The 142,489-nt window shown below is 48.5% G+C and overlaps 1 protein-coding gene and 1 non-coding gene across 23 annotated transcripts; both read left to right on the forward strand.

Annotated features, from left to right (window-relative positions):
• Nucleotides 1-25,965: 25,965 nt before the first annotated feature.
• BIN1 (bridging integrator 1) lies at nucleotides 25,966-87,846 on the forward strand. 22 transcript variants are annotated; one of them, XM_053596525.1, is made up of 20 exons: nucleotides 26,292-26,691; nucleotides 59,866-59,946; nucleotides 65,827-65,881; nucleotides 66,002-66,096; nucleotides 66,528-66,623; nucleotides 67,570-67,677; nucleotides 68,308-68,400; nucleotides 72,565-72,650; nucleotides 72,826-72,901; nucleotides 74,345-74,427; nucleotides 75,864-75,908; nucleotides 77,650-77,797; nucleotides 79,095-79,223; nucleotides 82,398-82,505; nucleotides 82,974-82,997; nucleotides 83,946-84,053; nucleotides 84,824-84,913; nucleotides 85,135-85,245; nucleotides 85,517-85,618; nucleotides 87,267-87,846. In XM_053596525.1, the coding sequence occupies exons 1-20, from the start codon at nucleotides 26,608-26,610 to the stop codon at nucleotides 87,372-87,374; spliced, it is 1,830 nt and encodes a 609-aa protein (XP_053452500.1). In that variant the 5' UTR covers nucleotides 26,292-26,607; the 3' UTR covers nucleotides 87,375-87,846. The 22 variants fall into 22 exon arrangements, with proteins under 22 accessions (XP_053452501.1, XP_053452502.1, XP_053452505.1 ...); XM_053596531.1 differs by lacking the exon at nucleotides 26,292-26,691 and adding an exon at nucleotides 27,558-27,705; XM_053596533.1 differs by lacking the exon at nucleotides 26,292-26,691 and adding an exon at nucleotides 28,789-28,925.
• A 33,830-nt stretch (nucleotides 87,847-121,676) lies between these two features.
• Nucleotides 121,677-121,783, forward strand: LOC128590989 (U6 spliceosomal RNA). Its single transcript, XR_008381445.1, has one exon. It is a non-coding gene; the product is annotated as a U6 spliceosomal RNA (small nuclear RNA).
• Nucleotides 121,784-142,489: the final 20,706 nt, after the last annotated feature.

A 142,489-nucleotide genomic window follows, 5' to 3' on the forward strand; every position in this document is an offset into this window, starting at 1 on the left:
AAGGAATTGCATGAGTAGAGGACAAGGGAGACTGTCCCTCTACTGTATACTCTTTGTATCTCTTAAAATAGACATTCTTTTGACCAAGAAAGGAAATAAAAGGCACAGATACTGGAAAGGAAGGGACAACATTGTTCTTTTTGTGTGTGTAATGTAATCATGATGTCTGATGTGCTGGTTTTATACACAGTTTGAAATATTTTCATTGAATCAGTTGACATAGCCTTCATGGCATTTTCTTAATTATTGTGTTAAGACTTTTATATTCTACATTTAGTAAATTTCACCTGTACCCTTCTAAGATGCACGGTAGGTGTGGACTCACTAATTACCCTCCCTCCACCCATCCTCCCCTCTCCCCTCCCCTCCCTTGCCCTTTCCCCCATATTCTTGTGCTGAGATTGGGTTATAGCTTTCCTATGAAAGCTATAAATTAGTTTCATAGTAGGGCTGAGTACATTGGGTACTTTTTCTTCCATTCTTGAGATACCTTGCTAAGAAGAATATTTTCCAGCTCCATCCATGTAAACATGAAAGAGGTAAAGTCTCCATCTTTCTTTAAGGCTGCATAATATTCCATGGTGTACATGTACCACAATTTATTAATCCATTCGTGAGTTGATGGGGACTTGGGCTTTTTCCATGACTTAGCAATTATGAATTGGGCTGCAATAAACGTTCTGATACAAGTACTACTACTTTGAGATATCATCTAACTCCAGTAAGATTAGCCCACATCACAAAATCCCTAAACCAGAGATGTTGGCGTGGAGGTGGAGAAAAGGGAACACTGCTACACTGCTGGTGGGAATGCAAACTAATATGTTCCTTTTAGAAAGATGTTTGGAGAACACTTAGAGATCTAAAAATAGACCTGCCATTCGATCCTGTAATTCCTCTACTAGGTATATATCCAGAAGACCAAAAATCACATTATAACAAAGACAAAATTGTTATTATTAGCAGATATTACTACCTTTTACTTGGATAACCCAAGAGTTTTGTGGCAAATGATTAAAATTAATAGGAGAATTCAGCATGTGGCTGGGTTATAATATGATCAAGCTAACATACACCTTTTTAATGTCTCAGCAGTAATCAAAATGAAAATGCCACCACCACCACTGTAGTCCACTGTAGTAATTTATTTCTTCAGCAGGCTGCTCTTTCAAAATCAGACTTTTCAGAAAAGCCATCTTGATACCACCAGTGGAACATCCTGGTCAAGAAAGCACAAGGGGGTGTTGGCTTAGATCCAGGTTGCATGCAGCCTAGAATAACCAGTTGCTGAGACAGCAAAGATTGCCAAGGAAGAAAGGAAATTTTAATACCAAAGACATCTCCTTGAGAGAAGAGAGAAACAGCCTCAAATCCATCTCTCCCACTAGCTTTTTAAAAAGGGGAGATTAACAAGAGGCTATTTTAGGCACATTGTGTTGAAATTACCAAGGAACTGTTTACAAGGGGCAAATTGTGAAGAAATTAGCAAAGGTTTAGTGCAGTGGGGCAGGTCGGAGGGATGATGAGTCCTGGCATAATGGAGTCTGCTCAGCCGCCTTAAGAATTTCAATTCTTTTGTCTTGCAGAAAACCTGCCATTTCTGGGAAACATCTCAGAAGGTCAAGTCGTTAGTTAAGGGAGAGGATTATATAAAAGCTTTTTAAAAATAATAATAAAAAAGGGGTCATTGAAATTTGTTCCTAGAGCCAGGTACAGTCTTTCTCCAGGATGGAGGGAGCAGATGGAGAGAGGGTCATCCAGGGTGGACCCAGAGGATGGACGGGGGTTCAGAGAGGGTACAGCTAGGGGAGAACCATGAGTGACCTTGGTCTACCCTTCAGTCTTTCTCACCCTTGAGGAGCTGTGGTTACAGGCAGGACCAAGCACTGAAGGCCCAGAGGAGCACTGGACAGTGGGGTGGGGGGGTTGGGGAGAGCTGGGAGGCCCCAGAAGGAGGGGGGAGTTGGGAGGCCCCAGAAGGAAGGGAACAGGGTGGGCAGCTTTAGTCACAGGTCTCCCAGGGCTCAGCTCCTCTGCAGTGGGAAATGGGGCTTTGGCTAGCCTCTCCTCCACCCTCATTTTCCCGCCCACAGAGCTCTCCAGGAGATGGGACACATGGAATCCGATGGCTGAGCACAGGGCAAAGTCCCAGGATTGGAGGGTGCATCCCAACAGAAGGTTAATACCTAAGCCAGCGGTTCTCAACCTTTGGTGCCTCCCAGGATCATTTTGGGCATAGACCAAAAACGTGGGCAGCCCAAGGAGATGACAGGCAGAGCAGAAAGCTGGGCCAACCCAGTCACAGGACAGAGCTGCTGAATTAGCAGGCCCAGGGCCTGCCCACCTCCCAGCACTCCAATCTGTAAGGCTGATATGGAATGTCCTGGCAATTTAGGGCTGTTTGGGTCAGGGTTCAATAGGAGATGCTTTAAAAGATGTTGCTCCTCACTGGTTGATGCTGCTGCCTAACTGGGCTCAGCCTACCCGATGGGTGACTGGAGGCAGTGACCAGTGTCTGCATCCCCTGCCTGTAACTTGGAAGCGAGTCAGACTGATGAAATGCACCCCATGGCCCCTGTGGCACAGGATTTTCTGCCCCTGTGTGTGCTGGATGTGCCCTTTGGGACTGGGACCTGTGAAGGATGGCACTCTTGAGAAAGCTAACGTAGCTGTGCCCCACGGACATGCTGTGAGTGCCTTGGTGCTAGACCTTGTTTGAAGACACGGTCATTATCACACCCTGACGTTCATCTAGGACAGTGGACCCAGCTGAAGACAGCGTGTGTGGCAGAAGGGCAGTTAGAAAAGGGAGGTCAGCCAGTGGGACTTAAGCACTGACCAGCTTTCATCTGGCTGTGGCCCACGGCCTGCCTTCCTGGTCCTTACGGCAGGGCTATCCTGCAAGGGGTCATTGGGACCATGTAGCCTTTGAGTTTGGTCAACCATTGTCCTTTGCACTGACTCAGTCTCATGCAGAACTTCCTTGTGATCCGGGGGCTTCTGGTGCAAAGACCAGGGCAAGAACGTGGTGGGTGCAGAGAGGGAGACCAGGTTCTTGGCAGCTGAATTTTTTGTTGTCAATTCATATGCTGGTGTCTGGCTGATGCACGGCTCTCTGATGCTCCCACTGCTCCTGTCCCTTGGGACTAGTAGACCTGCAGGGGCCTCTGAATCTGCCTAGCTGAGCACCTCCAAGTCAGGAGTCTATCCCCAACAGGGCCCAGTCCATCTCCTGGCCCTGAGGCCAGCTCTCCAGGGGCTCTTGCCTCAGTGGCCCAGAGGCTCTGCAGGAGGAGGGCGCTTTGGTCCTAGAATGGAGGGCGCTTTGGTCTTAGAATGGAGGGGCAGGTACATCCTCAAACTGCCTTCTGAAGGAGAACAGCTGCAGCCCGATTCTTCAGGCAGAGATTATGACATGTCAGGAACTTTAAAAGCTGAAGGGAATGTCACATGAGCCCCAGGACCAGCTTCCACTCTTCTTTTTTTTTTTTTTTTTTGAGACAGAGTCTCACTTTGTTGCCCTTATAGAGTACCATGGCATCACAGCTCCCAGCAACCTCAAACTTTTTGGCTCAGGCAATTCTCTTGCCTCAGCCTCCCAGGTAGCTAGAACTATAGGAGCCCTTCACAACGCCTGGCTATTTTTTGTTGCAGTTGTCATTGTTGTTTAGCAGGCCCGGGCTGGGTTCGAACCCTTCCACCCTCAGTGTATGTGGCTGACGCGGTAACCACTGTGCTACGGGAGCCGAGTGCCAGCTTCCAGTCTTAATTAGATCTTGTTGGTGACCTAGGCATTTGGAGACATGGAGGCCTGAGGCTCTCCGAGGCTGCCCAGGCTCCTGCTGGGATGAGTCAGGCCTCAGGTGAGAGCTCCTCTCAGCCCTCTGCCCCCACGCTCCACCCACAGCCACGGGAGCAGTGTCCACCTTGCCCTTTTCCTCCTACCTGCCCGAGGGTGTTGACACCCTCCCTAAAGCTTGGAATGCCTGTTCTGTTGCTTACATGTGCCTACATCTTTAGTTTTTGTGTGGACTTCAAACCTTCCTTCTGCTAATTGGTGGAGATGGACCCTAGACCATCTTGCCACTAGGCCACACCTCCTGGCCATTCTATCCTGGATGTGGAGATGGGGCCAGCAGACTCCAGCTTCCCTCGTGGGCCCTCAGGCCTTGGTGCTCCCTTCCTCAATGCTCCCGCCCCTCCCCCTGCACGTTCCTCCTGCCCTGAGGTGCTGTCCTCTCTCCATCTTCCTGGGCTCCTGCCCTGGGCCCTGTTCCGCTCACTGAAGCTGGGGCCCCTCCCATCTCCACTCATGCCAGCCTGAGGCCAACATGGCAACTGTTCACATGGCCTGTCTGACACCCACAGTTCCCGACTTCCCACTTCTACCATGGCCACCTGATCCTGGCCTCTGGCCATGGGCCAGGCACTTGTCTGTATCTTCTCATTTCATCTGAATCAACATCTGCCCTTTTGTGCCCTGGCTTTGAGGCCCATGAGTGAGGGGTGAACCATTCATGGTGCTGGGAGCTCTCAGGGCCTGGATTTCAGGGGTAGCAGACAATAGGCTGACTTGTTAGGACAGACCCCCTGGAGCCATTAAGGCTTGGTGAGTTGGCAGCCAGCTGAGATCCACTGAGCCCTTCCTGTCTGTCCATCCATTCATCCATCCCTCCAACCATTCCTTCCTCTGTTCATCCATGGAGCTAATGTAGCTTACTGTAGTCAAAGTCCATTATCTTCAGGGCTACACGGACACCATGAGGGAGTGGAGTGGACCAAGAAGTCCACAAGTGGCCTATGAGTCCTGTCTCTGGTGTTGGAGGAGCAATCGGGACTGGTGAAGACTGGGCAAACTAGGCAGAAGAGTCCGATGTAAAGGGGTCAGCTGCTACCCAGCTCAGACAATTACTGTCAGGAGCAGGAAATGTGGGCCCATGAGGGCCCAATATCCTGATTCGTCTAGAGAATCCAGAAATGTGGGATTTGGTGTAATTTCTCTTCATCATTAAATGATCAGGAGATTGTTAAACAATTTAAACAACTTAAATGATTGTTAAAGTTGATCAGGAGATCAACTTTAAAACACCCCAGTGGTGCAAATCAAGCAGAACAAATACACGGTAGAATCAGCCTGGGCTACTTATTTGCAATCTTTGGCACGGGACCCAAAACACGGGTTTTGGAGTCAGAGTTAGAGCCTGAGTTACCACTTGCTGTCTGAGAGCAAGTCACAGAGCCATTCTGAACTTCGGCTTCCTCCTCTGTAAAATGGATGAGATCCAGCTACCCACAGGGTGGGTGTGAGGGCTGGAAAGTGCGATCAGCACAACTGACAGAGATAATGCTGGCTGCTGGTGTTGCTTTTGTTGCCAGTAGTGAGTGTCGGCTGTGGGCCTGGCACAGGGGCAGGTGCAGCAAGGGCCCTCGCAGGGCAGGGGCAGCCCCCTGCGACTCAGCATGACAGAGCCACAGTCAGCGTCGAGACCCCCTTCCTCTCACCTCCTGCCTTCCCTTCATGACCCGTCTCTACACTTCTCTGGTTACTTCTGCTGAAAGTAAAAAGGGGAAAGGAATTTTTAAAAAGCAGAACGGAAAGTTTTTTTTTCCCTTAAATTCTATTTAAAGTCCTACTTTCCAGAAAAGTCAGCAAGTGCAGGGAGTGAAAGAAGCTGTCAATGGTGACCAGGGGCTGGGGCTGGGGGGTCCCCTACTCTCAGACACCTTCATCTGCAGGTGTGTCTGCTCAGAGAACGTTCTGGAGGATGAGGGATCGCAGGGAGGGGCCAGCAGGCCCTAATTCTATTTGTACTGATGGCAGACTTCCTTTGTTGGTTGGATTGGCCTCCGTCTCTGCTATTTGCACCCCCGAGGCAACTGTTTTGGTTTTGGGGTAGTGACCAGCCCATGTTCTTATAATCTGAGAAGGGGTCTGTGGGTCCCCAGCAGCTCCCCTCTGGATCTGGGCACCCCTGGGCCTCCTCTTCTTGCCTCTTATGGCATCACGGAGTCTTCTACCTCTCCTGTGACATAGCAGGTACACTCCAGCTGCCTCTAGCGGGGCTGGTGGGCAGGGTAGGCCCTGGGCAAGCCTGGGACCTGCTGCCCTCCACCTGTGTGCTCCCTGGGCTTCCCTTACTCGCATGCCTTACTTCCGGCTTGCTCTGTTTCTCTCCCACTCTGTCTGTCTGCCTCTGTCCCCCCACATTGTGTCCGCCCACTCCCAAGGTGCCTCCACCTCACATCTTTTCACCTGTGACCTTTGCCACCAGATGATTTTCTCTGGGTCTCCCAATACAAAGAAGAAAGAAATCTGAGGGGGAGAGGTCTAGGGATCTTTCTGATTTTTTGGGCTTGTGGCCGTTGTAAATCGTGTCTGGTGCTGGCCTGCTCAGGCATCGACCACCCAGCACCTGGGAGTCACTGAATATTTTGTGGTCCTGACCGATTTCCTTCAGCTCTCTGAACCCCTGTTTATCGTATTGCTGAGTGGGGACAATAATATTTATCTTATAGAATTGTGTGAAGAACACAGATTTAATCTTAGATCTATGAATTCCTTTAGGTTAGGGACAATGTCTTATTCATATCTGGATCCTTGGAGTCAGGCTTATAAAATAAGTGCTCATTAATTATCTGTAAAATTAAGTAAAGAGTGGTGGGTGTATCTATCAATTAAGAACATTTTTTTGCTATAAGAAACAGAAAATCCTATTGCTAGAGGCCTAGTTAGATAACAAGATTGGCCCCACAGGTAAGGCTTATGAGGCTCAGCGCCCCCAGATCAGTGCAGTCCTGTCAGCAGGTCTCAGCTTTTTTGCTCTTGCTCGTTGCCTTATGATCACAAAAGACCTGCTGTGGCTCCAGATGTTTTATTTGCATCCAAAGCAGCAAGGAGGAGGAAGAGGCTACCAGCTGCATATTTTCTTTTATTTCTTTTCTTTTTTTTTTTTTTTTGGTTTTTGGCCGGGGCTGGGTTTGAACCCGCCACCTCCGGCATATGGGACTGGCGCCCTACTCCTTGAGCCACAGGCGCCGCCCTGCATATTTTCTTTTAATCAGGAAAACCAGAAGCCTTTCCCAGCCCTGCAAAGTTTTCACTTAAGTCTCCTTCCCCAGAGGTACGTCAGATGTCCACTCAGTTACAGGGGTGGCTGGTAAAGTAGGTCTTTAACTCTCCCCTTTCCCAGGCTCTTCAAGGGGAGTGGCAAGGAACAAGGGGCCAAAAATCTTGGGTTGGCCAACTGCCCAGTTCCTCTTGCTCCCCTCTCTCTTTTTTTTTTTTCAGCTTTTGGCTGGGGCTGGGTTTGAACCCACCACCTCTGGTATATGGGGCTGGAGCCCTACTCCTTTGAGCCACAGGTGCCACCCTTGCCCTCTTTTTTCTGATGGCACTGTGGGGCGGAGGCATTTTGGGAGCTTATCGGGAGTGTGTCTCAAATATAGTGCCCAAGAGAGGAAGGACAAGTACAGGATCTGGGCCTGGGGGCAGGAGGTTTGTATTGCTGGGTGTGTGACCATCAGCTAATCCGTTCTTTCTCTGGACCTTGGCTTCTAGCCTCCTTAATAAGGTGCTGGACAAGGTGGTGTCTATCTAGCTTCATGAGGTCCTGTGTGAAGGCCAGAAGAAGAGCAGGGTGCTAGACAAAGAGCATGCATGTGCCTGAACATACGTGCACAGAAGCAGGTATACTGGTAAGCAGCGGGAACTGAAATGTTGGAGCGAGGCAGCCCCGGCATTGTTTACCTCTGGCGGAAGTGAGAAGTCTGTGGTTATTGAGTGTAGCAGGAACAGCCAGGCGGGCTCCCTTGGGGTGGGAGGCTGGGCGCTGGGATCCCCAGATTTAGCTGTGGTTCTAGCAGCCCTAGATGTGGGGAGAGGGCATAAGGGCCAGGACCTCCACTTTCTTTTTCTTTTATTTTTGCAGTTTTTGGCCAGGGCTGGGTTTGAACCCGCCACCTCCAGTATATGGAGCCGGCGCCCTACTCCTTTGAGCCACAGGCGCCGCCCTCCACTTTCTTTATGAAGGAATCAGTTGGGTGTCTTGGACTCCTTCCTCTGTCTTTTCTTTCTAGGGAGACCTCATTAGCCTGAAGAGCAATAAGAATGCCTGTTCTTTGCTGAGCTTGTCTATGTTTTCGGCTGTTTCTAAAATCAGAAATGCATCACCCAGAAATTAAAAAACAACAGAAGATATACATAAAATAAATATAATCTCAATATCATCACACATTTATCAATGACCTTTGGGTTATTTGCAATTACTAGTTGACTCATAAAAGTCAATCTGGGCTTGTGGTGTGGAGGAAGGAAGAAATTATCACTTCTAAGTGTGGGCTCAAATTGTATTTTAAAAGTAGCTAGTTTTTTGTTTTTTTTTTTTTTTTGAGACAGAGTCTCACTATGTCGCCCTCAGTAGAGTGCAGTGGCGTCACAGCTCACAGCAACCTCAAACTCTTGAGCTTAAGTGATTCTCTTGCCTCAGCCTCCCAAGTAGCTGGGAGGCGCCCGCCACAACACCCGGCTATTTTTTTGTTGTTGTTGCAGTTGTCATTGTTATTTAATTGGCCCTGGCTGAGACTCAAGCCTGCCAGCCTCGGTGCATGTGGCTGGCACTGTAACCACTGTACTAGGGGTGCTGAGCTAGTTTTTGTGTTTCTTTTAAGAGACAAAATCTCATTCTGTTGTCCAGGCTAAAGGGCAAAGCACCATCATAGCATCTCAAACTCCTGGGCTCAAGCAATTCTCTTGCTTTAGCATCCTAAATAAGTAACTAAGACTACAGTGGTGCCAGCATGCTTGGCTAATTTTTTTTTTTTTTTAAATATTTATTTATTTATTTATTTTTGGCCGGGGCTGGGTATGAACCTGCCACCTCTGGCATATGGGACCGGCGCCCTACTCCTTGAGCCACAGGCGCCGCCCGTGGCTAATTTTTTTTATTTTCTGTAGAGATGGGGGTCTTGCTGTGTTGCCCAGGCTGGTCTCAAAATCCTGGTCTGAAGCATTCCTCTTGCTGTTGCCTCCAAAATTCTAGGATTACAGGCATGAGCCACCATACTCAGCTTTACTTTTAAAATTATTACATTTTAATTTGTGAAGAGTATACAGGCTTATTATAAAGAATAATAGAAAATATATTATTCTTATTATAAATAATAGAAGATATATTCATAGAAATATACAAAACCTGAATTTGTAATTTCTGGTTTCTTTCTTTCTTTTTTAACTAACTGTATATTTTCTTGCTATTCAAAAAGGAAGAATCTACAATCGCCTTCACTGTGAGATCCTTATTTGAAACTATTTGTTTTGATTATAATGCTTCTAAAAAAGCCAGGCATGGTGGCTCACGCCTATAATCCTAGCACGCTGGAGGCCAAGGTGCATGGGTCTCTTGATATCAGGAGTTTGAGGTCAGCCTGACCAAGAATGAGATTACAGGGTAGCGCCTATGGCTCAGTGGGTAGGGTGCTGGCCCTATATTCCGAGGGCGGCAGGTTTGAACCTGGCCCCAGCCAAACTGCAGCAGAAAAATAGCCGGGTATTGTGGCAGGTGCCTGTAGTCCCAGCTACCCGGAAAGCTGAGGCAAGAGAATCGCCTAAACCCAGGAGTTGGAGGTTGCTGTGAGCTGTGACACCATGGCACTCTGCTGAGGGTGATAAAGTGAGACTCTGTCTCTAAAAAAAAAAGAGTGAGACTCAATCTCTACTAAAAATAGAAAAAACTAGCCGGGTGCTGTAATGGGCACCTATAGTTGCAGCTATCTGGGAGGCTGAGGCAAGAGAATTGCTTGAGCCCAAGAGTTTGAGGTTTCTGTGATCTATGATGCCACTGCACTCTACCCAGGGAGACAGAGAGAGACTCTGTCTCAAAAAAGAAAAGAAAAATTTTCTTAAATGTACACACATAAAAAATAAAGCATAAACTTCTTATGATGATAGCTCTTATACTACTAACTCAAAATATATTTAGAAGTCATACATAAACAACACTACAATAACATTAATTTAACTTGAGGGTTGATAATGTTTTACTGAAAATGATGACTTAGACTGCAGGCGTCCTCAAACTTTTTAAACGGGGCCAATTCACTGTCCCTCAGACCGTTGGAGGGCCAGACTATAGTTTAAAAAAAAAAAAAACTATGAACAAATTCCTATGCACACTGCACATATCTTATTTTGAAGTAAAAAACAAAATGGGAACAAATACAATTCATACCGCTTCATGTGGCCCGCGGGCCGCAGTTGGAGGACGCCTGACTTAAGCATAAGGCTCTATTTTGGGTTTGCGTTTTGTTTTTGTCTTTGTTCAGCATGCCTACACATCAAAGGACAAAAGAAAACAAGTCTTAAACTTTATTCGGTAGTTTTAATCCTCCAAGAAATGTTAGTATCATTGCATTGGTGCATGTTGTAGGAGAAAGTAAATAATCAAATATATTGGGCGGCACCTGTGGCTCAAGGAGTAGGGCGCTGGTCCCATATGCCGGAAGTGGCGGGTTCAAACCCAGCCCAGGCCAAAAACCAAAAAAAAAAAAAAATAAATAATTAAATATATTAACTGAAACCCAGATTTTCAGTTGAAGGGAAAAAAGATACAATTATAAACTCAAAGAAGATGGGTGGTGCCTGTGGCTCAGTGGGTAGGGCGCCGACCCCATATACCGAGGGTGGTGGGCTCAAACCTGCCCCCGGACAAACTGCAAGAAAAAAATATAGCCAGGAGTTGTGGCGGGTGCCTGTAGTCCCAGATACTCAGGAGGCTGGGGCTAGAGAATCGCTTGAGCCCAAGAGTTTGAGGTTGCTAGGAGCTGTGATGCCACGGCTCTCTACAAGGGCGACAGAGTGAGACTCTGTCTCTATTAAAAAAGAACAAAAAGTTAAGGGGGTAATCTCTAATATATTAAAGTTGAATTAGAAGTATCACTAAGAATGTATAGTTTTTTAAATATGAATTTTCAAGCTCTGCCCACCAAAAGGACCCACATGCAATCATTCTCAGAAGCAGTGAACACACTTAGCACCCAGATTTTGGTTTCTAAATACCATTTTGCACTGAAAGAAATTACAACTCTCTGAAAAATGACTGATTCCTGAGATGTAGAAAGTATAAGGTGAGTGTCAGAGCCTGTTCAGACTGCTATAACAAACTACCTTGAACTGGGTGGCTTATAAACAACAGAAATTTGTCTCTCACAGTCTGGAGGCTGGAAGTTCATTATCAAGGTGCCAGCAGATTCAGTGGCTGATAAGGGCCATTCAAGTCACATTTGACTTTTTTACAATTACAAGAGATATAAAACAGTATACAAAAAATGTTATTGGTATATATTGAGTGTTACAGTCACAATACAGTCTTTACCTTTCTTAAAATGTGCATATATTTTCTGGGACCCTCTGTACATAATTTGTCACCATACATATAATATGTGGCACAGTGTTCACAAGTGTTACATCAAAGTGATGGGTATTTGAGTGTATGTTGTATTATTTTTTCCATTTTTCTTTATGTTTGAAATTCTCCATGAGGAAAAATTGGGAAAATACCTGTAAAACTACATGGAAATCACAACATAAACTTTAAGGTGATGGAGGATATTATTTACTCTTCATGTTTTGCAGGGTGACCAGTAGGACGCTAGTTGCTACTGTTAATTTTCAGGTGTTGCACACCCATAGAACTTGTGTAAGGAGGAGAAGACTCAATTTTCCAAGTACTTTCTCTACCCAAACTGTTGTAAAACTTTTTTTACAGGGCATTAAGAAGTCGTTTGGCCTTCTCTTGACTTGACTCTACTTTTGACATACAAAAGCCACCCTGTTCTATTATACTTACCTTGAGACACAGTAATTGACTTGGTGCAGGTATGATCCTAAACAGAAACGTACATTCCAGCTGGATGTGGCTGATGGTACTTGTCTATGATATGGTCATGTGGATATCTGGGTGCCTACATTGGTGTTTGCCTGCTCTGCCTCCACGCTGTCAGCACAAGGATTGCAGCTCTGTGTCGGCTGTAACACTCCGTATTAGGCCTGGCATGTGGCCCAGTTTTGACTGACAAGATGAGAATGAAGGTCATTCACTTTTGTACAGGGAACACACTTAGGGGGCATATGGCTTCAAGCCTTTACTCTTTGCACCTCCCCTCCCTAACTGTGCAGAAGCCATTGTGCAGCTGTGAGGACAAACATCCCACAGACGACTGCCAGAGAGAGTGAGTAGCAGGACAGAAGGAACCTCTGTCTTTGGTGATGTCCTTGAACAGTAGCATCTGCCCTACACTACCTTTCTCTGGACTTATTACATAGGAAAAACAAACTCTTCTGTGGTTAAGCCAGTGTTCATAGACCTAACTTTCCAATAAAGACATTGCTGAAAGATTCATTTAGAAGATACTGATGTTAAATGTTTAGATTATCATATGTAGCATGAACCTAGGTGCAAAAATTCCTAACAAAGTATTAGTGAATAGAATTACACAAATCTGAAAAGGATCATACCTGGTGGGCGAGTGGGATTTATTCAAGGGATGCAAGGCTTGTTCACTATTCAAAAACTGATCAATGGGTGCAGTGGCTTATACCTATAATCGTAGCACTCTGGTAGGCCGAAGCTGGTGGATTACTTGAGTTCAGGAGTTCAAGACCCGCCTGAGCAATAGTGAGACCCTATCTCTACTAAAAATGAAAACCTGGCTGAGCATTGTGGTGGGCACTTATTGTCCCAGCTACTCAAGAGGCTGAAGCAGGAGGATTTCTTGAGCCCAAGAGTTTGAGGTTGCTGAGAGCTATGCCGCCATGGCACTTTCCCGAGGAAGACAGAGTGAGACTGTCTCAAAAAACAAAGAAACCCAAAACAAAACAAAACAAAACCCTAATCAATGTAATTCATCATATTAACAGGCTAAAGAAAAAAATCGCATGATCATATCAATGGGAAATGCATTTGATAAAATTTAATACCCATTCATGATTTAAAAAGAAAACTCTCAGAAATCTAGGAATTGAATGGAACTTTCTCAACATGATAAAAAGCATCTACAATAAACTTACAACTAATATCATAGTGGTGAAGAACTGAATGCTTTCCCCTAAGATCAGGAGCAGGGTAAGCATGTCCACTCTTACCACTGCTATTAAAATGAAAAACTTTTGCACTTCAAACAACTCTGTTAAGTGGATGAAAAGATAAGTTATAACTGTGAGAAAATATTTGCAAACCACATATCCTATAAAGGACAACTATCTATAGCACATAAAGCACTTTCAAAACTCATCAGTGAAAAAGTGGCAATCCAATTAGAAAACAGGCAGAAGAGACATTTTGGTGAAGAGGACATACGGATGGTAAGGCAGCACATGAAAAAAGTGTCCACCATCATTAGCTATTAAAGAAGTAATGAGACATGACTCGGTGCTTATTAGAGCAGTTAGACTGAAAAATAGTGACCACATCAGACGCTGGCAAGCATGCAGAGAGACTGGATTTCTCGTACTTTCCCAGCAGTAATGTGAAATGGTAGCTCCAGTCTGGAAAACAGTTGGGTAATTTCTTAGAAAACTAAGCATATCTTTATCATAGGACCCAACAATTGCACTCCTGGGCATGGATATGGAGAAATGAAAACATATGTTCCTACAAAGACGTGTACACCATTCTTCATAGGAGTTTTATTTGCAATAGTTGAAAACTGGTTTCGACTCAAATGCCCTCTGGTAGATAAACAGTTAAACTGTGATCCGTCTGTCGATACCTTGGAATACTGCTCAGTAATACCAAGGAATGAACTACTGGTAAATGCAACATCTTTGGATGGCTCTCGAGGACATTCGTTATACAGAGTGAAAAAGACCAACCTCAAAATGCAACATACTCCATAGTCCATTTAGATGACGTTTTTGAAATGACAAAAATTACAGAAATGGAAAACAGGTTAGTGGCTACTAGGGGAAGGATGGTGGGGGAGGGTGTGGTTATGAGGAGGTCTAGGTGGGGCTGTGTCTCCATCATGGTGGTGGTTACTATGAATCTACACATTTGATGAAACTACATACATGCATTTTAGAATATGGCACTGTAGTTATGCAAGGTGTCACCACGGGGGTGGGGGGCAGGGCAAAGGGCACACAGGGTCTCTTCCTTGTAACTACCTATGGATTTGTCATTACTTCAACATAAAAAGTAATGAAAAAAAGAATGGTAAAGCAAAGACTTCTTCAAGAAAAAAGTGATGGGCGGCTCCTGTGGCTCAGTCGGTAAGGCGCCGGCCCCATATACCGAGGGTGGCGGGTTCAAACCCAGCCCCGGCCAAACTTCAACCAAAAAATAGCCGGGCGTTGTGGCGGGCGCCTGTAGTCCCAGCTGCTCGGGAGGCTGAGGCAAGAGAATCGCTTAAGCCCAGGAGTTGGAGGTTGCTGTGAGCTGTGTGACGCCACGGCACTCTACTGAGGGCCATAAAGTGAGACTCTGTCTCTACAAAAAAAAAAAAAAAAAGAAAGAAAAAAGTGATAATAGAGTGTATAGACCTTCTTGTACATCATGTACACCTCTGGGGCCCGCTGTTCGGAGGCTGTGAGGGCGCACAGCAGAAGTTGGCTGGGCTGGCTCCAGAGGAAGGCTCCGTCCAATCATAGAAGGTACAGATGACCCAACCTCCCTCCCTCTCTCCCTCTGCTCTCCTTCTCTGCTTCTCTTTCACGAAGCACATCTGAGCACTGTATGCACCCTATGGGGATCCAAGATAAACCTGCTCCTTGGGAGAGACAGGCGCTGATAAAGTAAAGTGCTGTGAGACCTCATGGCACAGGTGCTGGCCCAGCTAGTGGATCTGGGAGACTTCCAGGCTGGCAGGAATCTGGAACTGGGTCTGGGAAGATGAGAGGGGACCAATGAGGCAAAGACAGCAGCAGCCGCCCGTGGCAGGGCCTGCGTACTGCGGGGCCTGTAGGTGAGACTTGGCAGGCAGGGCTGGCTTGAGTTGACCATGAGTACACAGGGAGAGAGGGGTACAGAGGCAGGGAGAAATTGGCATGTGGAGGAGTGGGGGGTGCAGGGAGGGGCTGTGTAGTTATCTAAGACATTTGGAATTTCCTCTAAGACCCCTGAGGAGGCAGGGAAGGGCAGGAGAGTGGCCTGGTCAGAGGAACCTGTGCAGAGGGAGGACGGACTTGAGGGGAAGACCAGAGCTCAAGAAAGAGGGAAGTGCAGAGGCCGTGCAGGGCCCTGAAGGAGCATAGGCTGGGAGTGCTGAGAAGGCTCTGGAAGGTGGTCTTGGGGGGCCATGTAGACATAGTGCAGCTTTAGTGGTCAGTGAGCTGCAGAGCCCTGTGGGAGCTAAGAGCCTCCTCCAAGAACCCCTGGAATGCGGCTTCCTCCAGGCTGCCAGCCCACCCCACCTGGACCCTGGGGCAGGGTGGGCCTGGCCCTGGGCTGCCTCAGAGCTCTCTGGGCAGCTGGGCCAAGTGTCTGCTCAGTGCTTGGGAATGTCTCAGCCCCTGCAGATGGCCTGCATGAGGAGGGCCAGCCTTCCAGCAGGGCTATGTCGTGGCACTGGCTACAGGGACCCCCCCCCCCAGATGCCACTGCAGTCAGTGAGGCCCAGCTATGGCTCCCACTGAGGCAGCCGCTCTCTCCCAGAGGTAGCTACATTTTTGTCTGCAAAAGCCAGTTCCAGGTTTCTGCCCCTCTCTGGGGCTTGCTCCCGCTTGTAGAAGCCCGGCACCAGGCAGTGCTTTAGCATGTCACTACGAGTACTTCACAGAGCATCATCCTTCCAGACCGTGGGCTTCCTGTGGGCAGGGACCTTTCTTATCCTGCTTGGCATATGTCTCCAGGGCCCAGGCCTGCCCAGTGCTCAGGGAATGCCGGCTGGGGAGATTTCACTGCCTGGGAGAATTCACTCAGACAGCCTGCCAGTGCACTTACAGGCCTCTGCCGGGGGTCGGGGAGCAGGGGACTTATTAGACCGCAAAAACCATCTCCATCTTCAAGTTTACCACTGGGTTTGTGTAAACCGTCCTATATATTCATGAAACACACAGGATATAGTATTTGGAACACTGACCAATGCCTCTTCCTTCTACATTTCCTGTTACTGCTACCCTCCCCTGTTCAAGCAGACAAGCTCCCAGCTTTCCTCGCCCTCTAGGAATGGATCAAATTCTTAGCTTTTGATTTTTTAGAGTCTGGGTGCAGTGGCATCATCTTAGCTCTCTGCAGCCTTGGACTCCTAAGCTCAGGTGAGCCTCCTGCCTCAGCCTCCCAAGTTAGCTAGGCCTACTTTTAATTTTCTTATAGAAATAGGGTCTCACTATGTTGTCCAGGCTGATTTTAAATGCCTGGCCTTAAGTGATCCTCCCACCTCAGCCTCCAAAGTGCTGGGATTACAGACGTGAAGTGCCAGCCCAGTTGGCTTTTGTCTTTGAAAAGCTGGACCAGTCTCAACCAGCAGCCCGGGGGCAGTGCCTGATAAGTAAGCAGAGCAAGGTGTCCTTCTGCCCAAGCAGAAAACCACTCTTAGGGTGGGATTGCGGAGACTCAGAGGAAATGAAGAGAACTTGGAGGATTCTAGGTTCCCAAGAGAGCCCCAGGACTGGGCACCAGGACTAATCCCCAGGGACAGAGGAGAGGAGAGCAGAGGAGACCTTGCCTGAAGTTGCCCCCAGCAGTCACACAGAAGGCAGAGCAGCTTCTGCCTGTCCTGTCTAGGCCCAAGTTGGTTTGGCGCATTGCCCACAACCCCACCATGGGAGGAGCAGCAAAAGGATTCCTTATGTCCGCCTACCTGCTTGCGACACCCACCAGAGACGAGCATCCTAAAGCCAGAGCCCAGGGAACACAGACTGTCCCCGTGCTCAGGAATGGACCTGTGCTGTGCTTTATGGGTGACACACGGACCCAGGACAGGGAGAGAGGGTGGGAGAAAGCGTTTTGGACATGGGAACAGGGGGCAGAAGACAGAAGAGGTATTTCTGTGCAGCCAGGCTGTGGCCAGAGATGCATACACTTTCGGTCATTTTTATTTAAGGAAGCATTGTTGTGTTTGGGGGGCAGAACCCATTGAATTGGACATTGTCAGATGTTTACTCAGAACGAACAAAAACTATTATGTTCTGTGTCCTCCTCTGTGAAATATAAAATGTGAGAAACATGATTTCACTGCAAGAATGACGCGGGCCACCTGCACTCTGGTGAATGTGTGTCTCTGTCTGCCCGCTGCCAGTGCCCAAGGTCCAGCCAATTCAGAGCTCAGCAGGTCCTCGCTGCCACCAGCTCCCTGGACTCAGTAACCAGGCTGGGCAATAGAAGCTGGCTTTAGAAGAAATACAGGTCAGCAGGAAAAAAGAGAGTTAAGTAAGTTCAGCAACTTCTAAACCCCAGGTCATACCCCCACCTAATGCAGCCAACGTCAGTCAGAAAGATGTGACAAGGACAGAACATAAGTAAAAAGATACACAGGCAGGTGGCTTTGGATGAGTGCAGCCTGCCCACTGATAAGACCCCAGTGGGTCCCACCCTCCCAGTACTGAGTGCTTTTCCTGAGCTTTGGGCAGGCCATGCCCACAGCCATGTTGTGTTTTGACACAGCAAGGAGTGTACACTCACTGAGTGCCTGATCTGTGTCCAATCTCAGGGACGACATGGGGGCAGAGCTAAACAGACCCAGTCCCTGCCCCCCAGGAGCCACAGTTGCAGGTTGTGGTTCCAAGTATCACCTCCATCCAAGGGCAACCCAAATTCTGTACAGGGAGAAATTCTGTCATTTCTCAACTTAGTATCTAAGCTGGACTTTCCCTCTAATAAACGTAATTCCCTCCTCCCAGTTCTGACCCTCACTACACCAGGAGCAATACCTCACTCAGGGTCAGAGTTAAGAATCAGGTCCCAGAGCACCCTTCCCTCCACTATTGCAGAATGACTTTCTGGAGGACCAGCTGGGTGTGTGAGAAAGGTGAACATAGCATTTGGGGGGTGGGACAGAGAAGGGTCACTTAGACCTGCCTGAGTTAGATGGGTGAACTAAAGCTTTCTGGAGGAGGAGACCCCTGAACTGTCTTTAAGGGGTAGCCAGGTGAAGAAAAGAGAGGAGGAGACTGGGCCAATCAGATGCATAGCATGTGATTTTAGGAGGGATGTATTCAAAGCCTGGTAAGTATCAGGGGCTTGTCTGGGCAGGGCTAAGGGGGAGAGGTCGGCTCTGGGGTTGGGGATTTATTTGCAGCTACCGGGCTGCTCAGGGGATCACTCAGCTGGTCCCACGATGAGATTTCAGACACGTGTGCTGAACTTAGGTAGAAGACAATGTAAGAGAAAAAGAGAAAAACAAAAAATTCATCATGAAGAAAGAAGGAGGCATCTGCCATGGGGAAGAATGGGTTTGGGGAGAGTTCCAGTTGCTTCCCATTCTCACTGTTGTCTTTTTAATTTTGGCCGTGTTGTGAGTGTGTATTGTTAGCTCATTATAGTTCATTTTGCATTTTCCTAGGGACTAATAAAGTTGAGTATTCTCCATGTGCTTATTGCTATTTGTACATCTTCTTAGGTGAAGGATTTCCAAATCATTTGCCAGTTTTATCACTGTTGTTGTTGTTATTTAGATATGGTGTTTGTCTTCTTGAGTTACAACAATTCTTTTTTTTTTTTTTGCAGTTTTTGGCCGGGACTGGGTTTGAACCCGCCACCTCCGGCATCTGGGGCCAGCGCCTTACTGCTTTGAGCCACAGGCACTGCTCGCAACAATTCTTTATATATTTTGGATACACATCCTTTGTTACATACAGGTACTGTGAATCTGAGTGGATTACCTCTTCATTCTCTTTCTTTCTTTTTTTTTTCCCTTTTTTGGCCAGTAGTGAGGGTCAGAACTGGGAGGAGGGAATTACGTTTATTAGAGGGAAAGTCCAGCTTAGATACTAAGTTGAGAAATGACAGAATTTCTCCCCTGTACAGAATTTGGGTTGCCCTTGGGCGGAGGTGATGTTTGGACCCACCACCTCCGGTATATGGGGCCGGCGCCCTACTCCACTGAGCCATAGGTGCTGCCCTACCCTCTTCATTTTCATAATGGTATCTTTGGAAAAGCAAGCTTTTAAAATTGTGAAGTCCTGGTTATCTATTTATCTATCTATATTTTTTTCTTTTCTTTCTTTTTCTTTTTTTTTTTTATTAAATCATAGCTGTGTACATTAATGTGATCATGGGGCACCATGCACTGGTTTATATACAATTTGAAATATTTTCATCAAACTGGTTAACATAGCCTTCCTGGCATTTCTTTAGTTATTGTGTTAAGACATTTATATTCTACATTTAGTAAGTTTCACATGTATCCTTGTAAGATGCACCGTAGGTGTGGTCCCACCAATTACCTTCCCTCCACCCATCCTCCCTATCTATATCTATTTTTTGAGACGGCGTCTCACTATGTCGCCTGGGTAGAGTGCTGTAGTGTCACAGCCCACAGCAACCTCAAACTCTTGGGCTTAAGGGATTTTCTTGCCTCAGCCTCCCAAGCAGCTGGGACTATAGGCACCTGCCACAATGTCAGCTATTTTTTGGTTGTAGTTGTCATTGTTGTTTGGCAGACCCGGGCTGGATTCGAATCCGCCAGTTCTGGTATATGTGGTTGGTGCCGTAGCTGCTGAGCTACAGAGTCTCACTCTGTCTGCCTGGCAGCATAGCTCATGGCAACCTCAAACTCTTGGGCTCAACCTGTCCCCCTCTTACCCCAGCCTCCCAAGTAGCTGGGACTATAGGTGCTCACCTCAACACCTGGCTAGTTTTTCTATTTTTAGTAGAGACAGGGTCTTGCTCTTGCTCAGGCTGGTCTCGAAATCCTGGGCTCAAGCAGTCCACTCACCTCAGCCTCCCAAAGTGCTAGGATGACAGGCATGAGCCACCAAGCCCAGGCTGTTTATCAATTTTTAATGGTATCTTACTATTCGATATACAATTAACTTTTGCTCAATGTGGAAATTGGGGCACTGACCCCTCAAGCAGTTGAAAACTGTGTATAACTTCTGATGCCCCTGAAACTTTCCTAATATTTAATGTTGACAAGAACATCACAATGATTAATATACATTTTGTGTTATATACTGTGTTCTTACAATAAAGTAAGCTAGAGAAAAGAAAATGTCAGTAAGGAAATCAAAAGGAAGAGAAAATATATTTACTGTTTTTTAGGTGGCAGTGGGTCATCACAGTGGGTCTTCATGTTTGAGTAGGTTGAGGAGGGGAAGAAGGGGGAGGAGCTGATCTTGCCTCACTGTGGCAGAGGCAGAAGAAAATCTGAGAACACGTGGACCCGTGCAGTTCAAAGCCAGGGTCAACTGTACAGATAAATCAAAATGTACGCTGGGCTTACGTAACCATCCCATGCTGGGGCATTTCGGTTGTTTGCAACTTTTCACTATTTCATGAACTAGTGAGGATGTTCATGAGGAATATCATTATACTTTTGTTCTAAAGAAAGAATCGCAGGCGCATCTGAGATCCAAGTGTTAAGGCTCTGGTCATTCATCCTGAAATTGCTTTCACAGAGGCCAATTAGTAACTTGTAAATGAAATTCTGATTCAAGGAACTGGCTAGTTCTCTTAGTAGAGCTATAGTTTGGCAGTTTGTTTATAGGAAACTTCAGAAATGCTTAAAACTGTACAGGTACAATCTTATTACTACTCTCTGCTTAGGATGACCTTTTTTCCTTTTTTTTTTTTTGGTAGACAGCAAAAGATAATTATAATATTTTTCCAGGGAGCATTTCCAAAGACTAGAGTCTTACTCTAAAGGAACTAAGCAGTGATTTATTAAAGAAGGGATGCTGGGCAAAGGGCTATTTGCTTTTCTGCTCCTTTGTTTACTCATCTGTAAAGCTGGCAAAGGTCAGCCCACTGTGTCTCGCCAGCAATGAGGGCCCATATCATGAGATTAACTAAGAGCCTGAAAGTCATCACAGTAACTACTTTCACCAAGGCCCGTCAGCCCTGGGCTGGGGGCTGCCTGTTTTACCTCTACCCCTTGATTACGGACTTGAGAGGTGAGTACTGCTGCTGCCCTTCCAAGGAGCAGGCAGGGACTGGCCTAAAGCCATAGGAGTGACACTGACAAAACCTGTGTCATTGTTGTCATTTCAATCCACCAGTTCTTAGCCACATTACAGACCACATAGAGATTGACCAAGGTGTAAAGACATTGGAGGAGAAACACAAGAAAGCTGATTATCTGTAAAAATATCTTGCTCTGGGAGACTTCGTTGGCTGGTGGCAAAAAGCATTAACTGTTTTACTTCTTGCTGGAGGCCTTGCTAATGTCTGCAGCAAGTTGTCAGTCCAATCCCTGGCCTACTCCGTGAGCCCTTCCTTCAGGGCCTGGTTAAATTGGATCTAAACATCTGGGTCAATAGATGGAAGCCTGGGGACAGGTGCTTTCAGAGGGCTCTCTGAGGGGTTTTCTGATCTCTGCAAGGGTCACCTCAAGGAAATCTGGACAGGTCTGGAGGCTGGACAGAGGACAGTGTCCAGTGTGAGCCCAGGCACAGATGTGTGCTGCATGTCCTCAGCCTCTTTCCCCAACATCCTTCTTAACTCCACCCCTAACTTAGGTATCCATAGGAACCACTTTGCCCAGGGCAGTCCTGGTGCACACCTACTACCCAGGTATAATTATTTTTTCCTCTTTCACTTATTGTTGTCCACATTAATGCAGACGGGCCAGGCAGAAGCACTCAGGATATGCTGGCCTGAAGGTAGCTGTAGTAATAAGAATGCCTTATGGTTGCCTCTTAGGGCTTTATTATGGGGTGGTTTATTAGTCACAATTCTTTTGATTGTGAGTGACCTCAAACTGGCTTTAGAGAGAAAAGAATGTATTGAGTTCACATGGTGGACAGTTGGAGATGGGAATGGGCAAGATTCAGGAGTCATTGGCACCAAGTTCTCAAGCAATGATCATTAATTCTGTTTTTCTGTCTCTATTTCTCCCTCTGACCCATCGCTCCATCTTTCCATAGGCAAGCAATTGGGCAAGCAGTTATGAATAGAGCTTGCCCAGATCTTGAAGCAACCAGGATATCCTGCCGTGGATGAATTGATCAACAAACAGTGGTATGTCCAGACCCTGGGACATTACACGGTAACAAAAGGAAATGTGCTTCTGACTCTGTACTTTCTCTTTTTCTTTCGCCACATTGTGGTTTCCCAGCTATCCCAGAGAATGATTTCCTCATTTCAATTTGTATTTTTAATAACATTTCTTTTGATGACAGAAATAGATGTAGTATATGTACAAAATTTGAAAAAGTGAAAAGGAAGAAGCTGGAAAAAAAAAGAAACAACCCTACCCTACCCTGAACTCTTCGGAAGAGTTCTATTTTATTTAAAGAAATATTTTTTTTACCAATTTTTTAGTTTTTATGTCAAACTTATCTTCAAAATGGAAAGAGCTTTTTTCTTTATAATTAAAATAATGGGGCAAGGCTACACAGAAAGGGAAACCCTCATATCCTGTCGGTGGTAATATCACGTGGTGCAACCACTACGGAAAATGATATAGAAGTTTATCCATAAACTGAAAATAGAACTAACATATGACCCAGTGCTGGTTATATATCCAAAGGATGGGAATTCAGTATATCGAAAAGATATCTGCACTCCATGTTTATTGCAGCCTATTTACAATAGCCAAGATACGGCATGAATCTAAGTGTCTGTCAGTGGATGAATGGATAGCGAGATGGTGTTATGTATACAGGATGGAATATTAAATAGCCACAAAAAGAATGAGAGCCTGCTATGTGCAACAACATGCCTAGCACTGGGGAACATTAGGTTAAATGAAATAAGCCAAGCACATTAAGACAGACATGGCATGTTCTCATTCATATGACAGTTGAATATTAAAAACAATTGATCTCATGGAGACAGACTAGAAGGGGGGTGACGAGAGGGCGGGAATAGTAGTAGGAGGGATAAAGTGGGGATGGTCAATGGGAGCAAAAATGTAGTTAGACAGAATGAACAACATTTGCTAGCACAACAGAGCGTCTATAATCAGTCATAGTGGGTATACTTTAAAATAACTAAAAGAGTAGAATTAACAAAAAGAAACGTTAAACGACTGAGGTGATGGACATCCCAGTTATGCTGATTTTGATTATGTTGTATGCCTGTATCAAAACTTCACACATACCCTATAAAGATATACAATTATGATGTACCCATAATAATTTAAAATAAAACATTAAAAATAGGGGCGATTATGGGAAAAAAGAAAATCACACACAAAGAAGACAGTAAAAATCTTCAACATTCTATCCCTTGAACTTGAACTAACATTTTTGGAACATTTCTCTCCTAATTTTAATCCTATGTTTTGATGATAAGTTTTGAAGTTCAAAAATACATTTTTATGTACCTCAAAACAAGCATTTTAAAGTTTCAATATATTCTCCACTGCTTTTCCCTCTCTCCACATCCACACCAGCATCTGCAGTTTGGGACTTTGTGATGTGGGCTAATCTTTTTTTTGGTAGTTTTTGGCCGGGGCTGGGTTTGAACCCACCACCTCCAGCATATGGAGCCGGTGCCCTACTCCTTTGAGCCACAGGCACCACCCTCTCCAGTGCTTTTGTGTTTAAAAAAGTCTTTCCAATGTAGAGATCAGATAAAGAATCATCTTTTATAAGACAAGAGCCGTGGTTCTTTTTATGAAGGTATTATGTCATATTATAGAATATTTAGAAAATTAAGGGAAAAAGATCAGCCTTAATGCCTTGACGATAACACATCTACTTCCTTTATGCATTGTTCTTGCAAATCTTTCATCATGAGCTTTTATTTTTGTGTGGCTGCAAGGGTAGTGTATGTACAATTTCCTGTGGTCTCCTTTTCACTCATAATTATGCCATAAGCATTATTTTCATATTGCTACATAATCTCTGTAATGGTGTTTTAAATGATTCCTTAATGATGCCTCCTGTCGCTGTGCTGTCACAGCTGACCCCATCCTGCTGATGAACATTTCCATTGCTCCCAATTTCTGTGTCAAGTGATATTTTGAAACACCAAAGTCCAGTGAAGCAGAATCTCCCACTGTTCCCTGGGGGCTGACTGTAATAAGATTTGACTTCTGCTCTTTTCCTCAGAGGAGTATTGGAAGACATTACTTCTATAGAACGCTTAGAAAAAAACATAAAGCCAGGAGGAAGAAGACACGAGGTGAAGGCATGCTGAGCATTCAGGAGAAGGCTGCTTTAGAAATCCAGGCTGCTTAGGTTTTGCTTTTTTGACTCACAAATGGGGTGTGAGTTCATAACAACGATTTTGAGAAATGCTTTTCGCTCATGTAGTAGTTGGTGGTTTTGAGGGCTTTAGAATAGGAAGGCCTGGGGCTGGATCTCTGCTTGTCATTTGCTGTGTGTGACCTTTACCAGTGATGCAGCCGTTCAGCATCTGTTTGTCTGCAGAAGAGGAATTTAGTCAGCCCTGTGCTTCTGTGGGTTAGATCCATAGATCCATAGAGCCAACCAATTGTGGATTGAAAATATTCTGAAAAGGGAGGTGCCTGTGGCTCAGTGGGTAGGGCGCCGGCCTCATATACTGAGGGTGGTGGGTTTGAACCTGGCCCCAGCCAAACTGCAACAACAATAACAAAAATAGCCAGTTGTTGTGGCGGGCGCCTATAGTCCCAGCTACTTGAGAGGCTGGGGCAAGAGAATCACTTAAGCACAAGAGTTAGAGGTTGCTGTGAGCTGTGATGCCATGGCACTCTACCGAGGGCGACATAATGAGACCCTGTCTCTAAACAATAACAACAAAACCAATACAACAACAAAATAGTACAAATAGAAACAGTATACAGTATACAGTATAACAACTATTTACAGAACATTTACATTGTATTAGGTGTTATAAGTAGACTAGACGTGATTTGAAGTACAAAGGAGGATGTCCCTATGTTATATGCAAACACTATAGCATTCTCTATAAGGGACTTGAGTACCTTTTGATATCCACATGGGTTGTGGAACCAATCCCCCCCAGATACCCAGGGATAATTAATATAACAACCCAGCAGGGAGGACAGATTAACATCGTGGTGGTACTGAATGGTGACAGAGGAACCAACAGCGGCCAAAGAAAAGTGCAGAAGGGCCTTCCAGGGAAGAGAAAGCCTGTGAGCCAGGCCGAATCTTTCATTCCTGGGCCTCAGTTTCTCCATTTGTACGAGAGGCTTGGGACGTGATCTGGAAGACCCTTCCTGTTCCTTCAGGAAATCTCCTGGGATCCCAGTCCCTGACTGGCTCTGCTCTGCCTGCACCAGCCCTGGCTCCTGTCCACTCACTGGTCATGCCTAGCCCTCTTCAGCAGGACTCATCTCAGCTCCACTAAGCCCACAGTTCCTGAGAAGCTTCCAGAGCCAGTGCCTGGCTCTAGGACAGGAAAGTGCTGTAGCTCCTGGCATGTTTTGGGAGCTGGGTATTAGCAGATTTAATATGTATTTGTTAACTTATGATGGTGTCATTGGTCGGTTGACAAAGCCAGTTTACAATAAATAGCCTTATTTTCTCTAGGAACAATGATCATTAAACATTGTCTTTTCTGCACGTTAGAAACAAGAGACAGCCCAGCGAACAGTGGTGGAGAATATGGGCTGGTGAGTCAGAAATCTAGTTTCACGCTGTCTCATTTGTAAAACGGAAATAATAATAGCACCTACCTCTCAAGGCTGTCGTGGAGACTGAATGAGATAAAGCCTGACAGGTCACTTAGCACACAGTGAGCGCTCAGTGATGTTAGGTTGTTGTTATTACAATAAATTATTAACAAACTGGAAGACCAAGCGCCTGGTTGGCACTGGATTAAGCTCTGCCGGCAGAGATGCGGAGATGTTCCGGAGGCGCCCAGGGAACGCAGGTGGAGACCCGCGCCGACCTGCGAAAGGCTGGCTGAGCACCCGCGGAAGGGGCGCGGGGGCGGACAGGGGGCCCCGGGGCGCTCTCTCTGCAGCCCAGGCTCCGGTGCACAGGGCCGCCCACTCATCCCCACAAAAATCTGCGACTTTCGCAAGCACCCCTCTCCTCCACCTGGTCTCTTTTCCTGGGTTGCAGCATAGGACAGTGCTCCGAAGGAACACCAAGAAGCCAGGCCCCCGGCGGCGCTGGACCGAGGACTGTCGTATTAGTCCCGCCCCTGGGCGGTGTCGCTCCAACGTCCGGGGAGTCCCTCTCGACGCAACCCCAAGGGCCGGCGCGTGCCCCTCCCTTCTCGCGGACCGTGCGGTTCCGGCGCCCGCAGTGGCCCTTTAAAAGGCAGTGCCTTGTCCGGAGGGGGCGGGCGAGGGGCGCTGACCACTGCCCGGGGCCCGGCGCCCCTCCCTTCCTCCGGCCCCCTCCCTCCGTCGGATCCCTCCCTCGGTCCCGGCGTAGGTCGCTCGCTCGCCGGGCGCACGCTCCGCCTCTATCAGTCGGCTCAGCTGTCTAGTGCGCGGCGTGGAGAAGGAGCCGGGCTGGACGCGCGGCCGGGCTGGGGCTGGGACCGCCGCGCGCACAGCCTCCCGGCGCGAGATCGGCGCCCGCCGCCCGGCTAGGCCTGCGCCGCGATGGCAGAGATGGGCAGCAAGGGGGTGACCGCGGGGAAGATCGCCAGCAACGTGCAGAAGAAGCTCACCCGAGCGCAGGAGAAGGTGAGCGAGTGGGAGCCCCAGCAGCCGCGCCACTCCGGCCACCTGTCCCTCCACCTGCTCCTCCCCCGGCGTTGGGAGCTCTCACCTCCTTACGAGCGCTTCCGAGGGTCTTGGCGGGGGGAACCCCAGGATGCTCTACCACCCCCTCCGCCTCCGGAGCCCCCCTGCAGCTCTTTTCGGTTTTCGTCTTCTGTCTCTCAGCTTCTGTCTCTCCGCCTCCAGCTGGGGCCGGAGAGGGCACAGTTGTCTCCTCGCCCCCTGCGTGCGCCCTCTTTGTACCTTCGTTGCTCGTCTGCAGAGAACCCACGCTCCAGGCTCTTCTTGGGGCACACGATCTAGGCTCACCCAGCTTTGGAGGCCGAGGGCTGGGAGGCTGCGAGGCCAGAGGCCAGGTGGCGACCTCAGTTCTCCAAGCCTATGCTGGCAATCCGGGCGGTGTGGGCGGTTAGGGAGCGAGGGAGTCTGGTTCTCCGCTGGAGGGGCCGCTCTATCCCCGACTCCCGAGGCGGCGTCCCGCGCGCGCACCCGCTGCTCCTTCTTTCCCACTGTCTCTTCACAGTCACCGCGGGCTGAAGGAGGGATCTGGTTTCCTTTCCTAAGAGGTGCCCGCGGCCTGGAAGCTCCGGCCGGGCCCGCCAGGGCAAAGGGCTGAGCACCCCTGCAGGAGGTGCCCTCACCGCACAGGGGCTTAGCTGAGAAGTGGGTGGCGGCGCTGGCTTTGGGAGCCCGTGGCCCGGGTAGGGAGCTGGCCTGGAGGAGGGGTGTGGAGGGAGCCACAGGAAACCCGAGCCCTCCGCCGGGAGAATGACTCCAGCTGGCGTGGGGGATGGAACCGGGGCTTCCCGGGGCACCCTGCAAGTGCAGGAGAGGCAGGATTGGGGAGCAAGGGTCTGTATTCTGTCCACTTTATGTCCCAAGCCACCTTTGGTTTACTGAATTGGATCACGCCAGCTGCTGACGCCACTTCCCCTGCCGACTCCGACTCTGAAATCTGAGATTGCAGAATCTGCCAGGGTGGGCCCCCAGAGCGTGCGGCAGAGCCTATCCCCTCTCCAGCGCGTCCAGCGACCGCCGGATGGGGACCCAGGGACAGGCTGGTCTCCCCTAGCAGGGCTTTATGGCCGTTATAAACAATGACTTTTGCAGCTGAGACCTGCGAGCTCCCTAAGGATGCAGCCACGTGATGGGGGTGGGGGTGGGCGGCTGGAGCTTCCCCTACGACTCCCTCAGAGTCCCACTGCTATCCTTGTGGTTCCTGGTTAGGGAGGTGGGTGGGCGTGCTTTGAGGGAAGGGAAGGGCCCTCCGCCAAGCTCAAGCTCCAGATCTGGCCAGACTCAGCTCCCCCACTCCCCACCCAAGGGGAGGAGGAGGAGGGATTAGAGCCCCAGGAATAGCTGGTTGGGGGCTGGGAAGACTCGAATCATCCATAATGTGTGTGTGTGTGTGGGGGAGGGGGGCAGCACAGATGTATCTACCCCCTTATTACTCCCCCACCCCCCAGGACTGGGTAATTAATTCATCTAGGTGCCCGGAGCCTTTCCCTAAGGGGCCAGGGAGATGAATGGGAAGCCCAGGGTTAGCTGAGATAAGTTCCCTGCCCCCACCCTACTGGTGTCTGACTCTCCTGGCTCCCCATTGCTCTCCATGTCCCCTTTGCCCTGGCGGCCTTTTCTCTGCAGTGGCATCTTTGATGTAATTCTAGGGGCAGTAGGCATAGGGCTGTGTATCACTGACCCACTAAGCCACAGCCCTCCCTTTCAGCCCCTGTTCTGTGACCATGGGTAGTTGGCCGACAGCTGGTCAGCTATGGATGCTGCTCTTGGCCAACAGCTGGCCGGCTTTGCCCAGGCCTGGGCTTTATGGGCCTGGAGTTGCTTAGTGCTGCAGCTGCTCTCTGCCTGCTGGAGACTAGTTAGGGACCCTCCCCCAGCAGAAGCCAAGGCTGCGTGACAGGCCTGCCTTCTGGCGAGGTGTCTGGGAGTAACTCTTCCCTCCCTTCTTGGCCTCAATGTAAGCCCTAGCTGCTCCCAGAAAGCCCCTGTCCCTAGCTCACACCAGCCTTTCCTGTTTGCCTTACTGCTACAGAGTTAGTGCCACAGCCTGGGCACTGCCACCACACAGCTTCTTCGGATGGAGCTCAGTACTGTGTCTAACTACTCTTATGATGGGGACTGAAATCCTAGTGGCTTACAGGCAGCCCTGACACTGTCCCTCCCTTGCCTCAGTTAAAACAGTGAGTAATGGGGCAATTCCAATTTCCCCATGGCTCTCTCCTGACCAGGGGCAGCAGAAGCTGTGATGGAGGGCCTGGACGGCATTGGATGGCCCCCGTCTGCCATCCTCTCTCTCCCCAGTCTTCCTGTATCTTCTCTCAGCCCAAACACCTAGACTCTGGGTATAACAGTGAGTTTGAGGGCAGCCTGTCCTTTGTGTGTGGGGTCACCAAGCTGCCTCTCCATAGGTCTAGGGTTGTTGATATCTGCTGACCTGCCTGTGTCCTCCCCTGGTCTGGGTGCTCCCTGAGGGCAGGGGAGACCTGTGTGTGCACCAAAGACATTCATCTGGCCCCAGGGACTTAGTGAATGAGCAAACAAGGGCATTTGGTGGCTTGGCTTGGGAATTGATTTACACCGTTTGCCGCTGTGCCTTCCCTCTCTCTCTCTGTCCAAATCCTCCTGGACACTGGCCTGATATTCTGGCCTGAGCCCCCAGTGCTGTCTCAAGGAGGGGGCCTGTGGCTCTGGCCTGTGTGGAACTTTTTCTTGTAAGGCCTTTCTCTGGCCCCGGCGTGGAAGCACCACCACTGCTGGCAACCAGCTGCTGCCCCTGGAGTGCCTGGGGTGCACAGTGTGTGCCTGGAGCTCAGGGCTGTGGATGCCATGAGGTCATCTTCTCATTGCGTTTGGCTTGTCGGACCCTCTATAAATGACTGTGTCCATTTTTGGGCCTTAGAAGGGTGGCTGGGCAAAGCCTGGGTCAGATGACGGAGAGGATTAGAGGTTGGCGAGCGGGGCCCCTGGGGGATGGGTGGCTAGGAAGAAGGACCATTGAGGAGGGGGGTGGGATCTAGCCTGCCCCCAAAGCCTCCATCTAGAGGGTGCTAGTGGAGTGGGTCTGTGGGAGGCTGGACCTTGCTTTGGTAGAGGGGGCTGGTGACCAGCACAGGAAGAAGGCGGTGGCAGGGGTGGTAGTGTGTGCCTTGTCCGACCCTCCTGGCTAGTGCTGAGCCTACTGGGTGGGGTGCAGGTTGGACAGTGGGGAGGCCAGCTGGGAGCAGGGAGGGCCCAGGCTGTCAGTGCACAGCACAGCGCTGGTGTGCTGAGCAGATTCTTACCGAAGGAAGGTGAGATGCTGGTGATTCCTGGGACCCAAATGCGTGGCTGTGAATCACACCAGCTCATCTGTGTGGTCAAGGTCTCGTACACAGTGACTACCTTAGACCCTTGTAGGAGCCAGGCCTGAACACCAAGCCTTATCTTCCTCATGGTGACTTTTTAAAAAATTATTATTTAATCATAGCTGTGTATGTTAATGCAATCATGGGGTACAGTGTGCTCGTTTTACATACCGTTTGAAATATTTTCATCAAACTGGTTAACGTAGCCTTCACTGCACTTTCTTATGTTATTATGTTAAGACATTTATATTCTACACTTATTAAATTTAATATGTACCCTTGTAAAATGCACCATAGATGTGGTCCCACCAATTACCCTCCCTCCCCCCATCCTCACCCCTCCCCTCCCCTTTCCCCTTCTTCTTGGGCTATAGTTGGGTTATAGCTTTCATATGAAAGCTATAAATTGGTTTCATAGTAGGGCTGAGTACATTGGATACTTTTTCTTCCATTCTTGAGATACTTTGCTAAGAAGAATATTTTCCAGCTCCATCCATATAAACATGAAAGAGGTAAAGTCTCCATCTTTTTTAAGGCTGCATAATATTCCATGGTGTACATATACCACAATTTATTAATTCATTCATGGGTCGATGGGCACTTGGGCTTCTTCCCTCATGGCGACTTTAAGGGTAGTTATGCTACACTCAACAGTGAGTGCATGAAGGGGCATCTGGGGCCATCTGGGTGATGGAGCTGGGAGCCAACCCAGAGTATCTGAGCTCCTCCTATCTCACACACGGAGCTGTCTTCCTCCACTGGTAATTCTTGCCTCTCTCTGTCTTGGTGTCCATCCCTATCCCTGAAGTGTCCACGGCTCTGCCCTGTTTCCTGACTGCTGGCCATGTTACTTTTCCCCTCTCTCTCTGTATCTTCCTGCCGTGGGCCTCTTCCCTCTGAGCTCACACTGGCTTTTCCTCTCCAGTCTTGGAGCACTTCTCCCTGAGTCCGGGTTACTTACATAGGTGGTTCATCTCATCCGCTGAAGAAAGGCTCTTGAGCAGGCCTCCTCTCTGGGTTGGCAGGACGTGTTTGGGGCTCTATGGGCATTTGGCTAAGGCATGGGGGCCTGGGGAGGTTGGAAGCATGGCCTCCAGACTTCCCCAATTGCCCAAGGGCCCTGGTGGCTTCAGTACAGTCTGGTGGCTCATGGCAGAGCTCCTAGTAAAAGGCATAGGCTGCTTGTCCAGAGGGCAGAGAAGGGGAGGTCGCTGGGCTGCATGGGAAGGAGAAGGTGTTCCAGGAGGCACAAGTGCGAGGGGGCAGTGAAGACATTAAGAACACTGGGCCCCCGAAGACATGGGGCGGCTGGGCAGTAGATTGTGTACAGTTCTATTGGTCATGAGTGCCGGGGAAATCCATGTGCCCCGGGAATGCTCAGAGAAGCCGAGGCTTGAACTCTTCTCCATCGCTTTGTCACAGGTTGCCCCATCAGGGTTCCCTTCCCTCCTGGCATCTGACCAGGCCCTTACCTCTGGACTTGGCAGTGTTAGCCCAGCTGGTTCCTCCCAAGCTGTGAATTGGATGGAGTGAGGAGAGGGCTTCTGTCCACGAGGCTCCATAAGCTCTGAGTCCTGCCCTCTGTGTTAGGCCCTCTGTCCTCACAGGACTGCGGGATAGACGGCTGGGAGCTCATGGGCTCTGGGTTCCCCTGACCAGCTACAGATCTGTCTTGAGCCCAGTTTCTTCAGGCATTAAATGGATAATAATGGTTCCTCTTCACATTGCCGTCCACAGGTACCCAGTGTGTAACAAGTGCACATTAAATGCCGGCTCCAGGGTAGACCTCCTTCAGCCTGCACAGCGAGCCCTCCCTCCCACAGTTGCTCTCCCCAGCCCCTGTCCCTGGGAGTGTCCATTACAGGCCTCTACAGACAGCTAATCCCTGCTGAGCCCTGAGCTGATCAGGCTTATGTTGTTGTCACAGTCCTGGGGCAGTGAGTGAGTGTGTGTGTGCGTTGTGTATAGGGGTGGAGGGCTTAGACTCAGGAATCAGACAGTTTTGGGATGGGTCTTGACTCTTACATGTAAACTCTATGACCCAGGATAAGTTTTTTTCCCCATATCCGGGCTTTTTCCTTTTGCCAAAAATGCTATTGGGGTTTGCTTATTCATTCATTTATCATGCAGCCCATATTGAGTGCCCACCATTCCTTGGGCACTGTTCTAGAGACTGGGGCCATAGCTGGAGCAAAACCAAGCCCTGCCCTCCTGGAGCTCACACTCTTGCCATGGGAGATAGTCGGAAACCGACATGCGGTGGCAGGTAGTTGGAAGACCAGAGAAGCAGGAGGTGGCCTTTCGATTTCCTTGGTGGAGACTGGCTGAGCATGGCCTGTGCGTGAGACTGGTGCTGGTTCTGAGACTCAGGTGTGACGAGAGCATGGTGTTTATATAGCAGGAGGCTCTAGTGGGTAGAGGCAGCTGGGCAGCTCTGGTCTCCAGGCCTGGCACCAGGCTGCTGGGCTCCCCGATAGGCTGCCGTCTCAAGGGGCCACAGGGTTGTGACCATGCTAAAAGCTGACAGGGTCAGGGATGGGGCACTGACAAGAGAAAGGCAGGCTCTTCCTGCCCGGAGAGAAGCTTCTGTCAAATATTGACTAATTATAATACCCGTGGTTTTACCGCTTATCTGCCTCCTGCCTTCATCACTGCAAACAGGTGAGGGCACTGTGTCCCTTTCAGCAAAGGAAGAAACTGAGCCTCTAGTGGGGGTGTGAGCAGCCCGCTTTCCTTGTGGTCAGTAGGTGGGTCTAGGCCTTGAAGACAAGCAAATGGGACAGAGGGCTACCAAAGACCTCGTGGTGAAGGGCATCATCATGACAGGCTTTGGTCCCTACAAGTCTGTCCCTCTAAACAGGGCTCCCCCAGCCCCACCTGGGATCTAGGCTTACATTTGGGAGGGTGTGCTGGAGTGTGGGGCTATGGGAAGGTCTGGGGTTTCCAGATGCAAGTCCAGAGACAGGGATTTGCATGCAAATGAGGACAGACAAGACCCTGTGGTGTGTGGTTTTTCCCAAGTAATAAAAGCCACATCCGTCTAGAAGGGACTTTTCTTAAACTGATAGAGGCCATCTACAGCAAACCCACAGCCAATATCATATTGAATGGAGTTAAATTGGAATCATTTCCACTCAGATCAGGAACCAGACAAGGCTGCCCATTGTCTCCATTGCTTTTCAACATTGTAATGGAGGTTTTAGCCATCGCAATTAGGGAAGAAAAGGCGATCAAGGGTATCCATATAGGGTCAGAAGAGATCAAACTTTTGCTCTTCACAGATGATATGATTGTGTATCTGGAAAACACTAGGGACTCTACTACAAAACTCCTAGAAGTGATCAAGGAATACAGCAGCGTCTCAGGTTACAAAATCAACATCCATAAATTGGTAGCCTTTATATACACCAACAACAGTCAAGTTGAAAAAGCAGTTAAGGACTCTATCCCATTCACAGTAGTGCCAAAGAAGATGAAATATTTGGGAATTTACCTAACAAAAGACATGAAAGATCTCTATAAAGAGAACTATGAAACTCTAAGAAAAGAAATAGCTGAAAATGTTAACAAATGGAAAAACATACCATGCTCATGGCTGGGAAGAATCAACATTATCAAAATGTCCATACTACCCAAAGCAATATATAATTTCAACGCATTCCCTATTAAAGCTCCACTGTCATATTTTAAAGATCTTGAAAAAACAATACTTCGTTTTATATGGAATCAGAAAAAACCTCGAATAGCCAAGACATTACTCAGAAATAAAAACAAAACAGGAGGAATCACACTACCAGACCTCAGACTTTACTACAAATCGATAGTGATCAAAACAGCATGGTATTGGCACAAAAACAGAGAAGTAGATGTCTGGAACAGAATAGAGAACCAAGAGATGAATCCAGCTACTTACCGCTATTTGATCTTTGACAAGCCAATTAAAAACATTCAGTGGGGAAAAGATTCCCTATTTAACAAATGGTGCTGGGTGAACTGGCTGGCAACCTGCAGAAGACTGAAATTGGACCCACACCTTTCACCATTAACTAAGATAGACTCTCATTGGATTAAAGATTTAAACTTAAGACATGAAACTATAAAAATACTAGAGGAGAATGCAGGGAAAACCCTTGAAGAAATTGATCTGGGTGAGTATTTTATGAGGAGAACCCCCCGGGCAATTGAAGCAGCTTCAAAAATACACTACTGGGACTTGATCAAACTAAAAAGCTTCTGCACAGCCAAGAACACAGTAAGTAAAGCAAACAAACAGCCCTCAGAATGGGAGAAGATATTTGCAGGGTATATCTCTGACAAAGGTTTAATAACCAGAATCCACAGAGAACTCAAACGCATCAGCAAGAAAAAAACAAGGAATCCCATCGCAGGCTGGGCAAGGGATTTGAAGAGAAACTTCTCTGAAGAAGACAGGCACACGGCCTTCAGACATATGAAAAAATGCTCATCATCTTTTTTTTTTTTTTTTTTTGCAGTTTTTGGCCAGGGCTGGGTATGAACCCGCCACCTCCGGCATATGGGACCAGCGCCCTACCCCTTTGAGCCACAGGGGCCGCCCATGCTCATCATCTTTAATCATCAGAGAAATGCAAATCAAAACTTCTTTGAGATATCATCTAACTCCAGTGAGACTATCCTATATCACAAAATCTCAAGTCCAGAGATGTTGGCGTGGATGTGGAGAAAAGGGAACACTTCTGCACTGCTGGTGGGAATGCAAATTAATACATTCCTTTTGGAAAGATATATGGAGAATACTCAGAGATCTAAAAATAGATCTGCCATTCAATCCTGTAATTCCTCTGCTGGGCACATACCCAGAAGACCAAAAATCACAACATAACAAAGATATTTGTACCAAAATGTTTATTGCAGCCCAATTCATAATTGCTAAGTCATGGAAAAAGCCCAAGTGCCCATCGATCCACGAATTAATAATAAATTAATAAATTGTGGTATATGTACACCATGGAATACTATGCAGTCTTAAAGAAAGATGGAGACTTTACCTCTTTCATGTTTACATGGATGGAGCTGGAACATATTCTTCTTAGTAAAGTATCTCAAGAATGGAAGAAAAAGTACCCAATGTACTCAGCCCTACTATGAAACTAATTTGGGGCTCTCACATGAAATCTATAACCCAGTTACAACCTAACAATAGGGGGAAGTGGGAAAGGGAGGGGAGGGAGGGGGGTGGTGGGTAGAGGGAGGGAGATCGGTGGGATCATACCTGTGGTGCATCTTATAGGGGTATTTGCGAAACTTGGTAAATGTAGAATGTAAATGTTTTGGCACAGTAACTGAGATAATGCCAGGAAGGCTATGTTAACCATTGTGATGAAAATGTGTCAAATGGTCTATGAAGCGAGTATATGATGCCCCATGATCATATCAATGTATACAGTTATGATTTAATAAAAAAAAAAGAAAAAAAAAGCCACATCCAATTTATTCCATCTGAGGTAATGCTCTTTATTTTGAGATGTATCCTGTCTACTTTTGTTTTTGTCATTGCTATAATGTTTCTTTATGCAATGATGGTGATACAAGTTTTTTTTTTTTTTTTTATCGTTGTGGGGAAGAAAATAGCCATGGGGCTGGCCCCGCGTGTGCATGCACACAGGGAAGACTGTTCCTGGTGTGGGATGCCATGCTCTGGGCACGATGCCGCAACCCCGGTGGCCTAGCTCAAGGCGGGAGGCAGGCCCATGTGCTTTTGCTCTGTGAGAACGGGGCTATGCCTGCTGTGGTCACTGTGGCACCTGCCTCCTTACCTTGGCACACAGTAGGTGCTCTGTGCATATTTGTTGCACGTGTGGATGTGTGGGTCCCTCAGGCAGTGGGACAGTGCTGATGGTTGGCAGAGGTCCTGGAGACTCCTTGGATCTTGGGGTGCAGCCTGGAAGGGAGAGAGAGGCTGTGACTGCAGAATTCAGACTGTGGCTAGGCTGGAGGGTGTGGATCCCACCCTGGTCTGGGCCACACCACCTTTTTTCCACAGTGAAGTGATGAGTAAATTGCTCAGGGATGTCGTGGGGTCCAACCTGGGTCAGTGGCCATAGTGCTTGTTGCCCAGTAATGGGTTCTTGTGATTGGCCAAAGCCCTGCCAGGGAGTCCTGCCTGGTTTTAGGCCAAATGCTGAACAGAGTTTGGTCTCAGACCCCTGTAGAGGAGCATCGTATAAGAGAAGGCTTTCAGGTGACAGAGGTGCCAGGGAGTGCCAGGTGAGGGGGGTCAGTGTGTTTGGCTGGAACAAATGTGTCCCTGTTGGGGACATCTTTGCAAGCTTCTCCCCCCTGCTACCTGGGCCTGCACTTTTGGCCCTAGTCACTGACCCAGATCTGAGCACAACAGCAGGTGGGGTGGGATTGGGGTCACAGCGTAGGGTGGGGTGTTCAGACCTTGGAGCTGGGGGACAGTGGCTTTGGGGCACTGAGGGCCTGGGAGTGGGCATTTGTGCCCCCATACCGTACCCATCCCCCACTGCCACTACCACCCTGCTGGAGGGGCTGTGTGGACTGCAGATAGCACCCCTCCACAGTGTGAGGGCTGTGGCATCGTGGAGGCTGAGCCCATTTCATCAGGAGAGTGAGTGAGCCATCGCAGGCAGCAGCTGCCACAGTCTGGGCCAGGAGAGGGATCCTGCACTTCTAGGGCCATGCAGAGACTCTCAGGCTTTCCAGAATGCCACAGGCCTCCCCATCTTGTGAGCTCCCGGGGCACCCTTGCAGGGGCACCCCTGCTGGCTCCTAAAACAGTCCTTATTTTATACTTTTACAAATATACTTTTATACTTTTACAACTTCTTACCCTGAATCAGGTCCCCCACAGACCCTGCAGCTCACTTTCAGGTAGAGGCTATGCTCCCTTCTTATTTGCACCCCCAGCCTTTCTCGCTGCGGCCTGGCCCCTCTGAGCTGGGTGTGGAGAGGGGAAACCTGCCCTGCTCTCAGGGATCTCCCAGCCCCTCTCACAGAGCCCGGCCCAGGACTGGAGGTGGGGCAGGGCACCGGAGCCCTGTGCTCTTTCCATCACCCTCTTTGAGGAGGTGGCCCCTGAGCTAAGTTCAGAGGGAAAGAAGGGCAGGTCATGGGGTGGGGAGTGTGCCAGGCAGTGGTGCCTGTTCAGGGCGGCGGGAAGTGTAAATGTGGGGCAGGTGGGATGAGATCTGAGCCTAAGAAGATGGGTGCAGGTCAGGCCCAGATGAAGCCCGTGGCCTTTGGAAGAGGCTGTCCCTGCTCTGTTTCTCTATGTTCCCTAGACTCTTCAGCTTTCTTCCTCAGATGCCACCTGAACCACTCTTCCAACTTTGGTCTGGGCTCAGCCAAGGGCTCAGAGTCTTACTGTCCCAGCCTGGAGGTGAGAGGATGAGCCTCCAGTCCAGCCATGCCCAGGGAGGCACAGGGACCTGGGGTGGGGCTCAGTCTGCCATCATGGAGTGTGCCCCTGTCAGGGCTGGGGTCACAGGGGCTGGGCGATGCCTGTTGCCAGAAGGGCTGGTGGATAGCATCCTGTACCTGCCCTGTCACACACATGCCTGCATTTCTGACTGCTTCAGGGTCCAGGGTGACACGAGGGGGGTGATGCTGCTGGACCTGGCCAGAACGTTGACCCAGATGGCCGTGATAGGGAGGTCTCTTTGCTCCTGGGCAGAGCCAGAAGTGTCTCCTGAGGTAGCATAGTCCTCTTGGCCATAGGGTGGTTCTAGGTGTAGACTGCTGGGTGGGCAGTGGGCACAGTAACACCAATGATGGCGCAGTCACTGGTGTTTGCCCTAGGCTGTGTCTGTAGAGGCGTTGCTGGGACTCAGGGCTGGCGAGGATGGGGTGACAGCAGAGTCTTTGCCAGCCGGCTCCTTTTTCCAACAGCTGCTGCTGCTTTCTTTGGACCCTTTGCTCAGCTCTCCCTCTCCCTGGGGCTGTGGCCAAGATGCCTGAGCTGGGTGAGCCTGGCCCTGCCATTGGGTCCTGGGGACTGACTTGGTGCAGAGAGGCCAGGGCCAGGAGAGACCCCTCAAGGGGTTCTCTGCTTCCCACCCACCTGGCACACCCCCTATTTCTCTGGCCTGAGGTGGCATTGGCTCCTTTTTTACATGTTGGGGGCCAGATGCTGGTGACAGAGGATGGGGTGCTGGCCTGATGCCAGGACAATTGGCAGATGGACAAGGGGAGAGGAGATACTGAATGGGGGAGTGGGGGAGAAGAAAGCTGAGGGGCATTAACCCTCAGAGAGAGGAGGAATTCTCTCCCTACGCAGGGGTCCTCAAACTACAGCCCGCGGGCCACATGAGGCAGTGTGATTGTATTTGCTCCTGTTTTTTTTTTACTTCAAAATAAGATATGTGCAGTGTGCATAGGAATTTGTTCATAGTTTTTTTTTTAAACTATAGTCTGGCTGTCCAACGGTCTGAGGGACAGTGAACTGGCCCCCTGTTTAAAAAGTTTGAGGACCCCTGTCCTACAGCCACTCCTTGGCTCAGTGGCCCTGGGCAAATTGCTTGCCCTCTCTGAGGCCCCATTTTCCCCTCTGTAAATGGGGCACCTAGAGTTCCTGCCCCAAAGGCTTGTGTGAGGGTGCAAGAGGATGTGAAGGGAAGCACACACCGCAGTGCCAGTCCAGGTGGGCTGAAGCCTGTTTTCTTTCCCAGGTTGACAGGTGTGCACCATCTGGCTTTTGTGATTTGAGCTTGCTGACTATGCTTGTGACAGGTTTCTTGGAATTGAATTGTGATGTACTTTCTTCCTCTTTTTTTCCCTGTATAGTTGAAAAAGCTAAATTAAGAGGTGGTGGTCTCAATTTCTCACCTCCTGTGGAGGGAAGTCAGGGCTCCCTTGTCTAGGCCCTGATGGAATAGGGTAGGAGGAAGGCCTCCTAGGGGCTGCTGTTTGAGGAGGCTGGGTGAAGGGCATGGAGCTGGGGGCAAACGGAGGGGTCTCCCATCGTTCATCCATTCATTGTTTACTGGAAGAGTCTGAGGGGTAGCTGAAGAGGACACTCGTTGAACTGGGTAAAGCCCTGGCTTGGCCACCAGCCTCAGTGTGTCCGTCTGGGAACTGGGAGACTGAGACTGCTTCTTAGAGAAGTACGGTAGATCCCAACTCCTGTGAGCAATTCTGGCAGCAGCTGAGTTCCTGCTGGGTCCAGGAGGGCAGGACCAGCTCAGCACCACTGTTGCTGTTGCATTTTGTAATTTACAGAGAACCTCTGAACCGGCTGTTTCCTATTTCTTTCTCTGTGTCCTGGGAGGTAGGTAGAACTGAAATATGATCCCATTTGATGGATGAGAACACTGAGGCTCAGGGAAAGTTTGAAATTTCCTCCCTGCTGGGCCTCAGACTTGGTCTCATATTGGCCTTTCCCAGGTGCTGCCTCCCCTTCCCTGAATCCAGGGACTGGGAGAGAGGGAGTTGGCAAGATCCTATTAAAGTGCAAATGGAAGCCCTTCCTGTCTTCACAGGAAAATCAGTGTGGGGGCTGCCTTTGTCAGGGATCACCTGGGGGGTGGGTGGGTGGGGGAGCCTAGCCCACCTGAGGAGAAGGTGAACTTGCTGGGTCCTCTACTGTATGGGGAACTTTTACACTGCCCAGAATTTCCCAGCCGTTCACAAGGGAGATGAGGTGCAGGGACCTGAGAACCTGCAGGAATCAAGGGACCTGGGAGGATCAGAGTTGAACTTGAATGTAACTGGCCTGACTCTACACTCCTTGGAGCCTCAGTGCGGGGCCAGAGCTGGGCACAGATGCTGCTGAACCTCCCACCTCCCACAAAAAAAAGGGGGTGATTCTGGGGGGTATTAGTGGCTTGGGAGGTGACTCAAGGACAAGCTAATTGCCAGGCATATGCACTGACTCTTGTCTTCAACTGAGAAACAGAATCCACAATTAATTGGATGCATTTGTTGAACCTGGGACAGGACCCAAACATTGTTCTTTTTCTAAAATATAAACTAAGCCAGGGGTTTACTTACTCTGTCCCCGTACCCCCAAGGACTCAGCGAGGCAGTCTATCCTGGCAGCAGGCCTGGCTGGGCTGATTGGTCAGCCTGTCCAGTGAAGGGGGTTTCTGGGTTCTTCCTGAGGACTTCGGAGGTCTGGCGGTGGCTAGTCCTAGGGTGGCCCAGCCTGGGGCAGACTGTGGAAGCCTCTCTGGGAAGTGGGTGTGGAGCTGCGGGGCCTGGCTAGAGAGCTGAGTCAGCGCTATGGGGGCCTGTGCTGAGCAGTGAGGACAGAACCTGATGCCAGCCTCTGACTTTGTGCCATTGCACTCATGGGTCACCCTGCCCGCTGTGCCCGAGAAAGTGGAGGCTGCCACACAGCCTGCATCTGGCTCCCTGCCATTCCTGCACTCAGAGTGCGTGCCTGAGCTATGCATGGGCCTCCTGCAGGCAGCAGCAGAGGCTTGCCGTGGTTCTTGTTCCTGCTTTCCCTCCCCTGCAATGGTGATAGCCTGTACGTAATTAATTAATTTAGAATCTCACTCTGTCTCCCTGGAAAGAGTGCCTGCTCATAGCAACCTCAAACTTCTGGCGTTGGCTTGGTGCCTGTAGCTCAGCGGCTAGGTCGCCAGTCACATACACGGGGCTGGCGGGTTCAAACCCAGCCCGGGCCTGCCAAACAACAATGACAACTACAACAAAAAAATAGCCGGGCGTTGTGGCGGGCACCTGTAGTCCCAGCTACTTGGGAGGCTGAGGCAAGAGAATCGCTTAAGCCCAGGAGTTGGAGGTTGCTGTGAGCTGTGACGTCACGGCACTCTACCCAGGGTGACATAGTGAGACTCTGTCTCAACAAAAAACCCAAAAAACATAAAACAAAACTTCTGGCCTCAAGTGATCCTCCTGCCTCTGCCTCCTGAGTAGCTGGGACTACAGGCATCCACCACAACACTTGGCTAACTTTTCTGTTTTTAGTAGAGACAGTGTTGCTTTTGCTCAGGCTCTATGGCATGTTTTTTGACCCTGTGGCTTCCATGTGTTTCTCCTAGAATGGAGTCCTACCTGATGGACCCCAATCTTGAAGGCAGAAGCCAGTCCTGTTTTGTGTTCTTGTTGCTAGGGCCTGGCACACAACAGGCATGTGACTCCAGGTGAATTGGAGTGGGACACTCCAGGTGATAAGGGATGGGAAAGGCTCCGCAGAGAGTCTTATGCAGTGTGTGCAGATGGAAGGAGTATGTTGTGGGATTTGAGGGCTTAGGTTCAAATCCAGCTCTGCTCCTTATTGGCAAGTTTATTCTCTCCGAACCTCAGTTTTCCTGTCTGTGAAATGGGTAATATCCTACATGGGAGGGTTGTCATGAGGAATCAATGGGAGGACAGATGTCTCCATTTCACATACAAGGGCACTGAAGGCTGGAGCATCAGGCTGGTGTGGGGCGTTTAGCCACACTCACGCCCTCTGTGTGTGCCCTTTGGGTTGTCCTGCCCGAGTCCAGCCTTCTCCCTCCAGTGGTGGAGGAGTCCAGGCCCAGCTTGGGATCCAGCTGTTGGGATCCCAACAGGGGAGACAGGAAGGAGAGGGGATTGTCCAGGGAGGGCCTCAGGGGCGGACCTCTTTTCCCCATCAGAAGGGGCATCATTGATGCTCCTTGAACAAGACAGGTTAACAAGAGGAAAACACAATAAATATATCTAATCAAAGCTGTCTGTGACATGGACGGCTTCAGAAATAGAGACCCAAAGACCAAGGGGAGACTGTCTGTTTTATGCTTAGATTTGATGAAGAACAGACAGCGTGTGGAAACGGGAGTGGACGAGAAGGTGTGTTCTGGCAGTGACAGACTGAAGGGGGCTCAGCAAGGCCAGCCGCTCAGACCCTCTTGGCCTCTCACGCGGCATTCCGTGGAGCCCTCTGGAATCTTCAAAGGAGAAGGGAGGAGGAAGACCAGGCCTTTCTAGGGTTATGGAGGGGTCCTAGTTTCTATGACCCTTTTTTGGGAGTGGGGGAGAGGGCAGAAAGGCTGCTGCTGAGCCAGCCAGGCTCTTTCAGTCCCAAGTCCTCAGCACACCAAAATGCCGCATCTGGGAATGTATTCTCGGCCAGGCTCCAGCTGACACTGTGCAGCCCGGTGTGAGGTCTGTGGCGTGAGCCACACTCCAGGCTGTGTCCCATCTGCACTTGTTTGCTCTCACCTTGGGCTCATTCCTGGGATTTTGTCTTTTTTTTTTTTTTCTTTAAGAGATCAGTACTCTCGGCCTGGTGCAGTGGCTCACGCCTGTAATTCTAGCACTCTGGGATGCCAAGGCCTGAGCTCATAGGTTCAAGCAAGAGCGAGACCCCAATAGCCGGGCATTGTGGCGGGTGCCTGTAGTCCCAGTTACTGGGAGGCTGAGGCAAGAGAATCGCTTGAGCCCAAGAGTTTGAGGTTGCTGTGAGCTGTGATGCCACAGCACTCTACTGAGGGTGACAAAGTGAGACTGTCTCAAAAAAAAAAAGTTGCCATTAGATGTGTGTGGCATACTATATAAAACAAAAGAGATTAGTAACTCTGAGCTCAGCTCCTTCTTATTCCCTTGATGAAGAAGGCCCTGGAGGGAGGGGGCACCGTGAGGCAGGAGGGTGAAGTCTGAGGTCGAGAGGGAGATGGAGGTGGAAGTCAGCTGCCCAGGGCTGCGGGCTAGTGACAGGCCTCTGGCTGCCCCTGTATCGCCCCTGAGGTGCTGCCAGCCTTGAAGGCTGAGCCTGGGGACGTCTGTGGGTGGCAGGCCCACAGAGCACTGCTCAGGGTTCTCTGAGCCCTGCCCTGCTACTGTGATGTCCCTCTGTGGTCAGTAGCACCTCGATCATGCTGAGAAGGTTGGCACCTGCTGGAATCACACAGCCCTCTCAACCCTCCCCACCTCACCCTGTTCAGTGTGCACTGACCTCCTGCATGGGAGGGGATAGGGTACAGTGCCTTTCCCTAGACCCTTCACTCCCCACTTCAGCAGCCCCCTGGCTCTCCACATTTATCTCCCCCATCAGCACTTTCATAGTAGGGTGCTGGGTTAGCAGGAGCAAATGGAAAGCTCTTCTGTTCCTGTGTGCCTGCATCCTCTGCCTGGGTGGGGGCGGGGAGGAGCAGGGGCAGAAGAGGGACAGGACAGGACAGCGGAGGGCAAAGGAGGGGATGGCCAGGGCAGGGCAGGGCTAGGGACAGAGGGCAGGCAGGGGCAGGAACAGAGAGGGCTGGGTAAGGCAGGGGCAGGGCAGGGCAGCCACACACCTCCCTGGCCTGTCATGTCCCCTCTTACATCTTCTCATATAGTAGGATGCATTGTTAGCAGGACCAAACCTGGCAAGCCCCTCTACTCCCCTGAGTATCCATCAGGGCAGGGACAGAGGAGGTCAGGGCAGGGCAGGGCAGGAGAGGGTGGGGACAGAGAAGGGTAGAGCAGGGCAGCGCTAGGTAGGGCGGGACAGCTACAGATCTCCCTCACCTGCCTGTCCCCTCTTCTGTCTCCTCCCCAGCCCCCACCCTGATCTGATTACTTGTTGTTCAGACAGCCCCTCCCTCTGGTCACTTCCCGCCTCTCCTCCAGCCCAGCTGCTGCCCTTTGGGATCTAATGTGATGTGTGGGTCTTACCCCAAGCTGGGAGGTGCACAGCATTCAGTGCTCCAGAACCCAGAACCGGTCCACCTGGCCCTTTGTTCGTCATCTACAAAGTAGAGAGCCCCTTGGCATCTTTTAGGTGCTTGGTTTTGTGGACAGTCTGGGGCTGAGCCTACGAAGCCCTTAGCACAACACCCAGCCCGTGAGGCGAGGGTTTCCCCACTGCTGTGCCACTGTGGTGTGTCTGCCAGGACTTCAGTGGGCAGGACTGGGTGGGTGCTGCTTGAAGCTGACTCTGGGCATTCACTCCTCTGAATAACAAAACTGGGCTCCACGCCCATAGCTCAGTGGTTAGGATGCCGGCTCCGGCCTGCTAAACAACAACAACAAAAATAGCCGGGCATTGTGGTGGGTGCCTGTAATCCCAGCTTCTTGGGAGGCTGAGGCAAGAGAATCGCTTAAGCTTAAGAGTTTGAGCTTGCCGTGAGCTGTGACACCATGGCACTGTACTGAGGGTGACATAGTGAGACTCTGTCTCAAAAAGAAAAAAACAAAAAAAGAAATGAATAACAAAACTGCCAATAATAATATCCAAAATAATACCAATTCAATGATGTGTTTAAAATAAGCACCTATCTTATCCCTGGTAGGCATCATTTAATAGTTCTAGCATCACAGTGCCTGTGGCTCAAAGGAGTAGGGCACTGACCCCGTATGCCGGAGGTGATGGGTTCAAATCTAGCCTTGGCCAAAAACTGCAATAGTTCTAGCATCACAGATGTGGAAACTCTGTACTCTGATTAATGAGTAAACAACCTGGTTGCACATTTAAGTCAAGCTTCTTGGACAGGAATAGACATACAAAGGGCAGAGGGTGCCCAGAGGAACAGGTGAGCCCCTGTGCCCGGGGTGGAGGCAATGGGGAGGGCCAGCATAGGCTGCCATGGCTGGGAAGTTAGGGCTTCCTGGTGAAGACTGTGGGGGAGCACAGTGACCTGTGGCCTGTTGCCCTCCCACCCAGCTCAGAGGTGGCTTGGCCCCAAGGCTGGTGGTGCTGGCAGGACTTTTGCACTCCCCTGTCCTGGCTCCAAGCTGTGCCCTGGCTGGGGCTGGGTGGAGGCTGCTCCTCCCCCACACAGGCTGTGCCCCTCCTCTGAGCTCAGGAAGCAGGTGACAGGGGGGTGGGAGGCGGGTGGGCTGGAGGAGCAGATTCCACCTCTCTGTTTATGGCTGGTGTCCTGGAGCTTGGGCTGAGAATAGCACCCACACTTGTGTGGAGGGACAGGTGGGAGGAGGGCTGGGGCCAAGGGCGGGGTGTGTGCCTGTACAGACAGGCTGTCCTCAGCGGATCTCACCCAGCATGACTAAAGTGGCCAGAGGGTCGCCCTGTGTCCCTCGCACCACTTGGCCACACCTTCCCTGCCAGCCCTGGGCTTGACACAGGGACGTGGGGACATGGGGCATCCATCTGTCAGGAGCTCTTGGTTGTGTGGCTTAGATGTCCAGCTGCTGTGTGGTTGATTCCCGTTGGCCTTTTACTGGTTTGTCTTTTTCTCAAAGGATCCCCTTTTAAGGAAATAAGGTGGGGGCTCGCCCTTGCAGGGCTGTGGGTGAGGAGGTGCTCAGGGGAGCTTGACCTGAAAGAGGGAGTGGGGTGGACTGGTGTCTGCTGTCCCCTAGGAGTGCCAGATGAGCCCAGTGTCCAGTGAGTCATGGTGGCAGGTGTGCTAGACTGAGATGTCTGTGTGGGCTGGGCCTGGGGGAACCTCAGGGCAAGAGAGGGGCAAAAGCCTTCTGGGCCCTCTTACCTGCATGGGCACCCTTCTTTCTTTAAAAAAATTTTTTTTTTATTAAATCATAACTGTGTACATTAATGCATTTATGGAGTACAATGTGCTGATTTGATATACAATGTGGAAAGCTTACGTCAAACTTGTTAACATAACCATCACCTCACTTACTTATTTGTTGTGGTAAGACATTTATACTCTACTCTTAATAGTTTTAAAATGTACCATTGCATTATGCATATTAGATGAGGTCCCATCAAATATCCTCCCTCCTGCTGACCTCCCCCCTCCCCTGTCCCTCCTGTTCATTTTTCATTCTGGACTATAGTTTTGTTTTATCATTTGTATGAATGTGTAGGTGATTATGTATTGGCTTCATAGTGAGTACATAAGACGCTTTTTCTTCCATTCTTGAGATACTTTACTAAGAAGAATCTGTTTACAGCTCCATCTAGGTAAACATAAAAGATGTAAAGTCTCATAGACGCAAAAATTCTCAACAAAATCCTAGCCAATAGATTAAAGCTTATCATCAAAAAAGTCATTCATCATGATCAAGTAGGCTTCATCCCAGGCATGCAAGGCTGGTTTAACATACGCAAGTCTATAAACGTTATCCACCATATTAACAGAGGCAAAAATAAAGATCACATGATCCTCTCAATAGATGCAGAAAAAGCATTTGATAAAATCCAGCATCCTTTTCTAATTAGAACACTGAAGAGTATAGGCATAGGTGGCACATTTCTAAAACTGATTGAAGCTATCTATGACAAACCCACAGGCAATATCTTACTGAATGGAGTAAAACTGAAAGCTTTTCCTCTTAGAACTGGAACCAGACAAGGTTGTCCTCTGTCACCTTTACTATTCAACGTAGTGCTGGAAGTTCTAGCCAATACAATTAGGCAAGACAAGGAAATAAAGGGAATCCAAATGGGAGCAGAGGAGGTCAAACTCTCCCTCTTTGCTGACGACATGATCTTATACTTAGAGAACCCCAAAGACTCAACCACAAGACTCCTAGAAGTCATCAATAAATACAGTAATGTTTCAGGATATAAAATCAATGTCCACAAGTCAGTAGCCTTTGTGTACACCAATAAAAGTCAAGATGAGAAGCTAATTAAGGACACAACTCCCTTCACCATAGTCTCAAAGAAAATGAAATACCTAGGAATATACCTAACAAAGGAGGTGAAGGACCTCTGTAAAGAAAACTATGAAATCCTCAGAAAGGAAATAGCAGAGGATATTAACAAATGGAAGAACATACCATGCTCATGGATGGGAAGAATCAACATTGTTAAAATGTCTATACTTCCCAAAGCAATCTACCTATTCAATGCCATTCCTATCAAAATACCAACATCGTACTTTCAAGATTTGGAAAAAATGATTCTGCGTTTTGTATGGAACTGGAAAAAAACCCGTATAGCTAAGGCAGTTCTCTGTAACAAAAATAAAGCTGAGGGCATCAGCATACCAGATTTTAGTCTGTACTACAAAGCCATAGTGCTCAAGACAGCACGGTACTGGCACAAAAACAGAGACATAGACACTTGGAATCGAATTGAAAACCAAGAAATGAAACTAACATTTTACAACCACCTAATCTTTGATAAACCAAACAAGAACATACCTTGGGGGAAAGACTCCCTATTCAATAAATGGTGTTGGGAGAACTGGATGTCTACATGTAAAAGACTGAAACTGGACCCACACCTTTCCCCACTCACAAAAATTGATTCAAGATGGATAAAGGACTTAAACTTAAGGCATGAAACAATAAAAATCCTCCAAGAAAGCATAGGAAAAACACTGGAAGATATTGGCCTGGGGAAAGACTTCATGAAGAAGACTGCCATGGCAATTGCAACAACAACAAAAATAAACAAATGGGACTTCATTAAACTGAAAAGCTTCTGTACAGCTAAGGAGACAATAACCAAAGCAAAGAGACAACCTACACAATGGGAAAGGATATTTGCATATTTTCAATCAGACAAAAGCTTGATAACTAGGATCTATAGAGAACTCAAATTAATCCACATGAAAAAAGCCAACAATCCCTTATATCAATGGGCAAGAGACATGAATAGAACTTTCTCTAAAGACGACAGACGAATGGCTAACAAACACATGAAAAAATGTTCCTCATCTCTATATATTAGAGAAATGCAAATCAAAACAACCCTGAGATATCATCTAACCCCAGTGAGAATGGCCCACATCACAAAATCTCAAAACTGCAGATGCTGGCGTGGATGTGGAGAGAAGGGAACACTTTTACACTGCTGGTGGGACTGCAAACTAGTACAACCCTTCTGGAAGGAAGTATGGAGAAACCTCAAAGCACTCAAGCTAGACCTCCCATTTGATCCTGCAATCCCATTACTGGGCATCTACCCAGAAGGAAAGAAATCCTTTTATCATAAGGACACTTGTACTAGACTGTTTATTGCAGCTCAATTTACAATCGCCAAAATGTGGAAACAGCCTAAATGCCCACCAACCCAGGAATGGATTAACAAGCTGTGGTGTATGTACACCATGGAATACTATTCAGCCATTAAAAAAAATGGAGACTTTACATCCTTCGTATTAACCTGGATGGACGTGGAAGACATTATTCTTAGTAAAGCATCACAAGAATGGAGAAGCATGAGTCCTATGTACTCAATTTTGATATGAGGACAATTAATGACAATTATGGTTATGGGGGGGAACAGAAAGAGGGAAGGAGGGAGGGGGTTGGGCCTTGGTGTGTGTCACACTTTATGGGGGCAAGACATGATTGCAAGAGGGACTTTGCCTAACAATTGCAATCAGTGTAACCTGGCTTATTGTACCCTCAATGAATCCCCAACAATAAAAAAAAAAAAAAAAGATGTAAAGTCTCCATCTTTTTTTAATGGCTGCTTAGTATTCCATGGTATACACATAACCACAATTTGTTAATCCATTCATGAGCACTTGAGCTGCTTCCATAACTTGGCAATTATGAATTGGGCTGCAGTAAACATTTTGGTGCAGATGTCTTTGTTGTAAAATGATTTTTGATTATGTGGGTATATACCTAGCACAGGGAATTGCAGGATCGAATGGCAGGTCTACTTTTAGTTCTGTGGGTATTCTCCAGTCTTCTTTCTTAAAGCCCCTGGAAGGTGGGCCCAGTGTGGTGGCTCACACCTATAATCCCAGCACTCTGGGGGCTGAGGCGGGTGGATTGCCTGAGCTCACAGGTTCCAGACCAGCCTGAGCCAGCATGAGACCTAGTCTCTAAAAGTAGCTGGCTGTCTTTAGTCCTAGCTACTTGGGAGGCTGAGGCAAGAGAATCGCTTGAACCCAAGAGTTTGAGGTTGCTGTGAGGCCACGGCTCTCTACCGAGGGCAAAAAAGTGAGACTGTCTCAAAAAAAAAAAAAAGCTTCTTGAAGAAGTTCTGGGCTCCACACTATTGATTAGACTCAACAGGAAAGAGAGGTGACATCGCTTGTGCTACTCCGGCATCTCTTGCCCTGGCAGTGTCCCTAACAGAAGGGGTCCCTGTCCAGCTGTCCAGACTAGATCCCCTGGTCTGGTCACTGTCCTGAGCTGATCACCTGGAGTGGGAGGAGCTTGGGAGCAGGTGGGTGGAGAATGGGGTATGACCATGGAGTCTGCCCTGGCTGCCCCAAGGTTCTTGGCCATAGTTAGTGTCTCCGCTTCCCTCCCTGACATTTTGGGTACCCTCCAGTTGTCCCCTCATCTTCAGCGATGACAGTTTCTTCCTTCTAGTTATTCAAAACATAATCCCTTTCACTTCCCTTTCTGTCTCCTGGTATTTGAACACATCTCAGCATTTCCTGTCTTTGCCCAAGCCCTGAGGCCTCTCATGGGTGACACTGCAGTCTCCCCGCTCCCCCATCCTTCTGGGATGTTGGTCCTGGGACCTTCACACACCATGAGTCAGAGAACGCTTGGCTGGGTGATCTCCTGGGCTCCTTACTGCACGCTAGATTTTAAGGGTTGGAGTCCTCCAGGGGCCTGGGGGACACTGTGTGCACGCCCTGGCTGCCAAGGCAGTTTGTGCAGTGGCCATGACATTTAGCCTCTGGAGCCTGGCTCGGGCTTGGGATCCTGGCTGCCCCACCGGCTGAATGTGTGACCCTGGGGAATTTTGAAAGCAGTGCCTCGGTTTCTCCATCTGCAAAGTGGGGATATAGTAGTATTTCCTTTCACCAGGGATTGACCTGTGAATCATGCCAAGAGCTCAGCAGGAAACCTGGCACCTGGTGTTTCAGGGCCCCTAATCCTGGGCCCCTAATCCAGGGCACCTGAGCTCTCACCCTCTCTCAGCCACAGTGTCCTTGCTGTTCTGTGGACACTTTTGCCTGTTCTCATCTTGGGGCCTTGGCACTGGCTGTGCCCTCTGCCTGGAACCCTCTTCCTCCTTGTAGCCTAGTACTTGCTCCTTCATCTGGTCTCTGCTCAGCTGTCACTTCCCTGTGCCCCTCCCTAAGAGCAACACCCCACTCCCCTCCCCACCCCCTCCATGCCCTGCAGCACTTTTGTTCACAGTGGGCTTGGCTCCCACAGAGCAGGGCCAGGCACACAGTTTCCAATGACCTCCGGAAGTCAGAGAGCAGGGGAGGAGGCCTCACTGGGGTGGGACCCGGTGGGGCAGCCCTTGTTCTGCACGTGCCCTGCTCTTGGTGTCCCCTTTCTAGGCACCGGATTGTGAGGCAGCCCTCTGCATCCGACTAGCTCTCTCAGGCCATGTACCCCATGTACCAGCTTTTTTTTTTTTTTTTGAGACAGAGTCTTACTATGTTGCCCTTGGTAGAGTGCTGTGGCATCATAGCTCACAGCAACCTCCAACTCCGGGGCTTAAGCGATTGTCTTGCCTCAGCCTCCCAAGTAGCTGGGACTCAGGTGCCTGTCACAATGCCTGGCTACTGGGTGCCAGCTTTGAGGAGGGTGTCAGAGATGGCCCACCTCGGCCATCAGCCCCTGAGTGGGCAGGGCGGACTCCATACTGTGGAGAGGCTATTGGATCTGGGCTGTGTGTGAGGGGGCTGCTGAGGGGGAGCAGCGTGGTGCAGGGCCAGAGGTTGTGAAAAGTTCCCTCCTTCTACTGAAGAGTGGGCTGGCTGGTGAGGCAGGGCTGGCTGCTTCATCCTGGACTGGGAGGCCCTGACCTTCTAGAAACCCTCCTACCCACTGGTGGACGTCTAGGTTCTGCTGATGACTGAGGATAGGCTCTGCCTGGTGGTGGTCCTTGAAGGGAGGAGTGCCAGTCATGACCAAGGGGAGCCCTCCAAAGCCCTGGTGCCCCCAAGTCACCCCATGGGAGCCATGGGCTATGCACATGGTTTCCCTAATCTTCTGAGCCTCAGTTTCCTCATTGTGGAATGCCTCCGTCTCCACAGCTTCTGTTGTGCTGTGGCCTCCTGCCCTGCCTTCAGCTAGCCCAGCCTCACTGACCCTTTCAACTTACCCATCTTCCTCTGGGGTCCAGGTGGCATGCCCCCACCCTTCAGGCCACTGGGCTCAGGTTTATCTGCTGAAAAGGATGGAATTTCAGGCTCCCTGGGAGGGATGAGAGGAGGGAAGGCAACTGGACAGTCCTGCCCTGGGGCGGAGCTCTCCTTGTGGAGGAGGAGACCCCTTAGCTCCCCTCCCCCGCCCTCATCTTTCTCTGGTGGGAGGGGTCATGCTGCCAATGGGGGTGTGGCAGGTAGGCGCTGGGGGGTGTGTCTTATGTGGGAAGGCACCCAGAAAGGGCCCCCAGGGACCAGGCAGGGCTGGGAGGGCAGCCAGACTCTCTGTACCTTGATTTTTGAGTAGCTAGTCACAGTTCAAGGCACTGTGGCGGGGCTGACATTCATGGCTGAGTTTTTATTCATTTAAGGATATAAGAATGAAAACCTAACACCCACCACTTTTTGTTTCCCCCAGTATTTCACATAGTAAAGGAAAATCACTGAAAGGAGGAAGGAGATGATTTTAGAGTGACAGCCAGTTGGTTTCTCAGTCAGCTGTCCTTACCCGGGGCCCACAGAAAATGTACATCTCTGGCTCAGTGCCTGTAGCTCAGTGGTTAGGGTGCCAGCCACATACAATGGCAGGTTCAAATCCAGCCTGGGCCTGCCAAACAACAATGACAACTACAACCAAAAAATAGCTGGGCATTGTGGCGGGCACTTGTAGTCGCAGCTATTTGGGAGGCTGAGGCAAGAGACTCGCTTAAGTCCAAGAGTTTGAGGTTGCTGTGAACTGTGACGCACTCTATCGAGGGCAAAAAAGTGAGACTCTGTCTCAAAAAAAAACAGGAAAAAAGAAAATGTGCATCTCTGTGCAGTGAGGCAGGGAGTGTCCTAGGGTGGACTGTTGGCCAGCAGCATCCTGGAAATGTTTTACTTGTTTTGTGTTTTCTTGCAAACATATTTGCATTCACATCCATAAGCTGTCTCTGTTGGTCACCTCACAAAAGAGTTTCCTTTCCCCTCCTGTCCTTGGAACACAGCAAGATGGAGTGTGGACCTGTCCAGGTGAACCCCAGACACACTGCCTGTGCCTCCTGTCATCTGTGCACACGAGAATCACAAGTTGAGGCTGGGCTTTGGGGTTGATTGAGTTTGGGTTCATGGCTCTGCTGCTCATTGGCTGAGTGACCTCCCTGAGACTCAGTTTCTTCATCTGTCAAATGGTGCTAACAGCCGCCACCTCAGGGTGGCCTAGTGATAAGAGCCCAGCTATGAGGGTGGTGAGTCCTTGGCCCCCTGAGGGGTCACACCTTGCACTGTGAGCTTAGGGGAAGGAGTAGATGCTGGGCCCTCCTCTTGGGGACCCAAGGGACCCTCCTATAGCCGAGAGGAGAAATCCAGTACTCCTCTGCAGAGTGTGGGGAAGCCAATTGACAGATGGTCTGTCCCCAGAGCCAGGCCCTCCTCTTGCACCACACAGCCAGCTGGGGGGAATGGAGTGTGGGGGTGCAGAGTGACTCAGGGAGAGCACTGAGGCCCTGCCTGGGTCTCCACCTTGCAGCAGTCCTGAGTGTGTGAGCTGGAGCGGGAAGGTCTGGGCTCCCTGCGAGGTGCTGGGCCCTTCCCGGCCTGGAGCCTGGCTTGTGGCCCTGGGCTAGCTGTTGGTCCCCTTCCTCTGGTTCTCCCTCCGCTCTCCTTCCTCATTCTGTTCTCCTTCCACACTGTGGGGGTCTGTGCAGTGGGGAGCATTCTTGCCTCCTGGGGGGTGGAATGCTGTCCCTGGCTCTTGCCCAAGGCCATCGAGTAATAACTCAACTTAAAAAAGTCACTGTATTCCTGGGAAGTTGGAAAATGAAGCTTGAAGCTGGCTAGCCCCAGTGGGTGAGGGGATTTTGCATTGGCCGGTGCCTTCCTCACTGTGTTCTGGACTTGCTTTCTGGCACTGAGCTCCCAGCACATGGGCTGTGCTCCCAGGCAGGGATCTGGGGCCACAGCTGGGGCTGATATGTCCTGTAGCTTTCCCAGGGCAGCCTGGCCTTTCTTTCTGGTCCCTTTCTCAAGGGCACAACAGCAGCTCTGGGTTTGCAACCAGGCCTGAATTGTCACCGTAGAATCCACAGGCTGTAGGTTAAGCATTGCCCCTGGGCTGGGGGAGGAGCTGTGATACCGCCTGGGCTCCGCCACAGCATCTCCCTGCTCTTGGGGGCTGCGTGGGTCCAGTGGGCAGCTGCTGGGTGGTCTGTCTCACTTCCCACAGCAGACAGATCTGAGTGACGCCTATTCACAGCCACAGAATCCACAGAGCTATAGAATCCTGCCCCTTCTTAGCTGTGTAGCCAAGTCCCTTAGTGTCTCAGCCTTGTCTTATCTCTAAAGCAGGGGTAATAATCTGTAGCCCCAGGGACAGTCTAAAGATTAAATGCCCAGGAGCGAAGGCTGCCGGTGCCCACTAAGGATACCCAGTGGTGCTGGAGTGGGACGGGGACTCCAGAGGCTGAGCCTGGAGCATCTGGTAGTTCCAGAGAGTGAGAAGGTGCTTGCAGACCAGAATCTCCATGCTTGGGACATTCGAGTATCAAAAAGAACAATGGTTGCAAAGAAAGCAGGAGTCTATAGGGAAATCCTTACCACCCTCCCCATACAGGAGAAGCTCTTCTGTACAGAATGCAGGTCATGTGGAAGAGATTGGGTAACAGCAGGCTGCGGCCAGGATGATAACACAGTGCAGCACACATCCGCACACAGCCCTCCGGGGCTGGCGAAAGTGAAAACTCAGGCTCAGTAGGTCTGAACATTTTTCTTCTCTCTGTCAGGCTTTCCAATGACTGTGATGCAGCCAGTCAGTGGACCCCAGTATGAGTGGCAAAATATTAATGGATGCCAAAGGCACTGGGCAAAAAATTGTCGGCCTTGGACATTCACACAGTGACAGTGCTCATTCTGCAAATGACTAATTACCGAGAGAAAAGTTAGCTTCATCTTGGAGAGTCTGGCAAACACAACTCAGGAGTGGAGTGGTGAGCTGAACATAGCAGTTAGGGGCCATCCATTGTGTGCAGCTAGAAGCCCCCAGGCCAGCTCTGCAGTACCTTCAACCCGAAATTATTCACTAGGAGGTAATCGGAAATTATTCACTAGGAGGTAATCCAGTGAGACTGGAATGTGGGGCACATTCTCTAAGGGTTGTATTGTTTGGGGATTTTTTTTTCCCCCTGAAACAGAGTCTCACTCTATTGCCCCAGGTTAGACTGTTCTGGCTCAGTCTAGCTCACAGCAACCTCAAATTCCTGGCCTCAAGTGATCCTCCTGCCTTAGCTTCTCAAATAGCTGGGACTATAGGCTCCCATCCCAATACCCAGATAATTTTTTTATTTTTAGTGGAGATGGGATTTGGAACTCCTGAGCTCAAGGGATCCTCCTGCCGCAGACTCCTAGGCAGGATTACAGGTCTGGTTTGTATTGTCAAAACAATGTCTGAAAGATATTTCAGATATCTTTCAGATGTTCTGAAAGACAAAAAATAAATAACATTGATAAATAGGTATGTGAGGGGAATATTCTGAATTAAAGGAGTTAAGACACGTAACATTCAAAAGCAATGTGTGAACCATGATTGCCTCCCATGTCAATAAACAAACCACCCCGACATATGGGAGATTTTAGGAGACAACTGGGGATATTTGAGTATAGACTGTACGTTAGATAATATTATTAAATGCAGGTGAAATGTACAGGGGGTGCTTGTGGTACTACAGAATTCAGGAGGATGACCTTGTTCCTGGGAAATCCATTGAAGTACTCAGGGAAGTGTTTGGGAGTGAGGGGTCATGATGTCTGCAGCTTCCTTTCCATGGGTGGGCAGACATTCAGATGAGCCAAACTGATGATACAGAGAGAGAAAAGCAGGTAACAGTTGGTTGGTGACTCTGGGTGTCAGCCGCAGTCCCCAGCTTGCTGACCCTGAGCTGTCATGGAGAAGGTGCAAGAGGAGTGGCGAGGGACAGCAAACCCTGGGGTGTCTGGGGACAGCCTGCAGCCCAGAGGCAGGTGGGCTGAGTATGGCCTTTGCCCCATTCTGGGGGCCCTTTCACACTTGTCTTTTGAGGTGTATCCCTTGGACTGGGTCCAGGGACCCTGGCTGCATGTCTCACAGAGGCCTCTGTCGCCTGTTTGCCTGCATCCGCCTGCCTGGGAGCCCCAGTGTGGGGGGTGGAGTGTGGGTCTCTAGGGGATAGACTGCATCCTGTTTCTGTGGTCCCCAGCCGCAGGCCCTGCTGGGAGGAAGAGCGGCGGTGGGGCTCACTCTGTGCCCACTCTTTCTGAGGCAGCAGCCAGCAGGTGCAGAGGAGATGATGAGAAAGGTGAAGTTTCCATGCATTTTCTGGGGGTCTCAGAAGCTGGGTAGGGGGGTGGAGGGAGAGGCTGGAGAGGCCCCCCTTCCTTGTGCACGTGTATGAGTGTGTGTGTGCTCTGAGTGTGAGTGATTGTGTGTGCCCCTCTAGGATTGAGGCCTGGGGTGGGCCCACCTCTGCCACTACAGACAGTGGAGATAAGGGCTGCAGGTGACGGGGCAGAGGCCCCCACCTTCCTGCTAGACCTGAATCTAGGCCAAGAGCTGCCTGGGAAGGTGGTTCCTTCCTCCCTTGGGGCCTTAGCTGGGCATTTCCCACTGGCCCTGGGTCTGGATAGTGCTTATCTCTGCCTGGGCCGTACTATCCAGACCGAGGGCTGCATCCCCACAAGTGCAGGGGCTCTGAGGTGGGGGGCTGCAAGAGCCCGGGCCCCGTTGGGGGAGCCCACATAGACCAACTCTTATACATGCCTGGACGAACTCAGGCTGTGTGCTGGTTTGTCTGGGCTCACCGGCCATCTGTCACAGGGAGGGGAAGACCTTACATTGGGAGGAGATTAGTTGTTGGTGTTTGGAGTAAGTGGTGAACTGCGCCTAGTTCAGATGAGACTAGCCTGGGGGGCCTTTCTTCCCTCTGGTTTGGTGGCCGTGCTCTGGCCTATGGCCTGTGACTCACTGGGGGCTGTTAGAAGGCCTGGCAGGGCTCCCTGCACACACTGACAGTGGCTGCCCCAGCACCTTCTGTGCATGCACTGGGCCATGACAAAGGGATGGGGAGGGGCAGGCGAAGGAGGCTCTGAGCCAACCATGGGAATACCCCTTTGCCTCTCTGCCCTGCCCTGGAATGTCCCTTCTAGGGCCTTCCAGCCCCACTCATATCTGGCCTCAGGCTGAGGACGTGGTGAGAGGGAGTTCTGATAGGGGTGGAGGGAACTGATAAGGCTTCCTGGACTGCTGGCTGCCCTCCCTCTGCTGTCCAGCTGCTGTGCTCACACTGGAGGGGTGCATCCCTCCAGTGTCACATTATCAAAGGCCCCTTCTGTTTATTGCAAAATGACACATGCGTGGTAAGTGTGTGCTGAGTGTAAGAGAGACCGGCTGTCCAGGGTTTCCACACAATCCTAGACAGAGGGTGCGAATCCTGGCCTATGAGCCAGGCCCCTTCTCACCCAGCCCCTGCTCATCCTTCAAAACTCAGCTCAGCTTTCCTGCTTTCCCTGAGTCTCTGCTTGGCCAGTCCTCTCTGGGACACCCAGAGCCCCCCTACTTGCTTTAGTGGCCTGTGAGCCTGGCACCGGGGAGGCCTCACGAATTGGTGCTGAATGGATGAGCCAGAGGACCTGTGTCCCCACGGCCATGGCTGTGGCTCTTGCACTTGTCTAGGGTGGGGACAGGCCCCAGTGTGGCAGAGGGGGAGAGGGCATGGCTGGGCACCTGCCGGCCAGACAGAAATGCCTCTTCCTTGCAGCTATGGTGCCAGGAGTCCCAATTATGGGGGCTGGAGATAGGAAGCTGCAATGGTGGAGGAATTGTGGATTTTGTCCTGGGTCAGGCGGTACCAGCTTGTGCTTTCCCTGTGGTAGCTACATGGGAGCTCCGTGAGGACAGGGACCCCAGGCCACAAGCCCTCATCTATAACACGGGGTAGGTGCAGTGAGGGCTGCATTGAAGCCAGGGCCAGTCGACCTGTCGTGTGCTCACCTGGGCCTCGGCCACACCGTGGTTATCATGAATTATCACTCCCTCTTCAGAGGTGTATGCTAAATTGTGGAGAGGTTGGGCAGTTCGCCTGAGATAGTACAGAGCAGGGAGCCTGGCTCAGCCCCTCCATCCTTCAGGGCCGAGAGTCACCCCAGGCATCCTTCATACCTCATCCATTTTGCATGGGAGGAGACTGAGGCCAAGAGGCAAGCTTTTTGTTTAAGATCTTGTCTCTGTCCTCAAAGCCCATGGTTTGGATGAGCAGCAGCCACTGATACTATCTTGTATGTCTGCCCTGTGCCTAGTCCTGTGTAGGAATGGGGGGTTCAGATGACTGGGACACTGTCCCCAATGTCAGGCTGTTCATCTGGGTGGGGTGGGGGTGCCAGGCAGACACTCAGGCAGGTCCCAGATGAGTGAGAAAAGTAGGTCCCAGGTCCTGAGTGGTACAGAGTATTTGAGGCTCAGGGGCAGCTTCACATAGGCGGTGTCTCCTGAGAAAGTTTTTGAAGTTTACATGTGTACATATAGTATGCTGTGTGATTTCTGTTTAGCTTCTGAGGGTGTTATCAGTATGGACGTGGTGTGAGGCTTGGTGGTGCCAGGCCCAGCCCCAGCTGTGTGAAGGCTACTCGGAGAGCCTTTTTGGGAGTTGCCATTCCTTGAATCCTGTGGGCACTGCTGCGTGTTTTACAGACGTCACCCTTTAATCCTTTAGGTGGGTGCTAATAATCTCTTCATTTTGCAGACGAGGCATGTGAGGGTCAGAGAGTAGGTATCCCTATTCTCAGAGTCATGCTAGGTATATTGTCACCTTGACTGACCTCTATTAAGGCTAGAAGATGTCCCCAGTGGCTCCAGCTGTCTGAGCAGAGCCATGACAGTGTCTGGGAGCTGGACACTGTTGGAGCCTGGAGCCTGGGGACCCTTTGCTGACTGAATGTATCTGCCTCTTTGAGGAGAAGGAGAGCAGGAGGCAGAAGAGGTCACCTCCTGCCATGAGGGCCCTGACCTGTGTCTGGGAGCCTCTGGTTCTCCCTGGCAGAAGCCATGCCAACTTCTGGAAGTTCTTTTCCGTTTAGTGACCCATTTCTCTCTTGAAGGTGGCAAGGGGGTGGGGTGGTGCCTATGAGTGGGGCTGAGTCACCTATCCAAGCTCAGCACCGAGCCAGGCCAGGTCCCTCCCTGGCCCACCCCCTTTCTGGTGGATCCAGCTGTCTAGGGCTGCCGGGGGAGCAGGGGGCCCATGGAGTGTGCGGAGTGTCATTTTCTGGCTCATGGAGGTTTCATTTTGGTTTTCTCCTCTGAAGCCACCAGCATCCCCCCTTGGCATACAGCTGCATTTGCCCGATGGACTGTGTCCTGACTGCTGTATTAGTAGCATAAAGCTGTTAGCACTGTTCCCACAGCCTCCCCCTCCTCCTTCTGCTTGCCCCTTCCCCCCTCCCACCCTGTCTTCTGCGACCTCTAGTCACCTTGAGCAATTTGAAATTCCTCAGTAAGGTGCTTCGGCTCCCTGGGCCTCTTGACTTTGATGTGAGCTCTCCCTCCTTTCTGAGCAGCCACATCTCCCGGGAAGTCCTCCCTGCCTATGCTGGCGGGACGGGATCTCCTCCCTAGGCTCCCACAGCCCCTTGTGCTTCCCTCTGTGTTAGGACACGACCCTTGTGACTCATCTTTCCTGTCCCAGCCAAGATGCTCGAGATGGGCACAGAGCAGTGGCTTGGTGAAGAGATGGCCATGAGCGTCTGGCCTTGCTGGGGATCCTGAGCAAAGGAGCAGCAGGGCAGCATGGACCCTGCAAGGGCCAGACAGGGTGGGAAGGGGCCCAGCTCAGTCCTGGCACTAGGCACCAGTTGGTCCAGGACCCTGACTTGGGCCCTGGTCAGGTAAAGCTGGCATTCCAGGCAGTGTGAGCCCCTTTAGGGTCTTCAGATGGAGGACGTGCTGGTGGTGTTTTGCTGGCTACGGCAGCTGCTGGACTGGCCTCTGTTCTCAGAGCTACCCTTTGCCCTGGGCCCACCTTTTCTCCCTCCACCTCCCTCCCTTGTTGGGTCTTGGCCACTTTTCTGCAGAGACTTCTGCTGACATGTCCGTACTGTCCTTTCTGCACTCACCTCTCCTGGCCTCTGTGTGCTGCCTCCCCTGCCCTGTCCCCTCCACCCATTATGGGGAGCTCTGGGATCAGAGGGAGAGGGCCCAGGGAGGGGAGTCTGGGAGGATCTGGTGGGTTGGCCTTTCGGGTCAGGGCTTCCTGGCCCAGCCCCTTGCTTTTTCTAGGGCTTTCCCCTTCTCCTGGAGTGGGCCTCCCTCCTGCTTCTACCCAGCCATCCTCCCCCCCACCTTTCCCTGATATGGACAGCCTTATCCTAGGGTGTCTGTCTATGAGATTTCTACATGAGAGCAGAGGCTGTGGCTGTGAGCCTGTCTGTGCCCTTCCGCCCCTCTGTGACCACCCCAATGGAGTTGTATGGGGAGGTAAGGCTGCCCTGCTTGGCCCCTCTCCTGATCAGCTCACTTTTTAGTAGCCAGGGTAGGGGTGGAGCACCCAGAGGTGCAGTGTGAGATCAGCAAGGAGGGTGCCCAGTCCCTCCTGCTTCTTTGAGGCCTCTCTCCTGGTGTTGGTCACCATAGCAAGACTGTCCCAAGTTCCCACTCTTGGCTGATGGTTGAGCCCTGGATAGAGAGTGTGGAGGCCTCAACAGCTGATGGCCTTTTAGGGAGTTGCCATTCCTTGACTGCTGTGAGCCAGGCACTACTGTGTTTTATAGACCGTTGGTGCCCCGGGGACCACCCTGGGCTGGGTGATGTCAGCTAGGATCCCCCCACACTAGGTCTGTGGTGTTACTGAGCAATCTTGGTTTGGCCATTCTCAAAATAACACTCTCCTCTTCTCCTTTTGGGTCAACAGGTCCTTCAGAAACTGGGGAAAGCAGATGAAACAAAAGACGAGCAGTTTGAACAGTGCGTCCAGAACTTCAACAAACAGCTGGTGAGTGTGGGTGGCCCTTGGCCTCGGGGAGTTTGTGAAAATTAGCCTGCCAGGTAGACGATGGCAAGAACTGAATTTTTAGAGTAGGAGAGCTCGGAGGAAAGAGATCAATGCGACTGACAAGATCACAGAAGACTTCCTGGAGGAGGGAGCACTGGCACTGGCCATGAACACCGGGGAAGCAGAGAGTCAGAGGCTTGTATACTTTAGGTCTGTGTTAGGGTGGTAGGGTCACAGGGAAGGTCGGGTGGGAGCAGGCAATAGAGTGTGGCCAGACTGAGAAACTTTGCATGTCAGGGCAAGTGGGAGCTATAGAAGTTTGTTGCCAGGAGGGTGGCATCTGCAGGGTTAGTGTTGGGGTAGAGCAGATTTCATTTGACTTAGATCTGCTAAGCATGGTGTATGCCCATCACCCTATAGGTGGCCTGTTCCGTTGTTCCCTTTTGTAGGTGAAGCAGGTGAGGCTTAGAAAGTTTGGGCCATGCAGCCTTGGAAGTGGATTCAGACCCATACTTGTCTAGTTCCAAAGCCTGGAAGGGACTTCCAGGCCATCCTTACCAAGGCCCATTACAGGCCAGAGGCCAGTGACAGAAGGGGCTTAAACACCTTGACAGCCTGGAGGCAGTGTTTATATACAGGAGAGGGCTTCCTGACTCAAGGGCTCTGAATACTCTGGTCTGCCCCTGAAACTTTCCCCCAGAGATCTGCTAAGTCCAGAATAAGCCATTTCTGTTTCTGTGCCTGAAGACAGAAGTAGTAGGGAGTGAGAGGACCTTGGCAGTTCCCTTCTCCTTGGAGAGGACCAAAACAGCAGGATGGAATGGGGGTGAGCTGGGCATGGCTCTATGGCTCCTGAAGGCCAGCTGGGGACAGAGGCCAGAGAGGCTGCAGGAATGGGATCGGACATGGGGGAATGAGATCTGTGTCTAACTCTGTTGGGGAAGGGGTAGGGTGGGTCCAGGTTGGGTGCTGGGGGAACCAGGCCTCTCTACACTCCTTGGCTGTTTCTGAGGCTTTTGGAAAGTGCTGGGGGTGCCCACCTAAGCCTGTGCAGCTGGAGCGGAACTGGAGGAAGGGGCCTCCTTTGGAACCCTGACAGCCCACCAGCCAGGAGCTGGGAACAGCGGAAAGTAGCTAGGAGAGAGCAGGGAGAGGGAAGGGAGCAGCTGGGAGAGGGCTGGGGACCATTTCTCAGAGCCAGCTGGAGCATTATGGGGGAGTACTGGGGGCATTCTGTGAGAGGGAAGGGAGCAGCTGGGAGAGGACCCGGGGCATCCTGGAGCAGACTGGGGGCAACTTGGGAGAGGCCCCAGGGCCAAGTCCACCCTGCTCTGCCAAAGAGTGGGAGGAGTGGGGGGCAGGAGTGGGAGCCACCTTGGCTGCTTGTCCCCTAGGCCAGTAACGCCCAGATGGGCCCCATAACAGGGAGATCTCCTGCCTCTGTGGCCCTGGGCAGGCCCCTGCCCCTTGGATTGGTTTCCTCACTGAAAGACACAGGCTTGAACAAGAAACCTGCAGTCTGAGCCTCTGCTTTTGTCTCCTGGAATCCTGGGGGTTCCATGCAGCAGACTCCCTCAGGCCCTGGGCTCCCCTGAAGGCCTTTGAGGGAGCTGCTGTTACTTCAGCACTTACTTTGGGTCAGGTACTGCTGTGGGATTTTTGGACAGATCTTTGCAGCCCTTGAAATGGTGCTGCCATTCTCTTCACTTTGCATATGAGACAATTGAGGCTCAGGGATGTAAAGTAAATCTTCCAAGGCCACACAGCTGGTGTGGGATTTGGGGGTTTAAATCCAGGCTTTGGGGCCTTTGGCTCACTTTCGAGTTTCCCCTTGAGCTGACCCCCAGGCCTGAGGGCAGCTGGCTGGAGAGAAAAGTTAGGGCAGCTTACTAGCTGCTACCCTGGGGTGGGGGTGCTCGGGTCTCCGTGGGGCAGGCTGGTCTTTTTTGGCAGAGGGTGAGCAGAGCATAGGCCTGGGAACTGAAGTTCCTAGTGGCCTGGCCCTACTTGTCACTCAGAGTCACCTTCTCTGGGTCCCTGGCTCTGAGCAAAGAATCATTCACAGCTCCTTGGGCAGAGAAGCCAAGGCTAAAGATAGCTGGTGCTGGCAGCTGCCAGGAGGCCGCCTGCTCATGGGCGGGGAGCGGCCACCTCAGCTGGGCTGTCTGCTTTCAGCCTTGGTGGATTGGCTGGCTTTACCAGGGCCATGGGTGGGGAGTGAGAGGCTTAGAGATCTCATTCAAGGCGGGGGTAATATTTCCTAGGGGGCTGAGGGCTAAGGCAGCCTGGCAGTTCTGTATTTGATTTGTGGGGGTGGGTGTTGGAACTGGGAAGGAAGTGTGTGATGGTTACGCTTGTTGAGGGAGTGAATTCAAGGAGCTGCAGAGGCTTGGGGGGCCCATGCGGAAGGTGAGGTGGAGACTGAGCGTGGGAGACCTGAAGGCTGAGCTACATGAGCATCTTTATCTGTGAGCTCCCAGCCGAGTGGGCCCAGCTGGGAGGGACAAGTGTGACAAGGCCATAGGTCACCTGCTGTCACTTGCTCACACAATGATCCAGGTGCATAGCCCCTCCTCTACCCAGCCCTCTGAGACCCTGGGGGGCTCACTTGGCCCCTCCCTTACCCCTCTGAGTGCTGCACACCTAGCTCAGGCCCTTCTGAAAGCTGGATTCAGGCCAGCCCAGGGTTTATCATTGCTGTTTGTCACTGAGTTGGGGCAGGCCTGATTGCTTTTTTGTCCCAAGGCCCATCCAGGGCTCTGATCAAAGTGAGCATCCCTAGCTACTGAGTGAAGGTGGAGCCTTCTGCATTGGCTGCCCAAGGGAAGTCAGAGCTGGGGCCAGAGGGGCACCGCTGCAGCCTAGGCCCACTGGGGAGACAGGGACTTGGGTCTTCAGGTCACCGGTGGGGCCTGTTGTGGAGGGAGGTTCAGCAAGGGGTGTGGGGATAAGGACTGCTGTGACATCGAAGCTGCACCAGGAGCTGGGAGACAGGCTGAGTGGGTGGTGGCCCCAGAATCCCTCCTCTCCCTTCCCCACAGCTATGTGCTGCTGGGAGTATGATTAGAAGCCCAGGGATTTCCAGAGTTGTTTCTCAGACACCCTGTTTAAGGGCTTCAGGGAGTGACAGGAAGCAGACGCTCACAACCAGCTGTGTGGCCCTGCAGGGGGGGCAGCCGGGTGGGGCCCCAGGAGGGGGAGGAAGCCAGAGAGCCAGCTGCAGTGGGCACATCTGCGCTCCACGTGCCCACTCACAGCCTAGCGTTGTTCCTTGTTTGGGAAGCACAAGGGATCCTGGCACGGCCTGAAGCCTGGGTGGGTGTGGCACCCACCCCTTGGGGCCCTTTGCTGGGAGCTTGGTGGGAGGGGCAGAGGTGTGACTGTAAGATTCTGTGACATCCGAGGGTATGATAGCATCACATCAGAAATGCAGTTTAATCCTCATCTCCACCAACAAAGCATTCAACCGTTCAGATTAGGGAGGCTGTGTCAGAAGCGGGTGGACCTTTCCTCATTCCTCAGTCCTGGGGGTGCACCTCTGATCCCCTGGTGGAATTCCGGAGAGGTCTGAATGCCTGAAGCCTGGCCTTTTGTTTTCTCACTTAATTTTTCATCAGTGAGCCTCATACTTTGTAAGAACGATGATTGATTGGCCAGGGTTAGGTACTGTACTCCACAGATGATTTGAAGGAGTTTTAAGTTTTAGAGATAGTTTTTTCTTTCTTTTTTTTTTTTTGTGAGACAGTTTTACTATGTCGCCCTCGGTAGAGTGCCATATTGCCACAGCTCACAGCAACCTCCAACTCCTGGGCTTAAGTGATTCTCTTGCCTCAGCCTCCCAAGTAGCTGGGACTACAGGTGCCTACCACAACACCTGGCTGTTTTTTTGTCGCAGTTGTCATTGTTGTTTAGCAGGCCTGGGCCAGGTTTGAACCCGCCAGCCATGGTGTATATGGCCGGTGCCCTAACCACTGAGCTATGGGTGCCGAGCCTTTTGAAGTTTTTCTTTCAAACCTCCTCTTTTTAAAATTATACAACACGTATGTGCTGCTTTTAAACCCTCCCTGTTGGCTGTCTCTGTGCCCCGTGGAAGCATTCATCATAATGAGCAGGCAGATCTGTGGGTTCTGGGGGCCACATTGCTGATAGTCCCTCAGCCCCTGCAGCCTGAGCCCCTAGGCCTTGGAGAGTTCAGCCAGCTTTCCCAGCCTCTGTGTGACTCTGGGCAAGTCAAGGACCTTCTCCACTTCCTCAGTTATCATGAGGGGCAGAGGTGTTGGGAAGTTGGTGTGTGGGAATTGCTGGTCCTGGGGGTACCAGGAGAGGAAGAACCGACTTGGTCCGAGGAGGAGGCCTCTTTGGGAGAACAGGAGTTTGAGTTGATGAGTCAACTCAATAGGGGATGAGTCTGTGAAGGTGACCAGGTCCCTGACTGCCCTCCCCTAGAGATGGACCTCCATAGATGGAGACCACTTTCTGGCTCCTGAAGAAGCACAAAGCTGGTCAGGCTGAAGCTCTGCAGGGTTCTGGGGGTCCTGGGACCGTGGCCAGCTGCTGGGTCTGTGTCTCCCTAACTCACGGTCCCAGGCAGAGGCATCCAGAACAATTGTGCCTCTGTGGCTTGGGCTGGTGGCGGGCAGGGGAGGCCCTATACTGGTCAGTTCCAGCCAATGCCACTCCCTAGAGCGCCCTCTGTGCTTCACATCCCTGTTGTGAGAATGTCACCCATCTCCTGAGGCCACCTCCAAGGATCTATGCGCTGGCCCACTGGAGCTGTTCCGCCAGCACCTGTGGAGAGCCAGACAGGGCTCATTCATGCCAGGTGACAAAGGGAGGCTGAGGCTCAGAAAGGCTGAGGGCTGTGGGGTTGTTTCTTCAGGGATGGGGCTGCTGTCAGAGGAGCTTGTATGGCCCCAAAGCCTGTGTGTGCTGCCCCCTTTCCACCATGGCTTCTGGAAACTTCAGCATCTCACTGTGGGGTCTCAGACCTCAGCCCTGGCCTTACTTGTCATCACCCCTCCTCACACCTGCAGTTGGACTTTCCCGGCTCCTGTCTTCTCTGGTATTGTATACCCAGAGTGCCTCGAGGCCTGCCCCACAGTTCTGCCCTCTCTGCTGCTCCTGCTCTCAGGAAGCCCCTGGGGGCCATTCTCCCTGCCCAGGGAGCTCCCCACCAGCGCACTGCCCCCTTCAGCCCCTTCCCCCTGTGTCCCACATGCTTCTTCTCTGCTGGCCCAGTGTCCTTGGAGTCCTGGCCCTGACTCCCGTGCTTCTGTACCCTGCTGCCGCCATCCCTTTCCTTCACAGGAGTCTGTCCTCCATCCTTCAGAACCGTTCTGTCCCCATAAAGGCTCGAATCGAGCCCTCTGTCCCCGGTGTGATGCAGTGGGAGCCCTCTTGGGGACCACCCAATCTTGTGGATCTTGTGGCCACCTGCCGTACCTGGCCTGTTTCCTGTGCTCATCGGTCGCTTGTCTGCGGTGGTCTCAGGGCCGGTCTGAGGTGCCAGCCTCGCTGCCCTTGCGTGTCGGGCCACGTGTGTCAGTCAGCCATAGACCCACTGCACCCCCTGAGTCAGGGGACCCTGTCTTCTTGGGCTGAGCATGGTGTCTGGAAGAGGATAATGCTGACAAATGTGGGGGGGATGTGCTTGTTGGCACAAGGTCCCTGAGGGGGCAGAGACGGTGCCAGGAGCTTGCTGCTGCCCAGCGTGGGTTTGTGGCAGAGAGGCTATCGCTGCCACACTTGATGCCAGCCTGTTGGGAGGTCAGCGCCTGGTGGCTGCTGTCAGAGGAGCAGCATGGTTTGTCCACGTGGGAGGAGAGGGTCCGGGACCGTGTTCCTCCGGGCCCTGACCTTGTCCCTGTCTTCTCTATGCAGACTGAGGGCACCCGGCTGCAGAAGGATCTCCGGACCTACCTGGCCTCTGTCAAAGGTGAGGGGCAGCAGGGCAGACCTGGCCCATGTGGAGCTGGTGGGAGCGGCGCTGTGGGTCAGGTCTGTGGGGCAGGATGGAGACTGTCAGGGAGGCCACGGACCTCCTTTGTGCCCACAGCTATGCATGAGGCATCCAAGAAGCTGAACGAGTGTCTGCAGGAGGTATATGAGTCCGACTGGCCTGGCAGGGATGAGGCAAACAAAATTGCAGAGGTGAGCGTGAGGCAGGTGGTCCTAGCCCCTCCCAGTGGGCCCCCTTTGGCCTTAGCTCCTGTCCCATCCTGCCTCACCCTATGGGACAAGCCCACTGGCACTCATGTGCTGTGTGCCCTTGGGCAAGTTGCCTTCCCTCTCTGAGGGTCTTCTGACACCCGCACACTGAGATGGATCAGCTTACAGATGGTGGCTATCCCTAACCTGTGTGTCCTGGCTCCCAAAGCCTCCCTGGCTCACCACAGTCATCTCATGAGAGGCCATAGGGTGGGAATTGTTGCCCCATTTTACAGATGGGAAACTGATGCTTTGAGAAGCCAAAAAGTGATGGGGCTGGGGCTGACCTGCAGGTGTCTCTGGGAGGTGAGCGCTGGGAACCAGTGTGGCCCAGCTCCCCTGGTGGCACACTTCCTCGCCCTTGCCTGTTTCAGAACAGTGACCTGCTGTGGTTGGATTACCACCAGAAGCTGGTGGACCAGGCGCTGCTGACCATGGACACATACCTGGGTCAGTTCCCTGACATCAAGGTGAGAGACCTCTGAGGAGCTGCCTTTCTCTGGCCCAGCAGCCTGTGGAGGGGACCAGGGCACAGCATCTGACTGTCCTGGAATCAGGCAGCCCCTGGCCTGCCATCTCCTCCAGGACTGTTCTCTCTGCAGCCTGACTGCTGTCCCCTGATGCCCCAGGCCTGGGCCTTCCTGTACCTGTGGGTCTCAGGGCTGTGGGTGTGCGTATATGTGTGTGGTAATGACAGTGTGAGGTGTGTAAGGCTGGATGAGGCCCAGGCAGGTGTATCTGCAGGTCCCCTGTGTTTATACCATGTATACTTGGAAGGGTGTGTGTCCATTGTCATGCATGTCATCTGTCATCTGGGTCACTATGTTGGGGTGTATTTGTGTGTTCACAAACCTCGCTGTGTCTGCTGGGCCTGGGTATATTTGTCATGGTCCTCACTGAGGTGAATGGCCCTGGGTGATGTGTCCGTGGAAATTACAGATGTCTGCATCCTGGGAGGGTCGCCGTCTTATTGGACCTGGGGTGAGTGGGATGGGAGGGGTCATCCTCATGCCAAGCCCAGGGGCCACCCAGTGCAGACGCCTCAAACACCCTAAGGCTGATGGTGGTGGCACCAGAGTGGAGAAGCTGGGGCTTGGGAGGAATCTACAAGGAGCTCAGGGTCGGGCCAAGGAAGAGACTTGAGTGACACAGTATTGGCTGGTAGGAACTTACAAGTGGGTTTATGTTGCAAGGAAACAGTTTGCTAGTAGGGATTGAGTGCCCTGAGGCATGAGTTCCTTTCCACCAGAAGGGTAAGGAAGGCTTAGTCATGCCCTACATGAATTTGTAAACACTGCCTGAGCTCTCTGGGTACCTGCAGAGCTGGCCCATGACCGGCTTCTCTGGGCCTGCCTAGTTCATCGCCTCAGCATGGGCACCAGGTCCTGTTCAGCCCCTCCTCTTTCTGTCCTCCAGTCACGCATTGCCAAGCGGGGGCGCAAGCTGGTGGACTATGACAGTGCCCGGCACCACTTTGAGTCCCTTCAAACCGCCAAAAAAAAGGATGAAGCCAAAATTGCAAAGGTAAGGACCACAGGATGGCTGGGAAGAGTTTGTGGGGACCTGAGGAAGGTCAGGGTGTCACAGCCCAGGTGGAGGCTTCCTCTGTCTAGACCAAGGTTGCTGAGTGGGATTGGGGGTGATGCTACTGGGTGGGGGTTCACTTCTGGCCCCTCCCTGCCCCTGGCCCCTCTGCCCCTTGGCCTCCACCTGAGGCCACTTTGCAGAATGAGAGTAGGCCTGGCTTGGGTTTCATTGGATTGGCGCCACCCTGCCTGGCATGGTTCTAGTGGAATTCTGTCATAGGATCCGATGTGACCCTGCCTTGGCCAGAGAAAACCTGTGGGCCCAGGGTGGTGAGGGCCTGAGGGCAGGACCCTGCTCCCCGGGTGGATTGTGCTTGCTGAGACCTCTGCCCTGCTAACGACTCTTACCCTTCCTCTGCAGTTGGAGTCCCCTGCTTGCCCTCAGGTTCCCCTTAATTCTCTCGGCCTCAGGGGCCTTCACCTGTTGCAGGGCAGTCCCCTGGAGGGTGGCTGGCTTGCTGTCACTGTGTTTGGGGCATGTGGACATGGTGTTTAATATCTGTGTCTCTGTTTCTCTCTCCCATCCCTCCCGTCTCTCCACTCTCCTTCCCTGGTCTCCCCACCCCAGCCTGTCTCGCTGCTTGAGAAAGCCGCCCCCCAGTGGTGCCAAGGCAAACTGCAGGCTCATCTCGTAGCCCAAACTAACCTGCTCCGAAATCAGGTGACACTGGCTTCTAACCTTGCACGTGCTGGTGCCTTCTAGTCTGTCGTCTTGTCCTCTTGCCCTGGGCCTGATCACAAGCTGCAGTGGGCATGGGGTTTTCAAAGGCCTCCGCGGGGAGAGTCCTGTTTCAGGGGAGACCTGAAGTCAATGCCTGGGTGGAGAGCAGCTGAGGGGCTCCAGGAGACCTGGCAGGGGGCCCAGTTCTGCCCTCTTTGGTGGTTCACTCAGACTCCTCTAGGAACCCAGAAATGCTTTTGAGCTGTGTATCCTCTGTGAGGGGTCCTGTAGGGGGAGGTGTCATTAGGGCTCCTGCCCCCTAGCATGTGTTGTCCTTCAAGCCTAAATACTCCGAGGTTGTTTTGAATTTACTGAGGACACAAACCTGCCCAGAGAGGCACAGCCTCTTCCCAGGGTCCCAGAGCTGGTTAAGGGCAGAGTTGGGGCTCTCCTGATTCAAGCTTCTGGGTCTTCATCTGCCCCCTGACCCAGGCTCCAGGTGGGTCTCTCCTGCCACTGCTGGCCTGGGACCTGTGGGCCCCCTGATGACTCAGGAGGGGACACCAGGAGGGCTGTCTAGTCTGGCTGAGCTGCTGAGGCCTAGAGTGTTGGCCCTTTGGGGGTTTCATGGAGGGCAAATGCTCAGCACCACAATGGTCTTGGGGGGCTTTCTGGAGGATGCTCCTTGTATGAAATTCCTGTCCCACCACACGGCAGTAGATGGGACTTTACTCTTCTCTGCTCCTGTCCTTGGAATGGGCCACAGTGTGGCCAGGGACCCTGGATAAGGTGCCTGTGAGACATGGGCCACATGATTTTCTTACGAGTAAAACTGAGGCACGTTTCAGGTCAGCATACACACAGCCTGGATGAAATGCTGGTGCCCCTTTTCATACCCCTAGTGGGGGGCATGGTGGGGGTAGGCAACAGAGGACTGGGAGGTTGGGTTTCTCTCTGGGCAGCTGCCCAATTTTGTGTAGGCTGCCTCTTGATTTCATCATCTTCAACCCACACATACTAAGCCCTGCGGTGTGGACAGCTCTGCCCAATTTCTTACCTGACTTGCTGCCTGATTTCTTTTAGGCTTAGGCTGTGGGCTGATTTTGGAGGCACTGAGTATTGGTAGCCTCATCCTGGCATCGAGGAGCCCCGGCTCTCTAGGAACTAGGGGAGATGGTTAGGGGGATTCCTTAGGCCAGGAGGAAGAGTAAGGGGTTTAGGCGAGTGTGCCCTTGCCTACAAGTTCAGGACTTGGCTGGAAGGGGGAATGGGGCTAGTGACCCAGAGTCAAGAGTTTTTGCATAATTTTCCCTAATTTTCCCTTTCCCAACTGGAAGATTTTCTTGGGTGGGAGAAACCTTCCATAGGGCCTGGAATGAGGCCTACCCACTGCTTTTGGCTCCTGGGGTGGGTGTGGTTGGGGATCCTGTTGGGAGGGCTCCATCCACCCTGGGGGAGCAGCAGGAGAGAAAAAGACGTGTGATTAAATCTGTGGGCGCTGGACTGCGGATGTTTCGCTTTTCGGCCAAATTGGCTTTCCCATTTGGATCACATTTTTATTTGAATACATCCTCTTTGTCCCCACCCAGCCTCATGTCTGGCTGAAAGCTGGAGAGTCTTTGGTGGTACCTGCAGAAGGCCAGCTGGCTGTGATCTGGGACACTTGGGGGCCCTAGGGCTGCCCTGCTGGTAGACTTGGCTTTGGGGAGACAATGCATTCTCTCGAGGCTACACTTGGGGGAGCTGACCAGCACCACGTGTCCCCTGAACTAGTTCTGAAGTGCTCTCTATACTTGTCACAGTCCCCAGAAATCTGCCTGCAGGACCCTAGACCCATCCAGATTCTGCTCTCCCTGAGTGAGAGTGTCGGGGAGCCGTAGGGCTGTGAGGCACTCCTATATTGGACAGCTCTCTCCTTACTGCCACTCCCAAGTGCTTCTGAAAGAGCCAGAATATGAAGGATGTGACCCAGAGGGAATAAATGATGCAGGCCCTGACTTCCAGGAACTCTAAAATGGAACCACCCCTTGTTCTTTGCAGCATTGCTGGGCCATGTGAGCATGGCTTGGAACAGATATGCTCCCTAGACAAGCTGCTGAACCATCTTCACTGCCGGCCTCATGGTCGTGCATCTGAGGAGTGAGGTTCAGCGTGGGGCAGTGGTTCACAGAGAGGTGGTCCCAGCGGGTAGAGGAGCAGTGGGGAGGGCAGGTTTGGGGGGAATATGGGACTTGAGGCTGACTCTTGGCAGTGGAGGGCAGGAGGTGTGCGGGCAGGAGGTGTGCCGACAGGGAGTGCCGGCTTCTGCGGTGACTTCTGGGAGCACCGGTTTTGTGGAACAAACCATCATTGCCAGCCCCTGGTGTCACATCTCATTTGTGACACCACTTGTCAGGGCCCAGGACTGGCCGGGTCTTGGGCCCAGCTTAACTAGGTTCCGGACGCGGACGGCTAATTTACCTTGCTCAGGTCTGTTAGGTGCCTGAGGGCTATCTACTTTAGCTGGAGAGACAGAGAGTGTGTCTTAGAGAGAGTAAAGCAGTCTTCTTAGAAAGATAGATCTTAGTCTTTAGCAGAGCTCGGTAATCTTCAGCAGAGAGACACCGTGCTGGCGTTCTGCAGGCAGGAGAGGAGACAGAGTCAGAGTAAGCGGGTCCGTGATAGCATGCGCATGCTCCCAACCGCCTTCTCCTCCAGCCTAATATAAGGCTGATCTCGTGCCGCCCAACACCACAGGTGTAGAACCTGCTCTCGTCTTGCGAGTTCTCATGCTTGTTAGGAGGGCTAAATCCCTCTCCACGCCCTTTCCACCAAGATGTTCCATTATTGAGCTATACAGGTATTTCTTGTAACTCTCTCTCCTCCTAGCCATAGGCTATAGGGGCTGCTACACCTGGCCAGGCAGCAGAAGGTCCAGAGGGGAAAGGAAGGGATGGCCCCACCATGGCCTTGCGAGGAAGAAGGATTTATATTCTCAACCTGGCCCTGGTGTGGGTGTACCAAGACCCCTGAGATGGAGCCATTTCAAGAGAGGCATGTGTGTTTAGATAGACGTTCCTTTTGTTCTTATTCCACCTTTAAATTTTTATTAGATTCTAAAAAGTCGTGCAAGGATCCCTCACCCACTCTAGCCAGGTCCTGGAGGTAACTGCAGTCGGAAGCAGTGGTGGCCCCGTCTCCAGTCCCAGGGAGGATGAAGGCACAGCGAAGCTAGGGGCTGACTTGGACCAGGCCTGGTGCCTGAAGCCGGGCAGGACAGCTGGCTGGGATTGGGGAAATCGTGTGCTTTGAGGCTAAGTGGCCTTTCGGCCAGCGGGCTGCCTTTGCCAGAGGCCCCAACCCCAGCCTGAGAACGTGAGGCTCCTGGCGGGAAGTTTTCCCTTGGGCGGGCCGGCCACGTTCCCGGGCAGTGACTCAGATCCAGAACCGGAGCCCCCTGAGTCACTCTCCCCAGCAGCGCCCTCCAGCAACGAGTAGCAGCGTCCCCTCCTCCAGCCAGTTCTGTGACTCAGCCGCGCCTGCTCCACCTCCGCTACTTCCGCCGTGCGACGGGGCCGTAGCGCCACCGCCTGGCGGGTGTGAGCAACTGTGGGCGCGCCGACCGGGGAAGGTGTGGGCAGGGCACTTGTACACCCTGCGGTTTGTAGGGTAGGCAGAGCGTCTGCCTCTGGCCTCTATCTGCTGGGTGCAGGTCATGGACAGGTCTTGCTGGGAAAGACTGCCACAGGGAGGTGACCTGAAGGCTAGTGAAGGCTCAGCAGGAGGTGGCCCTAGGAAAGGGGTGGGAACATCGGGGCAGGTGGGGGGAAAAGGGGTGGCAGTGACAGGGGCAATCCTTAGCCTGGGAGGTCCACGTGGGAGTGCTCAGAGCCTCTCAGGCAGGGCCCCGCTCTCCAGGCCCGTCTGGCTCCTTTCTGTGCCCTGCTCCCTGCTGGACTCCCTCCCAGCCCACCTGGTTCCCCTGGTGCAGTGGGCGATCTGCCCTTCCTTTCCCCCTCAGGAGGGGCTGCAGTGGGAGGTGTGGGGTGCTGGGCACATCCAGCAAACTCTCTGTCTTGCCCAGGGCTGTGGGACATAGCGGGGCAGTCCTTGGGGATGGGTCTGGGCTGGGCTGCTGGCTGGTTCAGCTGCCCAGCAGAGGAGAATGACCCATCCTGCCCCCAGGCTGAGGAGGAGCTCATCAAAGCCCAGAAGGTGTTCGAGGAGATGAATGTGGATCTTCAGGAGGAGCTGCCCTCCCTATGGAACAGGTGAGGGCCAGGAGATGCCTGAGGGCCTGCTCAGGGCGCCCAGCCTGGGTTTCTCCCTGGATGCCGGTGCCTCTCAGGGTTGGTGTCTGTAATGTGAACGTGTGTTTCAGAGGGGCCTGCCTTGCCTTGCCCTGCCCTGCCTGACCACCTGGCCCTCATTTTCTCTCTTCTATAGCCGTGTGGGTTTCTATGTCAATACGTTTCAGAGCATTGCAGGCCTGGAGGAGAACTTCCACAAGGAGATGAGTAAGGTAGGCCCTGGTGACTCCTCTGGGGGCCTCGAGGCCTCTGGGCTACGTTCCACCCTGGCCAAGGGTCAGAGCTGGAGATGTGAAAGAGGTAGCTCAAGCTCCCCCTTCTCTGCTGGGGCTCAGCACATGCTGGTGAGGAGCTATTAACACCTGCCCTCAAAGAGCCCCTTCACAGATGCCCAGGCCCTGTGGGAGTTGCTGGGCACACTGGGGAAGATGAGAGTGGGTCTGTGGGTCCAGCCCTGGTGCCCCCTCTCCACTCCCAGTCCTGTTCTTGCCTGCACAGATGGCTGGGGAATGCAGACCAGCCCCTCTCAAGTCGTAAATGAGTTCTCAAGCAACCTTGGTCCAGAGAGCTCAGTGTTAGAAAATGGTGGCAGTTTTCCAATTTGTAGGAAAAGAATAAATTACTAAAAATTTTCTCAATTTTTAATTTTTCTCCCATGTTTTTGAAAGCATTGAAACAGGCCAGCTGTGTCTGCCAGAATTTGGTATAGAAGGTCTGATTAGCCTACATTCCCGTGTTGTGTTATTTTCGTCTTAACTGGCAGTTAAAACGCAAAGTTGTTGAACCTTACAGTTTGAGAAGCCCAGTGTTGGAAGCTCCCCCAAGGCTGTTGGAGAAATCCCAGCCCTGTTGGAGAAACCCAGCGTGGGCAGCTCACCCACTCTGCTCAGTGGGTGGGTCTGACTTTGTCCGGTCCAGAGGAATGAAGTGATGATGGTAGATTCCAGGGCCAGGGTTGGAGGAGGAAAACCATCTTGGGGACTCTTCTGACTCACATGCCTAAGTGTGGGTTCCTGCTTCATAGGCCTTCTCCTTCCTTCCTACTTTTTCCCTCCTTCCCTTCAGAGATTTGAGATAACTTATGAAAAGTTTACAAAATGGAGAGAGGCGTTTTAGGGAAGGAAACATTTATGCAAAGTTAGTCCATAGACATATAGCAACAGGGCACAGTTGTTTATAGGTGGGAGAAAAATTCAGTTCTGAGCTTCCTAGTGGCCAAATCAAAGAGGGAAACATTCTTAGCAATGAGAATCACCATGTGTGAGGCAGAAACCTTCTCTCTTGCCGATGCTTTGTGAAATGTGTGGAATTTATAGCATGATCTGAAAACACTTAGGCAAAATGATCTTAACAATTGAGATCAGTAGTCTGTAAAAACAGTTTTTAAGGAAATAATGTAAAAGCAGTGATACTTTGGGATATCCTGACAAGTAGAAGGAGAAAAGATGGCTACCAAAAGCAATAGGGATTAATTAGTAATACAATCTGTTTAGGTTTGTCTGGGTTTGTTGTGCTGGTTCCCACTGATGGGGAAGGAGGAGCTTGTTCCTGGCAGAGGCAGCGGCTGTGGGGAGTGTGTGGAGCAGAGGTGTTTTGGGGAAGGTGGGACTGTTTGGTGGCCCTGAGCCCCTACCTCCTTGATGTCCCTCCTGCAGCTCAACCAGAACCTCAACGACGTGCTGGTCAGCCTGGAGAAGCAGCACGGGAGCAACACCTTCACGGTCAAGGCCCAGCCCAGGTGTGTGAGTGCCTGCCCTGCTGGGCTGCAGCTGGACATGTGGGCAGGGCCCTAGTACACACTGACTTTGCCCTGTGGGGGCAGCTCCTTCCTGTGAGCCCGATAGTCAGAGCCTTTCTTGGTCCCCCATGGGTTTGGCCCTGGGGATCTGGGGACCTTCCTGGATTCCCTCTGTTCAGGGAATCAGGCGATGGCAGGCCTCTGTCTTTGGACACCCCCACTCTTTCTGGTTGTGTTCCATTGAGGAAGGAGCACCCTTGAGTCTGCAGGTCTAAGCTGGGTCCCTGACCCCGCATTTGTGGAGCAGGAGCAGTCAAGCCAGAGGTGGCATTGCCCGCCTAGCTGTGGGGAGGCAGATAAGACTGCGTGATTTCTGAGTGTGCAGCCTTTTTGAGAGCAAGTGTCCTCTTTGGAACAGGGAGGTGGCTTCTGGGAAGGCCCTCAACAACACAGGGCCTTTTTGGGTTCCTGCACACCCACAAAGGTGTCCTGGTGTCTGTCCTCAGCCTCAGACCCTCTGGGAGGCCTGGCTGCCAAGGAGATCCCTGTTTTCCTGAGAAGAATCTTGAAAGGAGTGGGGAAATGCCTGCTCCTCTGACTCAGGGACAGTGGTGGGACTGGGATGTCCCATACTTTCTTGCATGAGTGCCTGTGTGAGCGTGTGAGAGGGGTGTACCAGCGTATGAGCACTGCGAGAGTATGTATGCACACATGTGTCACAGCAGACAGCACCAACAAGCCTCTCTACAAGTGCCTCTTGGGGTCATTGAGGTTTTGCTTAGGCCTGAGAAGGTGTTCAGTGGATATTACTACACTCTGCCCTGAACATGAAATTGGTGTGACCAGAGAGAAGCTCACTGGTGCCTTGAGGCCAGGGTAGGGGGTGAGTTGGAGGGATTGGAATAAAGGCCAAAAGGAAAGGACAGCTGCCCAGTCTGGGTGTGTCCAGGATGGGTGAGGAGGGTCGGGGGCATGGCTGTAAGTGGGGCAGTTCTGGAGACTCCCCTTAGGTAGGGCAAGGGCAGAGGGAGGGAGTGGGGCTGGTGAGCCTCCTGCCCACCAAAGCAGCCCATCTGTAGCTTATCTCCACTTGAGGGCCTCCTCTCCCAGGGCCTCATTCTGGCCAGTGGGCCACTTCCTGGCACTCTGAGTGCACCCTGAGCCCTTGCGGTCAGTGACCATATACAGGGCTTGCCAGGCCCTGTCAGTGCCACCCTGGGTACCTGACCACATGCTGAGGCCAATCAGGGCATCCTGGAACTGGACAGGACCCAGAGCAGGTCCAGGCCCTCTTCACAGCCTCCGAGCACTCAGGAGAGGCTTTTGCCTCTTTGCCCTCTAAGCAAATGGACTGGCAATGAGGAAAGGGGACAGGCCAGTTTTGCATCTGGCCTTTCCCCAAAATGAAGACTTCCACATCCCGTCCGTCCCCACAGAAAGAAAGCTAAACTGTTCTCCCGGCTGCGTAGAAAGAAGAACAGGTACCAGCCGTGAGTGCTATGTTGCAGGGCGCAGAGGCCAGGACCCTGGTTGGCCCTGTGCATGTGCCTTGTGCCTTGTGCCTTGAGCCCTGCACCCTGCGTCCAGGGCGCCACTAACCCGCAACCCGCCTTGTGTGTGGTGCTGCTGGACAGGGCTGTCTGTGGGAGGGGGCAGTGATGGCCGGGCTGTGTTGTGTTGTGTGTGTGTTGGGAGGGAAGGAGATGGTGGCACAGGGCAGCCAATTTGAGTGGCCTGGCTTCATCTAGCACGTTCTTTAGGGTACCACCATGTTGTCCAGCCCTGGGTAGCAGCTGGCACCACCAGGGCCCTCTCGGTGGAGAAGGAAGCAAACTTCCTGCGGCGGGCTGGGGAGCAGGCTGCTCCAGCACGGTCGGGTTTCCATTTCTGAAATCATGTGTGTGCGGTGTGTTTAAACTTACACAGTTCTTTGTGGAGGCAAACACACTCCCATCAAACACAAATTCAGCGCAAATGCCCTCTTTGGAACAGGGAGGTGGCTCCTGGGAAAGCCCTCAACAGCAGCTTCCTGCACACCCACAAAGGTGTCCTGGTGTCTGTCCTCAGCCCCAGACTCTCTGGGAGGCCTGGCTGCCAAGGAGATCTCTATTGGGAAGGCAGCACCGGCAGTGTCTTACACCATCCTGTTACCACCCCCAGGCCACTCGTTGATAGTTTCTTATCCTTCTAGACCCACGGGTCCAGCACAGCAGCCAGTTACTTCAGGTGGCTATTGAGCATTTGATGTGTGGCAGCGTGACTGAGCAGCTGAACTTTTTTTTTTTTTTTTTTTTTGGCCGGGGCTAGGTTTGAACCCACCACCTCTGGCATATGGGACGGCGCCCTACTCCTTGAGCCACAGGCGCCACCCATGAACTTTTAATCTAAATAAAATTAGGCTCACATTGGCCCCAGGGCCAATGGCTGCTGTGTTGGGCAGCACTGTTGTAGAGCTTCCCTCTGCAAGGCCTGCAGAGAGTTCCTCCCCTGCCCCTTCATACCATGTGCATGGTCTGCCCGTGGGCCTGGACTCAGTGCTGTGGCGTGGGGGCCTTGCCCCTCTGTCCCTGCCTGTCTGCCACTCTGCCACAAAGCCGCCACTTTGTTCATGAAGGCCTGCCTGTGGCCTGCAGTGGCATCCTGTGCTTTACTACGTGGGTGAGTGTAGGTGTGTGACAGGGTGTGAGGAGGCCTGGGATGGGTCCCTGCAGAGCGGCTGCCATGTGGCCCCTGGGAGGCTCACACTGTCCCTTGGGTGTTTGTCTTTCTCATGTTGTGGACCTCCAGCCCTTCAGCTGGGGCCTGGGTAGAGCCCCTGGGAGCCTGTGAGGCAACTGACCTGGCTTCCCTGGTGGGCGGTTCTCAGGCACCTGCCTGCATCCCTGGGGACCACAGGTCTCCAGCCAGAGCCTCACCTTAGGTTGTCACTGTCCCAGGGCAGCGCCCATCCTGAAGGCCCTCAGCCCAGACCCCATCGTTCCCAGCTGCTCTCTCTCACACACACATAAACACGTACAGTTTCATGTTGGGCCTGTGGGGCATACACATGTACACATGTCTAATTTCACACGTGGATCTTGCGGCACAGAGGTGCACATATGTCCACACAGGGCCCCCTTCGTGGGCACGGGGGTGTCCACATGTGCACCTGCTCTTTCTCATGAGTCCTCCCTCATCCTAGTATCCATACACCCGGCTTTCTTTCTTGTCCCACCTCTGCAGTGATGACACCCTTGCAAAAGGAAACAAGAGTCCCTCGCCTCCACCTGATGGCTCCCCTGCTGCCACCCCTGAGATCAGAGTCAACCATGAGCCAGAGCTGGCTGGTGGGGCCACCCCTGGGGCCACTCTCCCCAAGTCCCCATCTCAGGTAGGTACCATGTCTCCCTGTCTGTCCTCCTGCCACCCTCCTGCTCAGCTGTCATCCCTCCTCTGTCCCCGCCTGGGCCTGAGCAGGTTTGGAGCTGGAAGCTTTGCCCAGTGGGCTGTGGGCCTGTCCCTTGGTCTCCTTGGCCCCACCCCGTCCAGACTTGCTCTGTGGCCCTGGTCTGCTCTGTGTGTGGGGTGGTGTCTGTGGCTGTCTTTCCTCTCCCCGAGTGCCCGCTCCCACTGCAGCATCATCCCCTCCCCTCTCTCCGTGGTCTTTGACTCTCTCTCTCCATTTTCCTTTCCTTCCTGGACAGAGGCTCTGGGGCTTTCAGCTCCTAGGGCATCCAGAGTCTCCAGAGGTGGCTGCCTGCCCCTGTTCCTGGCCTTTTCTCTTGTAGGGGGCTGAGGGAGGAGCCCAACCAGGTGGCCGTGCAGGACAGAAAGAGGATGGGCTCAGAGGGGAGCGTGGGGTGGCTGGGCGTCCAGGTCCTGGACCCCTGTCTGCCCCCCAGTTCTGCAGAGGCCCTAGGAGTAGACCTGCCCTGAGCCGGCGGCGGCAGCCTCCCGGCCAGGCTCCTGGCAGCCACTTGCGTGCTCTGTTCTGCGCTGTTGCCCTGTCCCATGGCTGGTAGCATAGCCATACGGACGGCAGTGACGGGAGCCCACACTGAACAGCGCTTCCTCTGGGCCGCACCCAAAGGCAGCCCTTCTATGTTTTCACTCACTGAATCCTCACACCCACTCTGTGAGGTTGACATTGTCATTACCCGTGTCTGACACATGAGGAGGCCACACTTGGTGGGCAGGTGTGTGGCCTCTGCTGGGCCCTGGCTCTGTGCCGGTGTCCACAGGGACAGACTGAGCTAAACTAGGGTCCCTCCTGGGTCCCTGGCCCTCTACAGGAAGGGCAGAGGTGGGCAGGGAAGATTGGGGGCCCAGCTGTCTTGGGGACTCTTCCCCCCCCCCAGGGGAGTGGGAGCCACACCCTCCCACAGTGTGGTGGTGGCAGCTAGGGGTCTCTCTCTCTCTCCTTTTTCCCCTCTCATCTCTCCACTTTCTCCTCTCTCTTTGCACAGCTATTCTGGGTTCTGGACCCCTGCCTTGGTCTCCTCCTGGGTGGCCTTGGGCCTGGCGTTTATCTGGGGGCAGTGACTTTTCATCTTCTCCCTCCTCAGTGGCCTGGGTGGTGCTATGGCCTGGGGTGTGACTAACTGTGGCTTTGTCTCTGTCTGTCTCCCCTGATCCCACGCTCCTCTGTGTCTCCCTGGGTGGCCCCCTCACCCGCCGCCGATCCACAGCTTCGGAAAGGCCCACCAGTCCCTCCGCCTCCCAAACACACCCCATCCAAGGAGGTCAAGCAGGAGCAGATCCTCAGCCTGTTTGAGGACACCTTTGTCCCTGAGATCAGCGTGACCACCCCCTCCCAGGTCAGCCGTGGCCCCCGTGGCCCAGCTCTGCCCGGCTCTTCTTGCCCTCTCTGGGCGTGCATGGCCTCTGTCCTCCATCCCACGGCCTGGGCTTTTGTCTCCAGGGCCAGGAATCTGGCCAGAGAGATTGGCGGCCTCCCTGTCTCATCCCTCCTTCCCTCCATCATCTCCATCCCCCTCCATCGCCTGATTCTAGCATGTACTGTGGCCAGACGCAGGGGGACAGAGGGGAGCAGTACGGCATCTTCTGCGTGGTGGTGATGGGTGCCCTGGCAGAGGGGAACGGGGCCTGTGGAGGCCCTGGGGTGATGAGGGAAGGCTTCCTGGAGTGGGGAGAGCCTATAGGGGATGGCGGTGGGAGGAGGCAGCAGGAGCACAGTCAGAGGGCCCTGGGATGGCCGGGGCACCTGGACTTCAGCTCCTAGAGCTGCTGCCAGCCACTGGGGGTGGGGGCAGTGCCTGGGCTGCGGAGTAGATGCATGTGGTGTCCACTCACAGATGCTCCGGGGGAGCGCTGGTCAGGGAGGTGTCCCTTGTTGTAGAAGGACATCTCATCACCATGGGAGTTGGCTGACACATGGTGAGGTCCTCTGAGGGGTGGCTGGGGTTCCCTGCACCCCCAGAGAACTCATTGCTCCAGGTCGGCTCTCCAGGCCATGTACCCCCTCCTTGGAAAGTGGGGGCCATTCCCACATGGGCCATTCCCACAAAGCCTTGCCTTTTGGGGAGGCTCCTCTGCCCAGCTCTGAGGCATGGAGCAGGGACAGGCTGGAGAATGTGAGTGTGGGGAGTGGGTGCTGGGAGCTGAGAACCGCACCACTGAGCCTGCGCGAGGGTGGCCTCAAGCTCCTGTGCAGGGACCTGGGGTTGGAACTAAGGACTTTAAAATAAGGTTGCTAGTAGGTGGGTGGGTGATGCCCTGGGTCAGGGACCCACAGGCAGGGGAGCCCCTCCTCCTTGCAGGAAGAGCAGTGTGGGAACGGGGCTGAGGGGACGGCCCAGCAGCTGGCTGTTGTTCTTCCTGGGGTTGAGTGTGCCTCTGCCCTGGGCTGCCCAGGCAGGCCCGCCAGTGGCCATGTGTGCAGGGGAGCGAGGGCAAGTCCTGAGGGGGCACAGTGCCAGCCACTTCCCTACTCCCTCTTGTTTGTTTTCAACCACCCTCTGGGAGGGGGTCACACTCCCATTTAACAGGTGAGGAACCTGTGTCCTTTCTAGTAGGCCTGTGCTGGACAAGGCAAGGCAGCCTGGCCTAGGTGACCTAGAGACCTACAGGTGACCCTGTACCCTGGGCTCTGAGTGTGTCTGTCTCTCTAGGTGACCGCATATCCTCCTTACTGTTCCTTTGTATCATCTCTGGGGAATTGGGTTTAGTCTGAGCTGTGGGAGAGCTGTCACCTTGGGTGGTGTTGCAGGGGTGGTGGGGGCTTTGTTCTGGTCCGTGGTTCTAAAGCCACCAGGGCTTCTCTGCTGTGGTACGGTGAGTAGCCTGTGGCCCTGCGTGGAAGGACAGTGTCAGTCCTGCATGGCAAGGCGGCCGCCTGCTAGGGGCCAGGGAGGGAGGAGGCGGTCAGCTCTCTGGCAGATAACCTTCCCCTTAGAGCACGAGGGAGCACTGCTGGGCTTGGCTGACATCTCAGAAGGGAGGGCAGGTGTTGCTGGGCAGGGGAAGCCACTGGGGAGAGATGCTGGCTGCTTGATGGAGGGAGACCACCTCGAGGCCAGGCGCCAGCACTCCGTGTGGTTGCTCCTCAGAGATAGTGGTTACAGGGCAGAGCCGTGAACTCCCTGCTCCAGGCTCACTTGACAAGGCAAGACGTGCTGGGGTAGACCTAGGGCAGGGGATAGGGCCTGGGCCCCCTGGTGCCAGGAAGTAAGTCCACTTGGCCTGGGCTTTCTGTCTGCGGCTTGGCCCCATGTGGAATGCCCAATGCCTTGTCCCCAGAGCTGTGGGACACCTGACAGCTAAGTGTTCTGGGGATTGAGGGCCTCAGGTCTCTCTCCACAGGCCTGAAGCTCAGCTGTGGAGGCTTCTCTGAGGAGTCCCTGCCCACAGCCCCAGGTCTTGGCTCTTTGGTGATGGAGGCCGTGGTACGGATTTGGGCCCAGGGATGCCTGCTGTCAGTGCCAGGCACCCATCAAGAGTGAGCAGAACCAGGCATCCTTTTGGCCTGGGGTCCTTCCAGCAATGTATGAGGGCAGAGGAGGAGGCGTCCTGAGCCCTGCCCTTCTTCTTTGGACCCCTACCCACCAAAGGGGAGTCCCACATTCAGGGTGAAGACAGAAGCCAAGCTAGCCCCGTCCCAGAAGGCAGCTTGTTCTCCATGTGCTGGCCACCCTGGGTGCTCAGGTGCTCGTCAGAGTCAGGGCACCCACCGTGCAGGGCCTTCCGTTTTGCCTGGCCAGCCTCCTGTGGGGCTTCTCACGAGTGGTAGGGGCCCCTGGCCCCCATCTTCTGGCTATCCCTGTTACATGCACATTTCCAGGCTGCACCCCAGGTCACTGAGCAGGAATGGCTGGGGGTGGCAGCTTTAACTCAGGTGTCCCAGGGGATTCTGAACCCCCCTGGTGTTGGGGATTCCCAGTTTGAAGATTGGCCTCCTGGGCTATGTTACTGGCTCAGCCTTGTCCTGCACCCCTGGGGCTGGCTGCTGGGGCATCACTAGAGGGCCCTGGCTGTCTGGGCAGGGAAAGGGTTAGCATGAAACCCCTGACTTTGGGTCCTTCCTGGTTTGGGAGCTGAGGGTGGCTGTGTCTGGTGGCGGCTGTGGCCTGACATTGCTCTTGGGGACAGGGGTGAGGTCACTGGAGCTCATGGGGCAGGGGGCAGAGAGGAGGAGCTGACGCAGGAGGCCACTACCAGCCTGAGGGTGAAGACTAGAAAGCTCAGTGGCTTGGTGTGGGCCCTGTGGGGTGGCCGTCCCAGAGCCAGTCTGTTGCTAGACATCTGGGGTGGGCCGTTGCTTTCCTTCTGTGGGTGGGGGACTGTTCCAGGGCATGTGGCTAACCCTAACCTTAACCCATGTGGCAGTGGGCAGTGGGCAGTGCTCCCCGGTGTGTGTATGAGGTGGCCAGGCTGTGCCTGGACGTGTGTTCGTGTCTCTCTGTGTGTGTGTGCCTAAAGTGAGGGCTCCCAGACTAACACTAACTGCTTCCTCCTCTGCTGCTGCTGCCAAGTTCGAAGCCCCAGGGCCTTTTTCAGAGCAGGCCAGTCTTCTGGACTTGGACTTTGACTCCCTCCCGCCCGTGGCAAGCCCCGTGAAGGCTCCCACACCCTCTGGTCAGGTTGGTTGTGCCCATCATTGCCCACGGGCCCACCAGCCTGTGGGTGCTGGGCCCTGGGCTCATGTTCACCCACCAGCTATGTGGGCCCATCTAGGCCCAGGTCACTGCCCTTTCCCTGCATCTGGGCCCTGGTTCTTGTCACTTCCTCTGGTTGTAGGGACGGGTCAGCTGAGAAGACTCTCAGGAGGAGGTTAGCTGAACCCTTCTGAGCACGGTCTGGTTCTTCTCAGCATTCTGCGCCACTCCTGGCAGTCACCCCTTGTCTGGACCCTCCCTGGCCCTGGGTCTCACAGTCCCTTGAGAGATGTCTGGGGATGATAGACCTTAGGGCCCAGTCGCCTTTGCATTGTCCTGCACCTGCTGTGGTGGAGAGCCTGGGGTGGGTACGGAGTGTCCCTGGGGACTGCTTGCCACCTCATGTCTAACCTCTGTGCTAACTCTGCCCTTCTCCCCCACTGCTGTGCTCAGCCAATCCCGTGGGACCTCTGGGAGGTAAGCCGAGTGTCCGTGCCAGGCCCCTCAGGGAAGCCGCTCTTCTGCACATTCTGGTTCGTGCGCTGCCTCCCACCTAGCCCGTTCATAGGTGCACGCACATGCACACGCACAGGTGTGTGCTCACGTGCACAGGGAGCTGGCAAGGCTGTTCTGCTGCTTCCTCTTCTGTCAGGCTGGAGGGAAATGGGCTCTGAGTGGCTGGCTGGTTGCCCAGGATGGATGAGTGTCCTCTTGGTGGAGTGAGGCCTGTGAGGCAGGAAGGCCTCGGGATAAAGCTATTTGGAGAGGGTGGCGGAAGAAAGGATGGCTTGAGGAGGCAGGGAAGGCAGGAGAGAGGTGCCTTCTGAAAAGGCCTGCGGGCAGGGGCACAGCCAGCACAGGGGACAGATGTCACCCTCACCTGATGGCTTAAGACACTGAAGCCCAGGGAGGGCTTGGGACTTGCCCAAGAACTAGTGATGGTGGAGCCAGGATTCTCCCAAGCTTCCTGGGCTCAGGCCCTGAGACTCCCTGATAAGCAGGGGTGCTGGGAGGTGCAGGCACAGGCCCCTGGGTCCTCGGGAGTTTGGGAAACCCCATGACAGTATTTCACTCTGGAGGGAGACAAAGAAATGAAGCCTGAAAAAAAAATTAAAAAAAAAGAAAAGAAATGAAGCCTGGTCAAGCCGGTAGGACCATTCTGATGAGTAGTTTTCAGTGGTGCTGAGCTTCCGCAGCACAGTGGACAGTGGCCTGTCCCCTTGGCAGAGGTAGGAATGAGGGGTGGGAGGTGGTCACCCACTGGGTCCCAGCCAGGCTGCCTGCATCACAGACACCCACATCACCTGGCCCCTTGGCAGCACCGGCTGCTGGTGACTGTCTTCTCTTGTCTCACATCCTGCCCGTCACCTTTTCCACCCTGGCCTCCCCACTCCTCCCCACTCTCTCCCGGTGGCCTATCACTAGCCCACAGAGGGTCCAGATGGCAGCTTGCCTTCCGGGGAGCCCAGCGCTGCTGAGGGCACCTTTGCTGTGGCCTGGCCCAGCCAGACGGCCGAGCAGGGGCCTGCTGAAGTAAGTGGCTTCTCCCCAGTCTCTGGGGGGGCAGCATGGAGGAGGAGCCCGGAAGAGGGGGTGCAGGATGAACCAGGCCACCATGGGCTGAGGGTGAGGACAAGCTTGTCTCTAGGGCTGCCAGGCTCTCCCTCGCCCACCCTGGCCCAGCCTCCAGGCTGGGAGAGAGGAGCACTTACAAAACCCACTGGCTTGTGCCAAGAAGTTCCTCATTTACCTTCACTGCACCCTTGTCAGTCAGACACTTCTCACAGATGAGGAAACATAGGCGAGGAAGGTTGAGTAACTTGTTTGCAGTACCTGGAAGGGGCTGAGTCTGAGTGCCAGCCAGGTCAGCTCAGCTGCACCGTGGTGTCCACATGGACTGCTCCAGCCTGCCCTGAGCTGTTTTCAGGCTGGGACAGGTGGGTGCAGCCATCCTGGGCACAGCCACCTTTGAGCCCTGCAGGCCTCTGCCAGCCTGTAAGGGGCCAGCCAGGGTGGGCAGGGTTGTGAGGGCAGGGCCTGTGAGGCAGGGCCAGAGGGCACCCAGGGCCTCAGGATTCCTGGGCCTGCCAGCGCCTTCTCTTCAGCTGCTTCCTGTGCTCAAGGCCGGGTCTGTCCTGCAGGGGTCCCTGATTGTGTGTGACACTGGCCACTGCCCCTGCCCTTTCACTTGAGCACTAGCCCCCCACCCCCCATTGAGCACTGCCTTCCCATGGCTGGTTTCCTGTGTCCTGATCTCAGTGCTCTGACCTGTGTCTGACCCCCAGCTGGCATTTATGTTGCAGCCAGCAGAGGCCTCGGAGGTGGCGGGTGGGACCCAACCTGCGGCTGGAGCCCAGGAGTCCGGGGAGACAGCGGCAAGTGAAGCAGCTTCCGTAAGACAGCAGGGACCAAAGCCCCGTCCCCTCCTCCCCGCTACCTGTCTGCCTGTTCGTGGCTCCCTGTGCTTGTCCAGGCCTAGTTCCTGTTGAGGAAGCTGGGGTGGGCCGTTCTGGCACCAGGCACAGAAGAGCCTCCCTCTCTGTCCCCTCTGTGGTGGCCCTGGCCCTCCCTGGCCCACCTCCCTGCCCAGCTGATTTGTGCTCCCTGCCCCCAGAGTTCTCTTCCTGCTGTTGTGGTGGAGACCTTCCCAGCAACTGTGAATGGCACCGTGGAGGCTGGCAGTGGGGCTGGACGCTTGGACCTCCCCCCCGGGTTCATGTTCAAGGTGAGCCAGGCTAGCAGATCTTACAGCTTCTGATTGCCATATCCCCCAGCCTCCTGGGGGTGGTTAGGATGCTGAGCCCTGGGAGGCTCTGTGGTTTGCCTGTAGTCATACCGTCCCTACTAGGCCATTGTCAGGTGGCAGGATGGTATCTGAGCCCTGTCCTGCAGCTATCTTCATATGGCCATATGTCACCATGCTCTCCACAGGCTTAGTGCTGTGCAGGGCTGCGAGAGGGGCCAGGGCTTGCACACACTCTCCCCCACCTCTGCAGGTGCAGGCCCAGCATGACTATACAGCCACCGACACAGATGAGCTGCAGCTCAAGGCTGGCGATGTGGTGCTGGTGATCCCCTTCCAGAACCCTGAAGAGCAGGCAAGTGCTGGGAGGGTGGCCGTGGTGGGGGACAGCCAGCAAGGAGAAATAGAGGCTACGAGGACCAGCAGCCCCTCTGGCCCTGGCCTTTCTGTCCCTGAGCCCCTCCCCGTCTGCTCCTCCCTCAGCCCCTTTCCTGTCCCTTATCTCCCTGACCCGTATGTCCCACTCTCTTCCCTTAGCCTCTGCTTTCTCCCTCCCACTTTCTCCTTCCTCCGGCCATCTGTCTCTCAGCTTCTGCATCTAACTTGCTTTCTTCCCCTCTCCCTTCCCTGCTCCTGCCCCAGGGCTTGCCTTTCTCCCCAATAGGATCCTTGACCTCTCCTGCCCTGGCCATTGCCTGTGGGGTTCCTACTCTGCAGCTGGACCGAGCAGGGCTCAAGTGCTGGCTCTCATCAAGCTCATGTTGGCCCTGCTGCCCCTCCTGGAGGGTCCTGCCCTTGACCACACAGGACCACAGGCTTTCCAGCCTTGTCCCCTGCCTTCCAGACCCTCCTCCTGCTGTGGCTCTCTGTGTTAACCTCATCAAAGCGGAGGCTCCCTTAGCCTGGGCAGGACCTCTTCTGGGTCCAAGTCAGCTGCCCTGCTTAGGTGGCTGTGGCCCTTTGGCAGTAGCCTCCTTGATTATGCAGAAGGCGCTTGTGCTTGTGAGGTGGTGACCACACGGGCATCAGCTCAGTTCAGCCATCAAGTGCTTTCAGGTCATGCATGGGGGCCTGGCTGGCCCCTTCCTGATTCCAGAAAAAATACTGAGTTATCACATGTCTGTGTGAATGAATTGTCAGAGTGGCTAAGGGTGAGGTCAGGCCAGCCTGGCTAGAGGTCCTGTGTTGGGACAAGAGAGCACCATGTACTTATTGAGGCCCAGGGCGGGCGCCCTGAAGAAGGAAGGTTTCCTGGGCCTGGTTCTGAGTCAATCTGTTCTCCCGGTGGGCCAGTGCTTGCTGGGTGGGTTTGCAAGAAATAAATCCTGGCCCTGGCCCACAGTGAGAGTTGTCCTGGAGTGGCTGGAGTGGGCTCAGATAGGACATAAGTGGACTAGGCCAATAATGACAGATGGAGAAATATCAGAGACCCAGGCAGGCTCCAGGCAGCCCAGCTGCAGGGGAAGTAGCAGCTTAGTCATGGACAGGGGTACCCAGCTGTGGGCAAGAGTGCACAGCCACGGGAAGGGGTGCATGGCCACTGTAGTTCTAGGGGACAGGGCTTGGGGCTGGGAAGGTTGCAGGGTGTGAAGAGGAGACCCTCTGCAAGGGCTCCATGTTGAATCAAGGGGCAAATTGGAGCTGGAGGGACTGGTGGGGTGGTTGTGAGTCTCTCTAAAAGCTTTTAATAGGTCAATACTCCCAGAACTTTCTAGTGTTGTCCATGGCATCTGGAAGCCTGGAAGGGCAGCTGATGTCCTCTGTAGGCGCCATCTGGTGGGAAGCCCCTTGGCCTGGGTTGAGGGAGTTGTGTAGACACGCTCATCCAGGGCAGATGTGAGGGCTCACAGGAACAGCGCGGATTGATTCGCCTGCCTGGGTGAGGTCTTGTCACGGTGGGCTTGGCAGGCTAGGGGGAGAAGAGAGGAGAGGGCTGGTCCTCTCAGTAGGTGCAGGCGAGATGCACAGCTGTGGCTCCGTGTGACCCGGTCACTGCCCTCCAGGATGAAGGCTGGCTCATGGGCGTGAAGGAAAGCGACTGGGACCAGCACAAGGAGCTGGAGGAATGCCGGGGCGTCTTCCCTGAGAACTTCACTGAGCGGGTGCAGTGACGGTGGCGGGGCCGGCGGTCTCCGGGCATACAAAGAACACCTCTTCCCGAAAAATGTGTGGTTCTTTTTATTTTTTTCCGTTTTTGTTTTTAAACTTTTGAAAAACAAAGGGAAATCAAGAGGAGAGACCTAAACCGATAGGTGTTCTCCCAAAGATCAGGTGGTTTTCCAAAAAGCCCCAACCCAGCAAGTCCGGTGGAATTCGCCAGTGTTCCTGAAGCTGCTGTGTCCCCTAGTTGAGTTCCTGGCACCCTGCCTGTGCCCGCATGAGTGCCCGGCCGCAGGGCGGAGCTGGGGCTGCCCAGACACATGCTTGCTTAAAGCTTCGACCGTGGCACCCGGGCGACCGTCCTCTTTTCCGGCAGCTGCTGTGGGTGGGGCCCGGACACCAGCCCAGCCTGGCCCTGCCCCGCAGACGGTCTGTGTGCTGTTTGAAAATAAATCTTAGTGTTCAAAACAAAATGAAACAAAACACTGACAGAAATACTCAGAAAACGTGTGTATTTTTTTATTTCTCCTCTTTCCTGTGAGTGTACGTGGGATCGTGGTTATCTGTGGCTTTTCTACCTCTGTCCTGGGTGGGTGCTGGGGGCCAGCCACGGGGATAACACTTGCTTCCTTTTGGGTTTGACTGGGCCCTGACCTGACTGAGGGCTTCAGTCTTATCCCCTGGCATTTTTGCTAAAAGTCAGTTGGAGTCAGGGGGTGGGGATTGGGTGGCAGGGCTTGAGGAGCCAGGTCTGTGACAAGAAGCCTGCTGGGTGTTGTCCTATGTGATCTCATTTGATACACATAAGAACCTGGGAGTCAGGGACCAAGATTCTACAGATGAAGAAACTGAGGCTCAAGGAGGTCTCAGTCCCTGCAGGGGAGTGAGGGTACTGGGATGTGGGTCTGAGTATTTGGCCTCAGACTATGGAGAATGACTAGGTCTGGTGGGGCTCGAAGCCAGAGTTGGGGGCAAGCTCCCCAGCCCAGCTTCTCATCTCGAGACTCCACTGCACCAGTCCTGGGGTCTTCAGCTCCTCTGGTGGACTCGGGGAGGTCTAAGCAGTTGTGACACACAGCAGTGGAGCAGAGACTTCATAGGAGCTGCAGGAATTGTGCTTATAGGTACAGGGACCAGCCTGGACTTCAGATGGAAGGACACGACATGTCTCTCTGTAAATCTGTACTGATAGTAAAAGCAGACGAGTGAGGAGAATGTCAGAGTCTGGCAGAGTTGTCATTGCTGTGGCCCTGCCTTGTCCTGTAGGTGGCAGATAGTGTTGGCTCTGCCATCCCCAGCCTCCACAGCAATAGCAGCCACAGTAGCAGGGTACAGAGAGCGCATTTAAAGCATGTTACCCAGGAGAAAGCATTTGCCTGTGGTTTGATACCATATGGTGACTGTGAGTGCTGCTCCTGTGCTGGGGGGAAACTTACGAGGCGTTCAGGCCATGGAGAAAGACTTCCCACATAGTGATTAGGATAGAAGAAAGTCCAAAGTGTGTTTATATTCCCGAGAAAGAAAAAAGAAACAGAAAGAGAGGGATGGAGTGGCTGCAGCAAGAAAGAAGGGAGCAAGTTCCAGGTAGTTGGGGAAAAGCGGCTGGTGTTTTAAAGGATAAAAATGGGTTTTTCCCCATTTCAGCAAACTGATAACAGACACGGAGGTTTGAGCAGTTGCAAGGGATTTTTCCAACTTGTCTGCGTCCTCCCAGGACTGACACTGGTGAGAACTGAAGCAGAGCCCGAGTGAGGGGCTCGCACGGTACTGTGCTCAGGCCTGCTCAAGGCTGAGGAAATGAAACGCTTAGAGGGAATCAGCCGCAGGTGTTTTAATTAAACAAAGGGCGTGGTCATGTTGTGAGTTTTCTCTTCAGAGGGGCAACTGTATGCTGTGAATTTATTTCTCCTACTTCTAGTGTGATAGTTTATTTTCCTCTGTTAGGTTGGTAGTAAGGCTCCCTTTCACCCTGCCCCTCATGACCGGGATAACTTGGCAGGAAAGGCCCTGTTCTGTACCACATGGCCAGGGCCTGCAGGGAGCTTGGCGCTGGGGGAAGCAGGGGTGGCGGCAGAGATAGCTCCTGGGGTGTATAGTGGGAGGCAGGGTGCCAGGCCCTCACCCTCTGGGGAGGGGCAGCTGCCTTCAGCCTGAGCTGGGCTGTGTTGGGGGTCAGTCTGAGGGGGTTCGGAGGTGGGCAGCTTGAACAAGCAGATCAGTGAGCTGAAGCGTGGGGCAGAGAGCAGAGGCCACCCTGTGGCTTGGGAAGAGGCCCCTGCCCTCAGGCAGTCCTGCAGCTTCCCTCCAGTCTTAGGGAGCTGGAGTGTGACAGACCAGACAGGGAAGTTTGGAGCCTGGACCAGATGAGCCTCGGAAGGCCAGTCACTTGTGTCTGCAGGCGGTGGGCTACAACCACTCATGTACCCAAGGGAGGGCCATGCTGGGAGTGAAGGGATCCACAGGGCCTCTAGTAAGGTGTGAGCCTCTTGGAACCCTCTTAGTCTCTATGTGTTAGGCACCAATTTGCTGGCAGGAAACAGGACTGTAACTCTCAGGACTTGGCAGCTCAAACCATGACACACAGCTTGTCAGTGCTGATGGCCTCTCCCTTACTACACGGTCAAGGCCACAGACTCCATTGTCAGAGTATATCAGAAGCGCCCAGGCCAGCCCAAGGGACTTTCCTGGTGTCCACCATTCACAGTGGCTCTGATGCTGTTGAGGATTCTGGCTTGGCCTCTTGCTTCTCATCCTTGGTTGGATTTCAGGACCAGGTTGGTGTTGCTTCTCCCGGGTTAGCTGGCCTGGAGACCCATGGCCCTGCCTCTGGGAATTTAAGTATGTACACCCCTGGCCTCACCCACCCCAACACCAGGCTCCATGCAGGAGCATCAGTAGGGGCGTCCATATGCTGGGTCCTCTGCTCAGAAGCCGTGGAGAGCATCCTTGCTGCCCAGAGGATAGGCATTCAGGCTGTGCCCCAGACCCATCAAGGCACTCTTAGTCACCATTATCTGGGTGTCAGGTTCACCTTGGGGCTGGGTGCCAGCAGTTCCAGGCTTGATGCCTGTATACTTTCTTCTCAGAGCCCTCCAGAAAATCTTTTCCATGTCATTGGCCTGACTTGGGTCAGGTCCCCCATCCTGATTGGCCCAAGATGATGGCCCAGAGTTGGAGGTGGGCTGGCTGGGTAAGGAGGGGTGGACACATGAGCAAAGATTGGGGTGAGACTTCCAAGAAGGAGGGGCGATTGATTCTAGGCTGTTGGACCGAAGAATGTCTACTCCATGGTGGCTTCCAGAGACCAGGGAGCCCAACTGGATGGAGACTGTGTCATTGTGAATATGACACTCAGGAGACCCTTTAATCTCTCCATCCAGTCTGTTGGGCTGGCCTCTGTAGGTCAGGGTGTGACAGAGCATACTGCCCAGGTAGGTCTGTTCCTCCCTGTTCCAGGAGGAACATTCCTCAGACATGCCCCCACACCCCTGCCTCCTTGTCTGGAAACGGACCCACCACTGGAGACAGTATAGAAAGCCTGTGACCTTCCTGAGCCTGTGTCTGTGTAGACCAGCCTCCTGAATGTTCACTCATTCATTCAGCTGCCATTTCCCTCCTAGGCATGAGATTTCAGGGAGGATTAAAATGTGCCTACAACCTGGGAAGCAGCAGACTAGACTAGTTATGGCCACAGCAGGTGCCATCTCTGTGGTGTATCCAAGGTTTTGGAGACAAAAGGGAGAGCTGCCACCCTGCTGCACAGGGGAGGTTTGGGGCTGGGGCTGGGAGGCCCATCCCAGGTAAGAGCAGCAGGTAGAAGAGCCAGGTTGGCAGTTAGAAGTTGGTTGATTTGGGGAGGCACGGGGCGGGGGGGTGGTGGTGGTGGTGGTGGCGGTCCAAGCTCTTTCTGGGGAGCCTGAAGTACAGGGGAGAGTCTGGGACCAAGGACAACTTGTACAGGAGGAGGTGGGAGGCCTGGGGCAGCCATGACCTCCATCAGAAGGTGGGGGGTTGGGGGGAAGTTGTCCTAGCAGGTGCTGCTGAGGAGCTGCTCAGAGTTTTTCTTTAAGAGGTGCTCCCTCCTCAAGGAGCCAGTGGGTGATCTGAGAAGATGCTGAAGATAGGACAGCCTTGCCACATGCCCTGGGGCCTGGGGGCTCCATGGGAGGGGCTTCTGTGGCCCCTCAGAAAACACAGGCAGGCTGCTACCATCAGTATCCCTCACTCTGATTATGCACAAGAGCAAATTGCTGAGGAAAGGCCCTTCTCAGCATAATTAAAAAGATTAACGGACAACAAGCAAGGAACCTGCCTTCCTGACAGCCCCTGATTACAGAAGAGGATCCAGGCTGTGGAAAGGAGTGGGGGAGGCATGGTTCCCCATCTCCCAAATAGCCAAGGTCAAAGCAGGGGCAAAGATGGGCAGCAAGTCCTGCTGGAGGAAAGGACTCTTGGGGTAGACAGAGACTGGACGAGCCCTGCTGTCCCCCTTGTTAGTCAATCCCAGGCGTCATCTTATGTCTTTTCTTATGAATTGCCAGGGGTGACCAGGAAGGAGACACAGCTCTTCCTCGAAGGATGTGGTAAGCCCAAGGCTGACACACACAAACTACCCAGAGCTAAGTCAACTGGCTTCCTTCTCCTGGAAGCCTGATGAATCTCACTATTCTTATCTTGGTAGGTGGAGAAGACGTGTAGTTTCCATAAAGCAGAGTTCAGAATGGGCTAGGAAGCTTCTGGCAGTTTCTCAGCCACTATTAACTGATGGCCCTGAATCAATCTATGGCTTCCAGTATCTAACTGTCATCTTCCCCCATGCCCTGGGCACTTTGAGCTCTAAGTGCATCTAAGTTGGGCTTGCCAAAGGGAGGCTTCCCTAGACTTTTCCTCTTCCCTGTCCCTGGAGCAGGGATTGCTACATGCACACCCAGTGCTCATCCCCTCCTCCCGCCTAACTGAACTGGTTTGTCCAGGGTCCAAAGCACTCCTCTAACATCATTTTCCTTGCAGCCATGGATGGCCTAATGACACAGTCCTGGCCAACAAGATGAGGGACGTCATCTCACCCCTATGAGGGAAGTCACAAAGTGTCAAAGCTTTGCTAAGAAAAAGGTCTTTGCCTCCTGCCTGGAAGGAAGGCGCAGGTGTAGCACCTGTCTTCTGACACTGAGGCCACACCCAGGAGGGCAAAGAGCCACTCACTGAGGATGACAGAGCCCCAAAGTGGAGGAACGGCATCACAGAGTGTGTTCAGTCCCATCTGATTGCCATTTGTAGGAGTCTCTGTGAGTTGAGGTCTTCTGATTGCTTGAGTCCTATCCCTAAATCCTCTGGGCCTCTAGGAGAGCTCTGCATCTGGTTCTTCTTCCCACCCCAGCCTCCTCCTCGTTCAAACCTTGTCATTCATTTCCTCTTGCTCTGATGCCATCGTGGGTCCCACTGACTTTGTGGCTTCATCCTGCAGTCCATTCCCTGGAGTACACCACGGCTGCCAGGCAACTTCTGAAACTCACTTCGGGCAGCATCATTCCCATTGTTTCTACCCTCTGATAATCCCTCTTCCCACACAAACCCAGATCCTTAACCACACCCTGCCCTGGCCACCTCCCTTGCTCCATTTGCACCGTCCTTTGTCTGAAATGGCCAGTCCCTGTAATGCAACTTTTCTTTGCCCCCAGCTGGCCTCTCCCTGGGTGCTCCTTGGTCCTTCCACATGTCAGCTGGGGGCACTTGCAGCTTCTGGCTCCTCTGACCCCTGATGGGACACTGACTCCTGCGTAGCCCCCTGGCCCCAGCCCCAGCCCCAAGCCCAGAGATGCTCGGTGAGTGGAGGCTGTGCTCAACTGTGCTCTGCCATGTGCCCACCCACTTCCTCTTGTAGAAACCATGGGCCATTGTTTGTTCAAAACTGGAAAAATGAGTTATAATCCCCTCACCCCAACCCAGCAATCCTTTTTGGATTTGTCTATTTGGACTGTAGGTTTTTTTTTTTTTTTGAGACAGAGTCTCACTGTGTCACCCTTGGTAGAGTTCTGTGGCATCATAGCTCACAGCAACCTCAAACTCTGAAGCTCTTGCCTCAGCCTCCCGAGTAGCTAGGACTGCAGGTGCCTGCCACAACACTGGCTATTTTTAGAGGTGGGGTCTTGCTCTGGCTCAGGCTATTCTTGAACCTGTGAGCTCAGGCAATCCACCTGCCTCGGCCTCCCAGAGTGCTGGGATTACAGGTGTGAACCACTGTGTCCGGCCCTGGACTACAGTTTTTAAAAATTCAAGGGCAGGAATTTCTCCTGGCCACATTTCACCCGGTTAGATCTGACCCACCATTCAGCCCTTTTGGCTCTCGGTACACTCTGCGTCAGCCCCACCTCAGCCTGTGTCCTACTATGGGCCAAGCCTGTCATCAGACTGGGCCCAGGTTGGTGCACACACAGAGGGCTGGGCCAACCTGCTGTATGACCTCCCGTCCCTACGTTAAGGCCTCAAACCAGCTTTCTCACCCGCATGGAAGGAATTCGAGTGACACAGGGTGTTGCAGTGCAGTGCACACCACCCAAGACTGAACTTGCTCAGATGTTCTCTACTGAAAGTGCTGGTGTTTCCAAGTTTGATCCCTTCCTTCTGTCATGCAATCTGCTAATCTTTCTCTATTTTGTTCACAAGAATTTCGTGAGAGGCTATGATGTCCCACAGCAGGGATCTCACATTTTAAAATGTGTGTCTATGATTTTTTGAGCCAACAGAAAGCATCTACCCTAAGGAACATTCATCAAGTATTGCGGTGTGGGTGTGTGTCCTTATTCCAACAAAAGGCCACGGTTCTCCATGTATTCTAGAATTTCATCTCCAGGAGACATTGTAAGGGCAGCAGCAAATGTTACTTGGATGTGTTCCATGCTGTATTCCATGTATTGTTATCTTCTGTCAGGGAATTTGATATTCATGTAATAAGAAGAAAAGTTCTATTTGAAAAGTTGCCTATAGTTGGAAGTTGGAACAAACCAGACTGGAAAAGCAAAACATTCCTCTAACGGCATTACAGGGTTACTTGGGGAAAAATACCTTAGAGGTTTGGTTGTGAAAGATAATCCCCCTGCCCAAGGCCTGTGTGGGAGAAACTAAAGAGGGAATCGTTCTGCGTGAAAGAAAACTAAAGAGGGAATAGTTAAAGAAAAGAGAAATAGTAATTTTGCCTCTGTCTATGGGAAACTGACAGGGAGGTGGGTATAAGGACCCCATAAAGAATTAGGGGGGGCATGTGGAGGCAGAGAGGGGGCCTGAGGAGATGGCCACTAGCCAGGCCTGAAGAAGGACCACTCTGTGAAGAATCTCCTGCGTAGCAAATACCTGAAGAGTTTGTAAGACTGAAGACGGGTACTCAGTTGTCTGGCTGATTCTAGTCCTGTGCTGGGCTAAGAACTCTAACTCTAACCCTAAACCTTGGGTGTGTTCATGTGGCTTTGAGGAAATCAAGGAGAAGCCTGAGTTCCATGCTGGGGCTGACCAGGAGTGAGAGGAGGGCTCTTTGCCAGGAACAAGGGAGTAAGGCCAACTTCCCCGACCCCTGCCCAGCAAATGTCCCAGCAGGGAGTGGGCCCAAATGGAAACCATCACAGAATGTGGGAAGGGGTAGTGTATGAATTAAGGAGTATTATAGAGCAAATTAAGAAAAGGTAAAAATCACGTATAAACAATCATGTACAGATTTAAAAATGAAAGAACCATCAACTACAGCACCATCAACCTAGCAGTACGTGGGGTGTCCGAAAAGTCCATGTGTAAGTGCTTGTCTCTATTTCTCACCTTATGTAGCTGGATACTTTCTGGGTAGCCTTCCTACCTACATCTTATACAAATAGAAAAGCTGCTCATTTTATTTAACTGATTAATGAGGTACCTCATGCCACATTACACAAATCCGGTGTAATGAAAGCCGGATTTGCAGAGGCTCATATTCTCTACTGTAGCTGTCCTCAATCTTTTTGGCACCAGGGACTGGTTTGATGGAAGACAATTTTTCCACAGACCAGGGCGGGAACATTGGGTTTTCAGAAGGGGCATGCCACCTAGATCCCTTGAATGTGCAGTTACAGTAGGGTTTGGGCTCCTTTAAGAATCTGATGGCACCATCTATGTGACAGGAGGTGGAGCTCAGGTGCCATGCAACAGATGGGGAGGCTGCAAATACAGCTGAGGAGCTTCCTTCTCCCACCGCTTACCCCCTGCTATGTGGCCTAGTTCCTAACAGGCACTAACTAACATCGTCAGCCTAGGGGTTGGGGGCTACGGGTCCACTGGACAAGACTCCAGTGTGTTGCCTTGGACAATAATTACATGCATCACTAGGGACAGGAGACACAGGCAGCCCTGCACAATCTGACACTGTCTCTACAGAATCACGGGACAGTTCTGCCCTAGATGATCAAAGGCTCGTATCCCCAAGGGTGCTCTAGATGACACCCAAAATTCCATCAAAAGGACACTCAGTGATTTTTTTGCCCACTGAAAGCCTCACAATTGAACACTATTACTTTCCCTCCCCCGGGATCATTATAATCTCCAAAAAATATTCTTTTTTTTTCAGTTTTTGGCAAAGGCAGGGTTTCAACCCACCATCTCTGGTATATGGGGCCGGTGCCCTATTCCTTTGAGCCAGAGGCTCCGCCCCCCAAATTATTCATTTAAAAAAATTCGCATTAATGGGAGGGTCCAAACAACTAGGTTACAACGTTTGCACCTGTTAGGTAGAGTCCCTCTTGTAGTTGTGTCCCATGCCCAAGAGGTGTGGCATATACCCATACATTCTCCCCATTAAATTAAGTGGGAGCGCACTAATCCTCCCCCCAAATTATTCTTGATCACAAAATGATGGGTCTCATTAGGTCTGACCTGGTTATTTACACAGGTGCAGCAAGAACATTTATGCCTTTACAGGCCTCCTTGTTTAACTCTCAAATCTAAGAGAGCAGTGCAGCCGTGAACTCCCAAAGCCTTGGAAATAGCTTCTGTGTGGACATTTGTATAAGGAATCTAAGCTGGGATTTTTACAAGCCTCTTTTATCTGTTAGGAAACCAAGCTTAAGGAGCTGCTGCCGTCAGGTCTCACCTGTGTGCCTATAACTTAGGGTGCCTTCTTCTCTTCTTCAAGTCTCCCAAATTGGGTGATACTTCTGACTTGCAGGAAGCTACCTTCCCTACCACTTGTGAGGCTGGGACTGTTCCCAGGGCCAGGCATGTTCTCCTATGAGGGCTTTGTGGAGTTGATCTTGCGTATAAAGTGGCATATCATACCTGATTAAATGAGAATCATTTTCAAGTATGACCCTTACTTATCCAAAATATATGCAAATGATATTTTATCCTAGTAAAAACGAGAAAAGTTCCTCATTGAACCTATACAGATAATTGTATTTCCATGCAGAGTTAAGTAGACCAAGTAGAATATAATAAGTTTCTGAATTCTGGAGGATCAGTGACAATCAGATCCTATTTAAAAATGTTAAGCAAAGTCTACTAAATTGTAGCTTAAGAAGGAAGAGAAAGTGCTTCTGCAGAGATTTAAAAATGAAAGAACCATCAACTTTTTTTGATGCACCAGCACCAGCAATAATATTCTAAAAAATAACTGTAATAATATTGCCTTATTCAATTTTGTGTAGATCCTGGTCAGCAATCTACTGACCAGGAAGGTTCTGCTTTGAACTTAGAGCCCTGGAACCACAACTCCCTCTGATGGATGGAATGAAAGTAGCCTATGTGAGGCCAGCTCAGGTGTCTGTTCCCAAGAGGTGATTCCCTGAAGCATCAGCAGCTCAGGATCCCTGAACAGTCCTTATTGTGAAGCCCAGAGGCCGCCCCTTGTGGAAGGTACAGCATCCACCTGTAGCTTCCAGCAGAGCTTCCAGATGTTCATGAGAGGATATGAAAAGCTATTTGTCGATGACAAGAACTGTGGTTAATTTATTACAGCAACCAATAATCAAAAGTGCAGGGGGGTTATTTCCATTGGGAAATAACTATTTCGTGATCAGTGTTTCCCTAAGAGTGAAATATTCAATGGAGGGCAAGGGTTTGACAAACCTTCGGGGCCTTCCCTTAAAGTGTGCAGAGTCTGAAATATTTATATTAGTGACAGTTTACTGATACCAACTTAACTTAGGGAGGGCTGAGCATTTTTTCAGATGCTGATTAAAGAATAACAAACATAACTTCCAGCATCCCTTGCTATTGTTTCGTAAAGTGAAAGAACAAATCATTGTGAATTTCCAGGGCCCCTCTGGAAAGTTTCAGAGAACGCTTCAGTTAAAGATAAAAAGGTTTTATTTTACTGTTTCTATATTTGGGATCTGATCTCAGGAAGGAAAAATAGAAAGAGTTCTCAGAGAAGATATGGGCACTTGATTCAGAGATCATCATAAGTGAACCATTTTTGCCCATTCTTTTAGTAATAAAAAAATTTAAAGTAAATTAGAAGTTGATGTGATTTCAAAGAACTTCACCTCTTTTACCAGTGAAGTTTAGAATGTGTGTGTGTGTGTTTGTTTTAATAATGAAGGACATGGCTCGGCACCTGTGGCTCAAGCAGCTAAGGTGCCAGCCATATACACTTGAGCCGGTGGGTTCGAATCCAGCCCGGGCCTGCCAAACAACAATGATGGCTGCAACCAAAAAATAGCCAGGCACTGTGGCAGGTGCCTGTAGTCCCAGCTACTTCGGAGGCGGAGGCAGGAGAATTGCTTGAGCCCAGGAGCTGGAGGTTGTTGCGAGCTGTGATGCCACGGCACTCTACCCAGGGTGACAGCTTGAGGCTCTGTCTCAAACAAAAAAAAAAAAAAAAATTAAGGATATAATAAAGTCAGCATAAAGCATAGAAATTTTTCTGGTAAGACACAGACTATCTGCTGTCTAGACAGATAATATGGTAAGAAAAAATACTCTTCCATGCCATGGACGAGGGCAGAATCAGTAAGCCAGGGCAGCAAGCCCAAGTGAGTGAATTTGCTGTTTGGTTTCTTTTTAGAATCAGGTATTGTAAACAAAGAAAATAAACTTTACTTTTTTGGTTTTTCACTGCACTTTCACATTCAGGAATAAAACTGCTCTTCATTGCCTCATACAACAAAAGCACACGCAGTTGTATTTCTTTGTCATTATTACTTTGTGTATAGCATCAACTTTTGCTCAAAGTAACCAACTTCTGTTTCACAGAAAAAACTGGGGAGGTGGGCAGAAACTTGAGAACTGACCAAGGAAGCATTTCTGTAGACTAGTAAGGTATATATGATCACACAGCCACACACTTCCACACCCATACATGCCTCGGACTCATAAAAGAAGAAAAATGAACACGTTTATCAATGTGACCCAAAGACATAGCCTTTATGCAGCATATAAAAATAAGCAAAAGTATGTAAACTTGAAATTAGGCTTAGTAATTTGTGTTTTAGTATGTAGCTTATTTAGAAACTTATCTGGATATCCAATGATTATGCAATAGTTAGCTCTGTTCAGGGTCAGTTCTATCTTCTAAGTAGTCTAAAGATCTTGGAAATTTATTTAATGTGATGTACTACAAAACAAAGGTTGATGCGACAAATGGGTCTGAATGATGACTCAACTTAGAGTAATATCAATTTTCAGTTTTCATAATAGCAACAGTATTAATGTTAGCTTTTTGATAAATGAACTATTTAGGAAGTCCAGACTAATCTTTCTCCCATTAGAGATCAAATCAAGTGAAATATGTACTTGCATTATACATAACACTGGTAAATCAAAGAAAAGACCTACCTGCTTTTTTAAAAGTGAAAATTATTAAGCTAACCTGATTTGCTAGAGATTTATCTTTTTCTTACTTTGTCGCTCTTGGTAGAGTGCTGTGGTGTCACAGCTCACAGCAACCTCCAGCTCTTGGGCTTAGGCGATTCTCTTGCCTCAGCCTCCCGAGTAGCTGGGACTACAGGCACACTCCACAATGCCCGGCTATTTTTTCTTGCAGTTTGGCTGGAGCCAGGTTCGAACCCACCACCCTCAGTATACAGGGCCGGGCCCTACACAGTGAGCCACAGGTGCCGCCCGAGATTGATCTTAATTATGTGATTGATTTATAAAATGTTTCTGAGTTAGCAGTTTCTGTATGACTGATTTTTTTTTTAAAGCTCAATGTGTTGAAAGTATCACAAGTTAGACATATTAGTTTATAAGGGCTTATTTTTTTTCTATACACTAGCCAGAACGAAGTTCCTTTAATTTCAGAGACATTGTAATCTAATTAATTGGTATATTTCACACTCACACGCAAAGTGATTAGGTTTTTCTCAGTTATACACTCAAAGATACCTGGATCACAGACACATAGATTTTGGCTTCAGTCTTGCAACTTCAGACATAGGCCAAAAGGAAACACAGAAACACAATCTTTTACCAATTTCAAGTCTCAAGGAACTGTTCTTCTCAGTGGACAGTAAATTCTTAATTGACTTGAGCTCAAAACAAACAAGAAGGGATTGACAAACTGGGTCTTCTGTCACCTTTCATTGGAAAGCAACGAGATCTCTATCATCTGTCTGCAGAGTTTGCTAAATGGTCAGACTGTAAAACCAAATTTTCAAACTTTTTTGTCAAGAACAGGGAATAACTTTATAGTCAGGCATAAACCAGAACTAAAAACATGAACACGGTGTCATTAAAGGTTAGAAAAATAAAGCTAGATAAACAGTGAACAAAATGAAAGTTCTGTTGCTGCTTGGAACTCACCCTGGGAACCAGGAAAAAGTGGATCTCAGCCCCAGCAGCTTGTGATGTGCCCTGAGGTTTCCCTGGCTCTGGTGGGCAAATCCACCAGGTACCTCAGTGAGACTTTTAAAACTGCTGAAGGGCTGTTTTTTAAAAGGTAGAATCACGCTTGTAATCACACACTCTGGGACACTGAGGGGGATGGATTGCTTGAGCTCACAAGTTTGAGACCAGCCGGAACAAATGTTAGACCCCCATCTCCACTAAAAATAGAAAAAACTGAGGCAAGAGAATCACTTGAGACTGAGTTGGGGGTTGCTGTGAGCTATGATGATGCCATGGCATCCTACCCAGGGTGATAGCTTGAGACTCTGTCTCCAGAAAAAAGGCAGAATCATGACTCTCATATAAATATAAAATGAACATATGGCAAAATTTTTTTTTTTTTGGAGTTGCCCTGAGTAGAGTGCTGTAGTGTCATAGCTCACAGCAAACTCAAACTCCTGGGCACAAGTGATTCTCTTACCCCAGCCTCCTGAGTAGATAGTACTACAGGTGCCTACCACCATGCTGGCCTAATTTTTCTGTTTTTAGTAGAGATGGGGTCTCTGGTCAGGCCGGTCTTGAACTTCTGAGCTCAAGCAAGCCACCAGTCTCAGCCTCCCAGAGCTCTAAGATTACAGATGTGAGCCACAGTGCCAGACCAATTTATTTAATTGTTAATTAAGGGGAGGGTCCTTAATTAACAATTAAATAAAGTGAATTATTTGTATTCTCCATTGCACAAAACTGATTGCATTGCTCTGAATACCTTTTGCATTTCCATGGACAGAAAACATCCTGTATCACCAGAAGGCCTTCATGAATTAACTTCTGTTTCTGCAGCGTTGCTCACGGCCCAGCTACAGACAGTTGCCGGTGAGCACCTCCACAGAATCAGACAAGTCCTGGAGGGTCTGCCGGGCAACAGCTAGAATTCCACTGAAAGATTCGCTGGCATCTTTTCCCCATTGCAAAATCTTTTCCCTGGTGCAAGGAGACAGGAAGTGCATCTGTCACAGGGTTAAGGCCAGTGACAAGGAATGACCAGCTCAACAATTTTTTTTAGACAAGAGGTTCTAGTGTTGTCCAGAGATGACTGAATCCCTGGCTTCTCTGATGTGGCTTCTTTCTTCTTGGGGAAAGAAACTGAAAGTGTTGGTGAGGGTAGGGTCAAGGGGCGGGTGGAAGTGGAGGGGATATCCCTGAGAACACAGGCTTCCTGGCTCCTGCAGGGATGTGCAGTTGTCCCTCCATTTCCCCAGTTCTTCTGGACTGTTGCATGAAATGTTCACAAATAAAATTTTATCTTGAATGTGTTGGGGGAGTTTTCACAGAACTGAATACTGTGATGATTTTTTAAAATGAATATACTTGTTCTTTTATTGCAGAAGTGATTTTAAATGTTCCTAACAACATTTAAAGCACAGGCAGTGGCAGTCAAGCTCCAGCCCTGAACCACTGGAATGGATGTGAGTTGCACCCCAGCTAGTTCAGGCTGGCTTGTCTGTTTCCTTCCTGTGGATTTCATTGTGTTCACTACAGACAACCAGAACATTCCCCAAATGAAGAGAGCCTCAGTTAAAACCTTGTATGTCATCTGTGAGGTCTATTTCTCTGTGTTTTACCATACAAGCATTTTCAAATACGGATTAACATTGTTATTTTGCAGTTAAATATAGTGAATATCAGTGACATGCACATCCGAAACCGCTTTTTTAAGACGGATAATCTTCATTGGACTGTGGGGTTCTGTCATCACTCACTGCTCTTGTCTCTTATTGTTGGACCCCTTACACTGTTTCCAGTCTTAACTATTACAAACTTCAGATACGTAACTTATTCTGTATTTACATCTTCATTTATTTCCTCAGGGTAGATTTCCCAAAATGGAATTTTTTGGCTCAAAGGGCAGGCATTTTTTAAAAAATAAACATTTCATTTTAGGACAGTTTCAGACGTATAAATAAATTATGAAGATAGTCTAAAGAGTTCCTATCTATCCTGCACCCACTTTCCCCTCTCATTCACATCTTACATTGGGTATGGTGCAATGGTTACAATTAATGAACACATTTTGATGTATTTTTATTACCAAAGTCCATTCGTTTTTATTATTATTTCAGGTTATTGTGAGGGTATAAACAACCAGGCCACAAGTTTTTAATTTGTTAGGTAGAGTCCCTCTTATAGTTGTGTCCTGCTCCAAAAAGGTGTGCCATATACTCCCACCTTGTGCCCTTTAAATAGGAGCACACCAATGTCCACTCCCGCTTTGTTCCCCCTCCCCCAAACTTGAATAGAATTAAGTTTTTCTCCCACATGGGCATGTGTTAGATCCTCTACTGGCTTCATAATAAAATTGAGTATTTTGGATACTTGCTTTCCCATTCTTATGATACTTTAAACTAAGAAGAATGAATTTCAGTTCCATCCAGGTTAATACAAAAGATACAAAGTCACCATCTTTCTTTTCTTATGGCTGAATAGTGCTTAATGGTATACATATAGCACAGCTTGTTAATCCATTCCTGGGTGGATGGGCATTTGGGTTGTTTCCAAATCTTGGCAATTGTCAATTGAGTTGTAATAAGCGTTCCAGCGCAAATGTCTTTATGATAAAATGATTTTTTTCCTTCTGGGTAGATGCCTAGTAATGGGATTGTGGGGCAAATGGGAGGTCTAATTTGAGTTCTTTGAGGATTCTCCATACTTCTTTTTTTTGTAGAGACAGAGTCTCACTTTATGGCCCTCGGTAGAGTGCCGTGGCCTCACACAGCTCACAGCAACCTCCAACTCCTGGGCTTAAACGATTCTCTTGCCTCAGCCTCCCGAGCAGCTGGGACTACGGGCAGCCCGCTACAACGCCTGGCTATTTTTTGGTTGCAGTTTGGCCGGGGCCGGGTTTGAACCAGCCACCCTCGGTATATGGGGCCGGCACCTTACCGACTGAGCCACAGGTGCCGCCCTTCTCCATACTTCTTTCCAAAGAGGCTGTATTAGTTTTCAGTCCTACCAATAGTGTAAAAGTGTCCCTTTCTCTCCAAACCCATTTGCAACTCTGAGACTTTGTGATGTGGGCTATTCTCTTTGGGGTTAGGTTGGTTTTGATTTTTATTTCTCTGATTATTAGGAATGATGAACATCTCTTCCTATGTTTGTTGGCCATTCATCTATCTTTCTCAGAGAAGGTTCTGTTCGTGTCTCTTGCCCAAGTGATAGATGGGATTATTTGCTCTTTTTTAGTTGATTAATTTGAGTTCTCTATAGATCAGAGTTATCAAGGCTTTGCCAGATTCATAATATGCAAATATCTTTTCCCATGCTGAAGATTGTCTATTTGCTTTAATTGTTGTGTACTTAACTGTGCGAAAGCTTTTCATTTTAAGTAAGTCTCATTTATTTCTGTTGTTGTTGCAATTGCTGCTGTAGTCTTCTTCATAAAATCTTTCCCCAGGCCAATATCCTCAAGAGTTTTTTCCACACTTTCTTCTAGGATTATTATCATTTCATGTCTTATATTAAAATCTTTTATCCATTGTGAGTCAATTTTTGTAAGTGGTGAAAGGCGTGGGTCCAGTTTCAGTCTTTTACATGTGGTTATCCAGTTCCCAGCACCATTAATTGAATATGGGTTCTTTTCCCCAGTATATGCTTTTGTTTGGTTTATCAAAGATCTGATGGCTGTAAGAGATTGGTTTCATCTCTTGGTTTTCTATTCAGTTCCATATATCTATGTCTCTATTTTTGTGCCAATACCATACCGTTTTGATCATTGTGGACTTGTAATATAACCTAAAGTCTGGTAGAGTGATGCCTCTGGTATTTTTTTTTTTTTTTTTTTGAGACAGAGTCTCACTTTGTCACACCTGGTAGAGTGTCATGGCATTATCGCTCACAGCAACCTCAAACTCTTGGGCTTAAGTGATTCGCTTGCCTCAGCCTCCCAAGTTGCTGGGACTACAGGTGCTCGCCACAGTGCTGGGCTATTTTTATTAGAGATGAGGTCTCACTCTGGCTCAAGCTGGTCTTGAACCTGTGAGCTCAGGCAATTCACCTACTTTGGCCTCCCAGGGTGCTAGGATTACAGGTGTGAGTCACTACACCCAGCCTCTGGCATTGTTTGCATTACTAAGAATTATCTTGCCTATATCAGTTTTTTTCTGGTTCCAAACAAAATGTAGGAGTAGTTTTTCCACTTCTTCAAAGTATGGTGTTGGTATTTTAATAGGGATTGCATTAAACTTGTGTATTGCTTTGGGTAATATGGATATTTTAACAATGTTGATTCTTCCCAGACATGAGCATGTTATGTTTTTCTATTTGTTAACATCTTCAACTATTTCTTTTCTCAGAGTTTCATAATTCTCTTTATAGAGATCTTTCACGTCCTTTGGTAGGTAAATTCCCAGATATTTCATCTTCTTTGGCACTACTGTAAAAGGAATAGAGTCCTCGATCGTTTTTTCAGCTTGACTGTTATTGGTATATACAAAAGCTACTGATGTGTGAGTATTGATTTTGTATTCTGAGATGCTACTGTATTCTTTGATCACTTCTAAGAGTTTTGTGTTGAGTACCTGCAGTTTTCCAGGTATAAAATCATATCATCTATGAAGAGTGAAAGTTTGATCTCCTCTGATCCTACTTGGATACCCTTGATTGCTTTCTCTTGCCTCATTGCGATGGCTAAGACTTCCATTACAATGTTTTTTTTTTTTTTTATTGTTGGGGATTCATTGAGGGTACAATAAGCCAGATTACACTGATTGCAATTGTTAGGCAAAGTCCCTCTTGCAATCACGTCTTGCCCCTATAAAGTGTGACACACACCAAGGTCCCACCCCTCCCTCCGTCCCTCTTTCTGCTTTTCCTCCCCCCCCATAACCTTAATTGTCCTCATATCAAAATTGAGTACATAGGATTCATGCTTCTCCATTCTTGTGATGCTTCACTAAGAATAATGTCTTCCACTTCCATCCGGGTTAATACGAAGGATGTAAAGTCTCCATTTTTTTAAATAGCTGAATAGTATTCCATGGTATACATATACCACAGCTTGTTAATCCATTCCTGGGTTGGTGGGCATTTAGGCTGTTTCCACATTTTGGCGATTGTAAATTGAGCTGCAATAAACAGTCTAGTACAAGTGTCCTTATGATAAAAGGATTTTTTTCCTTCTGGGTAGATGCCCAGTAATGGGATTGCAGGATCAAACGGGAGGTCTAGGTTGAGTGCTTTGAGGTTTCTCCATACTTCCTTCCAGAAAGGTTGTACTAGTTTGCAGTCCCACCAGCAGTGTAAAAGTGTTCCCTTCTCTCCACATCCACGCCAGCATCTGCAGTTTTGAGATGTTGTGATGTGGGCCTTTCTCACTGGGGTTAGATGTTATCTCAGGGTTGTTTTGATTTGCATTTCTCTAATATATAGAGATGATGAACATTTTTTCATGTGTTTGTTAGCCATTCGTCTGTCATCTTTAGAGAAGGTTCTATTCATGTCTCTTGCCCATTGATATATGGGATTGTTGGCTTTTTTCATGTGGATTAATTTGAGTTCTCTATAGATCCTAGTTATCAAGCTTTTGTCTGATTGAAAATATGCAAATATCCTTTCCCATTGTGTAGGTTGTCTCTTTGCTTTGGTTGTTGTCTCCTTAGCTGTACAGAAGCTTTTCAGTTTAATGAAATCCCATTTGTTTATTTTTGTTGTTGTTGCAATTGCCATGGCAGTCTTCTTCATGAAGTCTTTCCCCAGGCCAATATCTTCCAGTGTTTTTCCTATGCTTTCTTTGAGGATTTTTATTGTTTCATGCCTTAAATTTAAGTCCTTTATCCATCTTGAATCAATTTTTGTGAGTGGGGAAAGGTGTGGGTCCAGTTTCAGTCTTTTACATGTGGATATCCAGTTCTCCGAACACCATTTATTGAATAGGGAGTCTTTCCCCCAAGGTATGTTCTTGTTTGGTTTATCAAAGATTAGGTGGTTGTAAGATGTTAGTTTCATTTCTTGGTTTTCTATTCAATTCCAAGTGTCTATGTCTCTATTTTTGTGCCAGTACCATGCAGTCTTGACCACTATGGCTCTGTAGTACAGCCTAAAATCTGGTATGCTGATGCCCCCAGCTTAATTTTTATTACTAAGAACTGCCTAAGCTATATGGGATTTTTTCTGGTTCCATACAAAGTGCAGAATCATTTTTTCCAAATCTTGAAAGTACGATGTTGGTATTTTAATAGGAATGGCATTGAATAGGTAGATTGCTTTGGGAAGTATAGACATTTTAACAATGTTGACTCTTCCCATCCATGAGCATGGTATGTTCTTCCATTTGTTAATATCCTCTGCTATTTCCTTTCTGAGGATTTCATAATTTTCTTTATAGAGGTCCTTCATCTCCTTCATTAGGTATATTTCTAGGTATTTCATTTTCTTTGAAACTATGCTGAAGGGAGTTGTGTCCTTAATTAGCTTCTCATCTTGACTGTTATTGGCGTATACAAAGGCTACTGACTTGTGGACATTGATTTTATATCCTGAAACATTACTGTATTTTTTGATGACTTCTAGGAGTCTTGTGGTTGAGTCTTTTGGATTCTCTGTAGGATAATATTTAGAAATAAACATATCCTACAACAAGCACACAAAGTGAACTCAGTGTGAGTTTAAAATGACTTGCTATTCTTCCAGAGGCTTAAGGAACCTGGACCCCCCTGAGGCATGGGCAGAGCTTGTCGCGGACCGCCGGTCGATGGGTCTCAGTTCGAGGGTGTTCAGGGTGAACGGTATAGGTTGGTTGAAAAGGTCGACGTAGGATGAAATGACAAACTGTCACATACCACGAGTGATGAAGAAAGCAGTTGTAAATTTTATTGAGTTTAGAAGTTGGTATTTATACATTTTCTTTTCAAGGTTTAAACAATGTAATCATTATTTTGTTTATGCTTGTAAATTATCTTTGTGTCTGTATACGTGGTTTATCATGCATTACATGTTTTCAAGGTTTTTGCTTTAGGGAGGTGGTTTTATCAGTAACATCTGGTTACTTCCCCTTATTTAGGAATGTCAAGGCTTGTGACTTCTCTTAGCTCTGTAATTGTTCTTAGTTTCTTATAATTTCTTTTAAAAATAGCTGAACATATTTTTTTACGTATAATGTTTGACTACTTCTATATATATTTTCTATATATTTTTATTCTTATTAGTAACTATATTTTGATTTATAATTAATTGTTTGTTAAACATTAAACTACTCTATTGATTTGTATTACATATGAAAATTAGTGAAGTAAGATGTTTTTTTAAGTAAAGTTTTACTGTAGGTGGTGATAGTGTATGTTATGTTGGAACATCTTGTTTGTTGTGTCTGTATTGTCTCAATGCACTGTCTCAATTCACTGACATTTGATGATAGGAACGTGCTATTGCACCGTTCCCCTGGAGACATTGAGTCTCTTCAGGCATTCTTTCTCTGTTTAATTATGGATCAGTAAGTCATTATGTTTATTCTTAGTTTCTCAAGACAAGTAGGCATTCAACTTAACAAACAGGTTTCAGAGTAGAGGTTTTTTAGGCTTTTATGCCGCACCTCGTGAGTCATTATGTTTAATAAAAAGTATGTTAGGCAATTTCTGCGCTGCTGTTGCATACTAGGGGTGTTGGGGGTTTCGCTCCGGGGAGCACAGACCACCTACCCATGCGTTTTACAACGCGGACAGCGCCACCTCGCTGTGGTTTGATGCCGAGGGTGTGGCAGTTCCCCCTTTTTTGTTTGTGAAGTGTAATTTAAAGAGGTTTTGGCGAACAGCTTTTATGGAGGAAAACATATAACGCAAGAGACATGGTAACAGTAAAACAATACAGAATATTAGACATTCAATAATAGTTATAAATATAATGTACTGAATTTAGGTTAAGGGATTCAAAGTCTTGAAATTATTAGTCAGTGATTGAGTTAATGTATTTAGAGATGTAGTAGATAGATGAGTTTCACTTATGGTTGTGATGTTTTTTTGGAGGGTGTGTAAATTATGAGTTATGTTATTGTTCTTTCATACATTCTGAAGATGTGTCTTTACCTTATTCCAAGATGTAGAAAGATTATAAGTTAAAGGTGTAACATAAATGGCTTGAAATGTTGAATGACATTTTGTTTGTAGTTTGTGTTGTATGAATTTTATATTTTCTTCTAAAGTTAAAACTACTTCTTTTAAGATGTTTAATTTAGTTTTTAGTTTGTTGTCAATATTAGTTTGTGTCATAAGAGTTAGTGTAATATTGTTATTTAAAGAGTTAACAAAGTGTGTTGTATGAACTTGTTGTACCAAAGTTGTTGTGGTTACAGTAAAAGTGGTTAGTATAGAAATTAAAGTTAGAATGTCTAAAATTAATGTTATAAATTTTTTAGGCTTAATTAATTCATTAATTGTTTGTAATACTTGTAAAGCTGCATTATTATACTATGGATTGTTTTATAGATTTATAGGTAACATTACATATGAAGGTTTTTTTATAATTAACATAACATTCAGTAATTTATTATTTACATGAAATATATCAGAAGAAGTAATATAATTGGTTATTTTTACAAGTTAAAAGATTTTAAAGGAAATACATAGTCAACTGGATCACATGTAAATTCTTTTACAAATTTTCTTTTATGAGTTTCATTTAACCTGTACAGACCATTTACAAATATTTTAAACTTTCTTGAACTTTTGTTCTGTTTTTTACTTTCTTACGTAACTATTCTGTTTTAGGATAAAATTTATTACATAAGATTCTTTCTTTACACAATGTCATTCTCCTTTTTGTTTAATTTCTCTTATTTTTAAAAATTTACTTTTCACTAAACAGGATTCCAGTTTACCATGAAGTTACTTATTTACTTAGCCAAATTGATAATTAGAAGGTTTAAAAGGTAAGAATTTTATTCATTGACAAAGATTTAGTTTGTAAAAATATTTTTTTTATTTATATAAATTATTAGTGGTAAAGGGCTAATAATAAAGGTTCTAAACTTCACCCTTGGGATTTCGTCAGTGTTGTTGTCTGGGGGTTGTAACACTTGGGAGGTAGGCCCGCCCCACGAAGGGCAGGGGGGGTTCTTAGCTTCCTTCCCCACTGGGCCTTTTCAGCCGTCTTGGAGCTAGTGGAAATGCGCTGGTGGTTTTGTTTGCTATCGGCGAGTGTACTTTCATTTTCTCCAAGCGGCGGGTGAGATCTTGCAGCAGCCGCTGGCGTCTCCTTCTGCGTTGTCTTTTCTGAATCTGAGTTAACTACTCCTGGAATAACTTCAAAGTTTTTAGTATAATTTGAACTTCTCCCAATTATAATTCCAACTGTCCCCGGCAAAAGTTGCCCTTTTACTGCAGTGGGGATTAAAGTAACACCGTCCCATTTGGATAATAAGACATTCCTTTCACTTGCTAAATTTAAACCTGCACTCCCAGGAGTGCCCCGTGAAAGGTCATGAATAGTAAATTCAGGGGCTTGAGGATTTAAAGTAGATAAAGGCTGTGTTTCATTAACTACAGCCTGCTCTCCCTTGGGGTCTGGGCTGGGAGAATGCCCCTTTGCTAGTTTTTTTGATCTCTGTACGTCCTGATCCTCAGGATCAGTGTCTCCCTTGTCATTCAAGGGGGTTCCATCCTTATGAAATTTTGATTTACATTTATTTTTCCAATGTCGCCCATTCTTACAGCGAGGGCATAAGCCGGGTGGGTCCCCCCTCGGCTTATTGGCATGGGACTGTTTACAGTCCTCTGCATGCGTCCTGGCTTGCCACAATTGTAGCAAGTGTTAGTAGGAGCTGTTTGCCCCTTACCTCCTTTATTGAAGGTATTTTTAACATAGGCGCTGAATTTCTGACCTTGCATTGCTGCAGCATAAGCCATACCCTGGGCTATAGCTGGTGAGGCATCCATGCATGCTTCTAACTGTTTGAGCAACAGTGATGTGCCCTCAGACGGGGGGAGCATTCTGTTAATGGCTTCTTCCAGCCTTGAAATAAAGTCTTGGTACGGCTCCTCCGTACCTTGCTTAATAAGAAAATGTATAAGCTCCTCCAACCGTTTGAGGGACACATGAAATCCATTCTTCACCAACAAACGCTGTAACATGACACTTAACATACGTTCCTCCTTGATCAATGCGTGCCCCATGGTACCTGTTGATTACTCACACTTAACTGGTCAGCCTTTACCGGCGGGACTGCAGCTCCCTGGTGAGAGTCGCCTTCAACCTGAAAAGAAGGAAAGAAAGGAAAAGAAAGATCACCTGTCCTTCAGGTCCCTGTTCGGGCGCCAGCTGTCGCGGACCGCCGGTCGATGGGCCTCAGTCCGAGGGTGCTCAGGGTGAACGGTACAGGTTGGTTGAAAAGGTCGACGCAGGATGAAATGACAAACTGTCACACACCACGAGTGATGAAGAAAGCAGTTGTAAATTTTATTGAGTTCAGAAGTTGGTATTTATACATTTTCTTTCCAAGGTTCAAACAATGTAATCGTTATTTTGCTTATGCTTGTAAATTATCTTTGTGTCTGCATATGTGGTTTATCATGCATTACATGTTTTCAAGGTTTTTGCTTTAGGGAGGTGGTTTTATCAGTAACACCTGGTTACTTCCCCTTATCTAGGAATGTCAAGGCTTGTGACTTCTCTTAGCTCTGTAATTGTTCTCAGTTTCTTATAATTTCTTTTAAAAATAGCTGAACATATTCTTTTACGTATAATGCTTGACTACTTCTATATATATTTTCTATATATTTTTACTCTTATTAGTAACTATACTTTGATTTATAATTAATTGTTTGTTAAACATTAAACTACTCTATTGATTTGTATTACATATGAAAATTAGTGAAGTAAGATGTTTTTCTAAGTAAAGTTTTACTGCAGGTGGTGATAGTGTATGTCATGTTGGAACATCTTGTTTGCTGTGCCTGTATTGTCTCAATGCACTGTCTCAATTCACTGACATTTGATGATAGGAACGTGCTATTGCACCGTTCCCCTGGAGACATTGAGTCTCTTCAGGCATTCTTTCTCTGTTTAATTATGGATCAGTAAGTCATTATGTTTATTCTTAGTTTCTCAAGACAAGCAGGCATTCAACTCAACAAACAGGTTTCAGAGCAGAGGTTTCTTAGGCTTTTATGCCGCACCTCGTGAGTCATTACGTTCAACAAAAAGTATGCTAGGCAACTTCTGCGCTGCTGTCGCATACTAGGGGTGCTGGGGGCTTCGCTCCGGGGAGCACAGACCACCTACCCATGCGTTTTACAACGCGGACAGCGCCACCTCGCTGCGGCTTGATGCCGAGGGTGCGGCAAAAGCTAACTTGCCTGGAGTTAAAATTCCACAAGCCAATTCTCTGCAGTTGTGCATCCCGTGAAGCCTGAGATCAAAGGGCATGCTGCCCTTCCTCAGAGATATGGGCCAGAGGGTTGACGTATGTTAAAAACATATTGTCAGAGGTCTATAGGTGCTCTGCCCTGAGGAAAGACACAGTCGTTACTTCATACTGAGTAAACTGAGTGAACGCTTGAATGTACTCTTCCATCAATTCTGTTCCCCTGTGGCTATCTTCTTCTTTGTGATCTTTATTTAGATACCTGCCCAGAGATTAGTCAGTGTCTAGAAGAACATCTTTACTGCAGAAGTGATTGTGTTGATATGGTACCAGGATAGTTCCTTAAAGTTAATTTCAGATAAGCAAAATGAGGTAATGGTGAAACTAACAGATAATAGATTAAGCGCGTACGTGACTAGAAATGTATAAAATCAAAACCCTGAATAAAGAACTTTTCTACATGCCATCCCATACTGTGTAGTCTGTTTCTTGACTTAATAATTGCAGGAGCGAGTTTATACCCATGGCAAAGCTGCTGTTCTTTTGCGTCTCCAGTCATGCAACATTTCTCTAAGTATAAGATCATGTCGTCACCAAAGAGGGAGAGTATGACCTCCTCTGCTCCCATTTGGATTCCCTTTATTTCCTTGTCTTGCCTAATTGTATTGGCTAGAACTTTCAGCACTATGTTGAATCGTAAAAGTGACAGAGGACAACCCTGTCTGGTTCCAGTTCTAAGAGGAAAAGCTTTCAGTTTTACTTCATTCAGTAAAATGTTAGCTGTGGGTTTGTCATAGATAGCTTCAGTCAGTTTTAGAAATGTGCCACCTATGCCTATACTCTTCAGTGTTCTAATTAGAAAAGGATGCTGGATTTTATCGAATGCTTTTTCTGCATCTATTGAGAGGATCATATGATCTTTATTTTTGCCTCTGTTAATATGCTGGATAATGTTTGTGGACTTGGGTATGTTAAACCAGCCTTGAATCCCTGGGATGAAACCTACTTGATCATGATGTATGACTTTTTTGATGATAAGCTGTAATCAATTGGCTAGAATTTCGTTGAGAATTTTTGCATGTATATAAATGAGTGAGATTGATCTGAAATTCTCCTTTTTGGTTGGGTCTTTTCCTGGTTTTGGTATCAGGGTGATGTTTGCTTCATAGAATGTGTTGGGAAAGATTCTTTCTTCCTCAATTTTTGCAATAGTTTCTGTAGTACAGGAACAAGCTCTTCCTTGAAGGTTTGATAGAATTCTGGTGTGAAGCCATCTGGACCAGGGCATTTTTTGGTTGGAAGCTTTTTTATTGTTTCTTTAATCTCAGTGCTTGAAATTGGTCTGTTCAGGAGGTCTACTTCTTCCTGGCTAAGTCTAGGGAGAGGGTGTGATTCCAAATATTGATCCATTTCCTTCACATTGTCAAATTTATGGGCATAGAGTTTCTGGTAGTATTCAGAGATGATCTCTTGTATCTCTGTGGGATCAGTTGTTATTTCCCCTTTATCATTTCTGATTGAGGTTACTAGAGATTTTACTTTTCTATTCCTCGTTAGTCTGGCCAATGGTTTATCTATTTTATTTATTTTTTCAAAAAACCAGCTCCTTGTTTCATTAATTTTCTGAATGATTCTTTTGTTTTCAATTTCATTGATCTCTGATTTGATTTTGGATATTTCTTTTCTTCTACTGAGTTTAGGCTTAGATTGTTCTCCTTTTTCCAATTCCATAAGATGGCTTGTGAGATTGTTGATGTGCTCTCTTTCTGTTTTTCGAATGTAGGCATCTAAAGCGATGAATTTTCCTCTCAAAACTGCTTTTGCAGTATCCCACAGGTTTTGGTAGCTTGTGTCTTCATTGTTGTTATGCTCAAGGAAGTTGATGATTTCCTGTTTTATTTCTTCCTTCACCCATCTGTTATTCAACAGAAGATTGTTTAATTTCCATGCCTTTGTGTGGGGTCGAGCGTTTTTGTTAGAGTTGAGTTCCACCTTTAGTGCCTTATGGTCTGAGAAGATACAAGGTAAAATTTCAATTCTTTTGATTCTGTTGATGTTTATGTCCCAGGATATGATCAATTTTGGAGAATGTTCCATGGGGTGATGAGAAGAATGTATATTCTTTATCTTTGGGATGGAGTGTTCTATATGCTTCTATCAAGCACAGTTGTTCTAGGTTCTCATTTAAATGTCTTATATCTTTGTTTAATTTCTGTTTAGAGGATCTGTCCAGCTCTGTCAGAGGAGTGTTAAAGTCCCCTGTAATTATGGTATTATCAGATATCATATTGCTCAGACTGAGTAAGGTCTGTTTCAAGAATCTGGGAGCATTTAAATTGGGTGCATAAATATTTAGAATTGAAACATCTTCCCTTGACCAATATAAAGTGACCATCTTTGTATTTTTTGACTTTAGTTGCTTTAAATCCACATGAATCTGAAAATTAGATTGCAACTCCTCTTTTCTTCTGAATTCCATTTGCCTGAAAAATTGTCTTCCAACCCTTGACTTGGAGCTTTAATTTGTCTTTTGAAGCCAGGTGTGTTTCTTGCAGACAGCAAATGGATGGCTTGTGTTTTTTAATCCAGTCAGCCAATCTATGTCTCTTCAGTGGGGAATTCAAGCCATTAACATTTATTGAGATAATTGATAAGTGTGGTAGTATTCTATTCATCGTATTTTGTGAGAGTCCATTGCTTAGTTTTATCTTTTGCATCAGTGTGGAGGTTAGGTTCTGTCCTTTAATTTCTGAGTTCTTACTTTGCTGCTGATCCATTGTGGTGGTCAGTGTGCAGAACAGGTTGAAGTATTTCCTGTAGAGCTGGTCTTGTTGTGGCGAATTTCCTCAATGTTTGTATATCCGTAAATGATTTGATTTCTCCGTCAATTTTGAAGCTTAGCTTAGCAGGGTACAGAATTCTGGGCTGGAAATTGTTCTGTTTAAGTAGATTAAAGGTAGATGACCATTGTCTTCTTGCTTGGAAAGTTTCATTAGAGAAGTCTGTGGTCACTCTGATGGATGTGCCCCTGTAAGTCAACTGGTGCTTACTCCTGGCAGCTTGCAGAATCTTTTGTTTTGTCTTGACTTTGGACAGGTTCATCTCAATGTGTCTTGGAGAAGCTCGGTTAGAGTTGAGGCAACTGGGGTCCGATATCCCTCTGAAAGCAGTGTGTCAGAATCTTTGGTGATATTTGGGAAATTTTCTTTTATAATATTCTCTAGTATGGCTTCCATTCCTCTGGGGCATTCTTCTTCCCCTTCTGGGATTCCTATAACTCGTATGTTGGAACGCTTCATAAAGTCCCATAATTCTGACAGTTAACGTTCTGCTTTCTCTCTCTTCTTTTCTGCCTCTTTTACTATCTAAGTTATCTCAAGAACTTTATCTTCTACCTCTAAAATTCTTTCTTCTGCATGGTCTAACCTGTTGCTGATACTTTCCATTACATCTTTAAGTTCCCTAATTGACTGCTTCAGTTCCTTCAGGTCTGCTATATCCTTTCTATATTCTTCATATCATTCATCTCTTATTTGATTCTATTTTTGGATTTCTTTTTGGTTATTTCTACTTTATTAGCAGTTTCCTTCATTGTTTCCATCATTTCCTTCATTGTTTTCATCATGTGTATTCTAAATTCCCTTTCTGTCATTCCTAACATTTCTTTATTGGTGGAATCCTCTGCAGTAACTACCTCATGGTCCCTTGGTGGGGTCGTTCTGGACTGGTTCTTCATGTTGCCTGGAGTTTTCTGCTGATTCTTCCTCATGAGTGATTTCTTTTATCTGTTTCCTTGCCCTAATTTTCCTTTCACTTCCTCTTGCTCTTTAAGTTCCTGTGCCTGTGGACTAAGGTTTCAATGAGTCCTTTTGGTATAGGACCAGAAGGATGAGAAGGTTGAAAATCAAGAAGGGATGAAAGAAGGAACGAATGCAAAGAAAATAGAGAAAGGAGAGGGGGTGGGTAAAAGGAATGTTGACAAAAAGAAGAGAGGCACAGAAAAAGGGAGACAGAGCAATATAGGTGTACAGTAGGGTACTTTGACACAACCTTAAAAAATCCCAACCTCTGTGGGTGCCCCATTTGATGGTTCCCTTGATGTCAGCAACTCTTTGCTAACCTGATCAGACACAGTACCCCCACCTCCACCAAGTAGAGAGGAAAGACAAAAATGCTATAAATCAAACCAAAACAAGCAACAGAAAACTTTACGGGATAAAATTGGGCAAAAAACCAAATAATAGGGGTAGAAACACTAGCAAAATTGAAGTTCTAGTTATTGGAAAAGGCAGCAATGGGAAATTGTACTTATACTAGAAAACTGGAGAAAGAGAAGAAAAATTCAGTACGGAAGAAGTTGAAATTAAAAAAGAAAACAACAACAGCAACATCAAAATAAACAAAAAGCAAACAACAACAAAAAAAAACAAAATAAAAAACAACCGAAAACAAAGGAGTATATATATCTTTTTGAATATTGTCTGGGCAACAGGTGGTCTTCTGGGGTATGAGATGTTAATTACAATGTTGATACGACTGGAGGCCTCAGCTGATTTCTCAAACCCGACAGGGTAGACACCCTAAGTCTCCCTTCAGCCCTCTTAAAAGGCACTTTAAGCTTCTAAACTTGCTAAGCAGAAGCTTTCCCAGGAAAGTGTTTGTCGCTGGAATCACTGCTGAAGTGGCTATCCACTTACCCAGTGTGCCGAAACCATTCTCAGTCTGCCCCTGAGGATTAGGGCTATAAGGCAGCTCAGACCCCGCCTTTAGGCTGCTCAGTCACTAGGTTACTAGGTCCCACCTGATCCTTGCGCTGCAACCCCTAGAGTGGACCTTGTTGGGGCAATTTTCTCACAGTGGCTCCCTGCAGCCCTCAGCCAAACACTATTAGCTCTGTCCAGTTCAGCGGCTCAGTCTGGGGTCCCAGACAATGCCCAAAGTTCTCTGCACTCCCGCTCAAGCTCTCCCCAAGGCAGTTCAACTGAGTGTCAAGTCCAAAAACACCAAACAGTTTACAGGTAAGGCCTTTCCAGTTTGCAGTCTCACTGCTACTGCAGTTACAGCTGTGGGTGGGATTAAACTTATTGAACACACGTGATTACTTGCCAGTTTTCCCTTTTTTGTCTTCCTCTTGGGGTTCAGAAGTCTCTTGCTGACTCCCTGTATCCTCAAAGGGATGATTATAGGCAGATCACACCAGCCAGAGATGCCTGGAGTCTTATCTTCCCAGACTCACAGTGCCCAGATGTAAGGAAGCTGTTACTCGGCCGCCATCTTGCCCTCCACCCTCAACTACCATTTTCATTTCCTTGAGCTCTGTGATCTCTTTTCTCATTTTGTCCATATCTTGGGTGACTTGGGCTTTGAATTCATTAATTTCTTGAGACAATATTTGGAATTCAATTTCCTTTTTCTCTTCTATTCTATTTATCTTTTTTGCCATCCATATTCTGAATTCGATTTCTGACCTTGCTGCCATTTGTCTATACATGGCATCTTCGGTTGTATCTCCTTTGTCATTTTTTGGGGTGTGTGTGTGTGATCTACTCTGGTTATTAGTGTTGCCACAGTTCTTCTGTGGGTCTGCACCATGTTTATTTTCCACTGTTTGGTTATTAGAACTGGTAGGGTGAGATTGAATAGGGGTTCCCAGGTAGTAGAGATAAGCCCTTACCAAAGTGCTAGGCTTTGTAATTATGGCTTGTCTTCTATAACCTTACAAAGAGCCCTTTCAGAGTTTTGGCTGGAGATTCTGAGGACCTACTTGGTGAGATAGTGCAAGCTAGCTCTGTTTTGATATCAGTCAACCTCTACCCTATCCTAAGAAGCCACAGTATTAGTTTTAAATCTTGGCTGTAATTTGTTTTCTTGAATGTTCTTCCTTGGAGTTACAGCCTGCTGAACTTCTTTCTTGGCTCAGCTCATGGAGCCTGATTCCATCCAGTTTTTCTCCGTCTGGTCAGGAGCCTCTGCTGAGGGTTGCTACCAGTCGGCTATCTTCAGAATTCCCCAGAACAACTCTTTAGAAAGAACAAGGTGGGAGTACTTGAGCTAAAAGAAATAAAGAGCTATTTTAAAGCTATAGAAATTAAGGCAGCATGTGATTGATGCAAGGACAGACAGGTAAACCCCAGACTCAAATGTAAGCTTTTGATACAAACCCATACAATAATAGGCCCCTAATTTATGACAGCATAAATGACAAACTTCTCAATAAATTGACAATTAGAAATGCATGAGAAAAAAATGACTTTGAATCCTTAGCTCACACCATCTACAATCTATTCTAGATGTATTAAAGACCTAAATATGGAAGCTAAAACTATAACAATTTTGGAGAATGAAACAAAATATCTTCATCACCTTGTCAGACCAAATTCCAACTCTCTAAGCATCTAATACCTTCAAACAAGAAGGAAAAATAAGACAACTGATCTATTTTCAAAGCATTATGTGGAAGACTTCAGCCTGGTGCCCTCTATAAAGATTGTGTCCAGTTTGTGGCATGGTCAGCTTTTAGCCATTTTTATATAAACTTGGCAGTGTACTTCGTTTAATCTAGTGATCAGAAAATGGAGCTTAGGGGTGGTGCCCTTAGCTCAGTGGGTAGGGTGCCCACCCAGGCTGGTTGGTTCGAACTTGGCCCAACCAGCTAAAACAACAATGACAGCTGCAACAACAACAACAACAAAAAAATAGCTGGGTGTTGTGGCGGGTGCCTGTAGTCTCAGCTACTTGGGAGGCTGAGGCAAGAGAATCGCTTAAGCCCAGGAGTTGGAGGTTGCTGTGAGCTGTGTGAGGCCACAGCACTCTACTGAGGGCCATAAAGTGAAACTCTGTCTCTACAAAAAAAAAAAAAAAAAAAAGAGAATCGCTTAAGCCCAAGAGTTTGAGGTTGCTGTGAGCTGTGATGCCATAACACTCTACAGAGGGCAACATGATGAGGCTCTGTTTCAAAAAAAAAAAAAAAGAAAGAAAGAAAGAAAAAGAAAATGGAGCTTTAGGATGCAAATGTCATTAATTTTTTAAAAATAATTTAAGTTTGGAACATACCTGCCACAGATTGACATGAAAAACAAACAAATGGAAAAATCAAAACTGGTTCATCAACACAGATAATTTAAGAACTACTGAAATAGATACCATGGAGATCAAGAAATTCTGCTAATGGAAAAACATTGTAAAGGGGAAAAATGCAGTATATTTACTTTTAAGAGGATATAAGAAAGAATCAATTCAGATAAAGAAAAAAGTGCAAAAAAAGTGAACAGATCCTTCACTTGAGGATTTCAATACTTGAGAACCGTTCGAACTCACTATCGTCAGGGAAACAAACATTAAAACCACTAGAAGCCACAAGGTCAGCTAATCTGAAATGGTTAAAGCAGTTTCCGGATCTTGTCAGCCTGGACGCTGACCAGCAGGTGCTCCCGAAGAATCTCCCCAATCGGGAAGAGAAGGGAGTAAGTAGATGGAGCCACCTGGAGCATCCGCTACGCTGGGTGTGGTACCACCCTGAGCACCAAAACGGGCACTCAGGCAGGACCCAAACCACCGATATGGGACGTTCTGGGCGAGCCAGTTATGATGGCGGTGTAGTGACAGTAAGCGACCGCCCACCGCCGGCAACTTGGATGGTGCATTCGCGCTGCTACTGCGGTGAAGACCGCTCGCCACTGCACGCAGCACCACAGCGCACCTCGGTCCCCTTGGGAGTCAGTCAACGTCCCGATGGAGGGTCCTTCAGTGTGCAAAGCCAGCCCCTGCTTGGTACCCAGACGTCTTAGGGGAGACAAAGAGCGCCCCAAGGGGGTCTCGAGTCGGGAAGGTCCCGTAAGATCGCAAGTAAGGAGGGATCTGAAGTGAGTCTCAGTGGAGGGCTGCCGAGCCCGTGTTGGGACAGCTGGGGTGCTGCTGGAGGCCTTGTGTGGGGACTCCCACGCCTGGCCCGGGCTGGAGGAAGTGGGCTCTGCTGCCAGGAAGATTCCCAAGGGCAGCAAGGAAGGACGGACCCGCAGAGTTGGGGACAGTGTGCCAGGTCATCCAAGGCGCCTGGGTGCTGACCTGGCTGCCCTGGTGAGCACTGCGGTGATTGCCCGATTGCTTTGGCTATTGTCAGAGCATTTGGCCCCTGTTTTTGAGCCACACCGACACTTGGCGCTCCTGCAGGTGGTCTGGAGGCTGGGGCCCGCTGCACCTGGGCGGGGTACAGCTCTTCTCTCCCCGCGTTTCTGAGGCCGGCTGCTGATTTCTTGCTGCAGATTGCAGCACTTCCTTGTCGTTGCCCCTGAGAGCGCCTGAGATGGTCAGAGTCGTGAGATACTTAGGTTCTCGCATCCTCGCTCCTATTTTGTTATTCCCTGCACACGAGGGTCTGGCCACAGGGCCAAGATTTAAATCCCACTCTCATACTGTCCCCACAGAAGCCTGTCCTGCTTCTGTGGTGGGACCTTCCCTGCAGTTTCTGCCTAACCCCCCTTCCTAGGGTCATAGACTTATCCCTTAATTTGTGTACAGCTGCAGCAGGAGGACCCTGTATCACTTTAAGATGACCTCGTCAGTCTTTGATTTGATCACTTTCTTGCTTTCTGGTACGATATGGTGACTCTGTCTCACTGTCTTGCCCTAGACCTGAAATCAGCCCATTTCGTTTGTAGAGAGTTCAACCAGGGTGAGCGTGCTCCCCAGGCTGGGAGTTTGTGGCTTTGAGGTCTTTTCAGTGGACAGAGCTAGAAAACAAGTATTTTTTTTGAGAAAGAAAAGCACAATATGTTTTCATATTGCTGTTTCCAATTTACTTTTAAGATTATAGAATTTTTACTTAACTTTCTTGATTTTTATGTCATTTTTACAATGAAAATTATGGGTCCTAATAATGGAAATATAATAGTTTAATAAAAATATCCATATTAATGTATGACTACTTAATGCAGTTTATGATTTTTCTTTTTTGTTATCCATAGAATATCTCCCAGTTGGGATGTAGAATTGAAATGCTGTGTTTTGAAGCCACTTTCAAGAATTGTTTTCTTTATGCTAAATACTTTATGTGCAGCTGGGTTCATTCGTTTTGGATTTTTAAGGGCTAAATTTTAAAGGGCTACTTGTTTTTCTTATATGGGTTAATTTAAAAAATTTATACAAACTTTCACAGTCCAAAACCCCCACTATTTCTCCAATTATCTCTACAGAAATCTTGCTTCCATAGCTTCTTCTTCACCCTGATTCTTTTTTTTCCTCCCAATAGATAACTGCTAAAAAATTTGCTTTTTGGTTTATCTATCCATTGATTTTCTTGATAATATAAATAAATAAATATACGTATCCATCTGCTGTGAACTAAATTATGTCTCCCTTCATCCAAATTCATATGTTGAAGCTGTAATGTGTGATGGTATTAGGAGGTGAGGCCTCTTGGAAGTGATTAGGCTTAGATAAGGTCGTGAGGGTGGGGCCCTTATGAAGAGATTAGTGCCCTCTTAAGAAGAGATACCAGAGAGCTTGCTTACTTTCTCTCTCCATCACATGAAAACACAGTGAAAAGGTAGAGTTCCCAAACTGAACTGGGTCTGGCACAGCAAAATCAGACACTGACACTGAGATTTGCAGTGAGAGAAAGAAGGGTGTTATTTCATAATGTCAAGCAAGGAGAACAGGTAGCTAACACTAAAGACCTCAACTCCCCAATGGCTTACAAGCAAAGGTTTTTATTTTTATTTTTGTATTGTTTCAGGTAATTTGAGGGTACAAAGAATTAGGTTACAAAGTTATAAGCAAGGGTTTTTAAAGGCAGTGGTACTTTTCAGGAAAATAGAAGTTACAGGCAATAATTGTAAATCAAAATATAAGGTTATACATTGGTTTGGCCCCAGCAGGCAGGATATCTTGAAGGGAGTGTGTATCAGGCAGGGGGAGCTTAAGGATCATAAGTGGATTTAGAGATTTGTTGATTAGCAGTCAGTTAATGAAGCAAGACCTTATCCAAAGGCTTGAGGTCAGCAGAAAGGAATGTTAATGTTCGGTTTGTGGATGCGAGTTTGTCCAGGTCCATGAGAAGAAATTTAGACAAAGAACAGTGACTCAGATTTCACTCCTCAGTTCTCCCTTATCTGAGGTCTATGTGATAACATTTTACATCTGGTGGGGGTCCAGGTTTCTGAAAAACAATTCAAGAACACAAGTTAATGTGCTCACTTCAGCAACACATATAATAAAATTGGAATGATACAGAGAAGAATAGTACGGTCCTTGTGCAAGGATGACATGCAAATTCGTGAAGCATTCCATATATTCTTTTAAAAAGAATATAGGTTAAGATGTTATCTTTTATCTTCTATTGGGAACCAAAACACCTTGTGACTCTAACTTGCTTGTGATACTGTTGTTTTCTTTCTTTCCAGGTTGCTCATTTACTTCTCAAGGCTAGCTAGGGGTCTGGAATTTCACTTGAAGAGCGTTCTCCTTTATTACCATGGTTAGGGTATCTGGCAGGCCCCTAAGAGGGAATCCCTGCTACATCTTAACAGCTATGTGCAGGCCAGGGAGAGAGTGCCTGTGCGGGCAATGAATCCACTGGTATCCTGATCTTGTCCTTCTGACTTCAAATTCTGGTGAACAATTCTTATTATTTAAGCCACCCAGTCTATGGTAGCCTGCACTGACTAATACCCTCCTATCTATCTATCTATCTATCTATCTATCTATCTATCTATCTATCTATCTATCTATCTATCTATCTTCCCCCTTTCTTAAATAAAAGTGCCATATTATAAATATTATTCGGCTTGCTTGCTTCTTTTGCTTATTTCCTCCTCCCCATGTCAGTCTATAGGGACACTTCTCATTCTTAATTCAGCAGCACACTATTCCATTGTGTGTCTGAAACACAGTATATTTAACAAATTAGTCCTCTATACTTATGTAAACCTTATAGAGACAATTTCTTATGATTTTCTATCATTTGAGTTGCTTTCATAATCTTTTAAAGTAAATAATTCAAATAATCAAAAAGCCCCACTTTTTAAAAATAAAATCATAGACGTATACATTAATGCAATTATAGGGTACAATGTGCTGGTTTTATATGCAATTTGAAATATTTTCATCAAACTGGTTAACATAGCCTTCATGGCATTTTCTTAGTTATTGTGTTAAGACATTTATATTCTATACCTAGTAAATTTCACATGTACCCTTGTAAAATTCACCGTAGGTGTGGTCCCACCTATTACTCTCCCTTTACCTGTCCTCCCCCCTCCCCTCTCCTCCTCTTCCTCTCCCCTTTCCCCCTTTCCCCTTCTTCTTGGGCTATAATTGAGTTATAGCTTTCATAGTAAGACTGAGTACATTGGATACTTTTTCTTCCATTCTTGAGATACTTTGCTCAGAAGAATATGTTCCAGCTCCATCCATGTAAACATGTAAGAGGTAAAGTCTCCATCTTTCTTTAAGGCTGCATAATATTCCATGATGTACATATACCACAATTTATTGATCCATTCATGGGTCAATGGGCACTTGAAAGCCCCACATTTTTAAAATGTGATTTTTATTTATCAAAGTTCTTTGAATGAGGTATACCTACAAAATTGAAAAGCCCACAATTATGAGTGTGCCCCAGGCACCTGAAGTTGCCATTAGATGAGAACACTCCTCCTGGATCCTCATGTGGACTCATGGCCCTCCAGTTCCTCCCCACTGTTGTGGGCAGTGTGTCCTGGTGGTTAGTTCTCTGACTGCCCAGCCTTGCAGTTATAGCCCAACATGATGAAAATGTACTGCAGAGCCAAATCAGGGTCTTGTAAGAGATGCAACATTTTATGAAGAAGTTAAATGTGATGATGGTGTTTGTAGGAAAAATCATATCTCCCTCTCCCCAACAACACTTTGATTCGTTTCCTGTTCTGAGCTTTAACTTGGAGTCAACAGGAAACACAAGGATAAAGGAACAAGTTAAATGACACCATGAAGAAATAATCAGAGAAATCCAGAAGGTAGGGTCATTCTACATAACAACTGGCCTCATGTCTTTAAGAGCTTTAAGTTATACCTGAAGAAAGAACCAAGGTGAGAGTACCAAGAGCAGAGGTTCTTAACCTTCCTAATGCTGTGGCCCTATAATACAGTTCTTGTGGGTTTTGACCCACAGGTTGAGAACTGCTGACCTAGAGGAATGCTCTAGATCAGCATTGTTCAGTAGAATTTCTTATGATGGTGGAAATATTCTATCACATAGATGTGACCAGAAGTGTGGCTATGAGCCTGAGGAGCTGCACTCCATCCATCCATCCATTCATCGTTCACTAAGTGCCCACCTCATGCCTGAGACTATTTCCATTGCTGGGGTTAAGTTAGAGAGCACAGCAGGTACAGATGCCTTCCCTGTGCAGCTCTGAGTATAGCAGAGGAGGAGACACACAGTGGTAATTGCAGCGAGTCCCTGTATTATGGGAGTTGGAAAGTGGTACGTGCTGCCACGAAAAAGAGGGTGCGGGGTCCAGTGGGGTAGTCAGTGTGGGCCTGGTTGAGGAGCTGTCTGGAGGAGAGACAGAGAAAGCTGCTGGGCAGAGACCTGAAAGAACAGAGAGGGAACTCTGGGGCAGATGTGTCACTCAGTGGGGGCGTGGCAGTTGTTAGAGGTGACAGGACCAGATGGTGTAAGGACTTTAGTTTTCAGTGAGTAGAATAAAGAGGTCATTGGAGGGTCCTGAGAAGAGCAGTGGCACAATCCGATTGGCATTTTGAAAGGCTCCCTCTGCCTGCTGTAGCAATGGGGGATCACTTAATAGGCTGGGACAGTGATCTAGGCTTGGCCCAGGGTGACAGCAGTTGAGGTGGTGGGAAGTGGTCAGATTCTGGACACATTTTGAAGTCAGTGCCAATAGAATTTCTTGAAGAGTTGAGAGGGAGAGAGGAGTCAGGGTTGATTGGAGTTGTCATCACTGCAGGGAGTAACAGCACTCTTAGCTCTTGTGGGCAGCTCACGGTGGCCATGCTGGGGTGTCCAGGTGTCCCTGCAGTGCCCTGGGATGGAGCTCCAGGTTCCAGGTAGGTGTAGAAAGAGAAGAGCAGTGGGTGCTGAGTGCTGGCCCCTCCCTCGCATCAGGGACAAGAGGCCATAGCAGCAGGAGGAGGAGGATGGGTGCAATTGAGCTGGAGAGAACTGGGTAGTGAGGCTTCCTGGGAGGCAGTGAGGAGATGGTATGCAGGAGGGAGTGACCACTGGTCAGTCACTTATGGCTGAGAGACTCCTTATTCATCTCCAGGACCCCCTTCCCCTGCCAGGGGAAGAGAACAGGTATTAGGAATAAAAACCATCTGCTGAGTGGGGACCCCCAGGGACTCCCAGCCAGCACAGCTGGGTCCCTACTTGGGACCCTACTCCAGCTGATTGGACAGCTCCTTAGGGCTGTGGCTGCTGCCCTCTGGGAAGCCCTGACCCAGCTACAGGAGCTGTGGCTGCTCTGCTCAGCCAGGTTCAGCTTCTCGTCTGTTTGCCTTGGGCTGTTCTTACAGTCAGAGATGTGTTTGGTTCTAACTTTTGAGTCTGGGAGTTTCTGTCTCCCATTGACAAGCCCTCGTTTCCTTCCCACTGTTCAAGATCAGTGGCTTATCAGCTTTATACTGTAGCAGAATCAGCCTGGGGCTTACAAATGGGCCTGTCCTTAGATTCAGGATCAAGTAGATCTGAGCAGGAATCTAAGAATTTGCTCTTCAGAGGGAACTTTACAGTGGGCACAGCTGCGCCCTTGGCCAGGCTGAAAATGCGCGCTGGGAGGTGTGTGGGAGCAGCTGGCTGGGGCTGGTCTTTTACTGCAGTTAGTCTGTCTAACTGGCTGACTCTCCTACCTCCAGGCCTCTGCTAGTGCTGACTTCATGTTTCCAATCATGCGGCTTCAGGTTTCTAAGTTCTCAATCCCATCCTTCCCCCTGGATATCTATCTGCTCTCCCTCTAGGGGGCCTGGAAGATGTGATGGTCATCCCCCATTCAGACACTCAGAGGCTGCTGTCCAGATGTCCTGGTTCCACCGCATGCCCTGCCCAAGGTAGAGAGGGACAACCTCCCACTTTGGGGGAGGAAGGGGCACTCCCACACACCATTTTCCAAGAGACCAGGATGACCACCTCCTCAAGTCTGAGAACCAGAGTGACTCTGGGCTGTGCTCCTCTTCTCAGAGGGGCAAATGGAAGTGCCTGGCTGTCACCAAGTGTGTCCAGGGCCGTGCAGAAAGCTGGAGTTCCATCTCGGGCCAGCTTTATTTCTAGCCCACATCCAGTCACCACACCTCACCAGTTCTCAGTCGGATCACACTGGGACGCTTGTTGATGGCACCAGAAACCTCCAACCAGCACAATACAGATTTTAGGATTGAAGGGCAGAGGGTGTGGCCAAGCCTGAGCCTGCCTGGAACCATCCTCAGTGGACAAGGGCCCTTCCTGCTGTGGTGCCTCATGAGCCCTCCTCCCTCTCTCTCTCCTCTCTCTCTGCCTCTGTCTCTTTCTGGCCCTCTCTCTCTCTCTTTTTTCTCTCTGTCTCTATATTTTTATAAGGGAGACAAGCTTTTGTCTCTACTCTCTAATGGTTTTTATCTCTGTCTCTCTTTCCATCTCTCAGTCTCTGTTTTTCTGTCTCTGTCCCACTTCCTCTCCCACATGCACACACTTGGCTGTCACTGCTCCTCCAGATGAGTGAGAAAACCTGATTGCCCATCCAGATGTGACTCATTCCTAGGCCTAGGCTTACTACTAAGTAAATGGGGTGTAGGGCTCAGGCTGAGAAGACCAACCTTTAAGAGTGAGAAAATTCTGGAAATAGGCTGCTTGTACAGCTTAGGCATGTTCCCTAACTTCTCTGACAAGTGATGAGGACAATAGCACTTCTCTGACAAGTGATGAGGACAATAGGGGTACTGTGATGAGTAAATAAATTACTATATGCAGAGTATGTATTTGTTTATTTATTTTTTATTTCTGGTTATTATCAGGGTACAAACAACTATGGCACCATTGTTGAATTTGTTAGGTAGAGTCCCTCTCATAGTTGTGTCCCACACCCAAAAGGCACACCACACACCCCTACCATCTGCCCTATAAGTGGGAGCACACCAATCCCCCCTCCCTCCAACTTGAATAGAATTAAGATTTTCTCTTATATGGGTGTGTGTTAGATCATCTATTGCTTCATAACAAAATTGAGTACATTGGATACTTGCTTCTCCATTCTTGTGACACTTTACTAAGAAGAATGTGTTTCAACTCCATCCAGGTTAATACAAGAGAATATGCAGAGTATTTAAAACAAAACTGAACATGTGGTAACATGATGAGCAGATAATATTATGGGATTTCTGTCTTATTCTTCATCTTATTTTGCCATTGTTGTTGCTACCTCTGCATTCCAATATTAGTTTCTGGGAATCAGACTCTTGTTGGCACACTTGTGCCAAATTGTGTATTTGGTCCAACATGTTGAGCAAAAGCCAGCACTGGAGAGCTACCATGGCCCACCATGACAATAGGGGTGAAGTGGGGAGACAGGGGGACCTCTGTGGATGCAGGGATGGGTGAGCAGCATCCTAAAGGTGTCTCTCAGATCCAGGGTCACCAATCATCCCAGTTTGCCTGGGACTGAGTGGTTTCCCTGGGATTGAGACTTTCAGTGCTAAAATTAAGATGGTCCAGGGGAAAATGGGAAGCTGGGTCACCCTGTAAGTCAGAAATGATTTCTGTGATTCCCAGGTGCGGTCAACATGTTAGGCATGATGTGTGTTGAGAGTGAAAAGATGGAGAAGATAGTTCTGGAAATCTTTCGTGATGTGTCTACCAACCCTCTTCCCTGTCACTCTCAGGCCTAACCTGTGCCAGCTGTTGGTATTGCTTAGATTTTTCTGGTGCTTCCAGTTAGCCACCTCCCAATGTCAACACCAACAACTAAAACCTCTCCTTCCACCCATCTGCTCATGAAATTCAATTACTTTCTTCTTTGGTTTAATGCGCTTAAGACTGAATTAAGATTCAAATATTTTATGGAAAGCAGAGTACATTAAGCTGTTATGGCTCATTAGGGTTTTACCCTGGATAACTTCTCTGGATTAGTCAGTCCTGGAGCAGTACATGCAGCCTGGGGCACAGAAAAACTGCCTTGGAGGGGAGAGGGGAAGATTGTAGCTGAGGCTGCCCTAGGGCAGGGATGGGGAGAGGAGGGCTCTGGCTTTGCCCAGGCAGGAGTGGGGGTGCCCCAGTGTAGGGAGGGCAGGTGAGGGGCAGCTCGTTAGCCAGTGCTGATAGGAAGTACTTTCCCTAGCCAGGGGAACCTGGTTCACAGCCATGGGCAATTTTCCAAAGAGCTAGAAGGAAAAGGATGGGGCTAAGAATGGATTGGGCCTGGAGGTGAGTATGGAACATTCTGAGTGGGTTTCTAAGGAAAACTGACTTTCAGGAGTTGCTTCTTCTCTGAGCCTCACTTCTTTTTTTCCACGTCCATGCATGGTGGTGGGGAACATTGAGACAGAAGAGAGGAGATGTATGATACAGTCACTTGTTCTCCCACTTACCCACTGATGGAGCTAGTTTTAAGAAAACTCTCATTTTAAAAAGAAGCTTATAAAACTAAAGAAAAGGGAGAGAGAGATGACTCAAATTACTAAAATCAGGAGCGAAAGGGAGGGACTTTACTACCAACTCTACAAAATAAAAGGGAGTATAAGAGATTACTATGGACAATTGTATGTCAACACAGGATATCCTAAAGTAGACAAATTTCCAAAAATATAAATCATATCAAGGCTGAATTACAAACTTTGAAAAGACTTTTAACTAATAAGGAGATTGAGTCTGTAATCAAAAATTTCCTGACAAAGAAAGCTGTGGACTTGATGGCTTCACCGCTGACTTTATTCAACACTTAAAGAACTAATACCAATTATTTTCAAAGTTTTTCAACAAATTAAATAGGACAGGATACTTTCTAACTCATCCTAAAAGTGCAGCACTGTGGCTCAGCGCTTATGGCTCAAGCGGCTAAGGCACCAGCCACATACACCTGAGCTGGAAAGTTTGAATCCAGCCTGGGCCGCCCAAACAACAATGACGGCTGCAACCAAAAAATAGCCAGGCATTGTGGCGGGCACCTAAAGTCCCAGCTACTTGGGAAGTGGAGGCAGGAGAATTGCTTGAGCCCAGGAATTGGAGGTTGTTGTGAGCTGTGATGCCACGGCCCTCTACCCAGGGTGACAGCTTGAGGCTCTTTCTCAAAAAAAAAAAAAATAAAAAAAGTGCAATATTGCCCAGATACCAAAGTGAAAGACACTATGAGAAATTACAGACCAGTGTTACTTTGAACATTGATGTAAAAATCCTCAACAAAATACAAGAAAACTTAATTCAGCAGCATATTAAAAGGCTTATACCTTATGACCAAATATAATTTATGTCTGGAATGTAGGGATGGTTCAACATATAAAAATTGATCAATGTAACATACCACATTAACAGAATGGGAAAAAAATAATGTGATTGTCTCAATTGTTGCAGAAGAAGCATTTGAAAAAATTAAAGACTCATGATAAAAAAATAAGCAACAAGCTAGGAGTAGAAAGAAGCTGTCTCAACATCATAATAACCATATAAAAAACCCCACAGCAACATCATACTTAATAGTGAAAGATTGAAAACTTTTGCTCTAAGATAAGGAAGAAGGCAAGGTGCTCACTTTTCTCTTTAACATATTACTAGAGGTTCTAGCTGAGCAATTAGGCTAGAAAAGACATATAAGATATCCAAGTCAGAAACAGAGGTGTAAAATTATCTCTGTTTATAGATGGCATGATAATATACCTAGAAAACTTTAAAGATTACCCAAACACTGTTAAAATTAATAAATTCAGCAATGTAGCAGAATCAATATGCAAAGATCAGTTGTATTTCTGTGAACAATATGAAAAAGAAATTAAAGGAAAAAAATCCCATATACAACAGCATAAAAAAAGAAACAAAAGACTTAGGAACTAAATTCACCAAGAAGGCAAAAGACTTGTGCAATAAAAACTACAAAATGTTGCTGAAAGAGATTAAAGAAGGCAAAAATAAGTGGAAAGACATCCCATGTTGGTAGATTGGAAGAGTTAATATTGGAAGAGTTAAGATGTTACAGCTACCTAAAACAATCTACAGATTGAATGTAATCAATCAAAATCCCAACAAAATTTTTTAATTTGAAAAATCTATTCTAGAATTTATATGGAATCTCAAGAAAATCCAGATAGTCCAAACAATCTTGAGAAAGAGGAACAAAGTTGGAAGATTCACATTTCTTGATTTTAAAACTTACTACAAAGCTATAGTAATCAAAACTGTGGTACTAGATAAAGACAGATGTATAAATCAATGAAATAGGGTAGAGAGCCCAGAAATAAACACTTGCATATATGGTGACATGGTTTTTTCAAAGGGTGCCAAGACCACTTAATGGACAATAGACAGTCTTTTCAACAAATGGTGCTGGGAAAACTGGATATCCACATGCAAAAGAATGAACTTGAACACTTACCTAACCCACATACAAAAATTAACTTGAAATGGATCAAAGACCTTAGTACAACAGCTAAAACTAGAAAACTCTTAGAAGAAAACAGGAAACAACCTTCACGACACTTGATTTGGCCATGATTTCTTAGATATGACACGGAAGGAATAGAAAACAAAAGAAAAAATAGACAAATGGGACTTTTTAAAATTTTTAAAAATGTGTGCATCAAAGGACACAACCAATAAGACAATGCAGAGAATGGTAGAAAACATTCACAAATCACATATATAATTAGGGATTAAAATTTAGAATACGTAGAGAACTTCTAAAATTTACCAACAACAAATAAACAACCCAATTCAAAAATGGGCAAAGAACTTTACTATGAAAGAACTGAACGCTGGCACCCTGACCTTGGACTTCTTAGCCTCACACATTGTGAGAAATAAATTTTTGGCTTTTTTTTTTTTGAGAAAGATGCTAATTTTATTTATTTATTTATTTTATTAAATCATAGTTGTGTACATTAATGCAATCATGGGCAAATTTTTGGCTTTTAAGGCACACAGTCTATGGTACAGTATTTCTTTTTATTATAGCACCCTGGCAGACTGAAATAGACATTTCCTCAAGGAAGATATACAAATGACCAATAAAATGAAATGAAATAAAATGAAAAGGTGCTAAACATCGCTAATTATCTGGGAAAACTGCAATGAGATACCGCTCATTAGGATGGAATATATTATATACATCTCAACCAGAAAGTAAGTGTTGGGGATGTGGAGAAATTGGAACCGTTGTGCATTTTTGGTAAGAAGGTGAAATGGTGTAGCTGCCATGGAAAACAGTGTGGCAATTCCTCAAAAAATTAAAAATAGAATTACCGTATGATCCAGCAATCCACTCTGGTTATATATACCCAAAAGACTGAAAGCAGGGTCTTGACAAGACATTGCACGCTCATGGTCACAGCAGTATTATTCACGATTGCCCAAATGTGGGATCAACCCAAGTGTCTACTGGAAGAGGAATGAGTAAGTGAAATGTGGTGCACACACACACAGCCTTGGGAAAGGAGGGAAATTTTGGCGTATGTTACAACATGGATGACCCTGGAGGACATTAGGCTTAGTGAAATAAGCCAGTCAGTCACAAGAGGACAAACAGTGCATGATTCTACTTACGAGGCACTTACGTGGAATATTTAGAGTGGGCAAAATCATAGTGACAGACAGCAGAATGGTCATTGCTGGGAAGTGAGGAGTTTGTGTTTAATGGGTACAGAATTTCAGGTTTGCAAGATGAAAAGAATTCTGAAGATGGATGGTGATAGCTCTGTGACGTTAGACATGTACTTAAGACCACTGAACTGTACACTTAAAAATGGTTGAGATAATAACTTTTTTAGTAGGTATATTTTCCCACGCTGAAAAATATTAAAAACACAAAAGAATAAGCTAGGACTTGTTATTCATGCTGTTGGAGGCTGTGCTGCAGGCATTCTGCAAACCCAGATTTGTAAGTCTCAGCTCTCAGCAAGAGATAATACTCCCTGTGATATGATTCTTTCCCTTCTCCTCTTTTCTCCTCTTCTTCCTTTTTCTCTGTCTTCTTTCTTAAAAATACTAAGTATGATTAACCCAGAGCTTTGCATAATACAGCTATGAGTCAAGAAAATAATTATTTTCAGAACATATGTCCATGATTTTGGCTTGGGAATTGTACATACAGTGCCTATGATGTGACAGTGATTAATTACCCTTGACTTAAAGCCGTTACCATACCATAGATGGCATAAAAGTTATCCGGAACTCTTCAGACAAGAAAGTGAGGGGTAACTGGACTTTTCAGTTATTTGAGGGTTTAGTTTTTTAAACTATTAAGAAAGGCTTTCTAAAAATCTAAAAATGTTCTTCAAATAAAAATAAAAGTAATTTATGCTTTCTTGACTTCTGTCATCAGTGATAGTCTACTTTTATTTTCCTATTTACTTGTTGCACCTGTATAGAATAAAATTACACATGTTGATCCAAAAACTTGTATAAAAATGTTTGTAGTAGCTTTGGTCAAAATAGCCTCAAACTGGAAACAACTCAAATGTCCAGCAACAGGTGAATGAATAAACTGTGGTAATAAAAAGGGACAAACTATTAATTAATGCTACAACCTGGGTGAATTTCAAACCAATTATGCTGTGTGAAAGAAGTTCCACAAAAAGTACATACTTCACGATTCCATTTAGATGCATTTTTAGAACATGAGACCTTATAGTGACAGAATGCAGACCCTGGTTGCCTAAAAATGGGGGAGGGATGGGAGATTGGGATTGCAAAGGAGTAGGAGGAAACTTCCAGGGTTGGTGGATTAATTGTGATTTTGCTTTTATGGCACATACATGAGGCAAAACTTACCCAGTTGCATAATTTAAATGTGTGCAGTTTATTGTATGTCAATTATATCCCACGACAGCTGTTAAAAAAAAAAAAAAAGAATGAATCTTCCAAGATAAGGGGAAAAAAAGAGTTTATTGATCTTGTATGCTACAACTTGCTAAATTTAATTATCAGTCCTTATAGTTTTCGGTAGATTCTTTAAGATTTTCTATTGTCAGCAGAAAAGAAGCTGTACTCTGTAAAATAATTTAAAGAGGCTTATTCTGAGTCAAATTTGACAACTATGCCCTGGAACCAAGCATTGTCTTTCATTATTAGGCAGCATGTTAATCGTAGGTTTTTGGAGATGCCCTTTAGCAGGCTGAAGAAGTTCATTCCTATTTCTTTTTAAATCATGAGTGTTATTAAAAAAATTTTTTTTTTCTCCATCAACTGTTGTAATCATGTGATTTTTCTCCTTCATTGTGTTAATGTGGTGATTGATTTTGAAATGGTAAGTCAAATTTTTATTCCTGGGATAAATTCCACTTGGTCATGGTTCCTGTGATTTTTCTCCTTCATTGTGTTAATGTGGTGATTGATTTTGAAATGGTAAGTCAAATTTTTATTCCTGGGATAAATTCCACTTGGTCATGGTTCCTGTTTTTGAGACAGAGTCTCTGTCACCTTGGGTAGAGTGCTGTGGGGTCACAGCTCACAGCAACCTCAAACTCTTGGGCTTAAGCGATTCTCTTGCCTCAGCCTCCCAAGTAGCTGGGACTACAGGTGTCCACCATACTGCCCGGCTATTTTTTTTGTTGTATTTGTCATTGTTGATTCAAGCATATTACATTCATTGTGCACTTTAATTCTATTATTATTACATTGAAACATATAGTGAAATATTTATACCACTCACTATAATGCAGAATCAGTGGGAGCCCTGAGCTTGTTTTCCTGCAACTAGATGGTGTCATCTGGGTGTGATGGGAGACAGTGACAGATGAAGCTTCACTTGCTTGCTGGATGCTCACCTCCTACTGTTCCTAACAGGCCACGAACTGGTACAGGTCCACCGCCTGGAGTTTGAGGCTGGCAGATTTAGCCTATCACACTGGGCAAACGTCCTGCTGTCATAACTTATGTGGTTGTGACTTCTTCACTCATGTTACGCAGAGGCCACTGACTCCCTTATCTTTCTTATTTAAACTTACTTTGGCTATGTTATTCCTTTGCTTTTCCATATAAATTTAAAGTTTCGTCTGTCAATTTCATGACTAACACCATTTAACTGAGGCAAATCTTTCACATTTTATGTATAGATGAGAAATTTCATGGAGTTACAGATTTTATTTAAAAAAAAACTTCATGTAGATAAGAGGAAAATAGAAACCACCATCTTCCCTAACAAAGAATTACAAATATTTATATCTTTCAGAAAACAAGGGCCTCAATTAAATATTATTAATAAGGCAAATGAATTTATAAACAACAAAAATGGATCAACATTACCTCATTTTTAAGAGTTATTTGGCTATAGGAATAAGTTCTGAGGTTTATGAATCTTTCAACACAATTCTGTTAAAAATAAGAAAAAGCAAGGGTATTTGATGATACTTTTCTTCCCCTGTAGGGAAAGAGGCAAAACTTCCTTCTTACCTTACTGGGATTTCCCCGCCCTCCTCAGTATCTTACGAGGGCCTTTAGTTCTAAGACTGTGTACCAGGAATCCTTTAGTTAGCACATGTGGAAGGAAAGAAAGACCAGATTACAACTTGCAAAATGGCGAAGAAATGGGGGAGAATAGAATAAGTAAATGGTATGATATTTTGCATCTACAAACATTTGGGATTGGGGCTGGAACTTCCGTGAACTGATGGGCTAATTTGGAGGAGAATTGCCTTCTTTACAACAACTTTGCCTTCCCACTCATGAATGCATTTTAGCTCTCTGCTTTTTGAAGCTTTCTTTTTCTTTGTATAAAGTTAAATTACTTCTTTGGTTAAGCTATAAAAGCTTTGCACATATTTTGTTACATTTATTCCCAAGTACCAGCTTGTTTGTGATTGTGAGCTCTGCCTTTCCCAGAATTTAATTTTCTAATTGGCTGCTGCTGGGGGGAGGGTGCTCCAGCAGCCTGGTGAGCTTGCACAGTAGTTTCTAGGCTATTCCAGAAGATCTCTTTGAGACATCTGCAGACATCGTTTACAAATCTTTTAAAGCATCTGTCTTCATCCCTACCCTTAGTTTTCTTATACTATTTTGATAGCTGGGAGCTGCAGGACAAGGTTAACTAGAAATGATGATGGTATTAAGAGCACAGATACGGTGGCAGCATCTGTCTTGTTCCAGGCTCTGCCGGACAATGCGTCTAATGCTGCGCGATTCAGGGCATTTGCTGCTGGAGGTTTGTGATAGATGCACTTTATCACATTAAAGAAAGTTCTTTTGATTTCTTGCTTTCTAAGGATTTTTTTCCTTACATCATAAATGAGTGTTGAATTTTATCAAAGGATTTTTATCCACTTACTGAGATTATTCTGCTATCTTTCTCCTTTGTTGTAGATGTGCACATGCATACATATGTATCCATATTGGAATATTGATATTTCTTCCTGAATTTGTTTATGGTTTTCATAGCATAGTAAATACATAAAACAGTAGCATTATGGTTTATTATCATTATCAAGTATTATGTACTGTACAGAATTGTATGTACTTTTTTGTATATGCTTTTTTTATTAAGTCATTTGTACATAGATCATATATTTATGCCATTATGGGATTCGATGTGTTGATTGTTTGTACAAATTGGAGTGCTTACATCCTACAAATCAACATAGCTTTTGCCTCATTTATCCAATTACAGCATTAAGACATTTGTGATCTACACCTGATAGATCAACTTGTACTGGCTTTGAGCTCCATAGGTGTGGTCCCCCTACTACCCCTCCCTCTAATAACCCACTCCCCTCCCGAGTGCTATTTTTTTTATATGGCTGGCAGCACAGTAGGTTTGTTTACACCAATACACATGAGTAAAGTAAGCCTTGCATTATGATAGCTATCACAGCACTAGGCGACAGGAATTTTTTTATCTCCACTGTAATCTAAAGGGACCGCCATTGCCTATGCAAGCTGTTGTCGACCAAGATTTCCTTACGCTGTGTGTGACTGTAGAGGAAAGAGGCAAAACTTCCTCCACCCCCAGATGGCCTGCTGTGGTCTCAGCACAGGACAGTGAGTTCCCTGAGGTCATAAATTCTGACTTTTCTCCTCTGCGTCCTGACACTAAAGTAGCTGTGCAACAAATATTTCTTTCATAATTTAATAAATTTATTATTCATACAGAGAGTGACATTTTTTCCGTGGTCTGCCCCCAAATTAATAACGCAGCAGTGAATCACCAAACATTTAATGAACACTCCTCACAGGCAAGGACGCCTGGAGAGCACTTTCTCGGTTTTGTTATGTAATGCTCTCCAGGACCAACACCAGCGCTGACGCCAGCTGAGGGCATCCAGGTGGGAGCGTCTCTGGGTTCCCATTGCTGGCCATTGCTCCAGCCCAGCGTCAGGTGTATGCTGTGATGGAGTGGGCGCAGAGTGGTCACTCGCCTGTTTTGTCCCTCCCCAGAGGAGAACTACATCAGATAGGAGGCACTCAGGCCTTCAGGCTCACCTGTCCCAGCAGCATCTCAGAATTCCCGTGCCTTAGGACTACCGGGACCCCAGGCTTCCCCTCACCTGAGACCTGCCCACTGTGCCCCATCATTTCCCACTCGTTCGATCTGTGTAAAACTCAATTTGCGTCCTGATGAAGATGAATAATTAGAACCCTCCAGCATGAATAATTATAGGCAAATTAATTTTCATGCCAATCAGGGAAAATTAACTGGCTTCATGATGTTTCATATCTTCCAGGAGGGGTTCCCCAGCTCTGCTCCCCTCCCCCTCAGCCTCCAGCTATTTCTCCTTAGCACTTAGGAGAAGATTGTTTGTTAGTTTTATTGTTTGTTTGTTTGTTTGCATTTTAATGGCTTCTACAGCGACAATGCTACCCTCCTAGCAGCTAAATGACCCATTTAGGAGCATGATAAAAACCTCCCTAGAGCCACTTCCAGCTAAGCAAAATCCACCTGGTCCTTTATAGGCTAATTTCTTTTTTAACCTTTTTATTTGCTATTGTGGATTGGAAACACACGGGAAGTACACAAAGGGTCCCGAACATACAGCCTAATGAATTATTGTAAAGCAAACACTCATGAATGTCTCCTCCTGCTCTGTGGCATATCCTTTCTCACTCCTGATATTATCTTTTGATGAAAGAAGTTCTTAATTTTAATATAGTCAAATATATCAATCTTTTCTTTTATGATCTGATTAAAAAGTTATTCCAAAGTGAAATGAATATCCTGTATTTCATGAGAAAACTGCTCACTCTTACTTTTTTTAAAAAATGGAAAACTACACACTCACAAGAACTTATTTAAAAGTAGGTTGCAGGTCAGGTGTGGAGGCTCGCGCCTGTAATCCCAGCACTCTGGGATGTCAAGGCAGGTGGATTGCTTGAGGTCAGGAGTATGAGATCAGCTTCAGTAAAAGCAAGACACCACCTCTACTAAAAATAGAAAAACTAGCTGGGTGTTTTGGTGGGTGCCTACGATCCCAGCTACTCTGGAGGCTGAGTCAAGAGGATCACCTGAGCCCATAAGTTTGAGGTCGCTGTGAGTTATGACACCAGGGCATTCTACCCAGGGCTACCGAGTGAGACTCTGTTCAAAAATAAAAAAGAAAAAGTAAAATAATACAGTGAGACTGAAAGAAAATATTACCATGAGAATGTGACCACCTCTCACCCCCTACCATAGGAATGTGACCACCTCTCACCCCCTACCATGAGAATGTGACCTTTTGTAACTGTTCCAGGAGATAGCCCCGAGCTGAAGCAAATGGTTTACTGTTAAGCAAATGTTTAACTGTTAATCTTGTCTTAAGACAGTTGAGTAATGAACCAGAGTTCTTCTTATCTGGAAAGCCCCTGCTATGTCTGCTCCCCCTCCCTACTTTATGGTTAGAGCCCCTGCTATGTCTGCTCCCCCTCCCTACTTCATGGTTAAAGCCCCTGCTATGTCTGCTACTCTCGCCTACTTTGTGGTTTTTGCCTTTATAAGCTTGTAAAATCTGCTGTTCAGGGCTTAACTCCTCTGCTCCTGAGAGAGTCACGGGTTAGGCCCCAGCGTGCTGGAATAAAAAAAAAAAAAAACCTCGTGCTGATTGCATCAAGTGTCACCTCTTGCGGTTGATTGGGGGTCACAGTAGCCCAAAACAGAGTGGGGGTCTTGTCCCAAGTCTTTCAAGACTTTGCTTTTAATCATTTCAGATGAATAATAATATTGTGATCATGTAGCCGGAGCTGACGCACACAAAAAGACTCTGAGGTTCCAGTTGGAAGAGGAGGTGGTTTTATTCGCGGCTGGGAAACTTTGCAGACTAACGTCTCAAGATCCAAGACCCCCAACTCAATTTCTGGCCTCCCCTTTTATATAGTCTTTGGGCTTGTGTGCATGTGAAAGTCTCGTGAATCAGGGAAGATTAGGCTGGTGCCTGCCTGTCCTCAAAGACAATAGCGGGTCTAGGAAGTTAATTGTTTACAACATACATCCTCTGAAGGGTGTACAAACAACAGGGACAGCCGCTGCAGTGGGGGTTGCAATCAGCAACTTCGCGCTTATCTTTAGATTACGGCAGACTGCTTGGGCAACGTGTGCATAGAGTTAGTTAACAGGGCAGAGTCCACTTCTGCTCTTCTCCCCTGCCTCATGCACGCCTAAGAAAACAAACGAATCTTTAGTATTGTCACATATTTAGGAGTTATTTGCATTTCTCTAATTATCCCCCAAATGTCTTTGGTATATGCAGGAGGATTAGTATGCCTCCTCTTCAATTTCACAGAGACGGAATTATACCCTATGCACTCTTTGGTGTTTGCTTCCACTTATCATTACATCTGAGCAGTTCACTTACGTCATTGTGTATACTTACAGCTCATTTTTTGTTCATTATAATGTATTACTCCACCACATGAATATCCCATCAATTATATATCCCATCTACTGTTTTAAATAAGTGGGCTGTTTCCCATTTATGAATAAAGTTTGTATGAAGATTCTTTTATCTTACCATTGGTGAATAAATTTAGACATGGAATTTCTGAGTCTTCGAGTGTACGTGCTATCTTAATTTATATTCTTATCAGAAAGAGATGAGAATTTTAATTGTGCTGTATCTTTGCCAGTATTTGATATTGAAAATTCCTTTCATTTTACTTCTATTAGGGGTCTGATGGTATCTTGTGATGGTTTAAATTTATGTGTTGGCCATCTTTTCATATACTTATTGGACCTTTTTATAAAACACAAATCTTCTGCTTTTTTTTCTATGGGACTATTTTTAAAAAATTGTAGGAGTTCTTAATATATTCTGAGTACAAGTCCTATGCTAGATTGATATAATGTAAATATCTTCTAGTCTGTGGCTTGTCTTTGGAGAAGTTAAAAATACGACACGCTGACAGAGTGACTATTTTGAGTTAAAGGCACTTGAAAAACAACAGGTGCAAGAAGATCACTCTGACCTTCTATTTCCTAAAAGCAGGACATGAAATTCCTGTGGGAATGATAATGCCCCTGCACCAGAGAGAGAGCAAACGTCTTATCACCAAGGATGGGAAGTTGAGGCTGAAGGACATCTGTGCAAAAACACCTTGTCATACTGACCCTTCACCTCCTAGCTTGTTCTCTGTCCATTAACTCTACCAGCCCAAGATCCTTTGCCTTAATCCATTTTCTTTCCTTTTTTTTTTTTGTGGGAGAATTTTATTTTATAAAATTAAAATATTGTTGTCATGAAACCCATGAAACACAAATAGGCATACACTAGAATATAAAGTAAGTAATTTGCCTGAGAGGTAAATATATATATTTTTATTAAGTCATATACACATAGATCATGAATACATTTGTGCCTATGTGGGGTCCTTGTTCCATTGTCATCATTTACTGTTCTTTGTCTAATCCAGGACATACCTCTAACTGTGTCATTGGGTTGTCATGTCCTTGTGAAGGGTCCTGAGCTGTGTAAAACTTGTATTGAATAAATATGTATGCTTTTCTCCTGTCTCGTGTCAGTTTGATTCTCAGGTCCAGCTGAATAACCCTAACAGGGTTGAGGTAAAAGTCTGCCTCTTCTACATCTTCTCATTTTTTTTTGAGACAGAGTCTCACTATGTCACCCTCAGTAGAGTGCCGTGGCGTCACAGCTCACAGCAACCTCAAACTGTTGGCTTTAAGCGATTCTCTTGCCTCAGCCTCCCAAGTGGCTGGGACTACAGACACCCACCACAATGCCCAGCTATTTTTTGGTTGTAATTGTCATTGCTGTTTGGCAGGCCGGGGCCAGGTTTGAACCTACCAGCTCCGGTGCATGTGGCTGGCACCCTAGTGGCTGAGCTATAAGTGCCGAACCTCATTTTTTTTTTTGTAGAGAAAGAGTCTCACTTTTGTCACTCTTGGTAGAGTGTCTTGGTGTCATAGCTCACAGCAACCTCAAACTCTCAGGCTCAAATGATCCTCTTGCCTCAGCCTCCTGAGTAGCTGGGACTATAGGCACCTGCCACAACACCCAGCTATTTGTAGAGACTAGGTCTCACAGTGGCTCAGGCCGGTCTCAACCTGTGAGCTCCACCCTCTTCGGCCTCCCAGAATGCTAGGATTGCAGGCGTGAGCCACCTCACGCCACCATCTTCTCATTATTTTAATGATCTCTTGGTGAACATAATCTTTTAATTTTAGTGAAGTCTAATTTTATTTTCGTTTTTTAGTGTGTTCCAGTTAAGAAATCTTTGCCTACCCTAAGTTCATAAAGATATTCTTCTGGATCTTCCTCTAGAACAGTGGTCTTCAACCTGTGGGTCGCGACCCCTTTTTAACAATGAAAATACATTGCGGCCTTAGGAAGGTTGAGAACCACTGCTCTAGAAGCTTTAGTGTTTCATCTTTAATATTTAGGTCTATGATCTATCACAAATTCATTTTTGTAGGTGAAGAGTAAAGTTTTATTTTTTCCCATATGAGTCTGTAGTTGCTCCAGTATTATTTGTTGAAAAGACCATTCTTTCTTCCACCAAATTATAGTGGCTCATTCGTTATAACTGAAATGACTACATATATGAGTTTTTCTGAGATTTCAAAATGTCTCTTCCAGATGGCACTGTAGCTCAGTGGGTAGGGCGCTGGCCACGTACACCAAAGCTGGTGGGTTCGAACCTGGCCCAGGTCAGCTAAACAACAAAGACAGCTGCAACAACAAAAAAATAGCTGGGCATTGTGGCAGGTGCCCGTAGTCCCAGGTACTTAGGAGGCTGAGGCAAGAGAATTGCTTTAGCCCAGGAGTTTGAGGTTGCTGTGAACTGTGCCACTATGGCACTCTACCCAGGGTGACAATTTGAGACTCTGTCTAAAAAAAAAAAAAAAAAATTTAAATAAAAAAATTAAAAAAATTCTCTTCCATCGGTCTATATCTCTATTCTTATGCTAATACCATTGTTTTTATTATTGTGATTTTGGATTAAGCCTTGAAATATGGTAGTCTATACCTTTTCATTTTTTCTTCTATTTCAAACTGTTACAACTATCAAAGATTTTTGCATTTCCATATTAATTTTTTTCATTAAATCATAGCTGTGTACATTAATGCGATCATGGGGCACCGTACACTGGTTTTATAGATCCTTTGACACATTTTCATCACTCTGGTTAACATAGCCTTCCTGGCATTTTCTTAGTTATTGGGTGTTAAGACGTTTACATTGTACATTTACTATCCATATTAATTTTTGAATTACATACCAACTTACATGCACAACACTAATGGATTTTGAGTGAAATTTGTCATTTGTGGATATTTAACAATATCAAGCATGCCAATCCATGGACATGTATAGCTTCTCCATTTATTTAGGCTATTACCTTTATTTTTTAATTAGGGTATTATCTTTATTTTTTCACAACAATGCTTTGTTGATTTCAGTGTTAGAGGGCTTACATAACTTTCATTGGATGTATTCAGTAGTGTGCTGGTAAACCTGACCTTGGGGGTGGGGTGCTGACTTATAGCATTTGTTGATTTCTCTGGTGAAGCTACACCCACCATGGCTGATTTTGAGCTAATACTGTGGTGTTAAAGAACACGGAGCTGGGGAGAACTGTAGAATTAGGCAGGATCCCCCAATGTTGTTTGAAGCCACCAAGTTTGTGGTCATCTTAGTATGTAGCAATAGAAAACTGAGACAGATTTTGCTCCTGAGAGTGTGGTGCTGCTTTAACCGAAGTCTATGATGTAGATATAGGAGGGAACATCCAGTTCTGGTGAAAGGCGGAGCAGCTCCATTCCTCCCCCTTAGAACTGAAAATTCCTGCACATAACACAACAACCAACAGCAGAAAGCTTGGGCAATGTCGTAAGAAGGTGGCTGCTGAGGGCCCTCAGGACACAGGGAAGGAGACAGAGGTGAGTCCCCTGGATTCCTTTCTCCCTTCCCTGTGTCCCCCATGGTACTGCAGAACCTCAACCCTGAACTGCCAACAGGCGGAAGAGATCCAAGAAAAGCCTGTTTCCTCTCTTAGCTGAAGGACTGGGAAAAGGACGGCCTAACAAAAGAAAACCTTCCTGTCAAGGCTCTTCCTACTTTAGCCAAACACCTATGAAAACCACACTCCACTGGGGCTGAGTGGGGAGCTGATCTTTCTCCCTCAGCCCTGGGAGCAGGTGGTTCTCCAATCCCCTTCCAGGAAGGTGTCAGGAGGGCCCTGGGTGAACTGAGCCTCCACTCCTGCTCAGAAGCACCCATGGAACCTTCATTAAGATGGGCCATATCTTGGGCCATAAAGCAAATCCCAACAAATTTAAAATAATTGAAATCAAATAGGTTATATTTTTGATCATAATGAAATCAAACTAGGAATTGATAACAAAAAGAAAGCAGAAAAGTTTGGAAACACTTAGAAATTAAATCGTTCTTCTAGATAGTATGTCATC

This window comes from Nycticebus coucang, chromosome 7 (genome assembly GCF_027406575.1).
Source record: "Nycticebus coucang isolate mNycCou1 chromosome 7, mNycCou1.pri, whole genome shotgun sequence".
Taxonomy (NCBI): domain Eukaryota; kingdom Metazoa; phylum Chordata; class Mammalia; order Primates; family Lorisidae; genus Nycticebus; species Nycticebus coucang.

What these genes read in the sequence shown, in the direction of transcription:
- BIN1 (XM_053596525.1), top strand. Translation starts at nt 26,608, where the DNA reads ATGGCAGAGATGGGCAGCAAGGGGGTGACCGCGGGGAAGATCGCCAGC. An exon ending in TCACCCGAGCGCAGGAGAAG is followed by an intron (nt 26,692 to 59,865) that starts GTGAGCGAGTGG and finishes TTGGGTCAACAG; the next exon opens with GTCCTTCAGAAACTGGGGAA. An exon ending in AGAACTTCAACAAACAGCTG is followed by an intron (nt 59,947 to 65,826) that starts GTGAGTGTGGGT and finishes TTCTCTATGCAG; the next exon opens with ACTGAGGGCACCCGGCTGCA.